The sequence below is a fragment of the Mustela nivalis genome (genome assembly GCF_964662115.1).
Source record: "Mustela nivalis genome assembly, chromosome: 8".
Taxonomy (NCBI): Eukaryota; Metazoa; Chordata; class Mammalia; order Carnivora; family Mustelidae; genus Mustela; species Mustela nivalis.
Window position 1 is genome coordinate 39859492 of NC_139027.1, and position 138715 is coordinate 39998206.

At 48.1% G+C, this 138715-nt stretch overlaps 10 protein-coding genes across 18 annotated transcripts; 4 read left to right on the top strand and 6 right to left on the bottom strand.

Moving 5' to 3' along the window:
• Positions 1-726: 726 nt before the first annotated feature.
• Positions 727-21901, bottom strand: GNLY (granulysin). 3 transcript variants are annotated; one of them, XM_082743536.1, is made up of 6 exons: positions 21878-21901; positions 4331-4522; positions 3635-3738; positions 3106-3189; positions 1825-1993; positions 727-895 (listed from the first exon to the last, which is right to left on the bottom strand). In XM_082743536.1, exons 2-6 carry the CDS (start codon positions 4380-4382, stop codon positions 813-815), a joined length of 492 nt encoding a protein of 163 aa, XP_082599662.1. In that variant the 5' UTR covers positions 4383-4522; positions 21878-21901; the 3' UTR covers positions 727-812. The 3 variants fall into 3 exon arrangements, with proteins under 3 accessions (XP_082599662.1, XP_082599661.1, XP_082599663.1); XM_082743535.1 differs by lacking the exon at positions 21878-21901 and adding an exon at positions 5044-5185; XM_082743537.1 differs by lacking the exon at positions 21878-21901 and adding an exon at positions 4834-4937.
• A 4144-nt stretch (positions 21902-26045) lies between these two features.
• On the top strand, positions 26046-33732 carry SFTPB (surfactant protein B). Of its 4 annotated transcripts, none has more exons than XM_082743483.1 (11): positions 26046-26154; positions 26507-26634; positions 26919-26990; positions 27358-27483; positions 28044-28172; positions 28444-28533; positions 29900-30077; positions 30274-30434; positions 31034-31114; positions 31601-31679; positions 32587-33732. In XM_082743483.1, the coding sequence occupies exons 1-10, from the start codon at positions 26085-26087 to the stop codon at positions 31661-31663; spliced, it is 1098 nt and encodes a 365-aa protein (XP_082599609.1). In that variant the 5' UTR covers positions 26046-26084; the 3' UTR covers positions 31664-31679; positions 32587-33732. The 4 variants fall into 4 exon arrangements, with proteins under 4 accessions (XP_082599609.1, XP_082599611.1, XP_082599610.1 ...); XM_082743485.1 differs by having other exon boundaries at positions 32647-33732; XM_082743484.1 differs by having other exon boundaries at positions 33034-33732.
• Positions 33733-42061: 8329 nt separating this feature from the next.
• USP39 (ubiquitin specific peptidase 39) lies at positions 42062-70587 on the bottom strand. The gene is made up of 13 exons (XM_082743474.1): positions 69555-70587; positions 67294-67363; positions 65530-65624; positions 64010-64146; positions 62656-62808; positions 57692-57917; positions 56651-56728; positions 55429-55496; positions 54724-54912; positions 49093-49235; positions 45103-45238; positions 43863-43949; positions 42062-42574 (listed from the first exon to the last, which is right to left on the bottom strand). Exons 1-13 carry the CDS (start codon positions 69820-69822, stop codon positions 42527-42529), a joined length of 1698 nt encoding a protein of 565 aa, XP_082599600.1. The 5' UTR covers positions 69823-70587; the 3' UTR covers positions 42062-42526.
• A 1053-nt stretch (positions 70588-71640) lies between these two features.
• LOC309870919 (UPF0561 protein C2orf68 homolog) lies at positions 71641-77207 on the top strand. Its single transcript, XM_082743534.1, has 4 exons — positions 71641-71922; positions 71998-72116; positions 73019-73170; positions 73537-77207. The coding sequence occupies exons 1-4, from the start codon at positions 71816-71818 to the stop codon at positions 73657-73659; spliced, it is 501 nt and encodes a 166-aa protein (XP_082599660.1). The 5' UTR covers positions 71641-71815; the 3' UTR covers positions 73660-77207.
• Positions 77208-79169: 1962 nt separating this feature from the next.
• On the top strand, positions 79170-83478 carry TMEM150A (transmembrane protein 150A). Its single transcript, XM_082743512.1, has 8 exons — positions 79170-79335; positions 79839-80019; positions 80472-80519; positions 80862-80948; positions 81533-81600; positions 81916-82043; positions 82250-82427; positions 82706-83478. The coding sequence occupies exons 2-8, from the start codon at positions 79955-79957 to the stop codon at positions 82945-82947; spliced, it is 816 nt and encodes a 271-aa protein (XP_082599638.1). The 5' UTR covers positions 79170-79335; positions 79839-79954; the 3' UTR covers positions 82948-83478.
• A 665-nt stretch (positions 83479-84143) lies between these two features.
• RNF181 (ring finger protein 181) lies at positions 84144-86022 on the bottom strand. The gene is made up of 5 exons (XM_082743538.1): positions 85866-86022; positions 85103-85233; positions 84814-84923; positions 84557-84631; positions 84144-84279 (listed from the first exon to the last, which is right to left on the bottom strand). The coding sequence occupies exons 1-5, from the start codon at positions 85949-85951 to the stop codon at positions 84220-84222; spliced, it is 462 nt and encodes a 153-aa protein (XP_082599664.1). The 5' UTR covers positions 85952-86022; the 3' UTR covers positions 84144-84219.
• Positions 86023-88494: 2472 nt separating this feature from the next.
• On the bottom strand, positions 88495-95825 carry VAMP5 (vesicle associated membrane protein 5). Of its 3 annotated transcripts, XM_082743540.1 has the most exons (4): positions 95662-95780; positions 89877-89950; positions 89403-89540; positions 88495-88941 (listed from the first exon to the last, which is right to left on the bottom strand). In XM_082743540.1, the coding sequence occupies exons 3-4, from the start codon at positions 89484-89486 to the stop codon at positions 88732-88734; spliced, it is 294 nt and encodes a 97-aa protein (XP_082599666.1). In that variant the 5' UTR covers positions 89487-89540; positions 89877-89950; positions 95662-95780; the 3' UTR covers positions 88495-88731. The 3 variants fall into 3 exon arrangements, with proteins under 3 accessions (XP_082599666.1, XP_082599665.1, XP_082599667.1); XM_082743539.1 differs by lacking the exon at positions 89877-89950 and having other exon boundaries at positions 95662-95825; XM_082743541.1 differs by lacking the exons at positions 89877-89950; positions 95662-95780 and adding an exon at positions 95193-95522.
• A 1820-nt stretch (positions 95826-97645) lies between these two features.
• VAMP8 (vesicle associated membrane protein 8) lies at positions 97646-101223 on the bottom strand. Its single transcript, XM_082743542.1, has 3 exons — positions 100895-101223; positions 99377-99535; positions 97646-98086 (listed from the first exon to the last, which is right to left on the bottom strand). Exons 1-3 carry the CDS (start codon positions 100895-100897, stop codon positions 97943-97945), a joined length of 306 nt encoding a protein of 101 aa, XP_082599668.1. The 5' UTR covers positions 100898-101223; the 3' UTR covers positions 97646-97942.
• Positions 101224-110271: 9048 nt separating this feature from the next.
• On the top strand, positions 110272-122692 carry GGCX (gamma-glutamyl carboxylase). Of its 2 annotated transcripts, none has more exons than XM_082743467.1 (15): positions 110272-110492; positions 110889-111059; positions 112437-112595; positions 112913-113078; positions 114569-114647; positions 115092-115198; positions 116045-116208; positions 116533-116798; positions 116947-117078; positions 117458-117609; positions 118029-118198; positions 118414-118544; positions 118829-118976; positions 119136-119331; positions 119772-122692. In XM_082743467.1, exons 1-15 carry the CDS (start codon positions 110450-110452, stop codon positions 119962-119964), a joined length of 2277 nt encoding a protein of 758 aa, XP_082599593.1. In that variant the 5' UTR covers positions 110272-110449; the 3' UTR covers positions 119965-122692. The 2 variants fall into 2 exon arrangements, with proteins under 2 accessions (XP_082599593.1, XP_082599594.1); XM_082743468.1 differs by having other exon boundaries at positions 110380-110492; positions 112845-113078.
• A 551-nt stretch (positions 122693-123243) lies between these two features.
• MAT2A (methionine adenosyltransferase 2A) lies at positions 123244-130423 on the bottom strand. The gene is made up of 9 exons (XM_082743491.1): positions 130162-130423; positions 127710-127787; positions 127492-127614; positions 126875-126987; positions 126647-126790; positions 126254-126472; positions 125818-126000; positions 125534-125667; positions 123244-124866 (listed from the first exon to the last, which is right to left on the bottom strand). The coding sequence occupies exons 1-9, from the start codon at positions 130250-130252 to the stop codon at positions 124764-124766; spliced, it is 1188 nt and encodes a 395-aa protein (XP_082599617.1). The 5' UTR covers positions 130253-130423; the 3' UTR covers positions 123244-124763.
• Between the last annotated feature and the right edge of the window lie 8292 nt (positions 130424-138715).

A 138715-nucleotide genomic window follows, 5' to 3' on the forward strand; every position in this document is an offset into this window, starting at 1 on the left:
TGCTAGGCCCATTCTGGCCAGTGAGAACAGAGATGTCTGAAAAAGACCCTGCCATTCTCTTCCAAGGGAGCTTCTGAAAGACGGGATAGCAAAGAACTCTCCTTCCCTCTTCATGACATGGTCTATAAGGTCAAGTTTGGACCTGATGTGCCGATGGCTGCTGCCCAGAAGGAAGCTAGTCTGAGAGCAATCTCAGTACACAGCGGTGGGAGGAACTGAGAGAACGGCCGACTCACAGGACCGGAGTCATTTTGTGCCTGAAGCTATCCATGGACTGTTTAATGATTTCACCCAATAAATTGCTTTATGCATTTAAGCCAGAATGAGCTAAGGTTTCTGTTGCTCACAAGCAAAAGAATCCTAAACAATATACTCCCCCCAAACAGAAAAAAAAGGGGATCCCTGCAAAGAAAAGCAAAGAACAGGTTTCTGTTCCTGATGACCAAAAGCCCTCTCGGCTACAAGCCTACTGCTCTCCCCTGCTAGTCTGAGAGCTTCTGGGGGTATATTCACGGGGTACCCCAGCTCTTAGAGGAGTGTGTGTCTCTAGTGAGGCTTTATATATATTTCAAGGCCGCTAACCCTGTCTGGTTCACCGCAAAATCCCTAGCCTCTAGAACGGAGCGGGACACCTAGAGTAAACATCGACTGAATGAGTGTCTGGGCCCCCCAGGCATGCCTCCCAGCCCCTTCCCTCATACCCACCAAAGGAACGGAAGCTGTGGCTACAAGTTTGCATGACATTTTATTTTCTGCCAGGGGAGGGCGCTACAAAGAGTTCAGTGAGGGAAACTGGAAGGTCTGTCCGGGATTTAGGAAGGCAGGAGCTGGTGATGGTTGTTGAAGATTCTGTGCTTCTCCCGAAAGTCGGGTAAGGCCCCAGAGGCTCCAAGACCTGAAGTGGTGAGAGAAGCCCGCTGTGCGCAGGTGTGTGGGGTCTCCGGGGGAAATGGGGACCCAGAGCCGCCTGCCCCTTCTGAACACGCCCAGAGTTACGTCCTGAAACCCAGTTAGGAGCCTGAGCAGGCTGTGGGGTTTTGGAAATAAAAACCACAAGCTCCATGAAGGGGAATGGTGGGGAGCTCACTGTACAGGGTGACCCCAGATCTGCAAGTCCAAAGCCTCAGTCAAGGCTAAACGAGCTGCCAGAGCCACTCAGGGGGCCCTTCCCTGCCCCACGTCCCCCTGGTGTGATGCATGGACACAGCCTGAGCAGCCCTGGAGGAAGGGACTGCAGGGCCATCCGTGCCAGCAGGGTTCCTGAGCCCAGCGCTTAGGCCCCCCAGGGTGCTGGGCAAAGTTGGTGCCTGGCTCCCATCCCCCGAGACCGGTGCTGGGTGGGGGAGGGGAGATCAACCAGGGCTCTGATGTCTAGCAGTATCCCGATCTGAGACCACTTCCCTGGCATCAACCTCCTTATGCATAATCATCTCGTTCAATCCTTATTTGAAATTGGAAATAGGGGTTGTTATGAACACTGGGTATTACAATAAGACTAATAAATCACAGACCTGTACCCTGAAACAAATAATACATTATATGTGAATTAATTGAATTTAAATTTAAAAAAGGAAAAACGATTCAAAAAAAAAAAAAAAAAGAAGAAGAAGAAGAAGAAGAAAAGAAAAGAAATAGAGATTATTATCCCCTTCACAGGTAAGGACACTCAGGCTCACTGAGGTGAAGCCACTTGCTCAGGTGCCTGGTTGACCATGGACGGAGACCTGCTGTCACCCCAGGATTGCCTGTGAGAAAAGCAGCACTCGCGGGGTTGTGACCCTGGGCCCTCCAGCCAGGAGTCCCTGCTGTCCCCTCCGCACTCACCTATTTCTGGTCTGCACATCCTGATTTTCACACAGATTTTCTCAGGGGAATTATCATTCTCGAGACCCTGGGTGATGGCACTAAGGTATTTAGTGACTGTTTTGTCACATATACGCCTGGGTATGTATATCTTCCGGCATACCGCGGACACAGCCCATCTGATGGCTTCCTGCAGTAACAGCACCACAGAAAGACGGAGGAGTCAGGGGAGCTCTGCCCGGGTCAGCCCCTTGCGGGCCCCCAGCAGCTCGAGGCCCTGGGCCCCGCTGACCACGGCATGCCGGGAGTGGGACGGTGCCAGGTGGCCATGGAAGCAGGGGCTGGAGCGATTGACCCTCGTGCCCAGGCTCCAGCCCAAGCCTGGCCCGCACCGGCTGTTGAGAGGACAGTTGGCCCTGTCGTGTCTCAGTGTCCTGCGCATCATCACCCCAGCCCTTGGCTGTGTGGGGAATGGTGCCCTCGGCCGCTGGACCCACATGGAAGGTTCTGCTGCCAAGCTGCCTGGGTCCCAGGCCTGGGGTTCATGCTCAGGGCTGAGGCAGGAAGGTTAGGAGAAGAGAGAGCGTGGAGCCTTGGCACGTTCGATATTGAAGTATGTTCTGCTACCATCAACTACCATTGAAGTATGTTCTGCTACCAGAGGGGAAGGATAAAGCTGAAAACCCAGGGCTGAGGGAGGGCCAGGCAGCACCAAGAGGCTGAGCCGAATCAGGGAGCAAAGGGGAGGGAGGGAGGATGAAACAAGACTTCTTGGTACGATCAGCCCTGACTCAGCGCCTGACAGGGAGCCAAGCATGTCCCACCCCACCAGCTCCTTTAAAAGGCTTAGGCGACTTGCAAGATGGGGATTATTTTCCATCTCATTCTTCAGGTAGGAAACCGAGGCTCAGAAAGCCTGAGGGCTGGGCCTAGCCAGGCAGCCAGGGAATGGCTGAGCTGGGGTTGATCTGTCCTGATTCAGGTCCCCTGGAACCAGCCTCAGAAAGCTCCTCCATGGACACACGCAGTGGGGGCTACAGGGGAAAGTTCCTGCTTTCTCTGGGGACAAGTTTCCTTTAACAGGGGAATGGAAACCACGCGCACTCTGCTTCCTACACTTATGCGCCCAGAGCTGTGCCATTTCAGGGGATTCTCTGAAGTCAGTTCCCAGACACAGGAGGGGAGCCCACAGATTCCCCGCTGACAAGCTCTGGCCCTCCCTCAGCGCTGCCCCCACCCCTTGAGTCCCCATTCATGCCCTTGACCCCCCTGCAGATGGCTCCCCAAATCGCAAGGCCTCACCTGTGTGTGATTGTGTCTCAGGACTTTTCTCAGCCACTTGATTATAGCCATACAAGTCCTACAGGGGGTGATTATCTGGTCACCCTGTCAGAAAACGATACCCCTTGAGGTGATCTCTCAGACACCCCAACAGCCCTTGTCAGGGCCCCAGGATGAGGCTCTGGGGTGCCTCCTAAGCCAGCAGGATCGTCTATGTTCTTTCTGTCCTTTAGGGCCTGAAGCGGGCTGGTAGGCCTCTGCCCTTGTTCCCGCTAGTCTTCCTGGGACTGACACCCCAGACCCTGGCCGCCCCCCCATAGCACCTTAGCCAGCTCAGCACCTCCCCCTCTTCTAGTGTCTGGTCAGACCCTGGAGGACAGCATCATGGCCCCCCACCCAGGCAGGGGTGTGCACAAAACCAGCATCTTCAGCCCACAGTCCCCCCCCCCTCCCCGGCCCCGACCCCCTGCAGAGAGGTGCTGCCCCGCCTGGCACTCCCGGGGCCTGGGGGGGGATGCTCTGGGAGCTGAGCAGGGAGCCAGCTGCCAACCTGGGGGTCCTCCTTGGCCAGGATCTCGAAGAACTGCTCCTCCTCATACATGTCAGCCATGGACAGGTCATTGTCCTCACGGGTCAGACCAGAAAAGGTCAGACCTGCAGAAGAAACAACATCAGCATCTCTCCATAGGTGGAAGGGGAGGGAAAGTCAGATCTCCTGGCTGCCAGGGAGCGCAGGAGGTGGCAGAAGCACAGGACAGGGGTGGGGCTTTATGAGGAGTCCAGGAATGCTGTCCTCAAATTCTGCCCTGGGGCTGCTCTGACCCAGTCTCTGTGCCAAAGCCATGCTCTCTAGTTCTTTCTGGAAAACAGGAGGAAAAGATTATACCTCCCCTACCATCATCCATGAACCCCTCTTCTGTCTCTGTCTCTGTCTGTCTCTGTGTGTCTCTGTTCTCTCTCTCCCTCTTAAAAGTGCATGCACACTGGCGATTCACAGACCTGTACCACTGGGGCTAATAATACATTATATGTTTATTAAAAAAAATTTTTTTAAAGTACACACACAAAACAAACACACAGAGATCTGACCTAAAGGAAACTTCTCTCATCTCCTCTCCGAGGTCTTTCTTCTTCTCTTGCCTTCCCCAAAGAATTCAAATCAGGTGGCCTGGCCCAGCCCACACTCCAGAACTGTCCCTACCCTCAGCTAAGGAGGCCCTGCAAGTGGAATGCGGAATGTCCTTACCTGGGGTGGCCAGGAGCACCGACGCAAGGAGCAGGAGGGCCCAGAAGGTCATGGTGCGGCAGTTGCTGACACAGCCTCCACACCCCCTTTATGCAGGCTGACCACCTCACAACGTGACCTTGACGGGTCCTGCTTCTCATGTAAGCCACCTCTCCAGGTCACTTGGTTTACCGCAAACACAGATACCAACTTCTGCAGAAGAGGGGGAGGATGGGTTCTTCTGAGGTTACACACTATCTTCCACCTCCCTCCACACACACTGCTAGAACTTTCTGAGCTGAGTGGGGGGTTGGCTGGAGGGCAGCAGCTGCCATGATGCCGCAACCCTGCCTGGGATGTGCTAATGGAAGAGAAATCCCTGCACCTGAGGGATCAAATGGGGCCCTTGGCCATGGAGCATCCCACCCCCTCCCCCTCTCTCCCCCCTCCTTCTGGGGGCTCCCTCCACCAGCCGCCTCCCATATTCCTGCTCTCCCCCACCACAGCAGCCCACCGAGAGCTACCAGATTCTGCTGGATTAAGAGACAGGTCCCTCTGTGTAGATGCTGACGGCTCCTCCCAGCCCAACTTCCTGGGGGTGGTGAACCCCAAGCATGAGGACTGCAGAATCCCTGGTCCCCAACTCCTCACCAGCCTTCTGGCCATCACCATGGAGGCAGGCTTTTCCCTCAGAGCCCAACCTATCAGTGACATGGTCCACAGGGAGAGACAACCTGTGGGAAGAAAGTGAGCCCCGGCCAGGGATCTAGTCCCAGCTCCCCGGGGCTCTGAGTCCTCGTCTGCGCATGAACGTCACTGGCCTTCCCCTGCAATAGACATAGGCTGCCCAGTCAGCATCCAGGACCAGATAAACCACAAATAATTATTTCACATATATGATTCCAAACATGGCATGGAATTTACTCGTTCTGTGTGCCCTGTTCACCTGACACTCACATGACCCAGGGTGTCCCATCTTTTGTCCAGCACCCTTCACCCTCCTCCTTCACGGCTCTGAGGAAGAGACTGGGTGCAGAGAGCAGGGGCCCTGACCTCAGCCACACGGGCTGCTGGTGGCACTGCCAGGGCTGGAACTCCCTTCCCACCCCTTTTGAGGTCTTTCACCCCAGCTGCTGAGACGGCAGAGCCGCCCAGCCGGGACCAGCTGGCAGGGTCCCCTCAGCACCTCCCAGCCTTCCAGCCCCCCTCAGCATTCGCTTTCACGACCCCACCCCCTCCCACTGCCTGGGAATCCCTTCATGGGCTGAGGAGCATGGGTCAGCCTAAATTCTCTAAATTCTTGTATCTTCCCTGAGCTCATTCAGAGCCTGCTCCCCTCTGCGGAGAAGGAAAGCGGGTGGAGCTCTAGGCCAGCAGGCCCCGGACAAAGCTGGGGGAACCTAAGCAACATTCCCCGTCTCTTGGAGTCTCAGTTCCCTTATCTGTGAAATGGGCATAATGTCACCTGAGCATAGGGCTCCCATGTGGCCTGTCTTTGTGCATGAGGAAGCTTTTCAGCCTGCACTGTGCTGGCCGAGGTGGGCTAATGTCCTGGGTGGTTTCTGTGAGCGCTGCTCCTGTGGGAGGGGACTGGGAGGGGGTTCCTGTCCTCAGGGGGAAAATGCCCTGCTGGGAAGGTGCCACAGGTGTTGTCCCCACGGGACTCCTCCGTAGCCTTGACATGCCAGCATTGCTGGTGGGTCCCCAGCTTCTCAGTCTCTCCTAACATCATTGGCCACAAAACCTTCTGGTCCAGGAGCTATTATGGGATCGAGGGACACTAGCTGACCTGGTACCCGTCTCAGGATGTGTCTTCAGGAGCACTGCCGGCCTAGCAGCCACTACAGCGTGAGGGGCAGCTGTCCTGGAGACTCAAAACAGAAGGACGGACAGCCAGGCCCCTCCCCAGATGGTCAGACTGAGATCCTCCTCATTCTCACTTCCTTTCCTGCTTCAAGGTGGGCGGTGCGGAGAGTGGGCTAAGCAGGTTCACTACACCCCAGGGTGGGCCAGATTGAGCCGAGAAACATGGGGGCCCCCAAGTCTTTTCTGGCTCTTCTCCCCAGCCCAAGGAGGGCAGACACACCCACACACTCACTACACATACGCTCACTCACATCACACTCACAATGACTCACACTCACACACTCTGCAAAGTACTCACACACCAAGTGTCAGACCACACACTCATACACATTGCACATGTGCACGCGCAAACACACACACACACACACACACACACACACACACACACACCATCTTTATTCCTGTCCATTGTGGATGCCACCAATGCCAGACTGAGGAGCACGGAATTTCAGCATTTTAAGTACTTTCATCTCCTATTTCTATTTTTTATTAAAAAATATTTTAGGGGCTGGGGCGCCTGGGTGGCTCAGTGGGTTAAGCCTCTGCCTTCAGCTCAGGTCATGATCTCAGGGTCCTGGGATCGAGCCCCACATTAGGGCTCTCTGCTCGGCAGGGAGCCTGCTTCCTCCTCTCTCTCTCTTCCTGCCTCTCTGCCTACTTGTGATCTCTCTCCCTCTGTCATAAAAATAAATAAAATCTTAAAAAAAAAATATTTTAGGGGCACCTGGGTGGCTCAGTCGGTTAAGCATCTGCCTTCATCTCAGGTCATGATCTCAGGGTCATGGGATGGAGCCTCACATCGCGCTCCCTGCTTAGCTCTCCCTCTGCCTGCTGCTCTGCCTACTTGTGCTCTCTCTCCCCCTCTCTCAAATAAATAAAGTCTTAAAAAATTAAAAAGATATGTTTTAATCAGATAAGAAAGTTCAAATGCAACTGCCTACAAGTTAATCGCGCAAATACAGTAAGCCTGTTGAAGATATACAGGACCATCCACTTACACTTTTTTTTTTAAAGATTTATTTATTTGACAGAGAGAAATCACAAGTAGACAGAGAGGCAGCCAGAGAGAGAGAGAGAGAGGGAAGCAAGCTCCCTGCCGAGCAGAGAGCTCGATGCGGGACCCGATCCCAGGACCCTGAGATCATGACCTGAGCCGAAGGCAGCGGCTTAATCCGCTGAGCCACCCAGGCGCCCCCCACTTACACTTTTAAATGAATATATTTCAAAGTAAGTATATGTTTATGTGTAATTATATACCATAAAAAACTATCTTTAAACACCTTTTTTAACTCAACAAAATATGAACCTCCTTCCAGGTCCATCTATGCAGATTTCCTTCATCATTTCCACTGGTGGCTTAATGTTCTACTTTAGGGATGAGCTATAACTTGATTCTGGGGTTCATGTGTCCACCTTTTCACAGGCACAGCAGAAGCTGGGAAAGCCCTGTGATGTCTCCTGCAATGTGAGTAAGAGAAATGTCGTCTTCAGATAGAGTGCCTCATGACCTCAAGATGGCTGCTGTAGGGGTGCCTGGGTGGCTGAGTGGGTTAAAGCCTCTGCCTTCAGCTCAAGTCATGATCCCAGGATCCTGGGATAGAGCCCTGCATTGGGCTCTCTGCTCAGCAGGGAGCCTGTTTCCTCCTCTCTCTCTGCCTGCTTCTCTGCCTACTTGTGATCTCTGTCTGTCAAATAAATAAATAAAATCTTAAAAAAAAAAAAAATGGCTACTGTAGCTCATCCAGAGCTCAGGGCCTCATCCCAGGTAGAAAAATGGGAAGAGTGAAGCAGGAAGAGGTGACTGCTATTTAAGGAGAGCAAATCTTTCCCAGAAACCTTCTGCTTCCATCTCATGTATAGATCTCAGTCACACCCCCCAGCTGCCAAGGGCTATAAAGAAGAAAGCTGTCTGCTGGAATTTTGTTGTCACTTTGAACAAAATTGGGCTTCTGCCAGGAAGGACAAGAATGGGAATCAGGTAGGTTAAAGCAGTATGGGGTACAGGAGGACTTCTTGCTGAAAGGCCTTTGGAAGGAAGACTGATAGGACTTGGTATCTAATTGGACACCGAAAACTGAGGAGAGAGGAGGCCAAAGCTTTACCATATTTTGAGCCTGGGAAGCTGAAGGACTGGTTGCGAAGAAGGAAAAGTAAGAGAAGGAGCTTGTCTGTGACAAGTCACGTTGAGGTGTTGCGGTGTGTGCCACTAGACGTGGACCGTTCCAGGGCAGGGTTGCCTCCGCTGAATCCGGGCTTGGCTCTCGCCAAAGTTTGGATTTTCCCCCATCCCCCATCCCACGATGCCCCTCTACCTAGGTGTCCAGAAAGGAGCTGCCACCCCTCTCCCAGCCCACCCCAGCATTGACTCCCCCAGCTTCCCCCGCTCTCTATGCTCTAACCCCATGGAAAGACTTTGGTCTAATGTGCAAAGACCACATTAATGAAGCGGAAGAGCCTCTGGAGGGTGACTCATGTTTGTTGTGGTTCTGTGGTAAGGCCAGATATTCCAGTAAGTTCTTGCCCGGGGAGTTGAGGGGAATAGCACAAGGTTCATGTCACGAGCCTCCACGCAGGTGTTTGGGGTCCCACTGAAGAGCACCTGGGCAGCTCCTACCTTCTTCCTGCTCGCAGGGTCTCACAGATGCAAGTCAAGCCCAGGCCCTCCAGGATTTCCTGGTGAGGCTTACTGCTTTGTGTATCTTCTTCAAGGAATCTTGGCTTTCTCCAAGGCCCTGAAGGTATCCTCTTGTTTTCTGCCAGGTTTTATGGTTTTAAATTTTGACATCTGGCCTATGATTCATCTCAAGTGAGCTCGGTTGAGTTTCCCCAGTTTCAGATCAATTTGTTGAAGATTTTCCTTTTTCCACTGAATTGCTTTAGCACAACATGGTTGGGGGGTTGTATGAAAACAAACACCAAAGATTTGGGGAGGATGTGCAGCAACTGCTACTTCTGACATTGTTGGCAGGAGTAGAAAAGGGTCAATCACCCTGAAACTTGGAATGACGGCTTTTTGTGAAGTTAAGCCTCACCTGCCCTGTGACCCAGCAATGTCGCCATCTGCATTTTTACCCACACTAAATGAACACATTTACTGTACATACAAAGATTACACAAGAATGATCACACATATGTGACCCAGCAATTATACTGCTGGATATATACTCAAAAGAATGGAAAACAGGGATTCAAAGAGATGTTTGCGTATCAATGTTCCTAACAGCATTATTCACAACAGACAAAATTGGAAATAGCCCATGTGTCTATCGACAGAAGAATGGAGTAAGGAAATGCAGTGTATACGTACAATGGATTATGCAGCCATAAAAGAAGCAAAGTTTGGACACATGCTATAACATGGATGAAACTAGAAAGCCTCATTTTAAGTGAAATAAGCCAGACACGAAAAGTTAAATATTGTGTGATGCCACTTACATGACTATCTAGAATAGACAAATGCATAGGGATAGAAAGATTAGGTTTATCAGGGGTTGGGGGGAGGGGATATGAGGGAATTATTGCTTAATGGTTACACAGTTTCTATTTGGGGTGATGAAAAATTTGGGGGAATATATAGTGGTAATGGTTGTACAATATTTTAAGTGTGATCAACACCAATGAATTGTACATTTAAAATGGTTTAAAATGGGGTACATCTGGGTGACTCAGTCGGTTAAGCATCTGCCTTCAGTTCGGGTTGTGATCCTAGGGTCCTGGGATTGAGTCCCGCATGCGGCTCGTTGCTTAGTGGGGAGCCTGCTTCTCCCTCTGCCTGCCATTCCTCCTGCTTATGCTCTCCCTCTCTCTCTATGACAAATGAATAAATAAAATCTTTTTTTTTAAACTTGAAAAATGGTTAAAATGGCTAATTTTGTTATATATATTTTACCACAATAAAAAATTTCAAAAAAGGAGTTTGTTCACAGAAACTTCCATGAAGCTAAAAACTGTAAGTGAACCAAATGCACATCAGCAGGCAAATGGATGAACAAATTAAGGTATAGCCATACAATATGTGCAAAAAACAATTGTATCTGAAACACTAGCATAATGACTACATTCTGTATGACCCCGTTTGTATAAAGTTCTAGAACAGGCAAATTCATCTATGGCACCGACAAGCAGAACAAACGAAGGAGGCGAGAGGAGGGGGCGGGCATCCTGGGGAACAGGGGCCCACTCCCTGGTGATGACAATGTTTATATGTTGTGGGTTGGAAATTGCCTGCAGGTGTGGGCACCTAGCTAATCTCCTCTAGCTTTACAGGTAGGACTTATGCATTTCCCTCTATGGAAGCCGTACCCAGTAGGATTATCTGACAAATCCTCCAGTTCTGAATAATCATGGCTCCTACTAAACATAATCAAATACTTCCCAAATGGATGGTATCAGTTCACACCCCCACCAATACCAGTTCCCTGGGCTCTCACCAGCATTAAATATTATCAGTCTTTATCTTGCAAATATAATGAGAGAAAATAGCAAGTATCTTTAATTTTCACTTACAGCTGCAAATTAAGTTTAATATCTTCCCATATGTTTGTTTACCATTAAATTAATTTTGGGGGGAATTGTCTTTTTGTGTCCTTTACCCAATACCAGTCTCTACTATTTTTTTTTTTCAGTATGTAGAAATTCCTTATGGAATAAATATATTAATGGCATGATATATTTGCTTCAAATATTTTGTCACTTTTTGGTTGACCTTCAAACTATGGTTTTTCTTATGTTTAGAAAATTTTTTCTTATGTTTAGAAAAAATTTTTAGAAAATTAAAAATTTTCTAAACATAAGTCAAACATGTGTCTCTCTTCATGAGGTCCTTTTTTCCATTTAGAAAGTTGTGGGGAGATGGGCACAATGGAAAAAGGGAGTGGGAGTTACAGGCTTCCAGTTACAGGATGAAAAAGTGACAGGAATAAAAGGAACAGCATAGGGAACGTAGTCAGTGGTGTCACACTAGTGTTGGTAACAGATGGTAGCTGTACTTGTAGGCAGCCTGGCATAAAATACAGACTTATCCAATCAAATTTTGTACACCTGAAACTAGTGTAACATTCTGTGTCAACTATACTCAAGAAAAATAAATAAATAAATAAATAAAACATTACACTTCAGATATTCTATATAGTGTAATAACTTATATATCAAAAGTATATATAAAGCATACCTTATATACTAAATATAGCCTAATGGCTTAAGATAATACTTATACCTCTGAAATTATTTCAGGAAACAAATACCATATATTGTAATTTTCATTTTAAATTTCATCAGAACAAAGAATTAATAGGAAAGTTTATGTCTTTACAGTCACTTTTCCAACCATGAGCACAGCATGACCTTCTGTTTTTCCAAGTCCTCTTTCGTATCACTCGGAAATGTTATAGGAAGAGCTCTCAAGCACAGGCGCCAAGCTCAAGCAGTGTGGGGGCAGGGAGTGACCCCAGGACCTACCCCCAGCCTCTCCCAGGGGAGGCCACGGGGCAGAGCTGCCTTCCAAGGAAGGAGGAGCTGCTGGCTGAGACTCCTGCTCCTCCCACGAGGGGACCCTGCATCTGAGCTTAATCAAGGGACAGGTGCCTCTAACAAAACCAAGGCAGAGAAACAGAAGTGAGATCATTAAAGGCAGTAAAGAGGACATAAAATCGGAAGATGGTCACCAGAAAGATGCAGCAGAGAAAGCAGAGGATGAAAAAGAGGGGGACGACGGCTTCAAGCAGGAGGTGTCTCAGCCGGCTGCCCCAAACTTCTCTGAATAGACTCTGCTGTTTCTGCCCAGAACTGTGCTGTTCAGCCCCGTGAACCCAACCAGATCCTCCTTGTTAACTGTCTGCTGTGCTTGACTCTACCTGGGAAAATCCAATATCCTCACACCCAGAATGAGAATAGAAATGCCTATCACAGCTTTATGGGACATGTCAACATGTCTCGAGCATTCATCCACTTTGCCCTTAGGTGACACTCACTGTGCCCTGTTTCCGGGATCTGGGATTTCCGGGCAGCAGCTTACTAAGCACCACACCTGCCTATTGACTCCAGTTATCTCCTTGCCCTTCGCTGTTTGCATCATCCGGCTGTCCCAGCGACTGGTGCACATTATTACCCCCTATTGCTCAAAAATCACCAAGTTCCCGCTTAGGTGTCAAACTTATTCTCTCTGCAGTAATTTTAATTTGGATTTCAGTCCTTGCTGATGCTTTGAGAGATGCAGCTCCTGATCAAAGCCTAAGGCACAGAACGTTCCTTCTTCCCATCCTCCTTTCTGTGTGAGCATTCAGGATTCCTGCCACCAGTTTCCGTGGTGATGATTCTCTTTCTGGCTTTTGTAAACTCTGGCCAGAAGTTAGGACCTTCATACAGACTGTTGGGGTAACTTCCTCTATGAATGAAACTATCCTGTATTTTCCCTTTGCATCCCATCCAATTATAATGTGAGCTCCAGGAAACACTCCCGTCCAAATGGACTGCGGGCTCTCTGTCTACCTCATCACCATCTATACCACTTCCAGCCATCATCCTTTTACTTTTAGTTAAAGTCCACCCCCAGTGTGTTTTGGGAAGACCAACCCCTGGTTGTTACTTCGTCAACAATTTCCTCATTGCAACAGTGTTAAGACACATCAGAATACTTTAGGGTCCATTGGTTAACTTTAAATGCTGCTTTGTTCCACCTACAGTGCATGATCTTGAGGAAACTGAAAAGTCCATATCAATAATAATTTGTGAATGGTTTCACAAATTAGTTTTAACCTTAACACTGATCAAAATCAATAAGAATCTATTTCAAAATTGGGAAAGAATGATGACTTGGGATATATAAAAAAACAAACTGAACTGAAGGTTTCCATCCCTTCCCTAAATTTTATACTTTTTCGTAATGTATCCTTTGTGGCTACAATACTGTTTATTAAAATAGTGTTTTCTAATAAAATAAAATAAAATAAAGTAAAATAGTGTTTTCTTTTACAAACAAAATAATTCCAGGAAAAGTGTTTAGACCTGGTTGAGAACACTGCATATTACCGGTGTTAATTTTATATTAACATATCAGTGAAATGAGTTAACATTTGGCCATACTGATGTTTGTGTTACCCAAAAACCTACTCCATGCCAGCTTTACGTAAATATGAGATTCGCTGTGAACTCAAAGACACAAACTTAAATAAGCACTTTTTCCAAAAAAACAAAAACAAAAAACAAGAACTTTCAACTGCAGCTTATCACCTAAAATATGAGAGAGAAGAAAGCAAAACACAAAGACCTTCATGTGACTAATGTGGTTAGACTTCACTCACCCTTCATGTTTCCTCCTCCTAGCTGGAGAGGTTGAAAAGTTGCACTCACACTTCCCAGAATCATTGCAACTTGGGTCTGGAGGAAATCAGGCTGTGGGGTTGGGAGGCTGACCCCAAGGTGATCTCTCTAGCCCTTCTCCCTGTTTTGGCTAGATAGCAAGGGCCTGGAAATGTGAGGTCTGGGGGCAGGAGGGCTTCCAGGGTCAAAAGACTTCTTAAGCTGGGTTTTCCAAACCCCACACGGGAGCTTTGCATGTGTGTCCTTGAACTCAGAGCTTTAGAGACAACCATGTGGGCAAGTTCTAATTGCTCTAGGACTATTCCTTGAGAACCAATCAGAACAAGCTCCTTCAGTCCTACTTGGAATTTTTGAGTACTTAGTTCCTTCTTTTAAGTCCCTTGCTCTTGAATTCCCTGAGGTTTCCTGTTTTCTGCAGTGAACGCTGACTGAGACAGTCTTCATGAGCCCTGTCTTCCTCCTGTAAAAGCCGGAAGTGGGGAGGTGGAGGGCATCTAATTCACTCAACCAAAGACCATTCTCTGTCCTTGCACTGTATCTTTGGGGTACATTTGGAGTCCAGTGAACACACACACGTGTGCACGCGCATCCCTGTGCCTGCACAATTCGTTCTTTCTGTTAACCCGATGGCTGCAACTGCCAGGGCTGTGGTCAGCAAGATGTGGCTGTACCTCAGAAGAGTAGATGAGTGTTCAACGTGACTCAGACTATTCTGGGAGGACAAATGTCCATCTTTCCCACCACTCCCCATATCCTACAGAAGTTGGGTCGATAATGCAGCCTCTCAGTTTCCCTTGTGAATTTCTCTCAATTTTATTCCCAGAAGCCCCTGACCCATGGCGTGTTATCTCCGAGGACCCCCCCTAAGCAGTAGGGTGAGAAACCACTTCTATTGCCCACGTCATCCCATGGCTACAGTAATTTTCTCTTGTTGCTCTAGCAATGACCATAAACAGTGGCCTGACCCAACACCCATTCAGTGCATGACAGCTCTGTAGGTCCAAAGTCTGGCTGGACTCCACCTGCTCCTCTGCTCTGGGTCTCATGAAGCCAAACAAAGGTGGTGGCTGCTCAAGCTCTTATCTGGGAAGACTCTACTTCCAAGGTCACTCAGGTTGTTGGCAGAATTCAGTGTCACGTGCTTGTAGGACTGGCTCCTTGGCTTACTGGCTGCCAGCTGAGGGTCATTCTCAGCTTTGAGAGGCTGCTGGCATTTCCTGGCTCATGACCCCCTCCATATTCAAAGCCAGCAATAGTGGATCAAGTCTCTCTTTCATTTGCATCTCTCTGAAGCCCCTCTGCCTCCTCTTCCTATGTCCCATTCCACACACCCATACTCATAACTATCCACAAGCCATCCTTCTTGTTCTTTCTTCTACTCTGCTTGGATCCCTAATTCACCTCCTATTTATGATTTAGATTTTGACTTCTATTTATGAATAGCAGGAGGACGTTCTTCAATTTGTTTTACTTACAAAAAAGCGTAAGGAAAACAAATATAATTGTCCCTTTGTGCCCCCCCAATTCCCTACTATTCCATAATTTCTCTCCTCAGGGAAAACTATTGTTAAAACTTTCTTTTTTATCTTTCTATACAAGCATAGTATATATGGATTGCTCCATTCCTAATCATGAAATGTAAAACATATTCAGGGATGTGCACAAAACAAAATGGACAGCTCAACCGGTCCCTATGAAGGAACCATCCGTGGAACCACCACCCAGACCAAGAACCCTGCCAGGACCCCAGAAGCCCCCTCTTACCTCCGCCTCTCCTCCCCTAAAGTACACTACCCCGACCTTAATGATACTCATGTCCTTGCTGGTCTCTCTAGTAATCATCTGAGCACGTGTTCTTAAACAGCATAGTCCCATTTCCTCTAGTAGTGAAGTGTATGTAAATGGAATGGTACATAAATCATTCTGTCGTGTCTGGCTTATTGTGATTAGCATTCACATGTGAGATTCATGCACGTTGTTGTGGGCAGGAGGCTTTGGCTCCTTTCTGTTGCTGGGTACTATGCCATTGTGGAAATATTCCAGAACTTACCCATTCTCCTGCTGATGGATATTTTGATTGGTATCCATTTTTGACCTTCTGATACACACTAATTACCTTCCTTTTTTTACAGTTTTACTGAGGTATAGTTAAAGTACACTTACCTGCATGCATTTATAGTATACAATCTTGTCTATTTTGACATGTCTACACCTATGAAACTATCATAGCAGTCAAGACAGTGAACATGTCCATCACCTCCTTTCATCTTTTTGGATAAATGAATGGATGGGTAGATGGATGGATGGATGGTATATGGTGGATGGATGCTGGATGGATGGTAGATGGTGGATGGATGGTGGATGGATGGAGGTGGATGGATGGACAGATGGTGGATGGATGGTAGATGGTGGATGGATGGTGGATGGATGGAGGTGGATGGATGGACAGATGGTGGATGGATAGTTAGAGAAATGGATGGAGAGATTGATAGCAGGTGGATGGATGGATGGATGGATGGATGGATGGATGAAGTTGGTCTGGAATGAAGAAGTGAAGGAAGGAGATCTGAATGACACATGGGTTGAATGCATGGATGGATGAATGCCTGGGAAGAGTCCCCTATGGCACAGTTTTCTCTCACATTTGGATGCACTTCCCTGGATACCTTCTAAACTGCATGTTACAGGGGCACCTGGGTGGCTTAGTCATTAAGTGTCCGCCTTTAGCTCAGGTCATGATCCCGGGGTCCTGGGATTGAGCCCTGGATCGGGCTCCCTGCTCAGTGGGAAGACTGCTTCTTCCTCTCCCCCCCGCTGCTGTGTTCCCTCTCTCACTCTATGTCAAATAAATAAAATCTTTTTTAAAAGTAAACAGATGGAAATAAACTACATGTTATAGACACACTTCATGAATCAGTGGACTCTAAGGGACCCTCCCAATGCCTGGGCAGCCTGCTGACCCGGGAAGCCTGACTGGTGGTTGAAAAAGGATAGGCACACCTCCTTTGTGTTTTGGACAGAAGCTACTGGATGCAGCACTCTGGCCAACCAGACAGATCAGGTGGGGAGGGCTGACTCACCAACCTCTCATTAGTTTTCCTGATCAAAGCTGAGGTTACACTCCTGACCACAGGCCAACACCATCTGAGTGACACCTCAGAGTGTGACTCTGAGGAGATCAGGAGTTTCTCACAGAGATAACAAACTTCATCAAAACCACCCTAGACCAGTTTCTCAAGTTCCCAGGCCACAAGAGGAGCCTAGCTCCAAGCAGGCTTCTGCTCTCAGAGGCTAATGCTTTTACATCACCTTTTCTCCCTTGTGTCCACCTTCTTTTCATAACTTCACAAACTTGTCATAATCTCCCATCCCAGACTCATCCCTACATGGGTCCTTGTGAGAAGCCCCAAAGTCACAGGCCACTTCCGTCTCTGGCTTCTAGGGTTGATGAGACCTTGGATCCAGAGACCTTTAAAATTAGGGCTTCTTGGGGCGCCTGGGTGGCTCAGTGGGTTAAAGCCTCTGCCTTCAGCTCAAGTCATGATCCCAGGGTCCTGGGATCGAGCCCCACATCGGGCTCTCTGCTCAGCAGGGAGCCTGCTTCCTCTTCTCTCTCTGCTTGCCTCTCTGCCTACTTGTGATCTCTGTCTGTCAAATAAATAAATAAAATCTTAAAAAAAAAATTAGGGCTTCTTACACCCACTTTGAGCCCTGTCCTGCCCCCATTCCACCTCTCCCACCAGTTGCATCCCAGAATCACCCCCAATGAGTCCCACTTTCCCTGTGGCCTCACTTAGATGTTGGCATTTGCCACTGGGTACCCTGATACCTGACCCTTGCCTCACCCACTGCCCTGCTACAGTACCTTGACCTGAGCTTTTCAAGAAAGCCACCTGTTCCATAGAAATGGCAGCTGGCACCCTTCCAGTAAGAATCAGCTTCTCTTCCCTCTGCTGAAGCTGCCACCACCCTTGCCCTGTCCTGAGGCCATTCAATCAGCAAGGCTGCCTGGGCCTTCTCTCCTCCTCCAGCTGCTTCATCGGCTACTTCCCCAGACCCACCTCCTTCCTCAAGATTCCAACCTCAGGCTCCACATTCTTCCACGCTACTTCACACAGGTTCCAGACATAGCCATCCTGGCACCCCTGGGACACCCCTGCTTCCACAAATGAGACCCAGACACCTCTGAAAGGTCTCTCAGGACTCTTCCCTCCTTAGGCATGAGCAACTGGAGGCTGGGCCACAAAAGCAGAAAAGAACCTCACCAACCAAGGGCAGAAGTTCCCTCCAAACCAATGGCAGCCACACCATACAGGTGCCATCTTGGGGACATTTAAAAGATTCACAATCCCATTTCTAAAAATGTGGTATCTCTAGACAATGGGACATGATTCCATTATTCCTTGAGAATGAGGAAATCCTGGCATATGCTATAGCACGGATGAACCTTGAGGACACACGATGCCCATGAACTCTTCCAGACACAAAGCAAAAAATACCGTGTGACTCCGCTCACAGGAGGCATGGAGAGGCGTCACGGTCATAAAGACGGCACGTGCAAGGGTAGTTGCCTAGGGCTGGGGCAGTAGGGAGTTATTTGGTTGTCGTTTTTTTTTCTTTTTCTTTCTTTCTTTTTTTTTTTAATGAATAGAAGTTTTTATTTAAATGCTACTTAGCTAATACATATGGTGAAATTGATTTCAAGGGAGGTATTTATTTTTCTTGAATACAGGCTTCATTTCGCAAGACCAACAACCTGATTGCACAACAGCGTGATTGTACTTAATACCCCTGAACTATGCGTTTAGGAATGGTCACGATGGGAGACTCTCTTGGGTGCATTTTACAATTCAGAAATAAAGATACACAGTTAGAGGGAGAAGATAGTCACCTCCTACCCCATAGGGGCAAAGGTCAACGGGACATCTTTGAAGGGCTATTTGGCAAAGCTCAGTAAAGTGTGAAGATGCTGGCCTTCTAGCCAGTCTCCGATTCAGCCGAGCTGAAAACACTCCAACAAGCCCACAAACACACTTGTGAAGGGGAGTCTTTGAGACATTGTCCCTAATCCCCAATCCCTGAAAATAATCCATCCCTGGGGGAATGAGTACATAGGCTATGGCAGAGTTCATAAAATGAAACATTATGTGGGCAGGGAAGAGAGAGAAAGCTCCGTTCTCGAACTTTAAGATGTTCAAGATGAACGAACTGGGGAACCAGGCACAGGACATTCTTTTTAGAAAAAGAACAGCACCCGATTTCATTAGCATGCCAGTGCTGCAAACCAGATCACACCCTCACTGGCTGGAAACAACACCACATTAGGACCTCAGGGTTTCAGAGTCCAGAAGCCTGGGTGGGCTACAAGGCCAAAAATCAAGGTGTGGGCCAGCCTGGACTCTCCTCCAGAGGCTGAGCAGAAGCCACTCCCAAGTGAGCAGAGCCGCTCGGAAATTCGGGTCCCAGGGGGCTTTCCCCCTCTCGCTCACTTGCCCACTGCTCACGGGTATCCCGCAGTGGCCACGGCACACAGTTCTTGTGTTTCCTCCCGCTACCCATTCCCCCTTCCCTGCCCCTATCCTCCTGCTCCCTGCTCCCCACCATCATGGCACAAACATGGGCTCAGGGTTGGGTCCACGCCCCAGTCTGACCAGTGAGATGCGAGCTATGTACTGTGGCTTCAGGGAAGAAAGGGGCCCTCTGACCATTGGTGGGACTACCAGAGGAGCACCCCTCCTGCCCCAACAGCCCGGGTTTGGGGGGAAGCTGAGACATCTGCAATGGCCACCACATTTCACTCCATGAGGGGAGAGAGAGAGAGAGCTGCAGGACGACCCCGCAGAAAGCAGAGGACAGGCCCAGGGAAGCCAGGTCTTGGGGACAGCATGGGAGCCTACAGACCAAGCTTTGCCTACAACCACTCGATCGATGTCTGGACTTTCCTTTCTGGTAGAAGTCGTTTGAATCAATGTCACTCTTGTTTGTAACAGAAAAGTTCCCGATACACACATTTTTGAAAACAGAAATTCATTGATGAATGCAAAAGTCACAGAAATGGTCCCCCAAAGTCAAACTTTCTCCTGCTAACGTTAAGAAAGCCTGAATGTTGACTTTAGTTCATCCTCTGCCCCGGTATTTCTACATCCTGGATATGATACAACGGGCTGTGCGGGGAGAGCTACACGGCCCTGAGTGGGGTTAATCCGGCAGCACCACTCCAGTCAGGAAATAGGGTTGCGCAGCCACCAGACACTGCGCCGACAGGGTGGCTTGAAAGCCACACACAGGAATCAAACTGATGCCTGACCCTGGGGCCCACAGAGCGGAGGAGAGAGACATCCACCCCTGTAACAGCACCCAGTGGGAGGGCCAGGGTGTTAGCAGGTTGGTTCACTGTATCTGCAGGGAACACAAGCTTAGACGTGAGCTTAAAAACGGAGTCAGTGTGGGGCGCCTGGGTGACTTAGTCATTAAGCAATCGACTCTTGGTTTGGGCTCAGGTCAGGATCCGAAGGTTCTTGAAATCGAGCTTTGCTTCAGTCTCTGTGCTCAGCGGGAAGTCTGCTTAGGGATTCTCTCCCTCTCCTTCTCCCCTTCCCCAAATAAATAAATAAATAAATAAGTTTGTTTGTTTGTTTGTTCTTAATGGAGTCATTGCCAAAGTAAAAACTGGAACTTGTAGGGTCCCTCCCTTCCAGCCATGGCAAGAATCCCATCTCCTACTGTTTCCTCCGTTCCCAAGCATTTCTGGGCATCGCAGGGACCATCCTGGCATCAATATTCCGGGAAATTCCTGTTTCTGCTTTTCTTGGGGCTATGCTCTACCTAACTGTCTTACATTTTAGCCTCTCCCAAAGGTGTTAGTGGGACATGTCTCTACTCTCTCCTCTCCTAGAACCCAGGCCTTAATTGAGGGGGCAGAGCTGGGCTGAAGAGTGACTGATGCCATGAGAAGCTCAGGTCCCTGCCTCTCTTCAGGTGTCTGAGACTTTGTCAGAGGGATAAGTCTGGCCGGCTGACTCCCATGTCCCTTAGGGAGAGGGTTCTCCCGAGAGGCTCCCCCAGTCCCTTCTGCCTCTGTTCATCCCAGGGCTACCATCCCAAGACACGGGCAGAACACACTGTGTGTGCACCCCAGAAGGGGCCACTTTGAGGCTCCAGCTGTGGCCTCCAAGCCAGAGTTCATGCAAGTCTACCAGCACTGACAGATGTCACAAAGGACAGAGGGCCCCGGGGCGGGGGGGGCAAGAGGAAGGGAGATGGACTCCAGTGGGGGCAAACTGGGAGACGTCCTTGGAGGAGATGGAATTTAATCTGCATGGAAAGAATGGAAAGAATCCCCTGACTTTCTTTGTGCCTTGCTTCCTCCCTAGGTCTCTCTTCCCTTCCTTCTGTCTTTGGTTAAGATGATGTGGGCTGCACACAAGAAAATACCTGACTAGAAATTGTATAAGCAGAACAGAAAAGGCTCAGGAATAGTAAACTGGCAGCTAAGCCAGGTCAGGGCTCTGAACTCCTTCTCCGTGTGTCTCGTATTTTTCCCTTCTGGGACCGAAAGGCTGCTAATTCTCCAACATCACTTCATTGCATGGGAATGTCCAAAAGGAGATAAAGGCATCTGTCCCCATCGGTCTCTTAACCAGGGGGACGCATTGCCAAGAAATACACCCACCCCTGCAGCCCCCAGCAGATTTCTGTGGGACCAGAACCTGAACACATGCTTACTCCAAAGTAATTTCTGGCAAAGGGGACTGGCATGGCCGACTCATGGAGCACCCATAGGGCTGGGGCAGAGAGACTCAGCTCTCCTAACACCCAGAAACTGTGTTCTTCCCACAGGCCTCTACCACTCTCAGACCCGCGGGTCACAGAAAACAAAACCACGCACAGCAACATTGACTGGCACCAGGCCTCCCTGTACCGGGCAGCTCTGAATTCAGATTTGCAAAGTATGGGCATAGGAGGCTGGTGTAGGAGCAGGAGAAATGGCGTGGGCTGAATACGGTGGGCAACGGTAGTGCTTTGTTAGAGCTCCCTTACAGATTCCCGGACTGAGTGACTTAAAACCAAAGAAATGTGATTCCTCGTGGGACTGGAAGCTAAAAGGTCAGCCGTTATCCCACACTGAGCCCCGATATTCTGAGTTCACTATTGGGAAAGGGGTGTCAGTTGTCTCCTCCATCAAACAGGATCAAAATAACCCCAATTGTCCCCATCCCAGGCCTCTGCAGGAGCCATTCCCTCTGCCTGGAGCACTTCCCAGTCCCACCTTCCATCTAACCAGCCCCACTCATAGGCTTCCTGAAATCTCTGCCCTACTGTCCTGTGCCCCCCAGAGCCTCCCCTCCTCACCCGGGGCCTGGGCGGTTCCCCTGCTCTGCTCACCGGTCTGTGGCTCCCAAGGAACTTGAAGTCCACAAGGGCAGTGACCCCTGGGCTCCCCACCCAGACCATTAACCAGTACTGGGTCAAATGAATGCATCAGCAAGAGCTCTGGTATAAAGGCCAAGCTTCCCTGCCCTCCCTTCAAAAGAAGGAAATTCCTTCTTTTGAAAGAACTGAAGACAGAAGAAAGGGGCAGTGCTAGGAAGGGCTCCCAGGAGGCCTCCCACGCTGGCATTTGCGGGGCATTCCCTGGGTTTTACCCCCAGACCACACAGCGCAGTGGAATAAGTCAAGTCCAGAGCGGGGATGGCCACGGGCATGGGGATGGCCAGGGAGGACAGTCTTGGGCCCCTGGGGAGCAGCCCCAGGGGGAAGTCACAGAGACACCACCCAGAGCCACAGAGGAGTGACAAGGAAGTCAGTGGGTTCTTCACCTGCACCCCCCCCAGAGATTTCCACATGCAACTTGTGACTGTACTTCCTGACCCCCGCCTCAGCCCCCAGTTCTCTTCACCCAGACTTTTGGCCTTTTCCACAGTGAGAGAAAGAAGTCGGCCAACTCTCCTGCAGTAAAAAATGAATTCCTTTACAAAAAAGGAAAGGAAGGAAGGAAGGAAAAGAGGGTGGGGGGGGGGGGAGGAAGGAAGGAAGGAGAGAAAGAGAGAAAGAAAACTTTGCTCTACCCCAGTTGGCTTCCTTGTCCTTCTGTCTGTCTTCCTCCTGCCCTCGGTATTTCAAAACTGCTGTAAAATACCCGCAAACAGAACTGACCGTTCTCACCGTCTGTAAGTGTGTCACTCGGTGGTCCTAAGAACACCGAAGACTCTTGGAAGAACCGTTTGGCACACGCTGCTCTTCCAGTAATCGTACCTTTTCGCAGTCCCGCCAGTACTGCCCTGGGGTTCCCATTCTCCGCATCCCCACCAACACTTGGCATTGCCTGCTTTTTTATTATAGCCATCCTAGAGGGTGCGAAGGGTTTTCTCGGGCCCTTGGGTCTTCAGCAGCCCGGGACCCTCTCTGCGCGCACCACCAGTTCGACTGGGCTTCGAAGCCTTCGCTTCTCTGCTGTCCCACCGCTCAGCTCTGATCTCCCAAGGCAGAACTGGTGCAGTTGGCTCCAGCAAGCCTGTGGATTGTACATTTGGGGGGCAGCTGTCTAGCCCTGGGACAGCTGGCTCTGGCGGGAGTGGAGGGAGGTGGTTCCAATTCCAGGAGTGTGGCAAGGCCACTTACTTTATTCTTCCCTCGTTTCTTCCTTTCCTCTCTCCCTCCCTCCTCTCTCTCTCCCTTTCTTTCTCTTTCTCCCTTTCTTTCTTACTTTCTTTACGTCTTTTCTCTCTCTCTCTTTTTAAGATTTCATTTATTTGAGAGAGAGAGAGCAACTGTGGGGAGGGGTGGAGAGAGGAAGAGGAAGAAGCAGACTCCCTGCTCAGCGGGGAACGTCAGTAAGGGCTCCACCCCAGGACCCCACAACCGTGATCTGAGCTGAACTCAGACACTTAACTGACTGAGTTGCCCAGGTGCCCCACGAGGCCACTTTCTTGCTGGGGGTGGGCAAGGACAGACTGGCGTAGAGGGGACCAAGGCCAGCTGCAGACACAGTTCTTCACAGACAGGAAGCATGAGTGGAAACAGCGTGGTCACCAGAGACTTGCCGCAGAAATGACCACTGGCAGGCTGGCGGGGGGGCATCCTTATCAACAAACTCAAGTTCATGAGCCCCCAGACTTTGGGATGGCTAACAGCGCTAGGTTGGTTGGTTTTTGGGTTTTTTTTTTTCCCCAGAAAAACATTGACAGTGAGAAATAGATGGGCCAGGAAGACAGGGGACCGATCTGTGCAGGAAGACAGACAGATCTGTCTCCTATGTCCATGCCCATAACAAAACCAAACTTGATGAGAGATCGTGCTGACAGTGGTGTGGGGACAAGGGGAACCAGAGACCCATTCCAGGGACCCTGAGGTGGGGCACCTCCTTCCCCTCCAGGGCCCGGGCTCACTACCATGGCTGGCTTTCTGTGTTTCTTTTATTTTATGCTCTTGGACGACAATTCTCAGCAGTGGAGAGAAGCCATAGGCCCGCTATCCAGGAAACCCCACAAAACCCTTCGTTCTGCGCTCACTGGGCTGGATGTGAGACACTGCTTGTGTCTGACTCCATTCCCCGGTGTCCCAGTGCTCAGGCACGTTGCATCCGCCAGCCTGCCACGTGGTTTAGCAGCCACCTGTGCCCGAGTTTGGGACAATGAGCTGAGGGCACAGATGATGGACAGCCTGCCCCGCCCGGCCCAGCCTCGAGCCTCTCTTATGTCTTCCGGGCTTCTTTCCTGAGGCCTGCCAGCCAGAGGCCAACAATCCAGGGGAGGACTCCCAGCCCTGGGGGATGGTGATCAGGCAGACAGAGGAGTCTGGGCCCCTGAATGACCTTATGAACCAGAACCATCCCCCCCCACCACCCTCAGAGACTCTGCCCTGGGATGGAAGTGAGAAACAAGCATGTCCTGGGAAGCCGCTGGTCTCAAGGGCTCTGTGTTCCCGCTGTGAGACTACGCTGACCAGCGCACCTTGGGGACAGCCGTCCCCAAATCCTGCTCTGCTGCTCAATCAGTCCTGACTGTACCCAAACCGGCTGCGTCCAGCTTGACTCATCTGTTCCCCACCTAGTGACCCACTAGAACATTCCGGTCCCACCTTCCTGGCTCGTGCCCAAGTCACCTGCTCCTGATCTGTGGTCCCACATTCTCTTACTGACAAGGGCTTGAGCCAACAAACTGCATGTCACCTCCAGCATGTCACCTGACTATCCTGGGTGCAGTGGCACTAACTCCCGCCCCCCCAAAGCTATGAGTATTGGGGTGCCTCCTGGAGCACAGAGGCTGGGAGCCTCTGCTGCAGAGGGCACCCCAGTCCATCAGATGCACTCCTCGCCAGCTGGTGGCAAGAAGCTAAGGCTCTACTCCTTGCATTCACAGAAGTGTCCTCCCCTGGGCAGGTGGTGAGCTTGTCCCCGGGTGTGTCCTACCAGTGGGACCTGACCCTGGAGCCCCTGCCAAGGACACTTTCTTTCTCTTGGACCTCCAGCGGTGGCCTGCCCCTACCCAGGAGTGGCCCCCAGAGGACAACTGGGCTGCTCAGGAGCCAGCCTGGAAATCCTGTCCCTGCGTCCTTGTCTAAGGCTCTTGGGGTCACTTGGGGGTTTTGTTTCATATAAATACTCTTCTGAGGAATGACAATCCTGTATCCACAGACCCAGACGTGTTTCTGGGGAAAGGGTAAGGAGAGGTTGGGAGGTAGGTGGCCCAGGAAGGTCCCAGGTTTGTCCCTGCAGGGCTTGCCTGGGGTCAAGAGTCAGGCAGAGGGGCACCTGGGTGGCACAGTCAATTAACTGTCCGACTCTTGGTTTCTGCTCAGGTCATGCTCTCAGGGTTGTGAGATCGAGCCCTGCATTGGGTTCCATGCTCAGCACAGAGTCTGTTTGGGTTTCACACTCCCTTTCCCTCTACCCCTCCCCCCTGCATTCTCTCTCTCTTTCTCTCTCTAAGATAAATATAAAGTCTTAAAAAGAGAGAGAGAGCCCGCCAGGAAGCTCGTAAGGGCATTGCTCAAGAGTGGAGGAAGCCTGAGGGGCTGGGAAGTAATGGGGCTCATTCTGGCTATCCCAGCCCTCTGTTTCCCCCACCATAGCCCAGAGAGATGCACCAGACGTGGGCACTCAAAAGTCCCCAATTGGGACGCCTGGGTGGCTCAGTGGGTTAAGCCTCTGCCTTCGGCTCGGGTCATGGTCTCAGGGTCCTGGGATCGAGCCCCGATTTTGCTTAGCAGGGAGCCTGCTTCCCTCCCTCTCTCTCTCTCTGCCTGCCTCTCTGCCTACTTGTGATCTCTGTCTGTCAAATAAATAAATAAAATCTTAAAAAAAAAAAAAGTCCCCAATTGCAGGGACCCAGGAGTCCAGGCCCATGGGACTTAGTACAGGAAGAGTGGGAACTGGAAACCAGCATGAGGCAGGAACAGTAGAAGGGGGATGGTGGTAGAGTGTCACTGCACAGAAGAGGCAGGGATCAAAGCACCTGGAGGGCTCTCCAGGACAAAGGCAAACACTGAGGTCCCTGCTGCTCCCCCAGAGCCCTGCCCCCCTCCGCCCCCCCCACCCCGGCCAGGTATAAGGGCCCCCGCCCAAGCAAGGGATCCAGGCTGTGGAGGTGACATGGCCCAGTCACACTTGCTGCTGTGGCTGCTGCTGCTCCCCACGCTGTGTGGCCCCGGTGCTGGTGCCGGTGAGTCTCCCCAGCCTCTCCTCAGCTCCCTCTCACCTGGGGTCAGGTGCGGAGGAGACTTCCCGGCCATCTCCAGGCTCTGAGCCAGGCATTATCCCCAGTTCGTTCAATATCCTCATTTTAAGATGAGGCAGCTCAGGCTCAGAGAGGTTCCCGGGCTTGTCCGAGGATACACAGCGGCTGGGGTGGGGAGGGCGGAGCGGGGGCACTAGAGCAGGTGGAGCCCTGCTCCTTCGGACTCCAGCATTTCTAAGGCCCCAGTGCTCCTGGTAAAATTAGATTTGGAGGTTGGGTGAAGTCAGAGTGCTAGGCATGGCCTAAATTCCACGGCTGCTCTGGCCCCGAATCACAGCTGACTGGACTGCCTCGTCCCTGGCTTGTGCCCGGGGCCCCGAGTTCTGGTGTCAGAGCCTGGAGCACGCGCTGCAGTGCAGAGCCCTGGGGCACTGCCTACAGGAGGTCTGGGGCTTCGCAAGAGCTGTGAGTACCTCCCTCAGAGGTGCGGGGACTGGAGGCCTGGCATAGGGGGTGTTGAGTAGCCTCTGCGTGCACCTGAGGGGACTCAAGGCCCCCCCAGGGGTAGGACAGGATGGATGATAAGACGGGATTCCATGGGACCGGATGGGACTGGATGGGACCGGATGGGACCGGACGGGACGGGGGTGGGTAGTGCCTGTGCTTTGGAGCGCTCTTTCAGCCTCATGCATCTAAGCTGGGAGCATACCCCCCGCATCAAATGCTCCACCTTGGGGCCCCCTCCCCAGGATGACCTGTGTCAGGAATGTGAGGACATCGTCCGGATCCTCACCAAGATGACGAAGGAGGCCATTTTTCAGGTAATGAGGTCCAGATCCTGGATGAAGCTTGGGGGCCAAGAGATGGGGGACAGAACAGGACATAGAGGTCAGCCCCCTAAAGAGACCATCTCCAAGCCAAGAGTGAGGCATGGGTTTGCCTGGGGACTCCAGGAACCTCCCGGCCAGGAGAGGGTCCTGGGAGTGATCTCAGCAGCACAACCAGAGATGGTCTTTCCCAAGGGGGAGGATCGTCCTTGTAACCAGCTACTTAACCCCTCGGCACTCTCTCAACTCTGGTGCCCCAGGAGAGGGTGGCCAGCCGGCATCCAGGGACTCAGGCGGGCACAGACCTCGGGGGGTCAGCCTGACTGTCCCCTCTACAACTTGTCTCCTCACTGCCTCCCAGGACACGGTGCGCAAGTTCCTGGAGCAAGAGTGTGACGTTCTCCCCTTGAAGCTGCTTGTGCCCCAGTGCCGTCACCTGCTGGATACCTACTTCCTAGTGGTCATCGACTACTTCCAGAGCCAGATTGTGAGGACGCAGTAACCTCACCTCCATCCTGCCTCCCCGATGGCCCCCATGTCCAGCCACGCCCAGAGTTACCCACACAACACCCCAGCCCACACCCCCCACGCCCCCTCCCACCGTGACCAGACCAGGAGACATAGAGGCCCACAGCCAGATGGCCCAGGTCAGCCCTACTGGCTCACCTATGCAGGAAGGGCCCATGCAATAGGCTTACCAAACACCTACCACACCCTCACACCCTTCACACTCACACTTGTTCACACACTCATACCACACGTGCAGCCTCACGCAGAACCCACATGATCACATACTTGCACACACAAACACACTCACCCTCATGCTTGCACTCATCCATTCTCACAAACATACATGCATGTGCTCATTCACCCCCATCCCCAGACCCCTGCCGGGAGACCCCACTCAACCCCACCTCTGCCTTTTGGCTCCCCCAACCCTCACCACAGCACGCTAGGCCACAGCCCCCATCCAGCCTGCTGCCCCCCATTCCAGGCCCAAAGCCAAGGGTCTTAGTGACCACTCCCTCCCCCTGCACTGTGCCTTAGAACCCAAAGGTCATCTGCAGTCACCTGGGCCTGTGCAAACTTGGGCATTCAGAGCCCGGGCAGGAGCCAGAGCTGTCAGACCTGCTGCCGGAGAAGCTGATCCTCCCAGGGCTGCCCGGAGCCCTCCAGGTGAGGGCTGGGCCTCATACCCTGGTGACAGAGGTCCCCTGCACTGCTGGCCCCTTACACAGATAGGTGGGCTTCCAGACAGCGAGGCCACAGCCAAGGCCCATAAGCACTTGCCCTGGAGAGGGCAGAGCCAGAACAGGGACAAGAAGCTCTAAGCAGGGCCTAAGGCAGGAGGGGGAAAGGGGAAGAGGAGGCAGGGGAGGCAGAGCCTGGAGGAAGCCTCCTCCCAGTGCCAAGCCTGGCCTCACCTGGGGGTGATTCTCTCCCGCAGGATGTGTCCGAGCGGCGGTTGCCCATCCCCATCCCCTACTGCTGGCTGTGCAGGACTCTGATCAAGCGGATCCAGGTTGTGATTCCCAAGGTGAGACGTCCACGAATACGAGGAGCTTGGCAGGGCCTTCCATAGCTCTACCGTCCCCTTCCCTTCCTCATACCCTTGTCAGGGACCACACAAAGGAACCCAGAGCTCGGGCACCCTGTGGGCGAGAACTAGAGTTCATTCAACACTTGTAAAGTCCCCCCACTATATGCCAGGCCTCGTGCCAGGTGTCAAAGAACAAAAGTGAACAAGACCTGGGTCTTGCCCACCAGCAGCTCATCATCGGATGGCAAAGAATCCCAGTGTTTTTTTCTTTTCCTAGAGAGAGCACATGATGGGGCTTGGGGGAGGGCAAGGAGAGAATCTTAAGCAGGCTCCAGGATCAGCAGGGAGTCCAACGTGGGGCTCCGTCTCACCACCCTGAAATCAAGATCTGAGCCAAAATCAAGAGTTGGACACTCAACCGACTGAGCATCCCCAGGCACCCCAACAAGTGAGGTTTTTTAGTGATGGATGCCACCTTGGCATGCTTGTGTGCCAATGAGACAGGCCAGCAGATGGGAGAAGCAGTGACCTGGGGAGAGACGACAGGGCCAGTAACATACTGGAGAAGGTAGGGGCGGGGGTCCAGTGCACGAGCCAACAGGCTAGCCTTGGGCAGAGCAAGAACCGTTCCTCTGTCATCAAAGCAGGGAGGTTAGGCTAGCGTGAGTTCTGACACTAGCAGTTGAAATGCACAAGCATTTGGTGAAATAAACCTGTTTGGAAGGTAGCAAAACTGAAGGATACAGTTCAGTGTCCTGCGCCGCCCCCACCTTCCCACCAACAGGGGACAGCGTGGTCACAAGCAAAGCTAGAGCCAAGGCCAGCCTGGGGCATCCAGGTTCTTGACCCATGTTGGTTGAAAGAAGAAAGGATGGAGGGAATGAGCCAGAGTGTCCATCACCTCGGCCTCTCTCCTTGCCCTTCAGCCAGGAGGTGGAGTTTGGAATTCCGGTGGGCTGGGTAAAATACTCGCTTCCCCCAGGGGCTCCGGGAGCCACAGATGAAAGCTGATCCCGCTACAGGGAAATGTGGCAAACCCAGCATCTGTAGGGAGAAGACGCAGGTCTGATCACCACGTGGCCCGGCTGATGCCTGCCCCTCCGGGCTGGCCATGCTCCTTCCTGCGTTCCCAGAGCCTGTGGATGCTGAGCTGGGATGGTGGCCTGGCTCCTGCACTCACTTGGTGACTCTGGCTGGGCCCCTTGCACGCTCAGAGGCTGAGCGTCCTTATCTGTAAATGGCATAAGCATTCCCCCTCCCAGAAGGGTGCAGGGTCAAACCACAAAGTGCCCGCAGCTGCTGGGCGCAGTGTAGACCTTGCTGGGGCAGGTCCCACCGTGCCCTGTGTCTGCCCCCGCCCCAGGGCGTGCTGGCTGTGGCTGTGGGGAAGGTGTGCCACGTCGTACCCCTGGTGGTGGGTGGCATCTGCCAGTGCCTGGCTGAGCGCTACACTGTCCTGCTGCTCGATGCATTGCTGGGCCGCGTGCTGCCCCAGCTGGTCTGCGGTCTGGTCCTCCGCTGCTCCAGTGAGGACGGCACCGGTGAGCCTGCCGCCCCGGGCCCCTCCCCAGTGCGCATGCTCCTCTTTCCCAGCCCTGGCCTTGCACCACCCTCCCCCTTCCCCTTCCTCACCCTCTACCTCTCACCCCACCCCCACCACTCCTGCCCCTGACACTGCACTGGTCAGGACTGGAAATGAGCTCCTCTGCAGGGCAGTCCTGATGGTTTTCTCTCCAGTCCTCCCAGCTCTGGAGTCCCTGCCTGAAGAATGGTCCCCTGAAGAGCCTGAGTGCCACGTCTGCATGTTCGTGACCACGCAGGCTGGGAACAGCAGTGAGCAGGCTGTGCCGCAGGCAATACGCCAGGCCTGCCTCAGCCCCTGGCTGGACAGGCAAAAGGTAAGGGATGGGCACATGGGGGACTTGGGACAATGGGCCTGCTCCCACTGGAAAGGCTTCCCAGTCAGAGACCCACACAGTCTAACCCTGCCCTGAAGGAGATCAAACAGGCAGAACATGGCCTCAAAACCTTGGAACAATAATACAGGGCAAAACCTGCCAAGGTCAGGCGTCACCCCTGGACAAAGGGCATGGGCCCCAGAGGACCTGCAGGCCTCCCTTGTGGACAAAGAGTAAGGACACGAATAATAGCAGGCCCACGAGAGCAGCAGAGGGCCTGGCCTGGGGCAAGGACAGTCCCCGTCTGTCCTTGCCCCATCTCTCTGCTCCCTGGGGACGAGCCAGGCTTGAAGGCCCTAGAGTCCCAGGACTCAGAGTCCCTCAGAGTTTTAAGACCCTCCCTCTCCAGAGTCTCTGGCTTTCCCAACAGAAACCCTCCGTTTGAGCCGGCATCAGCCTGTTCCCAGCCAGAACTGCTCAGTGGGGGCAATGGCGGGACCTCCAGCGGGTCAGGAGGGAGCGCTGGAATGATGCAGAGAAGGGGAGAGTCCTGAGTGGGCCCGGTTCCCCCCGACACCTGTTTCTTTCTCCTTCCTCAGTGTGAGCAGTTTGTGGAGCGGCACACACCTGAGCTGCAGACCCTAGTGTCCGGGGGCCGGGATGCCCACACCACCTGTCAGGTGCTCGCTCCCTCCCAGCTGGTGCCAGGGCCTTGCTAGGCTCCCAGGGCCCCCACCCTCTCTGGCCCCTGATCACCGGCAGAGGCTCGGGTCCTCAGGGTCCAAGGCAACCCCAGGACTGCAGGCCCAGGACACTATTTTAACTGGGGTCCAGGAAAATCCACAAGAGAAGGGACAAGGAAAGGATGGGGCAGCTTTAAAAAGCGTGGTTTGACGCACATTGTGGGAGGGGGGTTGTTCGGTGAGCAGTGGGGGCAGGGGCTGCTAAGTGGGTGTTCTGGGCCAAGCATCCTACCTCCTCAGACTCCAAACCTCGAAGGCCCATGGCTCAGGAGTGGCTCGAGAGGTCTACAGGGTCACACCAAGAGCCCACCAGAGGCAGGCGAAGTGAAAACTGCCCCTTCCAGCAGGAGCTTCCCATTCCCCTCAGCTGGGAAATGGGAACAGGGCCCAAGGCCTCTGGACCTAACGCTGTCCCTTTGGCAGGCCCTGGGGGCATGTAGGACCACGTTCAGTCCTCTCGAGTGTATTCACATTCCTCACTTCTGACGCAAAGCCATGCCAGGTGAGTCTGGGCTCCCAGCTGAGGGGAGGAAGGGGAGGAAGAGGTAGATGGGTCCTGTACCCATCCAGACAGGGGCCCTGTGTTCCCCAAGCCGGAAGAGCTAGTCTCTGTTGCTGGTCGCCCCATCTTCCCCCTCACAGGCCACAACTCAAGGCTCCTGAGTGCCCCTCACAGCACGATCTCAAGAATGGCCTCCCTCACTCCCTCTCCTCAGAATCCCGCCACCCCTAGGCCCAGCTCCCACCTCCCTCATCCTGTCCCAGGCCTCAGGGGGAGCTGCACTTCACCCTCTGTCCAAGGCCAATCTTTCCTGAAGTTCAGGGGAAATCACACTTTGCTGCACAAAGATGTTGTCCCGCTAGAAGCCAGGAACCCCACCATCATTTGACGACCTCCTCCCAAGACACATTTCTCTCTTTCTGTCATTGTCTAAGTCAGAGGTAGAATCATAGAAAGGAGAGGTGAGTCAGATGCAGCCCCTGTGACCCCGGCCCTCAGGGCAGGGGAATGACTCTGAGAAGGACAGACACAGCAACGTGGGCTATAAGTGTCCCTGAGAAAGAACTTGGCCCACTTCGCCATTCTGCTTGGAGCCAGCCCCTAACATAATGTTCATGTATTCATCTGTTCACTCATTTTTTTTTTTTAATGTTGTGGCTGCCTATGGCCCGTCCATGTTTTAGGGGCAAGGTCTACACTGTGAGGAATATGATGAACCCCACGCCCTCTTTGCACTCAGGCCCCAGGGTCCAACTCTTCCGTCTGGCTGGGGCAGCCCTGGCCTGCTGCTCAATGTCTCTAGAATCACAAGCCCCTGTGGGAGGCACTGGGGTAGAAGTGTCTGCCCCAACTCAGAGCTAGGACCAGCAAGGACCAAGTTCATGTTTCCCCTCCACCCTGATGACAGCTGTGGGATCCCGGAGGCCAGGAAGCTGCCCAGGAGACCAGGGTGGTCTATTTTCCCCAGAACCTAAGGCTTCCAGCACCAGAAGAACCAGGCCTTCCAACCCTGTTGGAACAGAAACAGCAATGGATTGGCCCAGGGGGCCTGGGCGCTGGTCCCGACTCTGCCATCAACCGACTACGGGTTCCCCAGCCAAGATACGTTGCCCCGTCTCTGGCTCACATTCTCCTCAGTGGTAAAGGGGGGATTGAATAAAGTGGTTTCTAGGATTCTTGAGCTCTCCCCTGTGACAAGCCTCCTCCTCCGGCTCCCTGTCCTCTGCCCACACTGGAAAAAGTCTTTCACCCCCATGGTCACCTTCCCCATCTCCTTTAAGCTGATGGGCCATGAGCCTGCAGCTTGTAACCTCAGTCCTGTCGTCAGGCTTACCTCTCCTGTCTCTAACCACAGCCCAAAGCAGAGCCACTCCCTTCCTCTCTGGGTGTGAGGAGCAGCCTGGGGGCATCTTCCAGAGATCTGTAAGACGGGGCTTCCGGCCCAGTCTACGATTCCGGCCAGACTTCACATGCCACTGGAGCCAGCCAGCTTCCACAGCACCCCAGGGCTGGGTCCCCAGGAACTTGTCAGCCACACAGTCCTCCCCTGGCTCCAAGAGGACAGCGGGGTAGAAGCCGGGGCCCACCTCACTTTCATCTCCATGTGCATCAGATACGGGCTTTTACAGTGATTTTGCTAATACTTTCACAAAACTCAGATTCAGAAGAATTTTTAAAATGGGAACATCAAGTACCATAAAAGACAGATATATAAAGTCATAGTTTTTTTTTTTTTAAAGTCAGGAAATCTCTGACTTGTCAAGAATGGACAAAGCAGGGCTCAAGCAGGGTGGGGAGGTGACTGGACAAGCTTTCATATTTGAAATGTTCTCCTGCTTAACAGCTATCATTTTAGGATATAAAAAGCAGTTTTCTTTTTATCTTTGTGTAAGGTAAGCTTCCAAGTTTTGGTGGAAATTCCAGCGTGATTCCATTTCTGCTATGATTTATCTCCTCAAAGCTCAGTAGGGGCACATGCTAAAAATCAGTTCTATGTAACCCAATGCCTGTAACAATACTAATAAAACCTATTGCTTCACACTAAAAGGAAAAAGACAGTCATTTAAAATGCCCCCGAAGCCACAGCCTCCCGCCTAGGGCAGCTGGACAGGGCAACGACATCACTCTGATCCTTAAGGGAGAGGTAGACACCCACGGTGCCTCTCCCTCTGATAACCGCTTCCAGCCCGGCCCCTGCCTCTCACACTCCCTTCTCCCAAAGAATCTACTCACTGTGATAAAAGGAGGTTGTTAGGGCACCCAAAAAATCAAAATATACAACAGCAGCAATAAAATTAAATTAACCTTAAACTTTAAAGACCTAAGTGCCTGGAAGTGTCCCTTTATTTATAAGAACTTTTGTTATTATATGTCCTATTATGAAAGAAATACATGTTTATTTCAGAAAATTCAGAAACCGCAGGTGACAAAGGAGTGGAAATCTCCCCAATCCTATAATCCCAGGAGAGGACGAGAGCAGGATATGTTACTCTGGCACTGAGCTATAGACATTTCCAATCCATTTCCCCCACATCACGACCATTTAAGTTGCAGAGAAAAGCTTTCTATACACTTGGGGTAAGGATGTACACAAATCCCTGGCCTCTGAATTTGAACTTGTAAGTGGATTTTTGTAAATCTATAGCAGACTACTGTCTTGCATACCATTATTTTAATCGTAAGGTCAAGATCTCCAAGAGAAGAATGTTTAAAATTTTTTAAAAGCTCGGCTGGGAAGAGGACGACGAGACAGAGCCTGGACGTGAGGCAAGTGCGGGGATGAGCTCCTAAGGATGGCAGACAGGCTTTCCCACAATAGGAAGGTCAGGAGAGGACCAGCTTGTGGGAGGAGAGAACTGCAGGAGGTGGCTGCAGCTGAGACTCGGGGGATCCCTGAGACGTGCTCAGCATCCTGCACCCCCAGAGCAGGGTGGGAAAGGAGAAGCCCCAGGAGGTGTGAGGGCCAAAGAGCAGAGAGGACTTGTTCTTCACTTCCCAGGGTGTGAGGAGAACACAAGTCCCTCGGAGAAGGCTGCCTCCAACATGGCATCAGGAAGGGTGCAAAATATAGCCTTCAAGAGGGGCCTAGCAAATAGGCCTGAAGACAGCCTCAGAGGGTGCCCCCTCCGTGGTGCAGAAGAGCAAGCACACCCCCAGTGCCCAAGAGGCCATTAGAATCCACGTGGGACAAACTGGGGGGCCCTCAAGAGCCCACGACTGGGGACAAAGCACTGACAGATGTAGTGCACCTTGAGAGGAACAGAAGTCAGACATGAGAGCCCATCACAGTGCAAGGACGGGGGTCCAAGAGGACCAAGACAGTACCATCCCCAGTACCTCCCCTCATGACAGGGCACTTTGTCACTCATTCCCTGAGAAAATGGAATTAGGGTCCAATCGTTAGTAACCCAAGAGGAGCTGAGTATTAAAAGAAGGGGCTGCAAATGTTGATAGCAGCATGTCCACAACAGCCAAACTATGGAAAGAGCCTAGATGTTCATCAACAGATGAATGGAGAAAGAGGATGTGGTGTATATATACAATGGAATACTATGCAGCCATCAAAAAACCGAAATCTTGCCATTTGCAAGGATGTGAATAGAACTAGAGGGTATTACGCTAAATAAAAAGGCCAATCAGAGAAAGACAATTATCTCACTGATAAGAAAAAATTGAGTAATGAGACAGAGTATCATAGCGGAAGGGAGGGAAAAATGAAACAAGACAAAACCAGAGAGGGAGACAAATCATAAGAGACTCTTAATCTTACAAAACAAACTGAGGGTTGCTGGGGGGAGGGGGGTTGGGAGAGGGGGGGTGGGGTTATGGACATTGGGGAGGGTATGTGCTTTGGTGAGTGCTGTGAAGTGTGTAAACCTGGCGATTCACAGACCTGTACCCCTGGGGATAAAAATACATGTCTATAAAAAAATAAAATATTAATTAAAAAAAATCATAAGAGACTCTTAATCTTAGGAAATAAACTGAGGGTTGCTGGAGGGGAGGGCGTTTGGGAGGGATGGGGTGGCTGGATGATGGACACTGGGGAGGGTATGTGCTATGATGAATGCTGTGAATTGTATAAGATTGATGAATCACAGACCTATACCCCTGCAACAAATAATCATTATATGTTAATTTAAAAAAAGGAGAGGAAAGGAAAGAATAGAAAAAAAGAAAAAGAAAGGGCTGGGCACGTGGGTGGCTCAGTCAGTTAAGCAACAGACTCTTGATTTCAGCTCAGGTCATGATCTCAGGGTTGCGAGATTAAGCCCTCTGTGGGGCTCTATGCTGGATGTGGGGCCTGCTTGGGATTCTCTGTCTCTCATAAATTAATTTTTTTTAATAAATAAAAAAAACAAGAAGGGGTTCAGTCACTTTCTAATGGGCTTAAGAGCCCAAATTAGTTCAATTATAAAACAATAAAGATAGTTACTCTCATGTCCCAATTAATGACTGAGATTTAAAATCTACAACATAATCATTGTAACATTTTATCACAAATCATTCCAAACTTTTCTCTACACATATACAAAAATAGACATAACAGATTTTTTTTTCTTTAGACTTTATTTATTTATTCAAGAGAGAGAGAGGCAGAGAGGGAGAGAGGGAAGCAGAGTCCCCACTGTGCAGGGAGCCTGACTCTAGGCCAATCCCAGGATATGACCTGAGTTTAACTTAAGGCAGCTGCTTAACTGGCGAAGCCACCCAGGCACCCCTATATATAACAAATCTACAAAAATGGAAACATTCTGCATCTGCTTTGTAAACTGAGTAACTGCTTTGTTCATTTAAAACTAATCTTTCTGGGGGCACCTGGTGGCTTAGTCTGTTGAGTGGCTGGCTCTTAGTTTCAGCTCAGGTGGTGATCTTGGGGGTTTGGGGATAAAGCCCCGCCCCTCTGTGCTCAGCAGGGAGTCTGCATAAGATTTCCTCCCCCTCTCTTTCTGAAATGAATAAATAGATCTTTTTTTAAATTAAAATAATAAATAATAGAATATTTCCAGGGGCTCCTGGCTGGTTGAGTTTGTGAAGCTCACAACACTTTTTTTTTTTTTTTTTTAAGATTTTATTTATCGGGCGCCTGGGTGGCTCAGTGGGTTAAGCCACTGCCTTCGGCTCGGGTCATGATCTCAGGGTCCTGGGATCGAGTCCCGCATCGGGCTCTCTGCTCAGCAGGGAGCCTGCTTCCTCCTCTCTCTCTCTCTGCCTACTTGTAAGCTCTCTCTGTCAAATAAATAAATAAAATCTTTAAAAAAAAAAAGATTTTATTTATCTATTTGACAGAGAGCACAAGTAAGCAGAGCAGCAGGCAGAGGGAGAGAGAGAAGCAGGCTCTCTGCTAAGCAGAAAGCGATGTGCCACTCAGGCACCCTGAAGATTGCAACTCTTGATCTCAGGGTTATGAGCTTGAGCCCCAGGTTGGGTGTAGAGATTAAAAATAAAATCTTAGGGGGACCTGGGTGGCTCAGTGGGTTAAAGCCTCTGCCTTCAGCTCAGGTCATGATCCCAGGGTCCTGGGATCGAGCCCCGCATTGGGCTCTATGCTCAGCGGGGAGCCTGCTTCCCCACCCCCCTGCTCTCTGCCTGTCTCTCTGCCTATTTGTGACTTCTCTCTGCCAAATAAATAAATATTTCTTTAAAAAAAAAATCTTAAAAAATAAAGTTAAATAAAATAAAATAAAAAATAATTGACTTTTTCCTTCAAGTCAATTGCAAGATGTGAAATTTGGAGGATGAAAACTATGTACATCCTTACTTCTACTAGAGGTTGCATCACACACTACCCCTCTGTGCCAGCCACATAGGCTTCTATCCCAGTAACAAACATGTGCCTCTTCTCCACTCCCACCAACACTCAGTATTAGTAATCTTTCAAATCTTTGCTAATCCAAAATGTAAAAACAACCTCCCTGCTTGTTCTATTTTCCCTTTCTTCGGTTACGAAGTAAACACTTTTTTACATATTTATTGGCCATTTATATTTTATCTTTTGTGAAATGCCTATTGGGGTTTTTGCTCAATTTTCCATAGAAGTATTCTTTTTTTTTTTTTTTTAAGATTTTAATTATTTGAGATAGAGTATGCATGAGCAGTGGGGAGGAGCAGTGGGGAGGGCCAGAAGGAGAATGGGTAGCAGATTCCCCACTGAGCAGGGAGCCTGACCATAACCACACGGGGCTCCATCCCAGGAGCCTGGGATCATGACCTGAGCCGAAGGCAGATGCTAAACTGACTGAGTCACACTGCTTGTGAGCCCCAGGAGTATTCTCTTTTTTATCAGTAAAAATATATTAGGTATATTCTTTACTGTTCTGTAAGTTGTAAAACTCATCCTTATGTCTTTTACCTTTAGGTTATGTGTCCCATGTATGTCTTTTCCTTTGTGTTTTCTGGCTAAGAAGACACAAATTCCACTTCTCTCTCATGTGCTGGTCAGACCAGACAGAGCCTGAGGTCTCCAAACCAGAAGCCTGTGACCCCAGTTCAGACAGCAGTGGTGGAAGCACATGTCACCCACAAAGGCCCTAAAGCTTCTGCACACAGAGTCAGCTTTGAGCAGTGGTTCTAAACATTTCAGGCAACAGTGTCTATTGTCATTATCTTGGGTGGGTTTAAAGCAACAAAATCTGGGCACCTGGGTGGCTCAGTTAAGTGTCTGTCTTTGGCTCAGGTCATGATCTCAGGGGCCTGGGATCAAGCCCCACATTGGGCTTTCTGCTCAACAGGGAGTTTGCTTCTCCCTCTGCCCCTTTCCTCACTCATGTTCTTTCTTCCTCTCAAATAAATAGATGAATAAATAAATACAATCTTTAAAAAATAGACAAAATCTGATCCTGGAGTTTCAGGATAAAGTCCCGCATTGGGCACCCTGCTCAGCAGGCAGCCTACTTCTCCCTTTGATGCTCCCCACCTCATGCTCCCCCACTCTCAAAAAATCTTAAAAAAAAAAAAAAAAGAAGAAGAAGAAGAAGAAGAAGACAAAATCATTTGTGCAAAACAAAGCTACAGAGAACACAGACTTAGCACTATATCCCTTGCCCCATGAACATTAAGTTAGCAGCTGAGTTTTAAGCGCCAAGCATTTTTGTAGGGCTGGGCACAAAAAAACAGTTCCTGTCTGCCCTTTGGGAACTTAGAGCCTAGTTGGGAAGACAGACATTAATCACAGAACCACAGCAGGAAAAGAAAGGAACACCTCAGGTATATGTGTTACCACTCAGAGACACGCATGGTACGGAGGAGGTGGGAGAGGTCAGAGAGGCAAAGGAAGAGCAAGTTAAAAGGGAGAGAGCATCCCTAGCAAAGGAAGCAGATGGCAGAAAGGCCTGCATCTTATGGCCCATCTGAGCAATGGAAGGAAAGACAGGGAGCCTGGGACTGACGACCAGGAGAAACTTCCCAAGTCCTGAGGCTGAGGGGCTAAGGATTTCCATCTAAGAGCCAATAAAGTGTCTTCAGTGGGAAATCAGGGTATACGGGAGAAATAACTTGGTTAGGTGTGCGCTTTAAAGGACTGGTCTGGCCAAAGTGTGAATGAATAGGGAGAAGCGGACACAAGAAGGGGCGAAGACCTGTTAGACCATTGTAAAAGGAAGTTAGTGATAGCTTAAACTAGGATGAGAGTGGCAGAGGGCCTGTGCCGAAGTCCCATGGATCCTGGAGAACAGCATCAGACTACGGTAAACGTAATCAGATGGGGACTCCAGCTGAAGCTGTTGTCCCAGTTGTAGCGTCTTTACTGATGATACAGTACAGCCCTCGGTCCGTGGCCTGCAGCTTTAGCTCTTTTTTCTCCATATCAATTTATAAAGATGACAAGAAATAGTTAGCTTTTACCTGGCAGGACACCTTCACAGCGTTGTCTCAGGACAATGTCAATTCTCCCCCTACAATCATACTGTGCTGGTATCTTGGTCATCCTGACATTCCACAAAACATCACACTTATCCGCTATGCTGATGACAGTATGATGATGCTAACCAATGAGCAGGAAGTGACAAGTTTTTGTTTGTTTGTTTAAGATTTTATTTGAGAGAGAGAGGAGAGCTAGCATGAGTGAGGGGAAGAGCAGAGTGGAAGAGAGAGGGACAGCAGACTCCTTGCTGAGTGTGGACCCCGATGAGGGGCTTGATTCCGGAACCCAAACCAAGAGTCAGACAGTCAACAGCCACCCAGGCACCCCATGACAAGTACTTAAGCAAACAAGAGGGTGGGATTTAACCCTGAAACAATTCAGGGGCCTGCCACCTTGTAAGTTTCTGGGGATCTACAGTGTGGTCTAGAGTACGTCAAAGTATCCCCTCCTTTGTGAAAGTCAAGCTGCTGTAACTCTTAACACTTACCACCTGCCCCACCTGCTTGGGCAGGTCCAAAGAAAAAGGGCACAGTGCATGGTAGCCTTTTTTAGCTTTTGGAGAGAACATATACTACATTAGGGTGTGCTACTTTAACTCAGAGACCGCAGTAGAGCTACTAGTTTCAAAGGGAGGCCAGGACAAGAAGTTTCTAAAGCTCAAGTCGTAAGATACACTGCTCTACTCCTTGCACCTAAGGATCCAGGCTGGCCGAAATTTTGAAGTGTCCTTGGCAAATGGGAACACTGAATGGAGCCTCTGGCAAGAACCACCAGGAGAATCACAGTGCAGAATTTCAGGATTTGGGGACAAGTCTATGCCCTCATCTTCTGCAGATACCTATTCTCCTTCTGAGAAACAGCTTTTGGCTAGCTAGTGGGCCATAACAGACTGAGCACCTAAACACGGGCTAACAGGTGACCATGCAAACTGCATCTCCTGCACTCATGAACCTGCTGTGGTCTGACTCAACGAGCCCCAATGTTGGCCAAGTGCGGCTGCAAGCTACCATTAAATGGGTAGTCTATTAAATCAACCTCAGGCAGGGCCAAAAGGCACAAGCTACATGAGCAGGTGTCCCACATTCCTTTAAGACCAACTCCTGTTGCATTGCCTCCCCGGGTGTTCCTTAAGACCAGCTGACCAAGGAAGATGAAACGCAAGCCTGGTGTACGGACGGATTCGTACAAAATACTGGTCAGGCTGCAAGTGGACAGCTGCAGCACTTCGTCCCTATTCAGGGTGACAGTGGAGGACAGTGGTGAAGGGAAATCCTCTAGTGGGCTTAACTGCAAACAGTATACTGGGTTGCTTACTGTGTTTGGAGTGTGAGACAGCCAAAAGTTCAGACCTCAACTAATTCATGGACAGTTGTCAACGGCTGAGTTGGATGGTCAGGGATTCAGAATGAGCAGGATCATAAAATTGGTGAAAAGGAAGTCTGGCGAAGAGGTCTAAGGACAGACTCCTTGAATATACTATATAGATCTATTACATTACACTAAATATACTATATACCGTATATATGCTACACATATTACTACAGTAACATAATAAACATACTTTGCAAGTACTTGTTTTGCATCTGAATGGCTCCCAAAGGCATCTGCTGCAGAGGAGACCCTTAATAATGAGGTTTATACGAGTGACATGACCTGTGGAATGCCAGCCAACAGCCTTTCTCCAGTGCTTGCCCAGTGAGCTTGTGAGCCACCACGGCAGCAACAGAGGCTCCACATGAGCTCAACAACCTGGACTTCCCCATACCCTGACCTGAGCAGTACTTCTGCTGAACAGCTGATCTGCCAACAGCAGGAATGAACAGTGAGTGCCCAATAAGGCACTATTCCTTGTGAGCATCGGCTAGGCATGTGGTGCAGGCAGATGACATCATCTATTCTGGAGGCATGGATCTGACCTCAGAGGACACGGGCCTAGCACTGAGTCCTGAGGAATCTCAACTTTTAACAGCCAGAGAGAGGAATAGGAGTCAGCAAGGGACATCCTGAAGTTGTCAAAGAGCTAACAGCAAACAGCGACAGCACTGACTTCCAGAAGTCCAGGTTGCTCCTACCTCCCTATAAGAGACCTCGCTGTGGGTGACTGACTGCCACCAGCAGCTGTGTCTTTACATCGCCCACATTTTCAGCCCTGCCACAGTGCTTGGGCTGAGGCCATACTTTCTCCAGGCTGGTCCTCATCAACAGCTGAGCTTGAAGAAAGCCTTTTCCGCTTGATTCTTCTCATCAACAAGCTTTGCTCTGCGCCCCCCATGGGCCTGGCTGAGACTCTCAGAACTGTGCTGCAGTCCGAGATCCCTCCTGCCTGCCTTCCCTCCTCCGTCCCCCACACGGCCTTGCATGCACTCAGCCTGAAGCCGCCCACCTCCACACTTCTAGTTAAGCACAGGAATTTATTGCTTTAGTCAGATACTTTGTTACCTGGAGACAAAATGCATCCTAAATGACACACCACCCACAAGCTGACAACAGCCTAAGGGAAGGATATAAAACAAGAGCCTGGTTTAAAAACAGGAAAACATTTAATCCACTCCAATACACATCAGGAAATGAACTGAACCACAGGAAAAACACCTATGATGGAAGGACATTACTGGCTTCATGCTCTTATTCCTAGAACCCTGAGGCTCTGATACGGAGAAGACATTATCTTGTCCTTCAGATACTCCCAGAAGCCCAGAAAGAAATTACACACATCTGTTACAGAGTTCTGGCCTGCTGAAGCTAGAGGGGAGCTAGACAGGAAGGAGAAAGGATCATTAATCTATAATCAACTGATCAGAGAATAGCTGGGTGACGGTGCAGAGCCATCCCAGGTGTGTGGGCCCCTCTGATGCCCTGGGGTGAACCTGAACCCACAAAACGGGTTAGCTCAGGGAATGTGCCAGTCGGCCCGTGGTCAGCTACAGTTTTGGTATTATTACACCTTCAGCCAAAGCCCTGGGGAGCAAAACCCAAAACTCCTCCTTCAAGCCCCCTGTTGGTTGGTTTCATCATTATCTCGCCTCTTCCAAATCTGTAAGAAATGAAAACAACAGACATGTAGGAGGTGGCACTCAATCCACACGCATTTACCACGTACCTGTTCTACCCTAGGTGAGGGACAGCCCCTCGCTCCAGTCCATATTTTGGCTGTCCCCTGAAACGAACCCCATCCTCCTTCAGAAATTACCCCTTTTTTGATTTTTATCTTTCTACCCATCCCCCTCTCCTTACCTTCTATGCCAAACTAGCTTTCTAAAAAAGAACTTCTGGTTAAGACTAGACATAGGCAAACAGACAAAGTCACTAAAGAGTTATCTCTAGAATGGGAAGTGTCTCCATTCGTTTTTACGAAGCTATAGCTTTTTGACACCAGGGAACAAGGTCGTGAAAAGAGCAGGATGGGGTGTGGCGCTGCCTTTTCTACCATCTTGGATCTCTGCGCTTTTTGCAGAACCTCCAACAGCCCTTGGTTGGGACAGAGCAGCCCAAGGTGCGTGAGCTCTGTGCCCTGGAGGAACCTTTGTGAAGAGGATCCAGGGATACAACTGCTATTTTCATTGGGACACAAGTGGCAGTTACTAATTATGATGACTGTACTTTGGATTTGCTGCACCTTTTTTTATAGTAAGATACCAAATGCTTAATAACGATGTTTTATTTAACCCACTAAGCAGATATCAAAGGGAGCATTTTAAAGAGAATTCCACCTCTCTGAAAAATGGGTCAAATTCTTGAATTCAACATACCCAGTGTGTTTGTAAGCTTATGGTATGACAAGACAAAACAAAGCTATAGGTTTTTCTTAGTCTCTGTCTTCCTTCTATGCCAGGTACCAGGGCAGTTACAAAGAGAAACAGAGATACTCTGCTCCATAAGCTCTCAATCCAATAGAGAGAACATTAAAATACTAAGGTTGGTGCTCTAGTAAAGGCATGCAGAAAGCACTCTGAGGTCACAAAGAGCACTAACTTGGCCTGGGATGCTGGGGACAGCTTCAGAGCCAACTCCTAGTTAGGGTCCTGATGATTCTCGGCTCTCCCTCCTTGAAACCTCTGCAAAACTAACCTGGCCACACATATAACCTCCTTGCTCATCCATAAACCTTCCATGCTTCCCAGCCCTTCTCTTTTCTAGCAATCACCCCTGGGCTCTCAGGGCCATATAATCTGGCCCCATCTTACTCCTCCGAGCATCCCAAGAAGTACCCAGTCTAACAAAGGGTTTAACTCCATCCCACTTCCTGCCTTCACCCACATCATTCCTCTCACTGGCCCCATACCCTCTCTGTTCAGCACACACCAAGTTCGTGGCTAACCCACCTGAATGTAAGCCTCTGAAAGCGTGATCATCTGGGGAAGGATGTCAGTCACCTGCAGGTCTTGTAATTCATACCATTTGCCCGTCCCCTGCAAAAAGTATGAAGGGATGGGTTAGTGTGCTCCCTAAAACCAAAAGGTGTAGGACAGGACTGCAGCAAAAAGTGAGAAAAATCAGAATAGCCATTAGACCACCACTCGGCAAGAGTCATAATTAAGCGGGTGCATGGCTTCTGCTTGGCATTATTTGATTTAAAGAGCTTTTGGGGTGCTGGCTCTTGGTTTCTGCTCAGGTCATGATCTCCCGATGATGAGATCAAGCCCTGTGTTGGGCTCTGCATTTAGCACATAGTCTGTTTAGGATTCTCTCTGCACCCCTCCCATCTCTCAAATAAATACATTTTCTTAAAGGATACAAGTGAGCTGAACACACATTAAGCAGTTGGCATACTTTCTAGCACACAGTGAAATGCTGGATAAACAGAGCTACTTATTACACAGTCCCAGAAGACTAGTCAAATTAAAACAATCTGTGCTAATAATCTGTGTGATACCAAATATATCTTAAGTACATGTTTCATCCATTTTTAGCTTAAGACAAATTCAGAAGTGTTTTTAGCTAAAGAAACCTTTAGAGCAGTGCTTCATAAACTTTAATTACATACCAGAGGGTCTTGTTTAAAATGCGGATTCTGATTCAGGAGGTTTGGGTGGGGCCTAGGATTCTGCATTCCTAGCAAGTTCTCCTGTATGTCAATGCTGCTAGCTGGAGAATGCCACTTCAGGTGGTAAGGCTCTAGTCTGGTACAGAGGTGCTCAACCTTAGCTTCACAGTGGAATCTCCTGGATAATTTAACACCATGCTGCCTGCTTCCCACCTCCAGATAATCTAATGCAATCTCTCAAGTCTGACTTGAGCCAGATAATACTTCACTATGGGGCTGCCTGGGCATTACAGGATATTTAGTAGCAGCCCCAGCCTCTATTCCAGGTGAAACCCAACAGGCACAAATTACACTGTTCTAACCTAACTGGCCTGGAATGGCCCAGGTGCCAGGATTTTAAAATCTCCCCAGGTGAGTACAACGTGTGGCCAAAATTGAGAACCACTACCTGAAACTAACCACTAATGACTGACAGCTCTATTACTTGAAGAACAGCAAGGTCAAGGCCAAGACTGGGCAAACTGAAGAGAGCTGCCCACTGAAATGCCAAAGGCAAAAGCACCATTTCTGCCACTCACATGATGAAGCACATGGATCCGGTAGGAGCCCTCCGAGGGCTTGCCATCATGGACAATGTTGGCAATGAGGTCGTACGTGGTATTCTTGTGCACTGCTTGTACTTCCTCAGACAGGTACTCTCTCAGATCCACATTTCTAGTGATGATGACAATAAAGCCACAAGATCAGACAAAGGCTATGGAGGTCAGGGAAGCAATCCTACATCAATGGACCACAGAGCTACTGAACCCTATTTTAGGAGCCCAGATCTAGGTAGGCCTGCAGAGCCTTAGAAGCCCAGGCTGGTGGAAATTCACATCATTTACCACAAGCATGAGACAAACTAGAAAGACTGGCTCTACGGGGAAAGCACACTAAAAAAGGGAGGTCTGGCCATCAAAGATGCGGGGCCTCACAACATTCAGATTAGAACTGGAATGAGGGCTTCTGCCGCTTCAGAGATACATGGGAATCTGAGCAGGTTACAAAGCCCAAGGCTATTTGAGGATATGAAAAGAGTGTCACCATCTCCTCTAAGATAGTGAGGATTAAGGGAGACATGACTAACACGCTGCCCTCTCTCCGAATACCATAGCCGCAGTGTTCATTTGATGCTGGGTCCCTAGCCTCTGGCTATGGAAGGTCTGACCGCATGATTCTGTGAGTTGCCACTGTATACAATCATTTTCACAATTTCAACATGGCAATATGAGCAAACGAGCAGCTTCAGCACGGAAGGGGAATTTACTCAAGGTAAAGAAGAAAAGCAGCTAGAACCAGGCCCTGGAGAAGCAGCAAGATCCAAGAGACCAGCATGACCTCTTTTCTGTTTCTGACACTGATTTTGTTTTTCCCCCTCTTTTGGCAGCCCCACTTTCTCTTCTTTAGGTGACCCACCCTGGCTACTCTACAGCTTCCCAATTTTTCAGTTCTGGTTGCCAAAAAAAACTACTGACTACGTTCCTGCAACTGGGACTGCAAAATATTTTATTGTGAATACCTTAACATTCCATTTCAAATACAGAGAAGCACTCAATCTCCTTTCGTGTTTTATGTGTTGGATTCTAACCATCAGTTGAAGCATAAATGTATATACCAGTTACTGCAAAACCAAGTGCTATAGTAAATGTCAACTATGAAAATGGGAAAAAGACAATTGTGACGAAATTTCCTTAGTTAAAACTATACAACAGAAACAGAGTGATCGTGAACATGCATAAGAGAATGTATCATATTTCTAATCTAGAACTGACATGCCATCTCATGTACTACCATTCAAGATATGAACTCCAATAATGTCATCCATGAAGGATTCACAGGAAATGCTAACCGCAGTCATGGCCATGGTCACTTCCAGATGGATATCTCCCTCTGAATTATAGACTGTGAATACATTGCCTGTCCAAAAATACAAAAACTCTTCTATGTAAACATTGTCGTAATAAACGAACATGTAACTTTGTTCCAATTACATCAGGGAGATTTCTACCTGTTAGAGATAGCTCTTTATTTCTGCAGCTTAACAGAGTACCATATAGACTGCAAGGCAACATTTATTGTTAAAGATAATCTGGATAGTAATTGAAGGAAATCCATATGAGTTCCAGAGAGCCAGAAGACCTGCTGGCTGCTAAGAGTGGTCCTCTCCAGCTGCCTCTCCTCGGCTTTAACAAGACCTGTCCAGACTTGTTTATCCAAACAAGTCCTAGAGAATCTTCAGGAGTATAAATACTCATGTTTTCATGACTAAACCAAAACCGTTTAGTGATAAAAGGGAATGATAAAAGGGAATCATTTTGTTTTAGAAAACAGCCAAAGGCTCCCACTACACTCTTCTCCCAATCAGAACAGTCCAATTCAGAGAACACCTAACTAGCTGGAAGTGCAGCTCTAATCCTGTGCTCCAGAAACCCTAACCCCAGGTGAGCAAAGGGCACCTAATCACCGCAAGTGTGATCAGTCTCTAGTAAAACGATGTATTATGAATAAAACACAGAAGAAAAATCAGGTAGGAAAAGGTTCCTTTTTGAAAAGGGGCGCCTGGGTGGCTCAGTCGATGGAGCATCTGACTCTTGGTTTTGGCTCAAGTCATGATCTCATGGGTCATGAGATGGAGCCCTGCATCAGGCTCCTTGCTCAGTGTGGAGTCTGCTTGGAATTCTTTCCCTCTTCCTCTCCCTCCCCCTGCTTGTACGTGTGCTTGCTCAATCACTCCTTCTTTCTCGCCTATATAATCTCTCTCTAAAATAAATAAATCTTAAAAAAAAAAAAAAGAGTGGAGACTTTAGCTAATCTAGAACCGTATTACTCCAAAAGTAATTATAGTGCACAAAGCATTTAAAATGCAGGTTTCCGGAATTAGTCTCTAAAAGGATGACTAGCTAAGAATTAATCTTTTTCTCAACTTCTCCAAAGTCAGCTTTCCAAAGAACAAACTAATGAAGTCAGTAACCAAAACCTAAAAGCAACAAGTAGCCAAATAAACATACTCCAGGTGCAACATAAAAGAAACCAATGAGAGAGGCCATTTCTGTGGTGACTAAGCAGGATCTATCATCGATGCATAGTCCACCTTCCTCCGGAACTGCCCTCTAGTCAAGAACACTCCATCCTCCCAGGAACACACTGGTGACTGTGGCAATTAACAAGAGTCCAGTTCTGAAAGAGAACCTACTAGATGGACTTCCAAAGAAAGGTTCTCTATGGTCTCACTCAAGGTAGCACAAAGCCGGCTTTCATGTCTCCTAATTTCACTCTGTTCCACAGACAAGATGCTAGTGAAGAACAGGAAGGAAAGTGTGGGAAAAGCAGGTAAGAGATGCTCCTGTAATGCTAACTACAAAGGTGTCCTCTCCTCACCCCCTCAACTGTTCTCAGATTCCTGGTGATCATGGAAACAGGAAAAATAAAATGTTAATCTTGGAAGGACCCCGAGGGTTCACTAGTCCAAGCCTCTCATTTTATCCATGTCAGAGTAACTCCAGAAGATATGCCAACAACCTGCCCAAAGTCTCACAGCTAGAATAACACAGCACTCAGGCCTCTTCACTTTCAGATACTAACCTCTTAAACACTACCCAGAATTAAGAATTGGAACCATTCAAAGGAGAAAATTGGCAGGGCTGGGGTGGTTTGGGCAACTGAGAAATGGAGAAGGATGGAGAGAGAGGGGAAGGAAGGGATGAGCATTTACACATTACAGCTCCCAAACTACTCTGTGAGGGTTTGGGGGAAAAAAACACAAAAAACAAAAAATCTTACTGAGCTAAACATCAAGTTAATCCCATCAAAGATCCACCCAAATCCTTCTCGACAAGAAGCTGCCTTGGGGCTCCTCTCTCACCTAAACGCCAGCAAAGAGACCATCACTCCTCCTGCCAGTCCTACCATGTTCTCAGAGACATCTTCTTCAGAACATGAAAAACCATGTCTCCTAAGAACTGAAAACCAACTGTCTACCCCCCAAAACAGGAGCTGAGTTAGAAAGTAGTAAAATGAAAGCATCCTGTACAACTCCTCCAAATTTACATTAAAATACTCTTAGAAGTTCATAAGAAGACAACTGCATGATAAACTAAAAATAAGGCCATGTATCAAAATTTATCTTTCTCACCAACAGGCAGGACAAATGTGGAACCTCCCCATTGTCTGTGCCTAACTACAGATACAGAGACTGGCAAACAGACGAAAAGACCCTAACTGCTCAGGATCACCTTTGAAGCCAGGCAGAATCCTACCTATCCTGCCCTACTTCCATCAACTGTTTTTCCTACAGTCAAAGACTACATTGCCCAGCAAGCAACAGGAGAGAAGGTAAAAGGACTGCCTCGAGGTAAACATCTAACTTTGAAGTCCTTGAAATATCTGTATCCTTCCAGAAACCCTTAACTTACATAGTGTAGGTAGGCTCTGCTCCCAGCAACCTCTAAGTCCCAAATGATTAACAACACAAAAATATGAAAAGAGTTTCAGGCTCACTCCCCCAAAGAGGAAAGCAGGTTAATACTCACGTAATGGGGAAATTGACAATAGTTGGATTCTTCTCCACAAAGAAATTGTTTTTAGTGAATCTCTTAATACAAAAGATGAGATATGGAGGCAGCTTGGTAAGCTGAAAGCGTTTTAGAAAGTTCTCCTTGTAGGTCTTATATTCCTAGACAAAGTGAGAAGGAAATTATCAAATTAGTGCTGGAGTATTGAGGCGGGGCGTGAGTTTTGTTTTGGTTGGATTTTTAAATATAATTCTGCCTTGCACTTAAGAATTCAGAAGACGGGGCGCCTGGGTGGCTCAGATGGTTAAGCATCTGCCTTCAGCTTGGGTCATGGTCCCGGGGTCCCGTGACTGATCCCCTCTTGGGCTTCCAGCTCAGCAGGGCGTCTGCTTCCCCCTCTGCCATTCCCTGCTGCTCCTGTACTCTCTCCTGCTCTCACTCTCCCCCTCTCAAATAAATAATAATCTTAAAAAAGAAAAAAAATAATTCAGAAGACACCTGATCCCAGAAGCCATGTGAAGGCTTAGGGACAGCCATTAACATTGCCTAAAAAACAACCTACAGGCTGTGTTTATGCCAGCACGTGAGCACACTGCTGAACTCCACCTACAGCAATGTGGGTATCTGTTTCTATAGGGAAAACAAAAATGTCAGATGAAAAAGAGGTTTGTTAAAAACTGCAGAATTAAAAACCACGAGTCTTGGGGTGCCTGGGTGGCCCAGGTGGCTAAGTGTCTGCCTTCAGCTCAGGTCATGCTCCCCAACATCGGGCTCCCTGCTCTGGGTGGACTCTGCTTCTCCCTCCCGCTCTGCCCCTTCCCCAACGCATGCTCTCTGTCATTCTCTCTCTCTCAAATATATAAAGAAAATATTTTCAAAAAATTAAATTAAAATAAAATAAAACCACAAAAGTTTCACTGAATTCAAAGTAGGGAAGGCCCTCCTGACCAAGAGAGGTACATACCCACAAAACAAGTAATTTTTTTTTAAGATTTTATTTATTTGACACAGAGAGATCACAAGTAGGCAGAGATACAGGCAGAGAGAGGGGGAAGCAGGCTCCCTGCTGAGCAGAGAGCCCGATGCGGGGCTCGATCCCAGGGCCCTGAGACCATGACCTGAGCTGGAAGCAGAGGCTTAACCCACTGAGCCACCCAGGCGCCCCAGAATGAGTACTTCTGAAGCAGTGAGGGACCCTGCACTACTGAGGGTATCCCAGCAGATATAAGAGATAAAACTAAAGAAGTCTTAGAAGAAAACATAAGGGTAAATTTTCACGACCTGGGATTTGACAATGGGTTCTTACATATGAAAACAGAAGCACACACTTCAAAAGAACACCTAGACAGTAATTCACCAAACTTAAAACTTCTGTGCTTCAAACGATACCATCAAGAGAGTGAAGACGCAGTCTACAGAAGAGGAGAAAATGTTTGCAAAATCAGATATCTGATAAAGGTCTGGAATCCAGATTATATAAAGCACTCCTACAACTAAATACTAAAAAGATAACCCAGTTAAAATATATCCAAAGGACCTGAACAATTCTCCAAAGGTCCAACAAGCACATGAAAAGATACTCAACAGCATTAGTCACCAGGGAAATACAGCTCAAAACCACACTATGCTACTACGGCACATGGATTAGGGCACCTCTCACCCAGAACACGAACAGTACCGAGTGTCGGTGAAGACGCAGACAAAGTGGAACACGCATACACTGCTGATGGAGACACAACATGGTACAGCCGCCTCGGAAAACAGCCCGGCAGCTCCTCACTTGGCTAAACGGAAGAGTAACAACAGCCCAGCAGTTCCGCTTCATAATTACCACCCAAGAGAAATGAAAACGCGTTCACAGAACAGCCTGTAGACTACTATCTATGGCAGCATGATTCACAGAAGCCAAAGGGCAGCAACAATCCCAAATGTCCATCAAACTGATGACTGGATAAACAAAATATGGTGTGGTCACACCATGGGGTATTATTCGGCCACAAAAAGGAATGAAGGAGTGACACAGGCTACAACACGGATGAACACTGGAAACATTACACTAAGTGAAAGAAGAAAATCACAGAAGACCACACATTACAGGCTTCCACTTAGATGAAACGTCCAGAATAGGCAAATCCTGAAAGACAGAAAGTAGATCAGAAGCTGCCTACAGCTGAGGGAGATGGGACTGAGAAGGTAACTAAAGGGCAATGAAAACACGAATGATGAAAGTGTTCTAAAACTGACTCTGTGGACAGAGTAAAAACCATCCAGTTATAAACTTTAAATGGGCTCACTGTATGGTATGTGAGTTTTATCACAATAAAGTGGTTATTATCTTTTTTTAAATTAAGTTTCCCTGTCACATTATGAGAAACCTGAGAACGCTGGAGAAATAAGTTTTCCATCTCTATTGCACACATCATAGGCACACCTTTCTGGTAAATTTTTGATCATCTACAGGTATAAGCACTACTGGAAAAAGTATCTTTTTGTTGGATCAAGTATCTTCTGTGTGGCTGAAATAACATACTGTACTGAAAGCAAAAAAAAATTTCCTTAAGGTTTTAATTTTTTTTTTTAATTTATTCATTTGAGAGAGAGCATGAAAGAGTGAGCAAGAGCATGAGGGGGTGGGGGGTGTCAGAGACAAAAGCGGACTAAGCGGACTCTGCACTGAGCAGGGAGACCAACTCAGGGCTCAATCCCAGGATGCTGAGATCACAATCTGAGCAGATAGCAGAAGCTTAACCAACTGAGCCACACAGACGCCCCTAACAGTTTTTAAGTAAGCTCTACACCAAACGTGGGGCTCACACTCACAACCCCGAGATCAAGAGTTGCATGTTCCCCTGACTGAACCAGCCAGGCACCCTCCTCTACCTCGGCCTCCCCCCAAAAATGGTTTTTTGGGTTTTTTTTTAAGATTTTATTTATTTCACAGAGAGAGAGATCACAAGTAGGCAGAGAGACAGGCAGAGAGAGAGAGGAGGAAGCAGTCTCCCCGCTGAGCAGAGAGCCCGATGCGGGGCTCGATCCCAGGACCCTGGGATCATGACCTGAGCCGAAGGCAGAGGCTTTAACCCACTGAGCCACCCAGGCGCCCCATCCCCCTGAAAATGTTTTTAATCAGGTAAACGCTAAGAAATTTCATTGCCTACATCTGAATCTGTAAGCAAGGAGACACAAGAAGCATTCATTTTAATCATCTCAGACTACAGAAGGATTTAATGAATAAATGATATCACAGCCTAGCCTAGCATACAAAGTTTCCTCAGAAGCTCCAGAAAATGTAGGGGAAGAATTTCACCATGGACAGCAGTACCACAATCAGACAGCAAGGAACAATTCAACTACATATCACATTGTAACAGCACTACTGATCAACTTCACTGGTTTTAAAGTTTTGCTTGCATAACTTAGAAATGTGTTATAATTTCATACTTGCTTAAAAGCTATAGGTATAATGAGTTTATACCAAAGTTTACATTTATACTAATTCAAGTATTATTACAGTAAAAATAAATGCAACTGACAACTCAAGGGAATCTTAATATTACTTAAGTTTGAACAGAGATAACAGGGACCAAAAATGGCATGACTGAAAGAGCCAGATGAAAAATCAGAGATTAGATTCTCAGCTCTGTCACTTTAAACCATAAAATAAAGAAACTGACCTACACGAACCCTAAGGTCTCTCTTTCACCTCCCTAAAATGAAACAAGTCTAAATAGATTAGACATCTTAGGTATCACTGTTACCAATCTCTGTGCATGTGTGCACACACACACGTGTGTGTGTGTGTGTGTGTGGGAGAGAGAGAGACAGGCAGCTGCCACTGTCCATGGATATCCAAGGCTTGTGCATAAGCTTCCTTACAGTACCTGACAATGGACTTGGACGGAAACAGTGATGGAGGTCAGGAAGGCATGTTTTAGAGTGCTGGAGTAGCTGCCTAGTTCACAATTCAGCCTTTTCAAGGAAAAGACCCTGTTCACTGGGTCCCTGAACAGAAAGGAAACCTGATTCAAGAGGGCCTTTCAACTCCCTTCAGGGAACCTAGAGCAGTGTGGCAGATGCTGGGCCTTGGAGATAAGGTAACAGCAGTCTGTACAAGAGATAATCAACAGGCCGCCACTTCTGACAAGCCTCTTGCTCTCATTCTGTCCTTCTCAAGTCCTGCTCAGTTCAAGTCTCCCTAAGATCCTAAGGAGATGCCAACCAATACAGTTTCTCTTTAAATGAGCTTTTCGTTGGTATTTAGTATCTGAAAACAAAAGACTCTTAGCTAATGAAGAGAAAAGGCAGAAAGGGTTTGGAAGGAGACATTAAATTAAAAAAAAATTCTCCCAGTAAAAAACCAAAAGGATTAAAATTTATCTAGCATGAAGAAATGAATTAAACCAAGAAACAGTTAATTCAGTAGATAAAAAGACACTTTTAACTTCATAAGAAGTAATATTACAGGGGCGCCTGGGTGGTCAGTCATTTAAGTGACTGGGTCTTGATTTTGGCTCATGTCATGATCTCAGGGTCCTAGGATTGAGCCCTGCACTGGGTCCACACTCAGTGAGCAGTCTGCTTCTCCCTCTCCCTCTGCCACTCCCCTAACCTGCTCATGCTCTAATAAATTAATCTAACGTTTAAAAAAAAAAAGAGTGATGTACAGTTCTCAACAAGACTTACTGTCTCCAGGAACCACTGTTCCCTCTGCTCCTCCCCACCCCTCACCCAGCTTGCAGGTCCACACATACATGCGCGCATGTGCGCGCACTCTCTCTCTCTCAAATAAATAAGTCAATCTTAAAAAAGAAATGTAATGTGAGGGGTGCCTGGGTGGCTCAGCAGGTTAAAGCCTCTGCCTTCAGCTCAGGTCGTGATCCCAGGGTCCTAGGATCAAGCCCCACATCGGGTTCTCTGCTTGGAAGGGAGCCTGCTTCCCCACCCCTGCCCCCACTGTCTCTCTGCCCCTCTGCCTACTTGTGATCTCTGTCTGTCAAATAAATAAAATCTTTTTAAAATAATTTATTAATTAATTGAAAATTAAAAACAAAAAAAACGTAATGGGACAGTAAGAAAAATGATTTCGTTTTATTTATATTTTAGCTCTATTTTTTCCACTTTAATACTGACACTACATTTTTTTAAAAAATTTTATTTATTTGACAGAGAGAGAGATCAAAAGTAGGCACAGAGGCAGGCAGAGGGAAAGGGTGAAGCAGGCTTCCTACTAAGCAGAGAGCCCAATGTGGGGCTCGATCCCAGGACCCTGAGATCTGGGCTTGAGCTGAAGGCAGAGGCTTAACCCACTGAGCCACCCAGGCACCCCCTGACGCTACATTTTTTAAAAGATGGGAGTTTTTCCTACTTTTCTGAGTTTCTACTGTCCTAAATAGCCCCTCCTTTCTCCAACCTACCCAGAGGCAGATGGTTTAAAGGAGCATAAGAGAAGAACAAGAGAAGGCAGAGCAAATCAAGTTAAGAGTTGGGGTGACCAGCTACAAGCAACAATAGAGTCTGGGAGGCTCATGACAGACAATATGCTCTATGGTAAATGCATTCCACACATGTGATGACTTCAAAGTATAAAAAGAAACTGAGAAAGTCAAGAGAGAAAGAAGCATCAGCAGGGGAGCTGTGCAAATGGGCTACCTTCTCCGTGATGCCATTGAACTTGGCCAGGATATTGAAGAGCGGCACCTGAGGGATGATGAGCTGCTCCTTCTCGTCCTTATAGAGGGGAGCAGTAGGGAGATCCAGCGTCAGGTACATGAAGGTGGACTCCACCATTGTCTCCTGGTACTCGTCATTATGCAGCAGCTGCTCTTTTTCTTCTGCTGGCTAGAGATGAGAGAGAGGAAAAAGGAGGGAAGGACTGTGAGCAGTACAGAGACTACCACACACACACTCACACGCACACACGCACGCACGCACGCAAGGAAAGAAACCATGTTTTTGTTATATTTACTTCATTTTGTTTTGAACTGAATGAAGAGGGGGCCCAAGAGACTGGGCATTTCATGGGCAGCAGCATCACCTGGTCAGGGTAATGCAAAAACTGATGGGCTTCCACCTTCAGAGAGATTTTATTTAAATACCAGACTATTTAAAAGATTTTCAGATGACCTAGAAAGCTCACCTGAGCTTTCTGAAAAATCAAGCCAGCACCACCCAGTGGCCAGGCCATATAACCACCGGACTACACCCTCCCATAACTCCCACACTTCGCACACTGGCATGACAGGAGCCCAAGGAACTGTCCCTTGGCCAGTGCTTCATAGCACCTCTTCCTGGGGCAGAGGCCTTGATAGATCTCTAAGCCTCTCTTTGTCCAAGAGTCGGGTTCAACCCACTCACCAGATCAGGATGAGGAAGCTTTTTAGTGAAGATCCTCATGGACCCCTGGAAAACATCAGTCACAATAGCTGTACAAACAGAGATCAAAATGTAAATTCTGTCAGATTGGAAAAGTGTTTCCAAAATACAGTCCTAACTTCTAAATTTCTGAAATAAACCAGCATCTTCCAGCATTAAGACCCAAAGGTCTCACTAAACACAGAAATACGTTTATAACATATACTGCCACAGTACCTTCATTACTTGTGTAAATAATTATTTTATGTCTGTCTTCTCCAGAAGATGCCCCTTGACCCTCCAGCACAGGGCCTGGCCCATAAGAGAAAAATTAAGTGTGCCTGAAATGAATGAATGATTTATAAAGCCTAGAGACTTATGAATCACAAAGAATTCACAAACAAGACAAGTCCAAAGAATTTCCCATAACCATATGCTGTGTGCAAAGGAATAGAGAGTCCACCTTGCGTTAGACATGAAAGAAAAAAGCAGATTAAGGGACGGAGCCGAAGAGAACCAAAGGAAAGAGAGAAAGCACAACAGGGTTCTAGAATCCTGAGAGGACATGAGTTACAGAACTCAGAGGCTGTGCACAGGTTGGAGACATCTGGTGGAGGGCAGCACCAGCCCACAATTCCACAGGATTAAACACGAACACCAGCAGAACAGAGAAAAAGGACAAGAAAAAAACTGCATTCGGTCTCCAAAATCATTCATCTAGCTCAGCAGTCTCTAAGCTGAGAGTTTTTTCTGGCATTCGAGGAAACCAACTACTGATATGCAGACATGGATGTTAAGGGACACAGGACTTGAACCTGAGAACCTGTATGGACCCAGTCTCAATTCCCCAAGTATAGGCCCAGGGGAACAAACTAGCTTTCACTCTGCTCCACCAGTTAACTGAGAAGCCAGGCGAACACTCAGTGAGCTCGTGCACTACCAGACCAGCAGTAGATAACATGCTACCCAGACCCTCAGTGTGGAACTGGGTCAGGGTTTGCAGAGCACAATTCCATCCATTTCCATGTATTAAGCATGTCACTGGATTAACCATATCCTAATTTTTTTTAATGGGGAAGAATCTATTCAGGAATAGAATCTAGTTCATGTGTACATAAACACTACCCTAACACACAAAAAATCAACAGTTAAGGATGGGAAGTTGCAGAGTGCCTGTAAAAGGAAACAAAAAAAGAGCTCTCTTTTATAGAAGAACACGACATACTTTTCTTTTTCTTCTTTGTGCCCCCCAGCGCTGAGTGTAGAGCATTCAGAAACCAGGACAGAAAGTCAACTCCATCCCCTGGAAAAGAAGGAAGGGTGCAGCATGTCAAAGCTGGAAATCAGTTTAACCCAAACCATGCCCTGGTTGGCATGATGCCGCACTCCTGGTTTTCTACCTTCCTTTCAGGCTACACCATCTAATCCCCCGGCATCCTCCTCTATTTAGCCTGTAAATGCTGGCACTCCTCATGGTCAAGCTCTTAATCTTCCAATCTTTACTCTCTCCCTGGTCTCTCTGACCCAACCAGGACATTTGATTATCAGCTTACTTCAAGCCTCTCACCATCCACCAAAAGCCAGTATTGAATGTCCTCTCTAAATCACTCCTCAGCTAGAATCATGTTTTCAAAACTTGAGTCTGATGTCACATCTTGGCTTAAAAGCCTTCACTGACTCCCCACTGCTGTCAGGATATAGCCCAAGCTCCTTCTAGTGGCATAAACCTGATGATCCAGTCCCTCCCACCTCTGCCCTCACACTGTCCCCTGGACTCCCAAGCTCCTGGCTACTGGCAGTCTTCCATCTGTCCCGGGATATCCACGCTGCTGGCAATATCCTTTCTACCTGGAGTGCCCAGCCCCAACCAATCTCCATGGTGCCTGAAACTCAGCTAGCTCTTCCTCCACCCTGACCCCAGCCGACCACCGGTATGCTGAGAGGGGGCTCCTTGTTCCATGCTCCCTCCCAGAGCATACTTCACTTCTCTACCATAGCACTCACACCCTGCAGTCGCCTTTTTACACAATGATCTTCCCCACTAGAATGGGAGCTCCTGGAAGAAAACACCTGGCTGCTTATCCCGGTAGCTCTAAAACCCACTAGAGCAGCAGGAAACTGTGGGCTGAGCACCGTATGGGGATCCCCACTCAGCGGAGTGTCTGCTTCTCCCTCTCCAGCTCCCCCGGGCTTATTTTCCCTCTCTCGCAATTGGTCATAAATAAATAAAAACTTAAAAAAAAAAGATAAATGGCTCATTCCTTACCTTGCTTGGTGATCTGGAAGGTCTTCTTGCTGCAAAGCACAACAGCCTGCAGCATCTCATGGGGAGAGACATGTGCCTTGAAATTTCGAGGGTTCCAGAGCTTTCTCATCAGTTCTCCAAAACGCTGGACCAACAGGAACATGATATCCCCTGGAGGACGCTTTATGTTCTTATAATTGTCTTCTTCCAGGAAGTAGTTCCGGAGAGGAGGAACATTAGACAAAGCCTGGAAGTCAAACACTCCAATTAATCCAGAGCCCCTGGGCCTAACCCTGGAGACAAGCTCTTCTACTAGAACTGGGCCTGTAATGGCCTTCAGGAGACAGAAGGAAATGCTCAGGATTAAAGTTATAGAAACATCCACTGTACTAAGTTTCACATAAATCCAGTTCTGCAGACACTGTACTGACATAGACATGACGAACTTTTAAGTTTTTTTTTTAAATCTGACCTTTTATTTTTTAAGATTTTATTTTTTATTTGTCAGAAAGGTGGGTGAGCACACAAGCAGCAGGAGTGGCAGGCAGAGGGAGAAGCAGACTCCCCAGTGAGCAAGAAGCCTGGTGCAGGAGTGGATCCCAGAACCCTGGGATCATGACCTGAGCCAAAGGCAGATACTCAACTGATTGAGACACCCACAAATCTCAAGATTTTACTTTTTTTTAAGCAATCTCAACCCCCAACATGGAGCTCAAACTCACAATCCCAAGATCCAGGATCACATGCTCCACCAACTAAGCCAGCCAGGTGCCCCAAGGAAGTTTTAAAAAAAAAAAGTATTCAAGTCCCTATCCACTGATCAACTTTTTTTTTTTTTTCCAGATTTTAATTCCCAGACTCTTAATCAACTGAGCCACCCAGGTGCCCACACTGACCAATTTTTTAAAAAATAGTATCTTTTATTTACTCTAATTAGGTCTGCGACTATGTTTAAAATCATCTTAAAATTTGGTGTTTTCCCCAAATGTGGTATTTACTGAGAGAATGGTAATAAATACAAATAAAATGAAAGAAAAATGAATTATACATATAAATGACACAAAATGAATACATATTTAAAAATGATTAATTCTATTAGGATTGAAGGGTGCTTGGGTGTCTCAGTCAGTTAAGCATCTGCCTTCAGCTCAGGTCATGATCCCTGGGTCCTGGTGTTGAGCCCCACATTGGGCTCCCTGTCTCCCTGTTCAGTGGGGAGCCAGCTTCTCCCTCTCCCTCTACTCCTCCCCCAAGCTAGATGCTTGCTCCATCTTGCGCTCTCTCTCTCTCTCTCAAATACATAAATCTTAAAAAACAATTCTGTTACGGTTGAAGTGGTCAAAAGATTTAGGAAAACAAAAATACATTTTACCTCATTAAGCAAAAAGATAGTCTAGCCATGTCATTCAGGAAGAAATATGTGCTCATTAGTGTGAGCTACAAAACTGGCAGAAACTATTCTGACCACAGAACAGACCCTAAATAAATGCAGTTTCCCCAAAGGCCCCTCCTGATGGGTTTGTGAATCCTTACCAACACTGTGCTTACCAGAAGCACCACTTTCTCTGGTGAGGTAATCCACTTAGAAAAGAGGAGTGAGGTTTCTGCTAAACACAATAAACCCAAGCATCTTCAAGGAAGACACAAGGACCACCATAACAACAGACATGCAGGGAAAGCCCCTACAAGTTTAGCTCAGCTAAACAAACAAGGACTTCATGCTCAGAGAATAATTATTTAAAAAATGAGTTACTGGGGCACCTGGGTGGCTCAGTCGTTAAGCGTCTGCCTTCGGCTCATGTCATGATCCCAGGGTACTAGGATCGAGCCCCACATCAGGCTCCTTGCTCAGGAGGAAGCCCCTCTCCCACTCCCCCTGCTGTGTTCCCTCTCTTGCTATGTCTTCCAAATAAATAAATAAAATCTTTAAAAAAAAAAAAAAAAGAGTTACTGTCTAAAGGAAAGGAGTATGGATGAAGTTCTTCCTGGTTCTCAGTCATCCAAGCTGTGGAAGGCAGCTGCTCTCAGGCCTCAGGAACAATACAAAAAGTCTGAGAGAGAAATTAGTCAGTCTCCAGATTGAGTACTTCATCCATTCAATCCCATTCTAGTGGCAATAATATCACAGAGGGTTTTGTTCATCTACTTATTTTAAAAATAAAAACTTCTTATGTGAACTAACTAGAAGAAAATATTTGCATCATATACCAAGAGAAGGCTAGTATGTATCTCTTAGAGCTCAGTGAAATAAAGCACCAATAGAAAAATGAGCACATACAGCCCAACACTGCATGAAAAAAATTTAAGTAATCAACTTTAGAAGTGAATAAAAAAGGTACATCAAACATATCAAAATGGGGGGAAAATAATAGTTTAACAGTGACAGTGCAAAGTGAAAAACCCTTTTTTGTTTTGTTGATGGATTTGTGAGTTGCTACACCCTTCAGCCTAGAATCTAGGCCCTAGGTACATTAATACAAGAGGTAATGATTAAAATGTAATTCATAATAAAAATAAAAAAATAAAATAAAATGTAATTCATCCACAGAATGGATTAACATGTAATCATTAAAGATGCTGCACAAGAACAGGTACAGGCCTATTTCAGAGGTATTATGGGTTCAGATTCAAACCACCACAATAAAGCTAATGCAGCAAAGAAGAGAGTCAAATGAATTTTTGGGGTTTCCCAATGCATTCATAAAGGTTATGTATATTATACTGCAGTCTACTAAGTATGCAATAGCTTATGTCTAAAAAAAACAATGTACAGACCTTAATTTAAAAACACTTTATTGCTAAAAAATGCTAACCATTATCTGAACTTTCAATGAGACTATCTTTTTGCTGGTGGAGGGTCTTGTCTCCGTGCTGATGGTTACTGACAGATCAGCTGTTGAAGGCTGCAGTGCCTGTGGCAGTTTATTAAAATAAGACAACAATGAAGTTTGCTGTATCAATTGGTTCTTTATGAACAATTTCTCTGTGGCATCTGATGCTGTTTGACAGCATTTTACCCACAGCACAACTTTCAAAACTGGAGTCAACCCTCTACAACCTTGCTAATTCTTCATCAACTAAGTTTATGTAATATACCAAATCCTTTGTTGTCATTTCTACGGTCCTCACAGCATCCTTTTTTTTTTTTTTTAAAGATTTTATTTATTTGACAGAGGGAGCGAGCACAAGCAGGGAGAGTGGCAGGCAGAGGGAGAAGCAGGCTCCCCACCGGGCAAGGAGCAGAAGTGGGGCACCATCCCAGGAGCCTGGCATCATGCCCTGAGCCAAGGGCAGATGCTTAACCAACTGAGCCACCCAGGCGCCCCGGATCCTCACAGCGTCTTCACCCTCCCATCTCAAGAAACCACTTTCTTGGCTCATCCATAAGAAGCAACTCCTCATTCACTAACATTTTAGATTTAAGCTATTCAAATATAATAATAAATTGGGAGAATTATCAAAATGTGACAACCATGAAGTGATCGGAAATTGGTGCTGAAGGACTTCTTCAACACAGGATGTTGCCACAAACCTTCAATCTGTAAAAAGCGCAGTACCTGGGAGATACAGTAAAGTAGAGCACAATAAAATGAAGTATGCCTATAATGATTTCATAAAATACCTTTTTTTGTAAGATTTTAGAGGGAGAAAAAGAGAGCATGTGAGTGGGGCGGGGGTGGGGGGGGGTGGAGAGAGAATCCCAAGCAGACTCCGCACTGAGCAGCCAGCCTGAGGCGGGGCTCAATCTCATAACCTTAAGATCATGACCTGAGCTGTGAAGTGTGTAAACTTGGCGATTCACAGACCTGTACCCCTGGGGATAAAAATATATGTTTATAAAAAATAAAAAAATTAAAGAAAAAAAAAAGATCATGACCTGATCCAAAATCGAGACGTGGATGCTCAACCAACCAAGCTGAGCTCTCCAGGTGCCCCGTTCATAATATGCTTTAAAGCCAGCCCAGGACAGAGGACTAGAGAAAGGAGAGAATGAAGCCTTCTCTTTATACTTTCTACAACTCCCAACCACCCCATAAGAATTTATTTTTATAAGTCTTTTTAATTTTGGGGGGGCAACAAAGCAAGATTATTAATTTTCTTAATTGTGTTTACCAAAATTTTCTACTTTTTCTACAATGTGTATGTATTACTAATGTTTAAAAAAAAAAACTTAATTGGAAATAGGACAACTCTGGCTTTCTGCATTCCCCACTTTGGGGCTTATGCACAAGAGCAGGATCAAGACATGAGAAAACCAGCACAAAGAACATCTGCACTATTTAAGAAAAAAAAAAAAAAAAAAAAAGGAGGCCCCTGGGTGGCTTAGCTGGTTAAGCAACTACTTTCAGCTCAGGTCATGATCATGGGGTCCTGGGACTGAGCCCCACATTGGGCTCCTTGTTCAGCAGGGAGCCTGCTTCTCCCTTACCCTCTCCCTACTACTCCGCCTGCTTGTGCATACACACTCTCTGTCAAGTAAATAAATAAATAAATAAGCATCATCTAACACATGTGTTTCTTATTTGGTACTACCAGGCCACACACACATTCTATCCTTCATTCCCTAAAAACTCCAGAGGCCATGAGCCCGGAGGCTAGGAAAGGCCTCACTATTTGGCAGCAGTCCTTGAGCAGATACAGGAATATCATTTGGTGAACAGTCAAGTACAAAGGTGCCTGAGTGGCTGAGTTGGTTAAGCATCTGCCTTCAGCTCAGCTCAGGATCTCAGGGCCCTGGAATAGATCCCCATGTCAGGCTCCCTGCTCAGCGGGGAGTCTGCTTCTCCCTCTCCCTCTGCCCCACTAAATAAATCCCCTCTAATAAATAAAACCTTAAAAAAAAAAAAAAAGAGTCAAATACAGTTCTCAGCAAGACTTGGTGTTTCCAAGAACCACTGACTATACCAGAAGGGAGTTATTTCTTAGCTCACCTTCGTAGTGTTCCCAGATTACCTCTTCCCCCGCTGTTCCCATCCTGATCCTACCTGAAGGACAGCGTTGGCATAGTCGTTGGCCTTTATGTTATTCAGGCCCACGATGCCTGGCAAGTAAGTGGTACCATCATACGCCCGGGACAACTTGGCTTGCTTGTCCAAGTTTGCAATCTGCTGCTTTGTGAAAGTAGGTTTCAACACATACTGTAAAACAAAAGAAAATTCCAAATTGTTGTAGATCTGTCTACAGAGTTCACAAGATGTATCTGAAATAGCAATTTCTGCCAAAAAGAAAAAACACTTAACTCATGAATGTCTCACCACACACCTAAAGGGCTCCCAACAATAGGTATAAAGGCTGAGGTAACAAATAGGCCCAGTCCACGTTACTAATCCAGAAGAGGATCTCTGTGTTTAACCCAAAATCACTGAATCTCAGGTCTTTCCTCAGACCTTAGGTCTGGCCAACTCCATGATAAAGGACTGTCAGAAACTGGAAGACACTCAAGTCTCTGCAGGCAGCAGGAGTCTGAGTCTCAGGTGGGACCTTACACAGAGCCAGCACAGACCCAGCGCGGGCGCAGCAACATCTCCCCGGCTCTGCAAACCTGAGATCTCACAAACTCCCCGTGGCTGGAGGGGCAGGAACAGAATTTTCCCCGGTCCTAGACCTGCAAGGGTCATCACATAAAGGGTTGAACAGAGGTCTCTAACAACTCACTTTGAAACCTTGCATTTACTACAGTTTCCCTCTCTCCAAATACTATAACTACTTTAATCTCAACTACCCATAGGTCTATAAAACTTTAAAAAGCAACATAAATGTTTCAAACACTTGGAACACCAAATTTTCCTTAAGAACGAACAGAGCATTCAGCATGAATATATAAACACTTGCTGAGAAGGAAAATAATAATCAACAGTTCCAACATTAATGAAACCCAAGACTTTTCATGCTCTCCACTGAAGTACCGTGACTCTGGGCACAGATCATACACCAGAGAATGCAGCTGGGATGCACAGGCTACTCTGGCCACACATAGCAAATGCAGCCAGTAGCTAGTATGCAGCCTGGCATCCACGGTCCTACACCAGGCCCAAATCACATCCCTACTTCAGAGTGTGCAAGAGAATATACTTCACAAAAATGCTTTCACCCCTGTTTCTTTAGTCCTAACTATCAACATTAAAAGCAGAAAATAACAGGTAGGCTGCAGACGACAGACCACAATTATGAATCCTGACCTTCTTACGCATGTCTCCCTGGTTCCTCCCAAAGGACAGGCAGCCTCTCCAACCCTAAAGCACTGAAATTCTTCTCTAACCTCGTATGAGGCAGGTCCCCAGGAGACCTGGGATGACTCCCAAAAGAACTAGTTCCAAACCAGCCCTCCTGGACACATACTGTGATATCCTCCAGTGAGGAATCGATGATCTCGTAGTTGTCTGGAAGGCAGTAGAACTTGAGGGTGTGGAGGTTGAGGAAGACATGGTGGCTAAACTGGACGCTATGAATGTAGGCATGAGACTTCAAACCCCGGCCTGTAGGGAAGGATGAAAGGCTGTAAGAGTACATGCCAGAGAGGCACAAATCAGATTTGATTTTCCTGTCAAAATTTTGTACTGGGACATATCAATACCAGCAAAAACAAAGTGCTATGCCATCTGTGCAATGAGTCTCTTACATGAACTCTTCTTATCACAAAAATAAGCAAGGAAGAATAGCACATTAGTATTTTATTCACTGGACGGCATAAAACATTGGTTACAGAAAAAAATCTCATACACATAAATATGAAATGTGCATGTGCATGTGGTGTATGAGTTAATTCCACGTTATCTAAAATTATCTATGCATACACCGTATGTAACACCTGCACACACATACACAGATATGCACATATACACATATGAATATCTTATGACAGTGCACCACCAATCAGTCCCGAATTTCCAAACACCCACATTCAAGACAATCCTGCACCTACACATCTTTGTTCACATTGCCACTCCTTTCTAGAATCTCTCTCCGTTACCTAGTTCAAACCCTCTATGTCCTGCCACTTCAAGTCCCACCTGACCTCCTCTGTGAATGGAACGCAAACACTCCAGCTAACATTGATCTTCGCATATTTCAATTCCCATAGTCTTTATCCATACTCAGTGCCACATAATCCAGCAGTAATCCCTACAATCTTCTAGAGTCTGCTGTTTTATGTGTTAACCTTGACTATGAGCTCTTTATAAGTGCAATGAATGTAGTTTACATTTCTTTTCAATCCTCTAGTACACTGTGTACACAGCATTTGCTTGGTCTGAATGAATTAATAAATTTCCAGAGGAGAACAAAATGAAAAAGCCCTCAGAGCAAAAGGATTTTTAAAAAAAAGACATGAGGGATGCCTGGGTGGCTCCATTGTTAAGTGTCTGCCTTTGGCTCAGGTTATCATCCCAAGGTCCTGGGATCAAACCCCACATCAGGCTCCCTGCTTGGTGGAAAGCCTGCTTCTCTCTCTTCCATCTCCCCTGCTTGTGTTCCCTCTCTCGCTGTCTCTCTCTGTGTCAAAAAATAAACAAAATCTTAAAAAAAAAAAAAAAAAAAAAAAAAGACATGAGTACAGAAAACATCAGAGATTCAAAAACCAGACTTTGAGGTCTCCTACATAGCCTCAACTAGTCCTTTCTCCCTTTCATATGTATACAGGCTCTAACCAGAGAATTGCCTATTGATTTCTTAAGAGTATCCCAATTTCCGGGAACAGAGAGAGGGATTCTCAGATGTGACTCCTGACAGCAGCTTACTTTCTTTAAGAGAAAAAAAGAAAAGAAAAGAAAAAAAACCACACACACACAAAAAACCTTCTGGAGCAGACCTATAGCTGGCACTGAAACTTAGCAAGTTTATAATACACAACATTTACTTACCCTGAAAGTATTTGCCACACACAAGACAGGCATATGCATTGATATGTGAGAGGGAGATGGAACACAGTTTCTCAAAGTCAAAGTCCAGCACACTCCTAAAAGAACCAAACAAACAAACAAACAAAAAAAACAATTAATAGGGAGAGATGCCCCGGAAAGCGCCCAAGTGAAGCAGTACTGGCTCCACGTCCCACAACATCACACAGCATCCTTCAGAGATAGTTCAACGACCATACATATATAAACTGTGCGGGACATTAACTATTCCTCCCCTAGACATTTAATATAGCACCCCTACCCACCAAGCCCTAAAGCAGTGTCTCTACCAGACACACAACGCAATGTCCCTCTCTTTTTAAAATTTACAACCAGGGGCACCTGGGTGGCTCAGTGGGTCAAGCCTCTGCCTTCGGCTCAGGTCATGATATCAGGGTCCTGGGATCGAGCCCCGCATCGGGCTCTCTGCTCAGTAGGGAGCCTGCTTCTCTTCCTCTCTCTCTACCTGCCTCTCTGCCTACTTGTGATCTCTCTCTGTCAAATAAATAAATAAAAATGTTTAAAAAAAATAAAATAAAATAAAATTTACAACCAACAGAAAACCTCTCACTGCAGTTGGCTTTCTCTGGAGGAAAAGCTAAAAGCAGGACTAATGTAACAGGACCCAAATGGCATTCCAGATTAAAAGACTGGGGATGAGGGCACCCAGTTGGCTCAGTCAGTTAAGTGTCCAACTCTGGATTTTAGCTCAGGTCATGATCTCAGGGTTGTGAGATCTAACCCCATGTCAGGCTCTGGGCTAGGTGTGGAACCTGCTCAAGACTCTCCCCCTCTCTAGGAAAAACAAGACAGGTAATGGAAGGAAATCAAAAGAGTGAACAAAGCCTCTTATAAGAGAAAAATCTATTTTTGTCCATAAAAATAAATGGAAAGTCTGAATATTAGGAGATACCTACAAATAGATTCCTTATTCACTGCAAAGTAATGTTATTTGAGTAGCAGGCAGGTTATGGGACAAAAAACTTTAGTTCCACTGAATCCACAAGTGACAAAGAGGTTTCTCCTCAAATATTAACTATAATTAATTGGTAATGGTCCCAATAAAAATGCATTGTCCATTAAAGGACACAATAGCTACAAGTGGATACTGACATTTAAATTTAAAATAATTAAAATCTGAAACTGGGTTCCTCAAGCCATGTTTCAAGACCTCTCTAGCCATAGAGAGGCTTGAGCCTGTCACAATGGATAGCCTATATAAAGAGTAATTCCACTACTGAGAGAAGTTCTGTATCTAATCTATATATTGGACAGTATTATCTTAGAGTGTAAGTTGAAAAGCATCCGAACATGCCAACGGGGACCAGGGAAAAGAAACAAGGATAAGGTAGCTACCTCTGCTTTAGGACATATGTTTATCTGTTTCTCCTTTCTCTGTTGAATTCTGGCCACATTCTAGCACATAATGAATACTCAAAAGATACTTAAATTTGCTACTGTCATTTAAGAACACCACGTACCCTGTTATACCATCAAGGAAATTCAAGATAAACTAAGAGCTCTTTATGCACATGCCCACCCTAAAAAAAACACCCTCTAACACTTTATATTAAAAAGCAAAGATTAATAAATATGGCAAGAAATACAATTTTCTTGCAGAAAGCTTTAAAAGGGATAAAGGTTGTGAACCTGTCAATGTACAGTTCAAAGAATTTTCTGCATAGATTCCATTGTGTTTTCTGCCCTCAGCATCCCTGTTCTACTAACCTGTTAATGGTATCCAGGTAGGGGCAATGGCGACTCCTCCGGTCCTCGGAATCCACACGGCCATTCTTTGCTGAAAGGAAAATCATCACAGGCTGTGAAAATGGGAAACATACTCAGGGTCAACTACTAGTACAAACAAACAAATGAGAAAAGCCCAATAGGATGGGCCCCTTCACTGGTGGCCAGAAATACACCAAACTGGGAGAACATATTTGAAACACATATAACCAACAAACGATTCATTTGCAGATTACATAAATACGGTGAAGCGATAAGAAAAAAGACAAACAACCCAACAGAAAATGAGGACTATAACCCTCATCAACATTCAAGAAAATGCCGATTTCCTTGTACAACAATATACCACTTCACACCTACCACAGGAAAAAATAAAACCAGAAAATTCCAAGTGTTGACAAATACAGAGAGCAGTGGAAATGCTCATGTACTGCTGGTGAGAGTGTAAACTGTTACAACCTTCTGAAAAATAGTACAGCAATATCAAAGCTGAAAATATGCAGACTTCTAACCCAGCAATCTACTTATAAACCAGAGAGAAACTTCTGCACAGGTACATTGGGAGTGCTTTACTAAAGATATTTATAACAGTGATATTTAAAAGGGCCAACATGGAAACAAACAACATGGAAACAAATATCCACCACAAATAAATGAATAAACAACATTCGGGTATATTATCAATACAACACTACACAGCCATAAACATCTATTTGGATGAACCTCAAAAATACGGCTAGCAGGGCACCTGGGTGGCTCAGTGCGTTAAGCCTCTGCTTTCAGCTCAGGTCATGATCTCAGGGTTCTGGGATCGAGTCCCGCATCAGGCTCTCTGCTCAGCAGGGAGCCTGCTTCCCCCTCTCTCTCTGCCTGCCTCTCTGCCTACTTGTGATCGATCTCTCTCTGTGTCAAATAAATAAATAAAATCTTAAAAAAAAAAATACGGCTAGCTAAAAAACAAAACAAAACAAACAAAAAAAAAACCCAACAGACAAATCAGAAGGTTATATATAGTATGATTCCATTTATATCAAACACAAAGTAAAACAGTACTACTTAGAAATACATATATGAGGTAAAACTAAAAATAAAAATAGACCTGATTAGAAAAAATTCAAAATTCTTAAGCAAGGAAGGAAAGTAGATACAACTGGGAAGGGGTCTATGGGAGCTTCTAAGATACTGGTTATGTGCCACTTCTAATGCTGAAGCATTAGGAGACAATCCTCCGTGGGTGTCTCATGTCTCTGCCCATATTATGACCAGAGGCACTGTCTGCCTCCAGACTACCTTAAAACAAGGATATTTGTATAGTAAACAGCAACGGGGTTGGGGGGGAGGGTCGTCTCCCTACAGAGCAAAAGGGGGGGGGGGTCGTCTCCCTACAGAGCAAAAGGGAGTCAAGTTCACAGACCACAAAAAAGATCCACATTCTTTAAGCCCAGAGTTCCTCTCCTGGAAGGCCACCCACAGTGAGTATAAGTTCTCTTCAAACTGCACTGTGGAAAATGATGCTACAGGAACTTGTCCCGTCTTCATCAGCATCCAGAAAACTGGCAGGTTAACTAGGCAGCTTGCAAATAAAATCTTAAACCCTTCCCAATTCTTAACAAGTTGTGTATTTCCACTCTTCTTTAAACTATACTTTTGGGTTATATTCAGTCCATCTTAGTTCCTGTGATCTATTTCATCATAAAAATGAAAGGGAAAAAACAAACAGACAAAAAACAAGCCAGAACAGAAAGTGGGATCCTCGTGTGTCTCAGAGGAAAAACCTCCTTATCACAATTACACAAGATATCTAAGAAACAACTTCTTTTCCAAAGAAGGGGAAACCTGAACCTGACAAGGTACTTTAGAAAAACAAAGAATACCCTGAAATTATCAATTATTCAAAGAATATTTATCAAACACTTTCTATGACCAAAGTGCTATCCTGGACTGTAATACAAAAATACGTCAGAGGACCCTAAGCAAGAAAATCTAATATTAAAGTAAAATCATACACAGATAACCAGGACCAGAAAAAAAATTACAAAGCCTCAGGGAATTAGTACTGTCCTCACTACCATGCAGTCGAGTCTGGTCGCGGACACTAGGAGTGTGAATCCCCTAACCCCACGCCCACCTCCACTCCCAGGGAAAGTTGAAAAGAGAAAAAGGAGAACGTGAGAGTGCAGCTCGAGCCCGCCCCGGCCCGGCCCCGGCCCGGCCCCGGCCCGGCCCCGGCCAGCCCCGCGCACCTCGCACCTCCCGCTCAGGCTCAGAGTCCTCGTCAGCCTCGCGCTCCCGCTTCACCCGCACAGCCGGGACTACGGGCGCCGGGGCCTCCCGCGCGCTCACCGGCTCGACCTCCCGCTTCACACGCACTGGGCTGCCCCGGGAGCTCGGCGCCTCGGCCTCCCGCTCCCGGTCTCGCTCCCGCTTAACGCGACCCGAGCTGCCCCGCGACTCGGACTCGCGCTTCCCGCGGGTAGAACCACGAGATTCACGCTTGGACCGGCCGGACATCGCCACTACGGCCGAGTCGCTCTGCGCAGGCTCCAAGCACGCTAGAGCGCGCGGCAGATAGCCAATTAGGAGCGGAGCTGTTATGGAAAGCTGGGCTCTCTACGAGTCGCCGTGGAGGACATATCATGCCGCGAGAAACTTCTGGGAAGTACTGCGCCTCCTGTGGCCTCTTAGCGTCTGCGTGCACACCTGGGAAAAGACTGCGGGCCTACTGCCACCTTACCCATAATTTTCTGGATTAAAAGAAAGTTGTCTTTGGGCCCCGGATTTCTTCGACATACTTTGTGCCCGGGCAACAGAATCTGGAGGTCGTCTCCACAGTCACTGGGCACCAGAGAACTAGGCTACATCCCCAAACCATCCCCCCATGGAGCGGCCTGGCTACTCTATTCCACATTTACACAACTATTCTTGGCATCACAGGAAAATGCAAACGTCAGCCAGAGACAACCTTGACGCTGATAAAGCTCAGACTTCGGGGCCTGTGACCTTCACGACCCTGTCCTCGGCCCTGAACTAGCTTGTTTGTATAGTTTTACCTAGATGAAACTGACATGCAATCAAATGTATACTTAAAGTGTACAATTTGGGACGCCTGGGTGGCTCAATGGGTTGCCTCTGCCTTCGGCTCAGGTCATGATCTCAGCGTGCTGGATCCAGCCCTGCATCAAGCTCTGCTCAGCAGGGAGCCTGCTCCCCCCTCCCCCGACCTACTTGTGCTCTCTGTCCCTCAAATAAATAAATAAAAATCTTTTAAAAAATAAAATAAAATGTGCAATTTGCAAAATACTGACGGATGGGTGTATACCCTCTGAAGCCATCACCACAATCAAGATAAGAAATCTACCCATCAGCCTCAAAATTGTCCTTCCCCAAACATCTGCCTTCTTTCACTACAAAGCAGTTTTATGGGGCGCCTGGGTAGTTCAGAGGGTTAAAGCTTCTGCCTTTGGCTCAGGTCATGATCCCAGGGTCCTGGGATCGAACCCCGCATCGAGCCCCGCCATCAGGCTCTCTTCTCAGCGGGGAGCCTGCTTCCTTCCTCTCTGCCTGCCTCTCTGCCTACTTGTGGTTTCCTTCTCTATCAAATAAATAAATAAAATCTTTTAAAAAAAAAAGCCGTTTTATTTAAATGGAAGCCCACGGCGTGTCCTCTTTTTTGCCTGGTGCCTTTGGCTAGGAGAATTTATTTTGAGATTCATCCATAGCTTGCGTCTATCAACAACTTGTTCCTTTTTTATTGCTCAGCGGTATTCCATCGTGTGGATATACCAGTATGTCGCTGTACTAACCACAAGTTTCTAATTTTGTCATTTTTTTTTTTAAAGGACTCCCAAAATAAACACTCAGATTCTGAAAAGCGCTGGGTCCTCCCGAGGGGACAGTTGAGATGTGGATCGTGTGGGTTCGGGCTCTGGACCGGCTAGAAGGGGCGCCCCAGTCGCCAGCAGCCTTCGCAGGGCTGTGCGGCCAGGGTGCCGCTGTGTGCCCTGCCCTAGGACTCGCCTCCTCACAACCTCTTTTGAGGTAAATGCGCTCAGTGGCCTCGGCCTCGTTGACCGATGAGGACACTGAGGCTCCGCGGGCTTCAATGGTCAGCCGAGGTCACACAACCGGGGATGGGAGTTCTACAGCATTTTCTCACCGCAAAAAGGAAAGGAAGACTCCACACCGACCACTGACTGAGTGGTGTAATGGGTGCTTTGTGTTTTTCTGAATTTTCTGATGTATCAGCACTAAGCCTAAATTCTGTTTCCTAGTGCTAACGTGACAAAGGAAAGCCCCGACGGGGAGTGAAAGCCGCGCATGCCCCGTCCCAGCAGCGGCGTCGGGAACTCCGGGCGCCGCGACGCTCGGCCCGGCAGGCTCTTTCGGGGCGGGACGTCAGGGCGCGGGGCCGGAAGTCGGACGAGGGGCGGTGCGGTACTCGCCCGGCGGGAAGGCGGCCGTTGGGGCCGCTGAGTTGGCGGAGGCTCCCAGCGCAAGGCTCCAGATGGAAGCGGCACCAGATCCCGGGCCCGGGCTCTGCTGCAAGCCTGGCGGGCGGCTGGACATGAGCCACGGCTTTGTGCACCACATCCGACGGAACCAGCTCGCCCGGTACCGCCCCTCCCCGCCGCCGCCCCCAGCCTAGCTTGGCCCGGCGGTCCCTGACTCCCGCTCGGCTCCCCGCAGGGACGACTATGACAAGAAGGTGAAGCAGGCGGCCAAGGAGAAGGCGAGGAGGCGGCACACGCCCGCGCCGACGCGGCCCCGCAAGCCCGACCTGCAGGTGTACCTGCCGCGACACCGAGGTGAGGCCGCCCACCCCGCCTGCCTCCTCCATCCCTCGCGCTCTTTCAGCCCCCAGCGCTCTCTCTACGCGCTCCTTTCTCTACGTGGAAAAAGCCACTTATTAACCCCCAATGCTCAGTTCATATCGTTCCTTCCCGGAACCCCTACCTCGACGCTCCTCATTCGCTCACTGATTCTCTCTGAGAACAGAGAAGGCTCGTAGCCCCCAGTTAAGCATCACTATTAATAGGAAATACCTGGGAGCCGGCAAGTAGTGGTTTGTCTACTGGTTTGCCCACCATCCTGTGCTTTAGGGTTCTCACTAGCCGACGCAGAGCTAGCTTGGCACAGCTGTAGCTGACCAGGACATAGGTGTAGAATGAAACTCAAACTCAGTATTTAAAATGGCCTTTTCTCCAGCTTCCCAGGGACCTAGAGATCACAATAGCTAGGGTGGCACTAAACTTGTTTGGTGTTACTTAAAAGTATTTTTAGATCTTGGGTATGTTAATTCATTTTATTTTCATTGGATCCCATAAGACGGAAACTCCTGTCACTTGTTTCATAGAAAACAGGAGCAGAGAGGCTAACTTGCCCAAGGTCTCTCGTAGCTAATAAATGACAGAGCCTGGATATGAACCCAGGTAGGACTCTGGCCACCTCTCCACTACCTTGCAAGCTTATTCACTAGATGAAGGTGTATTGTGTATCTATCACATGATAGGATTGTGCTGGCCCCAGAGCAGGGATACAAAGGTAAATGAAACTATTGATTGGGTGTGCACTTAACACATAACACACACGCACAGAGCCCCTGAGAAGATCGGGACTTTCTTTATGGTATGTTTTCGTGTGTCCTCCGTGTGGGCAGGGACTCCAGCAGCCTTCCCCTCTTCCCTCTCACTGTGATTCATCCTTCCAGATGGCTCGACCCACCTAAGCAACCCAGACTGTGGGGAGTCCAGTGAAAGCAGCAGTAGTGGCAGCTCCGAGCCAGAACCTTCTGGCCATCAGCTCTTCTGTTTAGAATATGAGGCAGACAGCGGAGAGGTCACCTCAGTTATCGTGTATCAGGTATGCCTCGTGGAAATAGCTGTAGCCTGAAGGTCCTGGGCCGTGCTAGAAATCACTGCCAGAGCCTGAGCCACTGTTTCCCTCAGGGCCAGTGGGAAGTGTCGGCTCCACATAGGAGCATAGACTGCTGGGCAGTGGTTTTGAGCACAACTCACCCCTGTCACACAGTGATCCTCAGCAGGCCCCTGGGAGGGCATGTGGCCCCCAGCTGAAAATCACTATCACAGGGGACACCTGGGAAATGGCAGGCACTCGCAAGAAGCCATGAATCAAATGGAGTTCTGTGAGAGTGTTGTCTAGGGACAGGGCAGGTCCCCTTTCCAGAAGATGCCCAGCCCTGAGCTTCTTGACTCTTCCTCCACATAGGACGATGATCCAGGAAGGGTGATTGAGGAGGTGTCCGCACACACGCCTCTGGATCCACCAATGCGAGAGGCCCTGAAGTTGCGCGTCCAGGAGGAGATCACAAAGCGCCAGAGCCAACACTGACCAGGCTGAAGGCATTCTCACCAGGCTGGATTCACTGCCCAGGGAGCTCACTCCTAGTTTGGGGGTGTCAGGACCAGTCTGAGCTGATCTTCACAGACACACACACACACACACACACACACACACCTACACACCAAGCTCAACATCCATAGGAACTGAGTGTTACAGGGACAAACCTGCTTTGCAGGCCATTCTTTCTTGTATGTTGGCCCATTTGACCAGCTGAGTATTCTGGAATTTGAGAATTTTGTTTGGCTAACTTGGTGTTCTAGAAGCAGAGATTCCAGGGAGAGCTGAGGTTTTTGAAACCTTGTGCCAGCATGCTGCTTTCTTACTGAGGTCATATGCCGTGGGACACCTACCTGCTGCTGTTCCAACCAACTTAATGAACCGTGTTTGTAGTTTTACAGTTCCTTTTTTCCTTGCTTCTGCTCACTTCCATCCATGTTTTCCTAGACCTTTTTTTCAGCTGTTTCTTTGTTCTTTCCATTCCTTCATCTTTGTCTCAGAACCCGTCAGTTCCACCCCACTTCCCAAGGTGACTGTGGACCTCCCAACTGCTCAGGACTTTGGAGGTGGGGAGTTCTGGGGGGTTTACCTTTCTGACAAGCTCTTCCAGTAATTCTGATACCAGTAACATGGGAGATTTTCATTTTTGAGACTGTCTTGCAAGCATGTCTCCCTATCCTTCCATGGCTTTTGCAAGTTTCTCTCACATTGCTCTGCTTTGCACTGTCTAGATGAAGAGACCTAGGAAGATGATACCAGAACTCAACTGCAAGGATTTCTTGCAGCAAAACCTCCCTTGGTTAGGGCTACAGGATTCCAGTTTCCAACCTCATTCCTAGCTCTGAACAGACCATCCTTTGCTCAGGTTAAAGGGGAATTATCAAAACAAGCTTGAAACTGACTCTCCAAATGTGATTTAACAGTCTCAAATGTACATACAAAGGGAAATTCAACATGAGCAATAATTGCCTATTTGGAGCCCTAGTTGGGGAAAAAAAAAGAAAGAAAAAGGCCCATATAATGGGCTGCGAAATGAGCCTCTCTCATCTGCCCTGCCCCTGCCCCATTCTTTCTCCTTTCCCATCTCCCAAGAGTATATAGATCCTAGGAATATCACTGTCTTCAACTCAGTGACCTGTTTCCCTAATGCAGGGCCAGCTAAGGTCTGAGACATCCACAAGACTTTCTATGCACCGCAGTTCCAACCTCCTGCAGATTTCCAACAATTGACCTAACCTCAGTGACTTGAAGTGTGGGGTTTAAATGAGCCCATGAACACTAAGACTTCTTGAAACCAAAGTCCCTCTGCCCCAGGGGTTTTTCTACATCAGGGTCTCAAGATCAGTCTGACTGTTTCATCTCAGCGACTTTTCTCTTAAAGGACACCTGAGGGCACTGTTGGTTTGTGCCTACACCCCTGAAAATCTACCACCTCAGAAATGGGGCAAGGCAGCTACTTCAACTACATCATTAGAATCCATTAAGCCACAGCTTGCAGTGCCAGAGGAATTCTGGGAAAGTGAGTGAGGTAGATAATTGAGATGGGCCTGATGGTGAAGGGAGCCAGGGACCAGAGTGTTCCTGACCCACAGAGTTGGCCCAAGGTTAAATGCCTTAAATTTGCCAGTCCTGGGCTCATTTCTACTTTCAGAAGAGAAAGTCTGCCCTCCACTTACTCAGCCAGGCTAGAAGTGCCTTTTGACTTACAATGTTAACTACCCTCGAGAGTCTCCAGGTCAAGGAGGCTGTGCCATACTCTCTCCCCAATCTTCCAGCAGCTCAGAGGACTGGGGATTTTAGTTTTCCAGCTCTTCAACCGCTCTTCTGACTTGGACATAGGATCTCACTGGAACTCTTAGGCTTCCTAGTCTGGAAATACTTTTTTGGGTCTGTCTTCTCACAACTGGATGGCCTGTTTCGTGGACTTACTACAGGATTAGAAACAAGACCAGAAGAGGAGGTTGGGGCATGACACCTGAAATCTTAGCCTCCATTCCTTTTTGTGAGAAGGAAAATGTGTACCTAATACAGCCTTTTCTGTCTGTCGTAACCCTCACACTCTCAGGTAAGAGACTGATAGAAACTTATTGGTGAACTTTTTTTCTTGAGGCATTTTGCTTACCAAGCACATATAAAATATTTTCCACCCAGGAAAGCATCCTCATTCTTAGCTCATTTAAGCAGTAGGACTATAGAAAGCACTAGGCCTCATACTTAAATTAGAGGTTGTCCTTCTGGGGAGGCCTGTTGGTGGTTTTGCCGCCACTACTACGGATGTGCCTGAAATGCTTCTATGGTGGTGGCCCTTGGCCAACTGACAGCCTTAGAGCTCAGGCTCACTGCTCATGGCCACCCCTCCTCTGGGGTCCATGATGGTACTGCTACTGTCCAGTTTATTCACCAGACTTGCCTCCAGACATCTTCCAGCTGTTTTCAAAACTCCATGCTTTGCCATCAAGGAGCATGTTACAGAGCATTACCCACAGGCTCTGGACATGTCACAGAGGACTGCCCCATGCTGTTGGGAACCGTGGAGCCTTCAGGCAGGCTGCTTCAGAATCAACACTCATTTAACTACATCTATTCTTGGTGGTCAAAAAAAAAAGAAAAAAAAATTCTCATAGTCTCGTAGACCTATCTCATGCCCATGAATGTTCTTCACTTACTGAGAGAAGGCCTTGGATTTTTAGACTTTCAGTTGCCTGGTCCTCTGTGGGTGATACTATAAATAGAAGGAATCTGGGGGTTTTAGTGGCTTTGGGCTATGTAAACACTGAAGCTTGAACTCTAGCAGTTCACAAGCCTAGAAATCTTTGAAGAATGTAATGCAAGGAGAAGGAAGAATGTAAAGCTTTTTCTACTGAGGGTAGGAGTCTGTGGTGCATGGCCAGCCAATAGGGCCAATGTGGGCAGTAACAAATGCTTCGCCCTGTGGATGAGGCTCTGAAAGGGGCACTTCACCTCCACCATCCACTCAGGGGTGCTGCCAACTAGAGATTAGCCCATGGGGCTGGAAGAAAACCCTCTGTGGTGGTGAGTCTCCAGCCTGCTGTGCATTTGCCAGGATGCTTGGATAGTAGGATAGTGGATCCCCAGCTGGTTCACAAGAGTAAATGAGACCTTTGCATATAGAAAGAGGGATGAGGACAGATTTTTTTCCTACCTTCAAGCCTTTGGGAAGCATCAGCATGGAATGTTAACAATTATTTGGAAAATTTTCAGCTCCCTCATTGAATTTCCTATTCTATCCCTGAGGACTCAGATGGTCAAGAAGCTGTAGGCACCCATCTCAGATATCTCCAGTAGTTACAACCTTGAGTATATGGCTCCTTTGCCTTCCCAGAGCCTCCAGGATGAGAGGTTGGTTGCACTGGTTAAGTTGTGTTAAATGTATAACAAGCCATATATTCTTACTGTTTTTTCATTTCCAATGTTTCTGCTGTGTGAGTGAATGAACTGTGCAAATTATTTGAAAATATTGGAAGGGGGTACTTTTCGAAAACAGTATTCTTTTTAAGCAATAAACTATTTTTACAGCACTGTTTTTGCCAAGGGTTTTGAAATCACTTGTGTACATAAGAAAAGTGAAGATTAAATGCCTGCCCTAAAGTCATTCAGCACCACAGAATCAGTCCTTGAAATCTCATCTCTTGCTTTGCCTTGACTATTTTAAGAACCTCCTGGTTGGAGCATAACAACTAGACCCACATAGCATTAGAGCTGGAAGGGACTATTAAAGATGTCTGCTCCCACTCATCTGATAAGTGACTCCACCCTACCAAGTACCATGAAGAGTCCTTCCCTATTAGGGAGTTTTATCCTGGGGTAATTCTACTTTAGGGACTGCTGAGATTATTCTACTAAGCCAAATTTGCCTATTGACTCTAGAGTGCCCATCTTACCCTCACTTTATGTTAGAATAGCTGGTTTCGGACCTAAGTAGCTTCTCAGGTCTTCTTCATGGTAACACTGGAACAGGAACCCAAACCTAGTTCAGCAGGATATACTAAATGCTGACTAAGACTTAAAAAGCTTCCAATGAGAGAGGAAATGCTGAGGGTTCACAGCACCATTGGGCAGGTGAGGAAAAGGTGCCTGCTCCAAATGAGAACACCTGGGCAGAAAGATGGTGCTTCTCTGTGAATTGGAAAGCAACCCCTCTGTGTCCTGGGACACAGAGCATGGCTGGCAAAAAGTGGACTGGATTTATACCCCACTGATGCTTCAGCCAGGTATTGTACAGTGATCACTCTGCACAACCATCAGTTTTTTTTTTTTTTTTTTTAAGATTTTATTTGACAGAAATTGAGGGCACAAGTTGGGGAGGGTGGTCAAGGAGAGAGAGAAGCAGGCGCCCCACTGAACAAGGAGCCCTACACAGGGCTCAGTCCCAGGACCCTGGGATCATGACCTGGGCTGAAGGCAGATGCTTATTTAACCAACTGAGGCCCCCAGGAGCCCCTGCTCAACCATATTTCTTGGCCCTGCTTTATCTATTTGTCCTGAAGTGACTGAGGAAAGTGCTCTCCAACAGATTTTTGGTTTCCATTTTTACTTTCCATTGGGTCCAAAAAAGGTTGCACCTTCAAACCCTTGTGTAGTTTATCTGCTCCATTTTTTCTTCACAATACATAGCCCCCTGTTTCTGCACATTACCTCTGATTCTCCAATGCTGCCACACCTAAGCTTCCCCTGCTCCTAGCTGTCTGGGTCCATGTTCCCTTCAGATAACCATCTGTCAGCCCAGGTGTTGTCTGACAGGGGTGCCAGCACCTGCTGGGCTTCTTATAGTGCCAGACACACTTTTAGTATGTGAAAACTATTCCCACCCATTTCACTATTCTGTTTCCTCTTCTCAAATTGGTTAGGGTTTCCAATCTGCCTCTCCTCTCTTGCTTACCAATACCTGGCCATGTGTGACCATGGGTATCCATTGGTCTCTGTGGCTTTGAAGTAAGTGTTCATCAGACAGGAAACATGTTTTGGACACTGACTTCTGGACAGTATTCTGTGTCCCTGAACACTTGAAAATAAGTATCTGATGAATTGCCGAGCCTAGGGAAACATAAGCCAAATCCAGGGCACTTGAATTCAACAGCCAAGGCTTTGTCCTCCCTTTTTTTCCGCGGACCCGCCTCGCCTAGAACAGGAAGACACGAGGAGCCGCGTTGAGCGAGGTTTCCCCAAGTCTCACTATCGGCCAGTCCGGGCTGCAAAAATGTGCCCAGCGGCGAAGGGAGGATTCCTCCAGGCTTATGCGCGATGCCAATCACAGCCGCGCAGTCCCAGAGCTTCCCGCTCCCCCGAAGCTCCCACCTCAGAAACAAGGTAGGGGGACTCTGGGCACCTCGGAGTCGGAGCCTCCGCCCGAGTCCCACCCCACAGCGCCCAGGACCCCTGAGGTCCGGGCGCCGCCCACGTTTCCACCGCCCTCGGGCGCGGGGGCTCGGGAGTTGTAGTCTCCTGCCGAGCGCGGGCGCGGGGGCCAGGGCAGCGCGGACTCCACGTCCCGGCGGGCGTCGCGGCGCTGCTGGGGCGCTAGGGGCGGGGCCGCTCGGCCCTTTAAACCTTCCAGGGCCGCTCCGAGGGCCGCAGGCAGAGACCGCGCCACGAGGGGCCGAGCGGGGCACGGCTGCGGCGACGGCGACTGCGGGGCGCTCCGGGGAGGTGCGTACTGGGCCCCTTCGTGTACCCGGCCCTTGGGGGTCCGCTGGGGAGGCTCCCGTCCCCAGCTCTCGGGGGGCCCCGTGCGCTCCGCGCGCCCCGCCGGGCTGGGGTTCCTGCGCTAACCCGCCTCTCCCGCCGGCCGCCGGCAGTCAGGTGGTTGCCTGCGCGCGGTCGCCCGCACCCCGCCCGCACCCCGCCCGCAGGCTCTCCCTGGCGCGGCCCGCCGTGACTGCCCTGACTGCAGCCCCTCCCCCGGCCCGGTCCCTCCGGCTTGGAAACGGGACACCCTCCCCAGACGTTACGGCCCGGCCTGAGAGTCTGGGCGCACCGATGGCATGCGGGTGGAACGTGGACACCCACGGCGGAGGCCACAAGGTGTCCACGTTCTGGCGCGGGCTCAGACCCAAATGTGGGCGCTGTGAATCCGGTGCTGGCCACCTTCTCCCCACACTGGCCGCAGCCAGACACTGGACCCTGGACTTTGACCTATCTCTCTCCACCAGGCCTGGGCCTCTGATGGTTTTGGTGAAGTATCTTAAGGCAGCTGGGCCGGCCCCCTCTTTCCCACCTACCTCTTGTCCTTCCCCCCACACCACCACCACCCTGGCTCCCCTCCCTCATGACCGCCTGGATCCTCCTTCCTGTCAGCTTGTCAGCATTCTCCATCACGGGCCTATGGACTGTGTGAGTAAAGAGGGGGAGGGGAAGGGAGAGAACAACTAAGGGACAAAATGGGCCGAGGCCGAGGGGGGCTGGGGTCCAGCCAGGACCCAACAGGAGCTCAGCGGCACACACAGAGTACCCTGTCCTGCTGTGGGCTCCAGGGTGGTCTCCAGGATCACTCTAGCTGTCTCCAGAGCCTGGCCTGGTCCTGGGCACACAGCCCCTCTAGACAAGCTGGCACCACTGCTGTCCAGTAGTGACCCTGACAGACCTTCTAGCCAGGGCCACTTCGAGGTCCTTGAGTTTGGGCCATGCCGTGGGTTCTCGCGTGGTATCAAGCTTCAGGGCCGCCTCAACTTGAGTCCCCAGCCAGGACAAAGGCTGAATGGGGCCAGAATGGGGAGAAGAAAGCCTGTGGCGGAAAGCTGGGCTGGGAGGGCCATGGGTGTGAGGTGACAGCTCTGCTCCTGCAGGTATGCCATGGCCGTGATGAACCGCCACGCGTGCCCTGTGGAGAACTGGTATGGCGCACTCTGCAGACAGCCTCCCTCTAAAGCTCCCTTCATCTCTGTTTCCTCTCGGGTCAGGGCAGCTACAAGTCAGACGGAGACCCTGGGCCTCACTGCTCTTAACTGACACTGGCAACGCCTGCCGCTCCCCAGGCATGGCTCCACGCTTGTCTCCCTGTTTCCCACTGTCCCTTCACCCCTTTGGCTTCTGCCTCAGGCCGGTTCTGGGGGGTGGGCTCTTCTGTCCCTGCCAGCAGAAGTCTGGGACGGCGGTTCCCAAGAGGGCCAGAGGCTGCGGGCCAAGAACCTGGAAGAGCCCCTTTTCCCCAGGCTACTCTCTGTCCTGCCTGCTAGGTCCTACAACGAATCCTGCTCTCCTGACCCCGCCGAACACGGGGGCCCCAAGACCTGCTGCACCTTGGATGACATCCCGCTCATCAGGTAGAGCCAGAAACCGGCAGGTCAGGGGGACCCAGGCCCTCGGGCAAGACCTGTACCACAGTCTCAGCAATAAGGAGAGGATTGAGATTACTTGTAACAGCCCTCCGTGCGGTCACTGTGTGCCGTGGTGCGGAATGCACTTCGTGCACAGTGCCATTCAGTCCTGCCCGCATCGGGGCAGCTGCCATTCCTCCGTCTTGTAGGCAAGAGAACAGACTGAGGCATGTCCCCATCCCGGTCACACAGCTGGGAAGTGGAGGCACCTGGACTGAATGAAGCTCAAGCCCTCCAATTACGCAGCCACAGTTCTGGCTCAAGGGAAGCCAGACTGGCTGCAGGCCTTGACAATCTCAGGGAGTCCAAGGAGTCTCAGGCATTCTCTCACCCATTGCACAAATGAGTTCTGCTTTGGGGGAGGGCCTAGCCTGGGGGCAGCTGTGCGTGATACACAACCGGCCCATCTCATAAATCAGTGGCTTGCCTGCTAAGGAACAGGCACAGATAAAGCAAGAGACAGATGGGCCAGAATAGGGGTGCTAGTGCTCCTGCCCCTCTCTCACTCTGTCCTTGCCCCCCACCCCCAGCAAGTGTGGCACATATCCCCCCGAGAGCTGCCTCTTCAGCCTCATTGGCAACATGGGTGCTTTCATGGGTGAGTTGTGCCCTCAGCCCCCAAGCCAGCCCAGTCCAACCCACTTCCCCACCCCCACCCCAGAAAGGCCCATGAAACTCTTGTTCAGTGTAGCCCACCCCACCAAGGGCTAAAGCAAGAGAGACTATTTGTCTCCCTTTCCTTTAACAAGGGCCAAAGGCTCCCACACAGCCACCCTGCTGGCCAAAGCCTGAGGAAACCCAGTTCACTACCTGCCCTTTATTCCCTTTCAGCCCTCAAGAGTGTCTGGGGGGGGGGGGTAGTTGGTGGGAGGAGGGAACCAGTGCTGGCCCCACCTGTGCTCTCTTCCCCCAGTGGTCCTGATCTGTCTGCTGCTGTATGGGCAGCTCCTGGAGCAGAGTCGTCATTCCTGGGTCAACACCACGACACTCATCACTGGCTGCACCAATGCTGCGGGCCTCGTGGTGGTTGGCAACTTCCAGGTGTGCCCACCTACCTGCCTCTTGAACTTTCACTAGCGGGGCCTGGCTGTCTGCAGCTGCCCTCAGTCCCCTGAAGATGACAACAGTGGCAGAGCTAGCCCTTCGAAGCTGAGGGTGGGGAGAGAGGGGCTGGAGGGCGGAAGGGGGGTAAGAGGGGTGCTGGAGGTGGGGCTGCTTCACAGACCAGCCCCTCTTTCTGGGCCCAGGTGGATCATGCGAAGTCTCTGCACTACATCGGAACTGGTGTGGCCTTCCCCGCTGGGCTGCTCTTCGTCTGCCTGCACTGTGCCCTCTCTTACCATGGGGCCACTGCCCCCCAGGACCTGGCTATGGCCTACCTGCGGATTGTGCTGGCAGCCATCGCCTTTGTCACCCTAATCCTCAGTATCCTTCCAGGACAGCCGGGTACTCCTCCTCTAACCCAGCCTTCCCACACACACACACACACACACAAGCCCCAGGTGGTGGGGGTGGAGGGAGGGGTGAGGGGTGGGGGAAGAGGTTGGCATACATATAGCCAGAAAATACTGCCCAGTGCGGTTTCTTTCTTCCCCTCCCAGGTTGTGAGAGATGGCTTTTTGCCCCAGCTTAGCTCGCTGGGAAGATAGGAATGTCACCAACTCCCACGTGTCCTACTGCACACTTCCTTAGCCCCATTTCAGGCGGTGTCTTCTTTATGCATGAGAGCTCTCAGCTGCAACATGGGGCAGCCCTGTGCGAGTGGGTATTTGTGATTGACATCCTGATTTTCTACGGCACCTTCAGCTATGAGTTCGGGGCAGTGTCCTCAGAGACGCTGGTGGCGGCCCTGCAGCCTGCCCCTGGCCGGGCCTGCAAGTCCTCTGGGAGCAGCAGCACCTCCACTCGCCTCAACTGTGCTCCTGAAAGCATCGCCATGATCTGAGGTCTGGGGAGGGTGGCTGGCCCAGCCTCAGCAGCTCCCCACCTCATTAACTTTGCATTTATTTTGTACCAAAAACGATGTTGAAAAAGTATTCTGCTGGGATAGGGTTCCTTGCTGCTGAAGGAACCGCCATCCCACACCCACCTGTGCCACAGCGGAGCGGGCCAGGCAGCTGCGTGGGCTGCACACAAGCTACTCCCTGACTCTGCAGTGTTGTTTTTATGAAAGGTCACATATCCTCACTCACCCAGCCAGCCCTTCAGGTGCCTTCTACTCCCCAGTGCTGAGGCCACACCACTGGGATTTCCTGCTGCAGGAATTGGGGGCTGGTAACAGCAAGAGGGATAGAAGTCAGGGAGTGGAGGAGGGGAGTACTACTTAGTCTGTGGGAAGGCCCTCTTTTGGGCCCACTGAGCTGCACTGGGATTCTTCACTCTGCCCTTTACTTTCTTTTGGGCAAATAATACAGCAGAACCACATGGGTATTTTAGTACTTTTTTTTTTTATCTATTAAAAGAATTCTAATTTGCATGTTTGTAGTCTGTTCAATAGAATCAAGCAAGGGCCCAAGCCAGGACAGCTTTCCCTAGGCAAAGGATAGGAGGAAACCCCTGTCCTCAGGGAGAGTCTTGGGTGCCCACTGTTCTTTTGAGAGCTGGGCTGCCAAGAACAAAGGATGCCTGGTGCCATCCAAATACCCCTAAAGGGCTTGAAACCCTTTCCAGACCTTTAAACAGTGAAGAACTGACATGATCCTTACCCCACTCAAAGTGTGGTTTGAAGTTTGCTTCCTTAGTAAGGGATATGGGGGGTAGGGGAGGGTGTGGGTCACCCATAGAGCATCTTTAAAATGGTAGGAGCAATTTTCACAATGAAGCTAAAGAAAGCCTGTGGGATTCCAAGGTTGACTAAAAATTGCAGGGAAGAGAGAGGTAGGCTAATTTTTCTTTACCATCTGTAAGTAGCCAGTGGATGCCAGACCCTGACATGATTTCTTTCCAACAATGAGCTCATAGGCCCAAGCACTGGCTGGTCCAGTGACCAGGTTCTTAATCCAGGCTCCATTGCTCTCAGGCCAGTGGGCTGGCAGGAAGGGACACATAGCCTAGTGTTTTCTGTGGTTCAGGCCCATCTTCTCCAACAGCATTTAGGGGTACAGAGCCCCTACCCAGGCCTCTGAGCAATGCAGTGCAGGGTGGGTAAAGAAATCTTTAATGAGGATTCAAGGTACAAGAGGAAGATGTGAAGGATGGGTGGTCAGTCCCAGGCAGCTCATGTGTACATGGCTCCGTGAAGGTTCTCAAGTCGGTGCTTTTGCTGCTGCTTGCGAGCCTGAAGGAAAGAGGGCACACTGGGCATGGGCCATACCTGAAGGCCTGTGGGTGGCACAATGGGACAACTATCATGGGGCTGCCTATCACTGTTTTCAGGCCCCTAGCAGGTACATTGCCAAGGCTCTTGTCCCTTGCCAAAGTCACCAGGAAAGCGACCAGAGCCAGCGGCCCTGAGGCTTACCCAGGCCTGCTAAGGTAGGGAATGAAAACATTAAGGACAGGGCCTGAGGGGTTCCCATTACCACCCAATCTCTCCACTTACCACCAACCCCTACCTTATCTCGTCTGTGCTCCTCATAAGTGTCATCATCAGTGGGCAGCTCATGGCGGCACAGGGGGCAGGAATTTGTCTGAGAAAAGGAGGGCAGTGTTTCAGCCCAGGTATGGTCTTCATAAGCTAACACCTGTCCCCAGCTCCCAGTTCCCATCCCTACCCCTGTCCCTTCCCTGATCCCCTAAAAGTCCATAAACAGGAAGAGGCTTGAGAACTGGGCTCAGGGCAGGGTGAGGGGTGAGAGAAAGGAAGCAGTACCTTGCTTAGCCATGGTAGAATGCAGTTGGAATGGAAGATGTGATGGCAAGGCATCTCAATGGCAGTCTCCTCCTCCTCAAATTCCAAAAGACACACGGGGCACTTGACCTCTTTAGGAGGGAGTGCTGATCAGGAGAGCTGCTACAGGCCTTACCTCCCGGCTCCCACTCCTGAAGGACACTCTTGCCCCAACCTGACCTGGAAAACTGAAGGGCTAGACCAGTCTAGCTTGGGAGAGGGTGGGTCTGGAAAGCCTGCCCCAAACACCAGCAAAAATTAATGTTCTTACCAGCCTGAGAGCCCCTGATGACTGTCCTGGGAAGGTTCTCAACCACAGTCTTGGCAGCAGGTGGAGGCAGGTGGTGATCCCAATCTACTACCAACCCCAAGTCTTCAAAGTCCATCCTATTGAAAAGTGACCTGGGAAGAACAATGCATGTTCAGAACCAAAGAAAACCATACTTTCTCTGTGCCCCCACAATCCAAAGCATTAACAGATAAATATACCTTGAACAGCTACTAATAACAGCTACCCCGCAAATTGCTCAATAGATAAAAAGCACAGTGAGAAATGGCTTCCAGTTTCTATAATACAACCGCAAGCATGAAAGCTGTTTAGTCCCATTTTTACACATGAGGCAACAGGCTCAGAGAAGTTACTCGGGCCATGCAGAAATCACCTGGTAAAGCCAGATGCCAAGTGGCAGTGTTGACTTCCCTGCCTGCTCCTAACGAACGCACCTACTCACACCCACAAGGCCCCTCCCCTGGCCTCATGACCCGTCTTCTTCAGTACCTACTAGAACCGGCTGCCCTCCCGCTCCCGACTCGCCCCTGTTCACCAGCTCCAATCTTTCCTACAGTCCCCTTGCCCGGCCCAACCACGGATGACCCAAATGATCGACCTTCGTCGAATCTCATCCCCGGATTAACTCTCCAGATTATTCATCCGTCCTCCCCAGACACTCTGCCCCATGTAATCCATATTCTCCGGCCAGCCCCAGCCCAGAAACCTGCCACCTGGGCCCCCACTCCTAGCACCGCGCGCCCACCTTGCGAGCTCCAGCAGCATATTGGTTCGGGCCTCCTGCTCGGAATCCAACGGCTCGCAGTCGTGTTCATCAAAATAGGACGCCATGGCAGCCGGGGTGTCTGACACAGCCCTCGCACCCTGATGGACTGCGGCCCCGGGGCGCTGGCCAATAAGCTGCAGGCTTGAGAGAGGAATGCCAATCAGAACATCCGAAAGGCGGGCACAGAGACTCGATAGGGGCCGAAAGCGGAAGTATTATTTTTGCTGCCTCTCGTTGGCTCAAATGAATCAGGTGACCAAACGCTAAAGCCAATGACAGGGGATGAGGCTAGTCAGAAAACAGCAGTTTTGGTCGCCGAACCTAGGATAAGTGAGGTGGGAGTGACGTGCGGTTCTCGTCCACAGTGTCCTGGAGGCTTTAGGAGTCGTCAGTCCGTTCTGCGGCTCAGAGGGCCTAGGACGTGCAGGTGCTAGAGGCCCTCCAGAGAGCAAGGCGCTGGCTCAGGGGCTCAGGGTACTAAGAACCCGGATCACAGCCGTTCTCGCTGCTCTGCCTGATGCCCGCCGAGTACTTCTGCACCTGCTGCATTCTGGGTGGTTCAGGAGTCCGCTCTTGATTCCCCTCTGACCCACAAAACAAAAATGTCCTTATCTCTTCTGTGTTAGGAACAATAAAGAGTGGGGCAAAACCCTCCCACCGAGAGAGGGAAGATCCCTGCTGGGGAATCTGGGGCCTTACCCGGACAGGGAACTCTGTGTGACCTTCAGTCCCTTGCACGGCCTCTTCCTCTAACTTCTGTGAAATTAGTGGCTTGGATTCAATAAGTAAATTAGTGGCTTGAATTCAAAAAGTTTGCATTCCTGACCACCCATGACTATCCTGGAGAGAGAACGAGAGGTTGCGGCAGGGGGAAATAACCCTGCATCAGATACGTACCCTCAGAGAGTCTGATTTAACTGAGCTAGGCCCTATAAGGCAGTTGTGTAGGCTTATGTAGGTTAATGTGTGGTGCCCAGGCATTCTGCAGAATTGGATTTAAATCTTAGCTTTGGTACTCACTGATCTAGGCCTGTGGCTGGTATTTTTAGAAGTTCTACTGGTAATTCTAATGTAAGGCAGGGTTGAGAACTACTGCAGTAAATGATTTGGGTGATAGCTACCATTTATTTGGCATCTAGAACCATTACATCCATGGATGTTTTACACACAATATAAATAATTCTCACAATTGTTCTGGGAGTTAAGTATGTCCCTTTTTACATATGTGAAACCCAAGCCTCAGAAGTGGCCTGCCCAAATTCGCATGGTCTCTTAATGATGTTGCTGACCAAGTAGGGCGCCAAGTATTTTTCTCCATCTTTCCAAAATGAAGATGGTCATAAGCCCACTGGAAGTAACAAGCTCTGTGAGAGGTAAAGCTCCACACAACTCTTGGTTTCTTTCTTGTTTCTCTGTCAGTAGCCCTCACTTTACCTAACAAGGAGCTGTTTCTGTTACACACTTGACCCTGAATTCCTCTCCACCCACACTTGAGTTTGAGGGCAGTCAAGTAGCCCAGGCAGAGACTACCCAGATCCTGCAGTCCTGGTAGGGCTTTCTTTCCTTCTTCCATGGCCTTTACCCAGTCATCTTTCCTTGACCCTGAAGCCCTGCCAGCTTAGCCCTGTGTGGCTCTGGAGCTTTGAAAAGGCCAAATTCTTTCCTACAGGGCAAGCTCTAGGCTATCCTTTGTGATGGTGCATTACAGGACCAGATCTGTCAGGTGTAAAGCTTGAGGAAGAACGTAGGAGAGAAATTGAGGATGGAATATACAGAGAGGGAAAAGTCTATTCAAAAATGAAAGCCTTTAAAAAAAAATGAAAACCTTGGGACACCTGAGTGGCTCAATCATAGTTATGCATCTACCTTCAGCTCAGGTCATGATCCCAGGGTCCTGGGATAGAGCCCTCACTGCGCTCCCTGCTTCTCCCTCTCCCTTTGCCCCTCCCCCATGCTTGTGCTTGCTCTCTCTCTCTTTTGCTCTCCCTCAAATAAATAAAATCTTTAAAAAGAAAAAAAAAGTAAGAGCCTTATGAGTAAGCCTTATGAGTAAGCACCTTTGAGGTGCTTTCCTCTTCTGGAGTCCTATTCTGAGCATTCTCAAGACATCAGAAAAAGAACAGATTTCATTCTGAGAGAAACAGGCTCAGAAGGCCCTGGTTGAAGGTTCTGGTTTGGGAGCCACTCTGTCTTTGCACCTGCACCCCAGAAAGATCAGTCTAGGTAGGTTTGGATCAAGTACAGAAGGAAGAAGAGCGATGCCTGGGTGGCTCAGTCAGTTAAGCGTCTGCCTTTGGCTTAGGTCATGATCCCAGACTCCTGGGATTAAGCCTCACGTCAGGACCCCTGCTCAGTGGGGAGCCTGCTTCTCCCTCTACCTGCCAATTCCCCTGCTTGTTCTCTCTCGCACGCAAATAAATAAATAAGTAAAATCTTTAAAAAAAAAAAAAAAAAAAAAAAGGAGGAGGAGGGGGAAGAAGAGGAGGAGAAGAGGAAAGGGACCACCTTCCAGGGCTGAAGTCCTTCCACGGACTCTTTAAACAACCCCAGGAGTGGAGGCAGAGAAGGATGAACCAACTTGAAGAACTTTGTGGACACACACACTAGGTTTTAACCAAACAGCAGCTTTTACTGAGCTCCAGTTGGGGCTGGCCTGTCATGGCCAGTGCAGCAGGCTGCCCTCAAAGGCCCGTCTGTGGGGTGATAGGAGATACAAAGGTGCACACGTCAAGGTTGCTCTTCGGCGCTCAGTTGGGTGGCTCAGATGTGAGCAAATGCTGGGGGTTTTCTGTAGACCAGGACCAACCAGTGTGGCCACTTGGCCTCTCCTCCAGGCCCAGCTGGGTCAGTCCCCAGGCCCCGAGGCGGCACCTGTGTCCTGGGCCTGTGTGGCACTGCTGCCCCCACTGCTCTGTGGGAGAAAGATGACCAGCAGCACGATCAGGAGGATGAGCAGGCAACCGCCCAACACCAGCCCCAAGTAGATCCGGCAACGCATGTTCTCCCAGCGCTTCTGCTGGGCCAGGGTCTTGGTTGTCTTGCTGAAGGCGGAGCTCTGTGGACATCCCCAGTCACAGGGTGGGAGTTAGTGGTTTCCCTGAAGCCCCAGGGCCAGATTCTCCCAATCCTCCTTCCCTCCCTGCCCCTCAGCAAGACTTAATCTCCTGCATCTTCCCAGCCTGTCTTCTCCCCTTCTCTACACAGCCTGCCCTGGGACCCTCCCAGCTGGATTCCTGGTCTCAGACACTGGTGTAGCCTTTGATTCACACCCCTATGGGCTCATGCCCAGCTAACAATACCAACCCTCAGCTTTTAGGCAGGTTTGCAGCTTCAAACCAAGGACTTCTTGCTTCATGAGGCCTGCCTGGAGCTTATCTAGGCTATAAACCTATAGGCCCCACACTGGCCCTCAGGCCCCAGGAAAGGCCTGGAGACCCTGAGCACAGCCTGAGGACTCTTTCTGAGGACGCCCCGTGGCCTCTCCCACCCCCACCCCTGCTTCCCCAGACCTCACACCATGTCCAGGAGTTGGTCCGAACGCTGTTCCAGCTCCGCCAGCTTCCCATCGCGCTCCAGGACCTTGTCGAAGTTGTTGAGCATGATCTCTGTCACCTCATCCGCCTGCCGCTGGCACCGTTCCAACTCTGTCCCTGCCTGGGCACCAAGCCCAAGGTCAGAACTGCATGAGACCCCCAGCTGGCCTTCCTCTGATCCTGAGAACTAGTGGCCTCCTTGTCCGCACTGTGGGTGCGGGGGGCGTGGGTGGGTAGGGGGAATAGCAGCTTTCAGGTAAGGCTATGACATGTATAGAGTGAAGGACTGGTCTCCTGAGTGTGTCTGGCTTGCCTCGGATCTCACAGGCTCCTCTCCATGCCCATCAAGGCAGGTCCAAGGTCAGCCCTGGCTACAGCATCTCAGCTTCCTCTGAGATGCCCCAGGATGGAAACTTCCCAGGACCTCACCCTCCCACAAAGCAGACACTCTGCTCACCTGCTCTCCTGCTCTCGGATGGCTTCTACCCAATATGCACACAGTGAACACAGACCCTGGGGCTTCCTACTGGCCTAAAGAAGCAGCGAAGAGCAGGGAACCGAGCTGCATGTCTAGAAGCCAGACAGGAAGGAGATCCACCCCGTAGAAATAGAAAGATAATTTTGGACCACCACACATCATAACCTCTACCTAACCCCACAGACACACACACACAGAAACAAACTAAAAATATCAGACCTCTCTCTGACTAGGCCAGTTCTGCTTCCTGGCATGATCTACTCCCGCATCAGTGCTCAGAACTGATTCCCTGTCTGCCTGGAAACCTCAGCCTCCTTGGCCTCTGGTCTCAGCCTTCCAGCTACCCGGGATCTTCACTGGGGTCCAACTCACAGACACAAAACCAACTCTTAGACCTCTCAGTTTAAGCAGCAACCACACCTGACAAAAGAAGCCAGCTCATTTCAGAGGACTAAGCAGGGAGGTGCAGGACCCAAATGTGGGAGTGCAGGGAGTGCTGAGAGAACAGGGGAGAGAAGAGAGAATGCGTCACAAGCAAGAAAGGGGCTGGGCTTTGGACACATGCGACCAAGAGAGACCCAGGGTAGGAGGCCCCAGTAAGACCCAGGAAGAGCAGGTCCAGGGATGTGTCAGGGAGCTGAATCCCAGCAGATTCACAAACCACAGCAGCTCCCTCCTGCCAGTCTAGTCCCCGACAGCCCATCCCTGTTCTCATCTCCTCTCCACAGAGCACTGGCCAAGCTCCCTTTCCTGCCAGACCACATTGCCCATTGTCTGCAACTGACATTTTGGCACTTGACTGAATTCCACTTAAAACCAAAGAAAGGAGAAGTATCTGGTGGTCACAGAGGGCCACTCCTTCTCAGGCAAGAATTCACATTCAGGATCCTTGCAGCTGCCTTGCACATGGCCTCCAAGCATTCCCAGTATATGAGTCCTATCTTCCCAACTGGACCACGAGCCGCAGAAGAAGGGACTACCTTTGTCTGCTTCCATCCCCGTGGCCCAGGAGGCCAGCACAGCACTGACCATTACGAAGACTCAGAGTGATCACATTATAGCCTCTCCAAAAGCAACTCTCATTTTTTTAAAGGATGTTATCCTAGTGTGTTTATCCAGCACAGCTGGAGTTTAGAGGGGCAGGCATCTGAAACCCAAGTAGGTCAATATTTACCCATGAGCTAGAAAAGCAGCCTGCTTGGAGAGGGGGCAGGCAAATCATGCCAGAGGTGTGCACTCACAGGCACGGGGAGCCGTGACTGGGGAACAAGGAGCAATAATGCAGACAGCAGGGTGGCTGCCCACATCTATACCTCTTCCTCAGTCAGCCATCATCGCCACTATTCTTCCTACCATGGTAGTCAACAAGCTCACACAGCCGTGTTCACACAGTCCCAGGCATCCCCACCTTCCTAATAGTCCAAGGCCAAAACCTGAGAATGGGCAAAGATTCAAAATGACAGTCACAGCTAGAGGTTGGAGGCCTGCTGCATATTGTGTTTTCCGCTATGAAAACTACAGCTGTTGTTCTCTGATGTTCCAACACAGGATGACACTGGGTCACGTTCTCCAGGAGAGTGGGCTGTGCTTCCCACTGCAAAGCCAAGTCTGTCCGGGCCAAGGTGGAACCAGGCCGAAATGAACACATTTGCTCCAGGGAACACAGAGGCCTCCAGCTTAACTTCCTGGCCCTCCTTGGCCCTCCCCGAAACAGAGGGAAAAGGACACTGTATGCACAGGTCTCCCCTGCTGGCATGGGGAGAAATAAGGAACTACAGGATGTGGACAGAGGTAAGGGACCAGGGGACAGGGTCACGCTCCCTCCAGTGGTGGTGAACTCAGCATAGTGCCAGGAACACACACAGCGGACACAGGGAAAAAACATTTCCGAATGAATTGTGCCTGTTCTTAAGAAGCTCACTATGTGCTGGGGGCAAGAGACATATGTGACCCTCTTAGGGAAGAGGGGAGGGTTGTGCTGTGAGGTACAAACACTGAGTGCTGGAGCCCCCCTCAGAGAGTGGACTCCTACGTACTGAGACAGCCCAGGTGGACGAGCCCCTGCAGGATGGGGTGGAGCTGGGGATTCGGGCAGACACAGACCAGGCAGAGGGTAATGGTGAGGGGCAGGGTGGGGCCAGAGAAGACACAGAGTGAAAGTCCAGAAGAGGGCACTGACTTAGAGGGAAGACTGGAACCAGACCTAGTGTGGATTGAGCCAAGGGGGAGGGAGGCTTCAGAGTAATTTCTCTAGGGGCTTCTCGGTGCCTCAGTCGGTTAGGCATCTGCCTTTGACTCAGGTCATGATCCCAGGGTCCTGGGATCAAGCCCGCGTCCAGCTTCCTGCTCAGTGGGGGGGGGGGGGTCTGCTTCTCTCTCCCTCTGCTTCTCCCCCTGCCCATGCTCCCTCTTTCTCTCTCTCTCTCTGTCAAACAAATAAATAAACAAAGAAGAAGAAGGAGGAGGAGGAAGAGGAAAAAAGAAGAAGAAGAGGAAGAAGAAGAAGAGGAGGAGAAGGAGGAGAAGGAGGAGGAGGAATAAGAAGCAGAAGAGGAGGAGGAGGAGGAAGAATAAGAATAAGAATAAGAATAAGAATGGGGCACCTGGTTGGCTCAGTGTGTTAAACCTCTGCCTTCGGCTCAGGTCATGATTTCAAGGTCCTGGGCTCAGCAGGGAGCCTGCTTCCTCCCCTCTCTCTCTGCCTACTTGTGATCTCTCCCTCAAATACATTTTAAAAACCTTAAAAAAAAAAAAACCAACAATCTTTAGAAGAAGGAGAAGGAGAAGAAGAAGGAAGGAGAAGAAGAAGAAGAGGAGGAGGAGGAGGAATTGGAATTTCTACATCCATAGTAGACGGTATGGATGGCAGCGGGAAAACTCCAGGTGGAAACATGCCACCAGCAAGGGTGTGAAGGGTTGCCAGGCTCGTGGGGACCAGAGAGTATAGAAAGGAAGGGTGGATGAGAGGGATGCTTCCCAGCCCTGCCAAGGTCTACAGAGCTGAGGGCATTCCTTGAAGTAGGGAGCAGCCGTGTGGTTGGCAGACAGGGGGGTGGTAGTTACACAGGAAATGTTCTCCACAGACCATTACCCTCTGTACAGAATATCCTGTCTACAACCCTCAAATATCTCAGGTGTTTCAAGGCCAAATAGCCTTGGTTCCTCTGAAAACAAAGTTTTCCAAACCTCCCTGTTCTAACTCTCCTGTCCCCCTTCTCCCTCGGGGAGTGCTGAAGAAACACTATTCCAGTTGTCACCAATGTCCTTGTCAGAGGACAGGGGGCAACGAAGGGCTGTAGCAGCATCTTCCTAGGTCAGCATGCCCCTGAGCTCAGAGCTAAGGGCCAGGGCTCTGCATCGCAGCCCTGGCTTCCCTCAAATCTTGCCTTTGCCCCTCACCCACTGTGCAAACTTGCCGACCCTCCACTTCCTCATCTATAAAGTGGCGACAAGAATGGTATCTACCATGTCAGCTAAGGCATGTGATACGTTACAAAGTGCTTATCACAATACTTGACACATTCTGAATGCTCAATAAATAATAGCTATTATTATGGACAGAGCCTGAGTTTCCCTCACTGATTTTTTTTTTTTTTTAAGCAGCCAGATCTCAAGAACTCTACAATACCTGCGGTCAATAAAACCTCTTAAATAATTTTACAAAATACAAAGCCAAGCAAGTTCTTCCTTGTTGCAAACGTGTGCACTTACTTGTCTCACAACTAAATACAGAACATCACCTGGGTCTTCACTAACCTGCACAGAGTTCATTTCCACCAGGCCCTGTAGGCCGTTGAGAAGGTTTTATGTCTTGACAGTGAAAACCGTTCAACAGGCATGTATTCTGAGCTAATACCCACTTTTCTCACCTGATCTCATTTAATCCCCGCCACAATCCACTGAAGGCATGTTATTATCCCAGTTTTGTAAGAAACTGAGGCTCAGAGGAGTGGAGTCCTCTGTCCAAGGTCATAACAGCCAGTAAATAGATGATCCGGGAGTGGAACCCATGTAGACTCCAAGAATCACATTTTTAACCATGGTGCTAAAGTGAATGCAGGTAAAGCGGGGGCTCAAATACTTTAGCTGGCTGGCCAAAGACTCCCCAGACTTCTTAATGCGGCCAAATCAACCTGTGTGCCTCTGAGGGAAGCCCGTGGCTCAAAACCCACCTTCACTGGACCGTGCATGAAAGAGGACCATCTGTAGGATGAATGAATTCAAGCCCTTACCCATTCAGGTTTCATCTTTCCCATCACTGTTCTGCTCCGTCCCCTATACCTATCCCCACATATGGCACCGAGGAAATGCCCAAGAAATGCTTGTTGACTGAATGAATCAGAGAAGAGGACAAGGAAGAAAGACCAGGCAGGGAAGGGGTGGGAAGAAGAAAGGCAAAGAGCTGGGGCCAGAGAAAGGGAAAGGTGTGAAAGATACAGAGGGATGGGGCTAGGAGCTGGGAAGGGAGAAAGATCAAGGTATGCCCCCTCCACCCCCACTGCCAGGCTCTGATCCACTGTTGGCCTCAGCTGAACCTGTGAGAGTGCCAGAGTTTTCCAGTAACACCCCCCCCCCTCCAATAAATTATCCTGGCCTCAGCCTTCATTTCAGGAGTTTCCTCTTCTCCGAAAGTGCTCAAGGCCGACTGGAAGCCCACCCCTAGCCCTGCCTGATCCCTTGCCCTGCATGCTGGGAAGTGGGCTCCAAGCTTTGTCCCATTCTTGGAGCCTCCCTCAGTTTCCTGGCGTGGGCTTAGAGCTCAGTGCAACCTTCCTGCCCCGCTTCCTCTTCCTGCCTCTGGTTCCCTAGAGATGAGGCCATGCAGACATCTCGACCCCCAGCCAGGCCACATCCCTCACACCTCTGCCAGCTTCACCAGGGCAGAAGCTTAAAGTCCCTGGCCGGCTTCCTGCCCAGCCCATCTTCCCAGGAGTCCAGGGGATGGAGGAAAGTTATTGGCACCACCTGTTCCTGACACCTTTGCCTTACAGACAGCAAGTGGGGACACAGGCCAGAGTCTGCAGCAGGAGTGAGGGATGACTCACTTCAAGAATGTGTCCCTGGGTAGAGGTTAGGAGAGAGCCAGGACTGTGCCACAGTCTGATAACTTCAGGGGAACCTTTAGGGTAAACATCTCCCTTTATCTTTCTGCAGAGGAAGGAGTGTGCCCTCCAGTACACTGCCATGGGGCTGGCAAGCCCTCTCCCACCCCATCTGCTCAGGTTTCCAACTCCCGGGCCACACTTGGCTTCTCACAGCTCCAGGAAGGGCTGAAGAGGTCATCGCATTACCTACCACTCCTCAGGAGCCGGTTCTGAGCGCCAGGCGCGGCTCTGGCACTGCATCTCCCTTCACCTCGCAAAGACCCCACTTCACAGATGCGGAAAAGAAGGCTCGGGAAGGTTAAGTGACTAGCCCGGGGTCACAGAGACAGCAAGTGGCCACCACCAGGATCTCAGCCCGGAGTCTGACTCCGAAGCCCGAAGCCTGGGCTCATAACCCCTTGGCTCAGGGAGGAGGGAAGCTGGAGTCCTGCACACTGCGCGCCAGCGGCCAAACTTTCCCTTCCCAGGCTGCGCGCCCCCAGTGGAGGCGCTGGCCCCCAGCCGGCTCCCGGCCGCGGCCACCACACTGAGGGGGCGGGGGGGGGGGCAGGCGCGGGTCCCGGACGACACCCCCGCCCTCGGACTTCATCCTCCGGCCGCGCACCCCACGTCGCCCTCTGTCCCCCGGCCGGCCGGCTCCGCCCCGCCCGGTCCCTCACCATAGCTGCTGCCGTCGCCTCGCCAGCTCGGGCTCCTCTGTCGCCCGGCGGCCGCGGTGCCAGATACCAGGGAGGAAGCGGAGGGGCGGGGCCGCGGCCGGCGGGGGCGGGGGGCGCGCCTGCCCGGAGCCGCGACCCAGACAGCGGGAAAGCGAAAGCTGCCGGCACCCGGCCCAGCCTCCGGAACTGGGGTACTCGCGCTTGAGCAGCCTGGTGCTCGCGCTGCACGCTGGCCACACGTCGGGGTCCCAAGCTGTGACCCGGGCACAGTGGAGTGGGCTCTGGAGCCGAGGAAGCGCTCGTTGCACAAGCATCTGTATCCGTGCCAAGGCTGGGCACGGCGCTAGAGACGTCTCGAACAGCCAGCCGGGCCGGGTCTCTGCCACCTTGGGTGAATGCGTTCGCCAGTAACCAAAATCTGAGTCCCGGGAAAGTTTTGAAACGAAAGAAACTTTATTCACAATCAACATTGTGAATGCACTACCTGCGGCTGAACTGTGTATTTCGGAACGCTACCGCTGTCTGTTACAACTGTATGCACATTTACACAACGTATGTTGTGCGAATTTCTCCTCAATTCAAAAAGAAAACAGACTCCCACGGAGAAGGTGCTAGTTCAGGCTTTTCTGTATTTCCCTCTTCACCACAAGGGCAGCTGCCGCCCTGCCCTCATGTGACCCTGCTCCTCAGTGGGAGGGAGGATGGGCGAAGCCACCCTTCCAGAGCCTTCCTGAGCTGAATCTACTCTTTCTCCTTATCTCCTTTCAAAGCTGCAGGGGGCGGTCAGAGACGCCTGCTCTCCAGCCCACCCCAGCCACCCCCAGCCTCTCTTGAGGAAGGGGGTTGAGCCTGCGTGAGTACAGCCCACATTCCCACCCTGGGCAATCTAGATCCCAAGGAAGAAGTTTCACCCCAGTTCTGTGGACTCTGAGTCCAGGAATGACCTGAGAGAGAGGATGCCCACAGGTCCGTCTATCATAGGAGGACAAAGACTGTCCTGAGGGCTTTTCTGTGCTTTTTTTTCCCTCCCTGGTTTCCAGAAGCTGATTTGGCAGGAGGAGTCCCAAATCCTGTCTCCCAACCCTGACCCTTCTACCTTCCCTCCCCAAAACAGGTTGTTTTCAATACTGGAAAGTTGTAAAGGGACAGAGATGGCAAGAACCCTTTCCCCAAACCAAGACAGAGGAAAGAGTGACAATGAGGTGGAACCTGGCGGGGGTGGGGAGGGAAGGCCAAAGACAAAGAGGCCCATTGTACATGGAGGGGAAGGAGGGCCATAGGCCTTGTCCTGTGACACTGACTGGGTTCAGCCACGAGACATGGGGAGAGATGCTCGCCCCCTCAGCTGAGACCCAGAGGCCCTGCTAAGTCCCCAAAGGGCAGGGGCAGACAGAAGACAAATAGAACTTCACAGAACCAGGAGCGCCTGGCTGGCTCAGTCGGATGAGCACATGACTCTTGAATCCAGGGTCGTGAGTTCAAGGTCCATGTTGGGTTTAGAGATCACTTAAATTAAAAAGAACAAAAACAAACAAACAAACAAAAATAACTTTGCAGAACCAAAAAGAAGGAAAAGTGACCCGGCTCCTCCAATCCCTTACTCTAGACTGCAATAGGGCCACACAAGAGAGATAGAAGGAGGCCCTCGCCTGTCTCGGCTAACACTTCCAGCAAAGAAGTAATAAAAGGGACATGGCAAGACCCCAGGGGGACATACTTAGGAGTCTTGCATGCCGCCCTAAAATGGTTTTGAATTTTCCACATGTGAAGAGCCTCAGAAAATTCTGGTTCTTGAGACCTCTGACCAAGAATGGAAATAAGAGAAGGATGGGAAGACTCCATCTTTCTTCTCCAAACATACACTGTCTACCCCTCCAACCACGGGGCCTCAAATAGGTGAATCTCAGGCAGAGGGTGTCCCCAGAGAGAAAAGAAATAGAAGAGCCAAAGGCAAAACGGAAGGGGAGAAATTACCTCACATGTGTAGGGATACCGAAAGGTCTTTATTGCCCACCGGCCACCATCCGTTTCCCAGCCACAGACTGGGCTTTCTGGGTGTGTCTCCAACCAACTCTGGGGGCCCATGAAACACAGCCACAGTCCAGCTTTCTCCTTCTGGGGGGCCAAGGAGCCTGGGGCAGACAGTGTGGTAGAGGGGCCCCTGAGTGAGGGGCAGGAGGACGCAGCAGCACTCCCTGTGGGCAAGGATGGGAGAGAGGACCCTTCTTGGCACCCGCTGTGGAGGGTTGCCCCGAAGAGGAGGGCGGGGGCGAGGGGCTCCCTAAGTTGGGATGGCATGGGTGGCAAAAAGCACGATGAAGAGGATGATGATAAAAACAATCACGCAGATGAGGACAATCATCTTCACGTTCTTCCACCAGAACTTCCGAGCCACCTTCTGCGATGTGGTCTTGAAGTGCTCCGACTGTTGGGGACAAGGCAGAGTGAACCAGGGCCTCCTTCCACCGGAACAAGAGGACAAACAGAGGTCCACAGGCTAGCCATCTAAATATTTACGTGAGCAGTTGATGGAACAGACTGTTACACAAAGAAAGTGCAGTTCTCCTACCTTGACAGATACACCTTCATGACACTCTGATGGGCCAGGCTCAAATTTAGAATTCTTGGGCTCCCCCTGACCCCTGCCACCCCCCTTCTCTCCTTACCCCTACACTGTCACACACATGGAGGGGTCTTTTACATATGCTCACACCCAGGGATGCGACACTGTCTGTACAATCTGCCCTTGGGAGGGCACACATGGGCTGAGGGGCGGGAGCTCCAGGAGGCTCCACAACTCCTTGCCCCATGGGAACCGCTGAAGCTGGAGGACAGGGCCAGGGCAGCAGGGAGCTTGGAGGTGAGAGAAACTGTTCTTTCTCCTCAACATGAGCTGCAGGAATTACATTTCCCTGGGCCGTGCTCCCCAGACTCGGCCGTGGGAAGAAATACTAAGTCCAGGGAGACTAGACCCAAGACTACACTCTGGACTTGGAAAGCCACAGTCAGTCTCTCCCTGTGGACATGGAACCTTAAGCTCCAACCTTTGTTGCAGTATTTTGTTAGCTACCCCCCCCACCCCAGCAGCTGGCTTCAGCCCCTGGCTAGAGAAAGAGACAGAGAGAGGAATGAGGTCTAGCAAGATGTGTGGGAGATATTATTCTAGCCTTCAGCTAGCAGAGGACCCTTGGATCAAAGAATTTCACTACTCTTCCCAGCTTCCTTTTAAAGCAGACTCAGCAAAACCCTAGCAGTTTTCCGCCCCCTGCCTAGTAACTCCTAGAGAAGGCCAAAAGCCCTGGGAGGAATTTTCAAGAGCCAATATTTTTGCCCTGGGAAGGTCAGGCCCACATGATTGTCAAGCGCAGCCTTCAAAGGGAAAAATCAGTTTCAAGGGAGAGAAGCCTAAGAATGCGAGGGCTGACTGGGCCATCTTATCTGTCTCAGAAAATGCCTCCAAGAGTCAGCTCTACCCATTCCCCCCAACCACTGCCAAGTCCCTGGAGGCATTCCCTGGACCCCAGTACCAATCAGTGGAGTAGACCAGAGTCAGAACTGCGGACTTGCTTGTCAGTTCCCCCAAACAAGTGAAAAGGCAGACTTTTCATTTTGCCCCCAACACCACCAACCCCCCAAACCCAACAATCCTCCCTCCCTCTCTTCCTCTACCCTACCCTCCCCCCACCCCCTCCCCCGGGTGGGCTCCCTATCTCACGGTGGCTTCCAGATCCTCTGTCTTGTTGCGGAGATGTTCCAGGTTTTCTCCTCGGGCTAGGATCCGCTCCACATTCTGGGTCATAATATTCTTGACGCCCTCCACCTCACTCTGCAGGTTCCGCACCTGATCATGTCCCCCACCTCCACTGGCCTCCTCCTGGACAGCAGCACAGGGGTTAATTAGACCAAGTGGTGGAGGAACCGAGAGTCAGCCTCAGAGGCCAGGGGAGGGGAAGGCCTGAGGTGGACTTTTAGCTTTTTTTAATGCCTCAGCTGTTTACAAAGAGAATGTTTTCATGTATTACTCATGTAATCAAAAACAAGTGCATTTTGAAGCCCCAGAAGGTGAGCGCTGATGTTAGATAGACTAGATCGAGTTTCTTTTCAGGTTCTCAAGGCCCCTGACGAGGAAAAGAAACACAGCCCTAAATCCCACTCCATGGTTGCCTTGCTCTTCTGATGTGGTCAGAGGACCTGGCATCTCATGACAGGGGAAACCCACCACTATTTATCAAAGGGTCCTCATTAAAAAATATGTGCACTGGCCTGCAGAACACCATCAGGGGGCGCACAAACCCCCTCTCACTGCAAGAGAGTAGCTGAAGAGAGATTTGGGCCCCAGGTGGTCCTGAAGCCTCCTTGCTGGGACCAAGAGCAAGAGCAACCAGGCTCCAAGGCCCCCACCAGGCCGCCCGAGGGACGGCCATTGCGCCATGAACTTCTGCTTTGCCCACCGCATAGCACCAAGTGCAGGCACCCAAGCCACCACCGCCTGCTTAAGCAGATATTAAATAAAAACAGCAGCCTGGGTGTTGAGGGAAATGGAGGGCAAGTCCTCCCAGGCTGTTGATAAGGTTTTGTGAACAGGGAGGGAAAAACCAGTATGAGGCTCCTCCCTCCCTGACCCACTCAACCTCTGAAAGAGGCCGGGAAGCCGGGGTCCAAACTAGACGGATTATCACAGAGAACCAACTTCTGGTTCCTTTAGAAACCCTTAGCTTTCTTCCTCATGTTTAGAGAGAGGGGGCCGCCGATTCCTTAGACTCCACGGGGAGACAGATTCTTGGAGTTTCTATATGGGGATAAGGTGAAAGGCAGCCGGGCAGAGCTCCCGCCGCGGGCTTGGAATCTAACCCCAAGAACTTCGGAGGTGCCGCCCGGGGCTGTCACAACTCCCGGCTGGCGGGCGGGCTGGAGGCGGAGATGCAGGGCCTCTCAGCAACTCCCCGCCTGGAATTCGGACACCCCCCTCCCCCCGCCAACCCCCACCGAAACCCTGCTCCAGGCCAGCAGAGAGGTCAGGGCAGGGAGGGAGTGGACAAGGAGCAGGAATACCCGCCCAGGCGGCCGCGAGCTTTCCGCAGCCAAGTTGTCAAAGAAGAGCGGCCGCAGCCAGCGCTGGCCCGGTGCTCTGCCTTTGCCACCAGCTCCCCCGATCCCCGGGCCCTCCACTCCACCCCTAGGCCACACTGGCTCCTCTTTGAATCAGCCCCTTTCTGGTTCCCAGCGCGCTCACCATGTCTCCCGGCGGCTCGGGCCTGTCCGCGACGGGACTCGCCTAGTCTGTTTCCTCCCGGGCGGCCCTCGCTTCACTTCCTGCTTGCTCCAACTTTCAGCCTGCCCCCGCCCGCCTCGCATCCCGAGACGCGCCAGCCTCACCTCGAGCAGGTTCCCCCAGGTAGGCGGGCACCCTCCATCGCCCTCCCAGTCTCCTCCCAAACCAGGGCTCAGGCTTAAAGCCACAGGGCTCCTGGGCACCAGAGATTGTCTAACTCGCCAGGAGCAAGAGAAGCAAGATCAAACAGCCCTCCTAGGTTTCTTGAGGCTGGCCTCCTGGTCTAGATGAGGAGACTGTCTCCTTTTTCTTTTCTTTTCTTTTTTTTTTCTTTTCTTTTCTTTTCTTTTCTTTCTTTCTTTCTTTCTTTCTTTTTTTTTTTTTTTTAATAATGTCCTGAATATCTGATCCCAAATCTTAGAGACTGAAGTCAACTGTAAGTACCTCGCCAGGGGTAATTCACATGGAAACAGAACACAGAAATGAAAATTTCTTCCTGGCAACCGCTGTTCCCTTGTTGGTGGGTAGGCAGAGAGTATTAAAACCCCCCAAGTCTGGACTGCTGTGATCCTGGGCCATGGTGTCAGAAAGCTCTGGGTTACTAGCTGTGTGACCCTGAGTGACTCTCTTCACCTCTCTGGAGTTTGCAGGTGCTAATGCTGACCTCAGAGGACAGTGGGGAGGTGTAAAAGGACAGCATAGACAGTGTGCCCCACATGGTGTCCAGAAGGAAGACCTGTCCACTGTCAGAACCAGGAAATGCTAGTTTACCAATCCCTTCTTTCTTTCCAGAGTGCAACAGTCCCTTCAGGAGCCACAAAGAGGGGTTGGTGAGTCCCATCAGAAATGGCCAGAGCCTGCCCTATGAACAGAAAAGGGCCCCAGGGCAAAGGATTTTTCCACCACCTGGCTGGCTCCAGGCCACAAAAAATCTAGTCTTCCTGGATGATGTTTATCAAGACAGAACACTAACAGGGACATGCAAGAGGGAACAAACATTCCTGTCCCATCCCAGAAGTGATTTATCAGTGTCAGTTCTGAGAGCGAAACTTCAGCTTCTCTAACACATACTTTTTTAAAGGAATTAACAAATTTTAGATCTCTGTTTTGAGATGCATTATTCTACTTTATAATGAAATCTTATCTCCAATTAGATGAGATTATTGTAGTTTGCAAATCTGAAATTTGACGGACAGTACCAGCCTGCTTTCACAGAGAATGTAGCTGTCTCACTTCTCACTCTCCTTAGAGGTAGGTCAGAATCCTTGATCTGTCCTTGCACTGTCCAGTACAATATCCACTGACCACATGTGGCTGATGAGCACTTGAACTGTGGCTAGTCTGAATTGAGAAGTGATGTAAGAGTACACATCGTATTTCTTTTTTTTCCTTAGGATTTATTTATTTGAGAGAGAAAATAAGAGAGCATACACTTGAAGAGGGGAGGGTAAGAGGGAGAGATAATCTCAAGCAGACTCCCCTGTGAGTGCAGAGACCTACGCCCAGGGGCTCAGTCTCCCTCCCAACCCCGAGATTAGGACCTGAGCCAAAATCAAGAGTAGGACACTCAACTGACTGAGTCACCCAGGTGCCCCAAGTACTTCAAAGACTTATTACACAAAGAAGAATGCAAATATCTCATCAGTAATTTTACTTACTGATGACTGCTGAAATAATGCTGTAGGTATATTGAGTTAAATTTTAAAAGTTGGTAACATTAAGTAACATTAATTTCACCCATTTCTTCTTTTAATTTGGCCAGTAGAAAATTTAAAAGTACAAATGTGACTAAATTTATATTTCTATTAGACACACTGTTCTATACCTTAATATTTGTGTGACCCTGGACAGACTGATGGGACATCTGTGACCCTCAGTTACCTCACTGTCTGCTCCTGGTGCTGAAACAAGCCGCGGTACATGGTGGCTATTATAATTACTATGATTAAGAATTCCAGATGCTAATATGCAGCAGTGGGTAGGGAAACATGAAAGGTGCCAAGAAACAAAGGACCAGAGTCAGATGGCTAAGGAGAGCAGAAACACATGGAGGAGAATTTCCAGGGTGGAAATTAGGGTTACAGCTGTTGAGGAATTATCGGGGTCTAGTACGCCACTGCCAGCCTGGGACATACATTGGTGTCCCTGAGGGAGCTGACCCTTGGCCTAAACCCAGCACCCATTAGGGAGATTCTCCAGCACCCACAGTTGGGAATGCAGCCTGCTCACCCTCTTCACTGTACGGAATCCCTGAGGGCTTGGCCTCACCTGTACACATCACAATGCTTCCCTTTGTCAAAAGACCACCTTGCTAGCGCCCTCACAAGATGAGCCATTCAGTAAGGCACCAAACAGTGCACTATGAGCAGAAATGGTAATATGGCCGGGAGGTGTGGGGAGTGGTGCCCAGCTGCCTCAGTCAGAGGAGCATGAAACTCTTGATCTTGGGGTCATGAGTTCAAGCTATGTTGGGTTTAGAGCTTACTTTAAAAGAAAAGGAAAGGAAAGGAAAGAGAAGGTACTATAGGCAGGGTGCAAGAAGAGAAACAAGTCATTGATTTTTTTACGGAGAGGGAAAACTCTATTCCAGGAGAAATGGAGTGTAGGTCACTTTGCAAAGGAAAATGCTAGGTGGTCAGCATTGTAGCCAAAGAAGCAGTCATGGTGTGAATGAAGAGTGTTCTCGGTCCCGGTGTGATCAGAAGGTTTGGGTCTCAGCTCTACTACTCCCTGGCTGTGTAGTCTTGGGCAAGCCACTTCTCTCTTGGAGCTCTAGTTTCCTCATCTGCAAAATGGGAAGAAGTATGAAAGCTGCTTTGTGGGGTCATTATTAGGATTAAATAATCCGGATATATATTTCTGTATTTATGTTAAAATACTTTACAAAAGAAAAGGGAGACTAATAGTGGAAACAAAGAGAAAATAGTGAAAGAGGAACATTAGCAGCCTGCAAAGCAATGAGGCAAACTTCGGGGATGCACTGACATCTATCCCAATCTTCTTATTTATGGCCCAAGTGGCAGTTTTCACCTGTACCTCTCTGGGGAAAAGCTAGAAAACAAGGAAAAGGCACATTCAGGAGGTGTAACTGGCATTGTTCCCTGAAGGATCATAAAGCTCTCACCACTGCCAAGGCCTCTTTTGTCTCCAAACTCCTTTGTAGGTTGTTACACTGCTGGCCATCTGTGGCATTCACCCCCTATCACTCCCAATGTCTCTTTCCCTTTTCTGACTATGCTCTTAGAGCCAGAAGTTTCCATCCGTGGCCATCTTCCCTTTGGACGCTCCACTCTCCTGGAGCAATAGTCCTCTCTGAGGTGAGGCTGATTTTGCCCTCCAAGGGACATGTGACAACATGTGGAGGCATTTTCGGTTGTCACAGCTAGGGGGATGTGCTCCTGCCATCCAGTGGGTAGAGGCCAAGGGTGCTAAGTTTCCTACATGCAAAGGGAGCCCTCCCCAAACAAAGAATTATGCAGACCAAAATATCAATAATGCCAAGGTTGAAAACCTGGTCTCCCTAGGGAAGTGCAATGCATTATGGTTTCGGCAGCCATTTATTGATGAGTCTCAAATCTGTGTCTCCAGCCCTGACCTTGTTCTCATTTGTCTCTCCAGTGCTCTCTACACAGATGCCACCAACAGCCAAACCAAACCCTTTATCTTTTCCCCATGTTCCTCCTGCTGAGTAGTACTCCTGTTCCACCAGTTTCCCAAGCTAGGAATCCCTAAGCACATTGTATCTTTTATAGAATGTGTAATATGCTTTGCCATTAGCTGCATACACATTGACACCTTCGAGAGTCTACTGTGAAGGCAGGGGCTAGGTCTTTATTTCCGCACCCCTTGCTGAACATGACATACACCATGCACACAGTACTCATTCACTAAATGTTTGAAGTATTGAACTGAGAGATCTGAAAGAGAGCTTTTTTCTCTGCAGTGCAGATAAAAAGATAATTCTATTTATTTATTTATTTATTTATTTATTTATTTATTTGGCAGACAGAAATCACAAGTAGGAGAGAGGCAGGCAGAAAGAGAGCAGCTAGCAGGCTCCCTGCTGAGCAGAGAGCCCAATGTGGGGCTCCATCCCAGGACCCTAGGATCATGACCTGAGCCGAAGGCAGAGGCTTTTAACCCACTGAGCCACCCAGGTACCCCGATAATTTTTTTTTTTTAGGAAAGATCCATGCATGGGGCACCTTGTTGGCTCAGTTGTTTGAGTATCTTCCTTTGGCTCAAGTCATAATCTCAGGGTCCTGGTATCGAGCCCCACATTGGGTACCCCATTCGGTGGGGAGTCTGCTTCTCCTTCTCCCTCTCTCCCTGCCCCTCACCCCCACTCATGCTCTCTCTCAAATAAATAAATAAAATCCTTTAAAAAATAAAATGAAAGGACCTATGAAGAAATCTCTTTCCTAAATATTAGATCATTTTATGGAAAAATAAATACTAAGTGGTGTGGGTCTTTGTATACTGGTCCTGAAAGGATAAACTGGAAATCAACCCCCTCAACAAAAACAAATTAAGTCATGGGGTAAAGAGGTCTGTGCTGAGTTAGCACAGTTCATTTTTACCAGCTGTTCTTCTCTTACCCAGAATGTTCTCTGGTCACCCAAGACTATACTAATAACTTTTTTAAAAAATTTTATTTATTTACTTGACAGAGAGAGACACAGCGAGAGAGGGAACACAAGCAGGGGGAGCGGGAGAGGGAGAAGTAGGCTTCCCGCTGAACAGACAGCCTGATGCGTGGGCCCAACCCCAGGACCCCCGGATCATGACCCACCTGAACCAAAGGCAGACACTTATCTACTGAGCCACCCAGGCACCCCTACTAAGAACTTCTGATTTCCCTCTCTCCTCTCAAAATGATACTCATCCTTCAAAGCCCAGTGCCAAGTTTTCAGAAAACTTTCTGAATTCTCCAGTCATGATTCATTTCCTCTTCAGTGCTCCCACAGCACTTTGAATCTCATTTAATACTTAGGATTTTGTACATTCTATTATTATCATTCTATTATTTCCATATTCTCTTATTATTATGTTTCCTTATCCTTTAACTCCTATAGGACAGAGGCGACAGCTTAATAATTTGTTTCTCTATAACCTGTCCAGTTCTGGCACGTAACAGACTATAAATGCTTAACTTATTTTTTTATATCCTTTTTAAAGTTTTTATTTATTTGACAGAGAGAGACAGTGAGAGGGGGAGCACAACCAGGGGGAATGGGAAAGGGAGAAGCATGCTTCCCACTGAGCAGGGAGACCTATGCTGGGCTCCATCCCAGGACCCTGGGATCATGACCTGAACCGAAGGCAGACAATGACTAAGCCACCCAGGCATCCCATAAATGCTGAATTTAATGAAACCATCTAATTTTGAATGGTCTTAGAAGAGCTAGCCCAAAGTTTCCAACCCATATTGGATTCATTTGGACTGGGGTTTGACAGCAGATTAAGACATTCATCCCCTAAATAGATCTATGGCTTCTAAAGTGACTAGGCCTACCTTGCCTGTTAGGATAACCTAGAAGTGGGCCAGACCCTCAGTAGCAGGAACACTGTTAACCCCACGATTCTACCTGCCAAACACATCTGTCCCTAGAAATCACTACTTTGACATCTACTCCAGACATCCTTTTCCTTTAGGATAGTGGTTCTCAGCACATGGTCCACAAACACCTGGGGTCTTCAAGAAGAAAACTATTTCTATAATAAAACTGATACGTTATTCATCTTTTTAACTATGTTGCCATTTGCACTGATGATACAAAAGCCAACTGTGGGTAATAAAATTATTGGCAAGTTAGCAGGAATGAGACAGTGGCACCAAATCACAGTAATAGTCCTTGTATCCTCCTGGCTGCACACTTGCATTTTCAAAAAATGCCATTTTCAAGATCCCTAATGAAGCAGTACAAATTATTAATTTTATTAATTCTTGACACTGAAGTATACACCCTTAACTATTTTTTTTAAAGACTTTATTTATTTATTTGACAGACAGAGATTACAAGTAAGCAGAGAGGCAGGCAGAGAGAGGGGGAAGCAGGCTCCCTGCTGAGCAGAGAGCTTGATGCGGGGCTTGATGCGGGGCTAGATCTCAGGACCCTGGGATCATGACCTGAGCCAAAGGCAGAGGCTTTAACCCACTGAGCCACCCAGGCACCCCCACCCTTAACTATTTTATGGGAAATACACACAGCACTTTGCATACCTAAGTATGATGGCTGTCTCCCAGTTGTTCCAAGAAAAAGCACTTGTGTAGTTAAACTGTGAGCTGAAGTAATGTTTTAAAATTAACAGAATTTTTTTTTTTTTTGAGTACTACAGATCCTTCCCACATATCCCTTAGCACTCTCCCATTTTTCTCCCATTATTAACAGCTTGCACTGGCATGGCATATTTGCTTTACAACTGATGAGCTACGGTTGATGTGTTATTATTAACAAAGTCCATAGTTTACATTAGAGTTCATATTCAATGGGTTTTAGAAAATGTATAATTACATGTATGCATCATGATACCATTACAGTATCATACAGGATAGTTTCATCTCTCTAAAAATCCCATTCATCCCTCCCACTTCCCCCCTTCCCCCCAGATCCTGGCAAACACTGATCTTTCACCTTAAAACCACAGTTTTGCCTTTTTCAGGATATCAGTGTAAGCTTTCCAGATTGGTTCCTTTCACTTAGGAATATGAGTTTAAGTTTCCCCCACATCCTTTTGTGGCTTAATAGTTCGTTTTGCTTTATCACTTTATATTCCACTGTATGGATGTATCTGTTTGTTTATCCATTCACCTATTGAAGGACCTCTCTTGGTTGCCTCCAAGTTTGGGCAATTATGAATAATGCTGCTATATATTTGTATGGGCATAATTTTTCACTTCTTTGGGTCTTTACCAAGGAGCACAATTGCTGGATCATATGGTAAAAGCATGTTTAGTTTTGGAAGAAACTGCCAGACTGTTTTCCAAAGTGAGTGGACCATTTTGCATTCCTACCAACAATGAAGTAGAGTTCCTGTTGCTCCAACCACTCTAACAGCTAACTCATTGTTGTTCTAATGTATAACTCCCTAATAAAATAAGATGTTGAGTATCTTTGTTTCTTCCTTTCTTTTTAAAAAATGAAACATCATTTTACTTGTGGACATTGGACAAACTATGGTTATTCAAACTGGCACATTTGGCAGGTTTTTGTTTTGTTTTGTTTTGTTTTCAAAAATGAAAGAAGTGTGGCTGTTCTTCGAAGGGAAACAATAGACAGTATTTGTTGCCAATGAATAAATTTGAACTTTCAAATGAAAATTAGAATTTTGGAAAACTTGTATCTGCCACTGTGAGCTTGGCAGCTTCCCAACATTTAAGAGACTCTGCATTTAGAAGAGCAGCATAACTCACCAAACCAATGTTTTCCAAATGACTATATGCATGATTTTGTAAAAGGTCCAAAGTGGGAGATATCACAATGATTTCAATGTGACAGAGCATGCAGTTCATTGAGATGGTTTCAGATTCTACATTTTAAAAAATATTTTATTTATTTACTTAACAGAGAGAGACAGAGAGATCACAAGTAGGCAGAGAGGTAGGCAGAGAGAGGAGGAAGCAGGCTCCCCGCTGAGCAGTGGGCCCAATGTGGGGCTGGATCTCAGGACCCTGAGATCCTGACCTGAGTTGAAGGCAGAGGTTTAACCCACTGAGCCACTCAGGTACCCCTCAGATTCTACATTTGACTAACCTGTAAAAAACTACTACTTTTAAGTTAAGGTGTGTTAGCAAACAAGGATACCCACAATTACCTAAACTTTGCCTAAAAATGTTACCTAAATTGTTACCTAAAATCGTTATTAAAATGCTTTTCCCCGGGGGCGCCTGGGTGGCACAGTTGTTAAGCATCTGTCTTCTGTTCAGGTCAGGATTCCAGAGTTCTGGGATCCCAAAGTCCCTGCTTGGCAGGAACCTGCTTCTCCCTCTCCCACTGCCCCTGCTTGTGTTCCCTCTCTCACTGTGTCTCTCTCTGTCAAAAAATAAATAAATAGGGACGCCTGGGTGGCTCAGTGGGTTAAGCCGCTGCCTTCGGCTCAGGTCATGATCTCAGGGTCCTGGGATCGAGTCCCGTATCGGGCTCTCTGCTCAGCAGGGAGCCTGCTTCCCTCTCTCTCTCTCCTGCTTCCCTCTCTCTCTCTCTCCTGCCTCTCCATCTACTTGTGATTTCTCTCTGTCAAATAAATAAATAAAATCTTTAAAAAAAATAAATAAATAAATAAATAAAATAAAACAAAATAAACAAAATCTTAAAAAAAAATAAAATAAAACGCTCTTCCTATTTCCAACTAAGTATCTGTGAGGCCAGATTTCCTTCACATACTTCAATCAGCACCAGATCAAATGCAGAAGCAGCTATGAGAATCCAGCTGTTTCCAATTAACCCAGACATTAGATTTGCATATGAAACAACATAGTACTACTTGTGCACTTTTTTGTGGAAAACAAACTTTTCCCATACAAGTTATTTATGTAAACGTTTTATTTGTAAACATGGTCTATTACTTTTTTTTTAAGTGACTCAATATGTATTTTAAACATTTCTCAGTATAAATTTCCAGTACAGTAAATGTGGAAAAATATAACCCACATAAATAAATGCTCTTTAGGGCTCTCAGTAATGTGTAGCAGTGTAAAAGTGTCCTGACACCAAGAAAATGCGAGTACTGCTTTCCTAGGATGACTTTCTGTGATCCTGCTGGCCAATCCCATGGCAGAAAATTAGATACTGTTAAGTGCTGTTCAAGACTCACCTCTAGGAATCCTCCCTGATAGAGCACACTCTACGCGCTGCCCCTATTCTACATCTTCTAAAGCTACATCTGCATCTCCATCTGCAGCTGTGTCGTTCCGGTTTCCCCAGCTCATTTCAAACCTCTGGTTCTTCGCAGGTACTGGAAGAGAGAAAAAAGCAACTCGCACTTTCTCCCTACGCCGGGACAGCCCTTCAGGTGCGTTCTCAACTCGGAGGTCAAGGTCTTGGGAGAAAAGTGACACTGCACCTGCATGCTCACGTCAGGGAGCACCACAGGAGCTCTACAACCTGGAGAGACCTAATGGGCGCGTGGGGGGGGTGGGTCAGGGAAGTTGTCAGGACTCTAAGACTTGTTAGGACTGAAAGCGCCAAGGGCTTTGGGACAATTCATGGTAAGACTGGTCTAGCGGCTGAAGATGGGCGTCTGGGGGAATCCTGGCTCCAGGTCCTCCGTCACCCCGTCAGACGATACCAGCCCGAGCTTCCTCTCCCCCCGCCCCAAGGTTCCTCGCTCCGCCCTTTGCCGCCAAGCAGGGAGCAAGCGAGGCCGGCGAGAGATGTTTACGACAGTCCTATCTAGCGCTTTCCGGCCGGCCGCACGCGTGCTGATGTGTCGGGGAGGCGGGGCTTAGGGGAGTGAGTCCTCCCGTCGCTACCTGCTAGTCAGTCACCGCTTTGGCCGTCTTACCTCCGCGGAGCCATGGCGGTGTCTGCCCGGTCCGCGCGGGTCCAGCCGGACTCACGTAGGCTTGGAGTCCTCCCTTGCGGCGGAGGGAGAGAGGGGCTCAGTCTCAGAGGGGTGGGGGTGGTAGGACTGCCCAGAGGGACCCCAGGAAAGGGGTCTCTATTTGGAAGGGGCTGTAGAGAGAGATTGCAGTGTGCGGCTTTGGGGTGATGGGGACACTCGGGGCGCTTTGGGATTAGGGGGCTATAGTCTGAGAGAGGTTCTGGGACATTGGGAGATCCAGACGGATCTGGCACTGCGAGGGTGTTTCTAGTAGTCAGAAATAAATGGGAGAACTCCGATAGGGAGAAACCCTGGGGCTGAAGGAGCTGTGGTTTCTGTGTTTTGGGGAGGAGCCGATTTTAAAGCACTTCCGTCCCCACAACTGCAGGTACACTTTTCTGTTTGCTTGCAGATAAAGTACAGAAAGACAAGGCTGGACAGTCTTCAGGGCCGAGCCAAGGCAGCGGAATGGGGAAACTCTTGGGGTTTGAGTGCACAGATGTTTCCAGCTGGGGAAGGCTGGTGACCCTGCTGAATCGACCAACGGATCCTGCCAGCCTGGCTGTCTTCCGTTTTCTCTTTGGTAAATGGGGTTTCTGGAGCGACTAGTGTGATGTTGGGTGGGAGAATAACCATCCTCCCTTGCGCACTTCTTGGTTACTTACTAGTGACTTTCCTCCCTTTTCATCAGAGCTGAAGATACTGATTTCCTGGAAGAGATCTTTGTGGAGTTTAGGATCAAATCCGCCTTTATCTCCTTTGATTAGGGATTGGAGGGCAGAAATGCTTTGATCTGAGGCCATAGGAAATACAGAGGCAGATGACCAGAGACCCATCTTGCTTGTGGCATGAAGTTGCCCAGTAACTATACACAGGACCAGACCTCAGAGAAATAGCAGGGTGACAGGGCTGACATTTTGGCTGTGACTCCCTAATCCAGAGTTTCCTTACTCAGAGGCCACAGCATGTATGCCTGGAATGGGTTACAAATGTGCCAAGATATCAATTCTCTTAGCCCAGTCTCAACTGGTGGCAATTTTGCTCTCTGGCGGACATTTGGCAATGACTGTAGACATTTTTATTTGTCACAACTTGGGGGAAGGGGAATAGGTAGCTACTGGTATTTACTTAGGAGCCAGGGATGCTGTTGATGTGTTGTTGATGTGCACAGGATAACCCCTCCCAGCAAATAATTAACCAGCCCAAAATGTGAGTAGTCCTGAGGTTGAGAAACCCTGCCTTACCTGGAACTGGCCTCCTGACCTGAGTAGCCCCTTCTGTTTGCTCTAGTGTAGTAAGCCAAATACTGTTTTCTGGGTGTGCTAAGAAGTGAAAAGTTAAGACGCACCATCCTAGAACACTTTTTATGGCCTAGGAGGACAGAAGTTAATAACTCAAGGTTACCTGAACAGCTTTTATAGCATTTTGTACACTTCTCTTATTTAATCCTCATTGTAACCCTGTAAAATTCATTTTAAGGATTTTTATTTATTTGAGAGAGAGACAGAAAGAGACAGCGCACACAAGCAGGGGTGAGGGGCCTAGGGAAAGGGAGAAGCAGGTTTCCTGTGAGCATAGAGCCTGATGCAGGGCTCCATCCCAGGACTCATGGATCATGACCTGAGCCAAAGGCAGACGCTTAACCAGCTGAGCCATCCAGGTGCCTCCTGTAACCCTGTAAGATATTATGAGTCCCTTTCTCAAATAGGGAAGGAGGAATTGGCTCAGGGAGGTACAGTGACTATCTGAGATCACATAGCTGGCATAATGCCTACCACAGAGCAGACACTCAGTAATTACTGTTGAATAATGAATAAATGAATGAATGAATTCATTTGTTGAACGAATGAATAAATGGCAGAGCCAGGGTTAGGTAAAAAGTCTGACCCTGGAGCTGGGTGCTGTATTCCACTGCTTCCTTTGCTGAGGCCTAAGGGTGCCTCCTCGACTGCCTTCCCAGGGCTGATGATGGTGCTGGACATTCCCCAAGAGCGGGGACTCAGCTCTCTGGACCGAAGATACCTGGATGGGCTGGACGTGTGCCGCTTTCCCTTGCTGGACGCCCTGCAGCCACTACCACTTGACTGGATGTATCTTGTCTATACCATCATGTTTCTGGGTGAGGGAAAGTATGGGAGAGATGGGAGTATTGACTAGCCTCCCTAAACCACAGAAATACAAAGCATGCCGGTGAATGACCAAAGTCTTATTTCACTTATCCTGTGACTCCTAATATCATTCCGCTCCCTGTGTGTCATCTGAGCTGTTAACCCCATGCGTCTTTTTAAAGTGCTAAAATAACATTTGATTTTTCATTTGGCTTTGTGATTATAAAATGTCCAATGACTTTTCTTAATCCCACCCACAGCCTGTCCTGGGGGAGCTGGGCCTCTGGTGACCCTTTGACCTCTTGATCCTCTCCCCCACAAATCCCAGGGGCACTGGGCATGATGCTGGGCCTGTGCTACCGGATAAGCTGTGTGTTATTCCTGCTGCCATACTGGTATGTGTTTCTCCTGGACAAGACCTCATGGAACAACCACTCCTATCTGTATGGTTTGTTGGCCTTTCAGCTGACATTCGTGGATGCAAACCGCTACTGGTATGATTCTAGGGAAAAGGGGAAAAGGGTTGGCTGGGTCAGGATGGTTACCAGTGGTAGGGGTCCGGTGAGTTCCTAGAATTTGCCCCAACAAGCATATTTTCAACCATGCTTTGCAAAGTGTGGTTACAGGGTCACACTTTGGTCCAGATGAATTTGGGAAGGGGAGGGGTCAGTGAGGTTGGGGCATGTGGGATGACAAAAAGCAAAATGGCTCCATTCCCACCCCTTCACTCTTTCCATATCTCCCCAGGTGCCTTGATCTATCCACTTCCTGTAATCCACTTAGAGAGAAGAAGAGAAGACTAAAGCCAGACATAGATGTTTTCAGATACTTCAAGGGTGGTCATGTGGAAGAGGGAGCAGACTTTCTCTGTGTGAGCCCAGAGGGGCAGAGTTAGAGCCAAGAGTAGAAGTTGCTGTGAGGCAGAGTCATGTCAGAAGGAGAGGGCCCACCAGGGCTGCTCAGCAGTGCTGTCCTGGGAGGAGGTAACCCTCCACCTCTGGCTTAGGTGACCATCTCTCAGGGGAGGTGGTGAAGGGATTTGGAGGCAGGGTGGCAGGGGAGATGACCTCTAGGGATTCTCCCCATTAAGCAAATAGGAGATGCCAGTAAGATGGGTATCAGGGAAAAAAATCTCAGATGATGCCTTTGTTAGTGACTTATCAGCCACTAATTATACCTAGACATACCCCTTTGTAAACCTTTAAACTCATTCAGATGCACAGGTCTGATCATATAAAATTAAGAGACAGTTTTGACAGAATGTTCATGAAAAGTTCCATTTTTGTAATTTTACACAGTTTGAAAAAATACTTATCCCTTACTCAGGGCTTTCCCCATTCCAGGCACTGTACTAAACACTTTACATTTTTCCTCATTACAGTACCACAAGTTAAAAGCACAGTTGTGCTTTTAAGCACAAGCTGCCCCTTCCCAACCTCTCTGCTCATTCATTGTCTTCTTGAAACCTGCTTTGCTTCTGTCTCCCCAGAATACATCTAGTTTTAATATATTGGGTTTATTGCTTCTCTCCCAAGGTACCCTCCAGCACTAGTTGCTGACATCTAGGTCTCTGAGATGTCAGTTTGGTTTGGATATTGAGATTTTTTTTTTCCTTAAATGTACTATATAGTTAACATATACCTTTAGCTTTTCAAACACTCCCTCAAATTCATTCTTTTTCAAATTCAGTCATATTATGAAGCATTGTAATCCTTTTCCTGATTTGGTCCATTAAGACAGACTAGTTGACTCACTAATTAATGGTAACCACTGAACCATGTGTTCTAATGCACTAGTAGTATTGCTATTATGACTGAAAATAATCACTGTTAAATTTGCTCCTATACTTCTAAAGAGCCTCAGAAGATCCCAGAGAACCAGAGAGGATAGGGGAGATGGCCTGGGATAGATAATTACACTTAAAAAAAAGGTGGACATGTGCAGGATTATGAAGCTCTCCTTAACCTTACTACCCTTGGTGTAGGTCTGTGGACGGCCTGCTGAATGCCCGCAAGCGGAATGCCCACGTGCCCCTTTGGAACTATGCTGTGCTGCGTGGCCAGGTATAGGATTTTAGGAAAGCCGGCGGGGGGTGGGTTCTTCCACAGCCATTGTCAGCATGACCATCCTGCTGCCAGGCAACGCTGTACTCTGCCTCCCTGGAGCTTCCCTTTTTTTTCCCCTTTGGCTGGAAAGCAAGGCTGACTCTTGAGTTTCCAGTCCCCTAGCCTCTGGGTTCTCTTACCTTGTTGCGGAGAGCACAGAGCTTTGTTCCTGCTAGCTGAGTGTCCTTACGAGAGATCTAGGCTTCATGACTCCCCTTGGGACCCAATACCTTGCCTGGCATTGGTAGACTGTCCATACGAGTGAAGATCTCAGATGAGTAAATGGAGTGAATGTAATCTTCTTTAGGGCCTGAGCTCAGATCAGAACTTAGGTCATTTTAGACCTGCAAAAAAGCAGGTTCTTTTTTATTTGAACCTTCACTTTGCATTTTGTGTTTGCAGATCTTCATTGTGTACTTCATTGCGGGTGTGAAAAAGCTGGACGCAGACTGGGTAGAAGGCTATTCCATGGAATATCTGTCCCGGCACTGGCTCTTCAGTCCCTTCAAGTGAGTGGCAGGCAGAGCAGGTGTCTCCTTGCGGCAGTGGTGCACAGCAGGTGACTCGCCTCCCTCAGGTCTGCAGGAATGGCTGCTGTTCCTGCTTTGCCTGAATTTGCCATGTGCTTTCCTCTGTCCACTTATCTTTCTCTTCAGCAGAAGGCAAAGTCAGTGATACCAAAACATCTAGGTCTTACCTGTCCCTGGGAGATGTATGGTAGGGTCAAGAATGAAAGGAAAAAAACTAAAAACTGAAAGAATCAGAATAAGGTGACCTGGTGCATGAGTCCGAGCTCCCAGCTCCCCAGGACTCCTCGGCCAGTGGACTTAGCAGATGGACAGTCCCTGCCCTGACAAAACCATTGTTGCCACCTCTTAGAAAACTCTTGATTTCTCCCTTCCTCCCGTTTTTTCTTTCCTCGCTTTTTACTCTGTTCTTTTTCCTCTTGCCTATTATTTCCCAGTTTCAAACATTTGATTTTAATATGTTAGTCGCGTATTCACCTTTCTAGTTTCTTCTCCTTTATATCCTCTGTGGAGGCTCTACCACCCCCACCCCTCCCCACCACCACCGGATGCGCTCACTCCTCCATCAGATTTGCCCTAGGAAATCTGCCCTTGGTTAGCACATAGGGTACATTGAAAAAAATTTGAACACTTAAAGGGTATGGAAATAAAAGGGGGTTGGAGGCTCTACCACAGGGTGTCTTTATATAGAGTTCTACCCACCTGCTAGGGTACTTCCTTTGGCAAGGACAGGGTGAGCAGAGGCACATTTGCTGTGAATGTGCTGTAAACGCTGGCTTCTCCAGTGCGCTGGTAGCTGACCTCTGTCTCCTGTGTCTGTGTCTGCAGACTAGTATTGTCTGAGGAGATGACCAGTCTATTGGTGGTGCACTGGTGCGGACTGCTGCTCGACCTCTCAGCTGGTTTCCTGCTCTTTTTTGATGCCTCGAGGTCCATCGGCCTCCTCTTCGTGTCCTACTTCCACTGCATGAATTCCCAGCTTTTCAGCATTGGTCAGTACCTGTGGTCTGGTAGGAGATGGGAAGCCACCGGTGTGCGGGGAGCAGGAGACGGCGATGGCCACGGGAGCTACACTGAGTCAGATGCAGTCAGTGACATGGCAGTAAACGGGAGGAAAGGACTGGGGCCTATGGGCTCAGCTTGTATGTTGCAGAGTAAGGCATCTCGGGGAAATAAGACCGCTTGAGTTTTGAGCTGCTTTCATCACAGGTGGAATACCGGGGAGAGGCTTCCTAAAGGAGAGGGCTTGAGGGGTTTACCCATGTTCCCCGCCCAGCCAAACTCCTGAAATACTTATTGCCTCCCTCCTTTTCTAGGTATGTTCCCCTATGTCATGCTGGCCAGCAGCCCTCTCTTCTGCTCCCCTGAGTGGCCCCGGAAGCTGGTATCTCGCTTCCCCGAAAGGCTGCAGGAACTACTACCCCTCAAGGCTACCCCTCAACCCAGTGTGTCCTGCGTGTACAAGAGGAGCCGGGCCAAAGGTGGCCATAAGCCAGGGCTGCGCCATCGGCTGGGTGCTGCCTTCACGCTGTTCTACCTCCTGGAGCAGCTTTTCCTGCCCTACTCCCATTTCCTCACCCAGGTATGTGCGACCTGGGGGTTAGCTAGGGAGGTGGCAGGGGGTACGGCATTAGGGAAAGTGTGGGGCTGGTTTTGCAGCCCCTGTGTTGGTTGAGGATGGGGTTAATAGGGGGACAGCTGGGCTGATCGCCTCTGCCCTGCCTTTTCAGGGCTATAACAACTGGACAAATGGGCTGTATGGCTACTCCTGGGACATGATGGTCCACTCACGCTCCCACCAGCACGTGAAGATCACCTACCGTGATGGCCGCACTGGCGAGCTGGGCTACCTTAACCCTGGGGTGAGACACCTGATGTTGACGACCTCCAGTTCTTCAGAGCTCCCTGGAGCACCAGGGTCTGATTTGGTCCTAAACATAATTGTAAAGTAAAACATAATCTGGGTCCATTCAGCCCTTTTCTCAGGAGCCAGGTTGACCCTTCTTTTGTTGAAATTAAAATAGGGTAGTGCCATTCACTTCTTTGAATTGAAATAAGGTTTAGGAAAGGTAACTAGTAAAAAGCCCAGCAACGAAAAATTCTCCCCCAAAGACAAGTTCAGGTTTTTTCCCCCCGGTCGAAACAGGTAACAGGCAGAGATCTCTTAGTGCTGTTGGCGGGGCATGAGCTGTCTGGGAGGCTGATAACGATGAGGTGGGACTAATGTGGGGGTTTGGGCAGGTATTCACACAGAGCCGGCGATGGAAGGATCACGCAGACATGCTGAAGCAATATGCCACTTGCCTGAGCCACCTGCTTCCCAAGTACAATGTCACTGATCCCCAGATCTACTTTGATATTTGGGTCTCCATCAATGACCGCTTCCAGCAGAGGTGGGCAAGGGGAACAGAGAAGGGGAAAAATGAAGTTTCACTCTTTTTGCCGAGATGAATAGCCCATGTTCCCCAGTGTTGGCTTGCTTGAAAGGCTGTCCTCGAGTGCATGTCCCTGTTCACCTGGTTGTGGGCATAGCTGATTGCTTCCAGCAGGGGGCACCATCAACCAGAAGAAAAGGTAACTTTTTTTTTTTAAAAGAAGCTGTTAATGCAATTCTCCTCAGGTGGCCACTAACCCCTTATTCCTCCCCCTTGTTCCAGAATCTCTTGCCTCTTCTCTCTCTGCCCCACAATGGCACTAACGTGCTGACATAAGCCATTTCTTCTATTTGGGAACAGTGATGAAAGGAACAGAACCAGAAATTCCGGTGGGTTGTGGGCTGTGGTCTCCTTAGAACATGGTTTTCTTTCCTAAGGATTTTTGACCCTCGTGTGGACATCGTGCAGGCCGCCTGGTCCCCCTTCCAACGTACACCTTGGCTGCAGCCACTGTTGATGGACCTCTCTCCCTGGAGGACCAAGTTACAGGAAATCAAGAGCAGCCTGGACAACCACACTGAGGTGGTCTTCATTGCAGATTTCCCGGGTAAGGAGGAAAGCAAAGGAAGCTTTGCTGTCTCTCCCTGTAGCTTTCTTGGCCCGGGACACTGCATGTGGTAGAGGGGGGAGGAGCATTCTTGCTGGGAGGAATATTCTTGAAACCTGAGGGGTGGTAGCGGTAAAGGTGTGATATCTCTGTTCTGGCTGGGAGTGATTTCATCTTCCATAGGATGGGATGGGGAACTCTGTTGCCCCTGGCAGGGCTGCACCTGGAGAATTTTGTGAGTGAAGACCTGGGCAACACTAGCATTCAGCTGCTGCAGGGGGAGGTGATTGTCGAGCTGGTGGCAGAACAGAAGAACCAGACTCTTCAGGAGGGAGAAAAAATGCAGGTATTTTGCTGGAATTAACAATGGCAGAAAAGTTTAGACGAGTTGAGTTAATTTATCAGAGACTTAAAAGTGCGGGTTCCCAAAAAAAGCCTCCGTTGCTTTTGATGAGGCTGTGAATAACCTCATCCAGGATTCTAGAAGTCAGTTCCTTCGTATTCCAAAATGCAGTAAGAAAGTGCCTGGGTAAGGGACCAGGGTGGGGTACAGTGGGGAATGCACAAGGCACATAGGCTGCCGAGGGAAAGGTTAGGGAGTGAAATAATCCATTTCCTCCCCCTTGTCAGTTGCCTGCTGGTGAGTACCATAAGGTGTATACTGTATCATCCAGTCCTTCCTGCTACATGTACATCTACGTCAATACTACAGAGCTGGCATTGGAGCAAGACCTGGCATATCTGCAAGAATTAAAGGAAAAGGTAGAGAATGGAACTGGTGAGTATATGAAGATTTGGCTGGGAAAGAACCTGTTTATGAGAAATCAGGGCTGTGAATGAGAATATAGCCTTTAAAGAATGAACATGAAGCTTCTGACTGGTGAGAGTTCTAAAGGAATAATCTCAGTGATTTCTCTTTTTGCTCTCTTCTCGGCAGAAACGGGGCCTCTGCCTCCAGAGCTGCAGCCTCTGCTGGAAGGGGAAGTACAAGGGGGCCCTGAGCCAACACCACTGGTTCAGACCTTTCTTAGACGCCAGCAAAGGCTCCAAGAACTTGAACGCCGGAGAAATACCCCTTTACATGAGCGGTTCTCCCGCTTCTTGCTGCGGAAGCTCTATATCTTTCGCCGCAGGTGAGTTTTCCACAACAGTCCTGGTCGATGTCATCAGGTGGTTGTGAGTTGGGTAACTTCTCTGGGGAAGGTAATGGCAGGGTGTGTGTGGGGGGTGGTACTTTCCCAGGAAAGGACAGTCTAGTGCTAATATCTTTTTCTTTCTCCATTCTTTCACTGACTTAATGGAAGAGTCAGTGACCTGTGTCTGGTGGCCTGCTGTCTTGTTCTGCCTCAGCTTATCACCAGACTCTTGTGGGTTATTCCTACCAGACTCTGGAATCCTTTAACAGACCATATAAAGAGTGGGGTGCCCTTCCAGCTGGGATGGGTGGGTCAGTGGGGGATATTTTCACTTATGCCTGAATGAGAGAAGGTAGGACCAGCTCACCCTAAGGGCTTTGGTAGGAATTCCTATGTAGAAACACTTTAGACTGGGTGAACTTTTTCCTCTTTTTCAGCTTCCTGATGACTTGTATCTCGCTTCGAAATCTGGTACTAGGCCGCCCTTCCCTGGAGCAGCTGGCCCAAGAGGTGACTTACGCAAACTTGCGACCCTTTGAGCCAGTGGGAGAGTTGAGTCATTCAAACACAGATTCTTCAAATTCTAATCCTCCTGAGCCAAATTCTGACCATGTCCACTCAGAGTTCTGACTTGGGTACAGATGTGGGAGCAACCAGTCATAGGACCATTAACCTGTGTAGTGGGAATGTGAAGAAATTGATATTTTATACATTTTTTCTTTGTCTGTAGTTCTTTTAAATTCAGAGAGGATACCTTAGAGGAACCAAGGGAGTGAATCAAGGATGAACTTTATCACATCAAGGTTAAGGGGCTAAGAGGAGTTTAAAAGCAATATGAAAATGCCCTTCTAGGATAAAGGGGTAAAAGTCTGGTTTAACGACTGGCTCCTTGGGGAAAGAGATTTAATGTACCATGATGACCTGTTTTCAAGTACTTGTTATATGCTAGGCGCTGTGTGAAGTATTGTGCCTGTGTTACTATATTTAGTTCTCACTAGCCATTAGCCCTCTTTTACAATTGGAGAAAGAGAGGCTTAGAGACAGTTTTAATTTGCTCAAAGACAACACCTAGTAAGAGATGTATAGATGGTTTGACTCTCATCTATTTGACGTAAGGTCCCATACCCTGCCTCTTGAAATTTGCAGAATCACTGACAATAATAATGAAATAATGCAACTTCAAATTTGTCTTCTTAGTTACAGGCAAGATTAGGATAGTGATCAAGTTCTAAATGCGCAGGGTAATTTTTCTTCTCTACAGTTGTGATTTCTTCATTGTTACTATTATGTATACAGCCAGTAGTTTTTTCCCTAGCAGCTATGAGAATAGTTAGAATAGGACAAAGTCAAACTAATAAGGAAATTTAGAAGATTGGTAGTAGGTCCCTTGAGCTCAGTGTATTTAGCATTATTCTAGCCTTTAAAGTGAAAAGAGAGTGATGTAAAGTAGGAATTAACCAAACTTGGTTATGGATTACGGTATGTTTGCAGTTATTCTGTAGGTCTGGATGTACAGGGCGATTGAGGAAACACCTCAGTTCCTTGAAAACTCAAACACTTGGCACTGGGCTAGGAAGTAAGAATGCACAGAGAAAAAAGGTGGAGGAAAGAAAGCTCCTGCTCTGGATGCTCTGGGTCTCATAGCAAAGACCAGCAATGAATTAGCAGTCCCAGCAACTTCGATAAAGGATGACATCTCTCTTTTCAGGCTTCTCTTCTCATGTCCCACCCCACCCCCACCTTCTCAGTCAGTGGTTCTTTCCTCCGCAGCTGCCTTCTCAGCAGCTGCCTTCTCACCGTACACACTTGGGATGATTGTGTCCACCTCATGGTTTCCAGTGATGCTGCTTATTAGCTTTTTTTTTCCTGTGCTCTCCACCTATACATCTAATTCTCTCCACCTGGGTATCCAACAAAGCTTTCAAACTCTGTCCTAAACATAACTTTACATTCATCCCCAGCTCAGACCTGCTTCTCCTTTATGAGTGGCAGTTGTTTTTTCTTTTTTTTCCGGCCGAGCCATCTGAATCCTGTCTTGAGTCTTCCTTTTTTTCTCATTTCTCAAATTCTAAGTTGTATCAATTCTACCTCTTATTCAGTCTGTTCATCTCTAGTAACTTCCTATATTCTTTCACCCTTAGACCAGAGTAGGTGCAGTTGTGCAGGTTGGGCCTGAATTAAGGGCATCCCACTGAAGCCTGATTCCTACAAGATATTGTCTGCGTTAAGCTAGCAGTAGCTGTTCCACAGGGTATCTTGATCACTTTTGTAAGAATAGTGTGGGGAAACACTGGTTTTCAATAGTTTTGTAGATCTCAATGACACAGTATACCATGGCACAATGTCCTTTGCTAGTAAGTTCAGCTATCTTCTGTTCCCCTGCCCTACCCGCCCGCCCTCCCCTTCCCATGCCCATTATTTGACTGGTAAGAATAGTTCTTTTGGGGAAGGAATTCTTAAGAGTAGTTTTAATATAGGCAAGGATGCTATCCTGAAATTGTTAGTATACCACCTCTCTTTTTCCCAGTGAAAATGATGGGGTGGGAGGAGTGGAAAGGTAGTCCTTTTAATACTGTTTATGAGAAAAGCTGTTCAATGGAATAAATCTTGAGTTCAGATTTCAGGAGGAAATCAGGTCCTGTGCAGCCATTATAGGAATGGGCTGTCAGTGTCCTTTTAGCCAGGCTTTGAAAGTATTCCAGTTCATTCTACTCCCAGCATTTGGATCTTTTGTCCCTTGACCCCCAGGTCATCCCTTTAAAACTTTGTAGAAAGTCGATTTCCTTCTAACCCAAACATTTGACCTTTCCTTCTATACATGGCCTGCACTATCACCCCAGTTGACATCTTTGGTTCTCTTCTCCCTGAGCTGCTTATTTTTCACCTTTAGAATCTTTTTCCCCATTAGGCAGAAGACCGGTCCTTTTAAGATCCTTTCCCAAGCTCCTTAAGGTTCAGTTTATCTTCTTAGCAAGTACTGAACCTAACCTTAATTTCCCTGGCGCTGTCCCAGCAGCCTATAGGCACCCAACTCTTCCCGAAATCATTCCCCTTATCTGACCAGCATGGCTGTTTTGACAGCAATGTGTTGTTCATTCTCTAAAAAAACAGATTTAACTTTGGCTCCCCAACATAAATTTTTAAGCCTCCAAATAGGTGTAATTAAGCATTCCTTGGGTCTCACTCACATTTACAGGTCAGCAGTAAAAAGTTGGAATCCTTTGATTTTCATACGTGCTCGTGTAAACATGCCAAATAGTGGTCTGTACTTTTAGCTCCTAGGCTTAAAAAGGGATGGTTGTAGTTCTTGTGTAAACCTCTCTGTACACAAATTCAGAATAAAGGTTTTAGAAACTTACAGCATCTTCACTATAATTTTGTTCAAATTTTCACTTTAGCTAGCTTATAAAATGGTTTAGAACCTGGCCCCCTCACCACTGTTCAAAAATTTGGCCAACTGTGTCATGTACTGAACATCTAACTTGCAGCCTTTAACATCTGTTTATAATAAAGGGATTAATACTTAAAGCATATTTAAGACTCTTTCACAGTGGAAAGCTAAATAATGGGCTTAAGCTTAAGAGTAAACAGTACCATTCCATGTTTTGTCCTTGATCTTGGGCAATTTTAAAACATTCCTGGTGGTTGAGTGGCTGCTGCAGTAAGGACACCTGGATCTTGGCCATTTTATCAGCCAAAAAGGCAGTGCTGGACAAACAGGTCGAATCTTGAGTGTTTTTCTTCATGCTAGGGATCGGCTTTCCAAACCTATTAAAATGCTTGCAGTCATGGTTGAAGGGGTGTGAGGGGATTTCCCTGAACCATGAGAAGGTTTACAATTATTCAGGGATAAAGAATATATTCTCAGATCATATTCATATGAACACTTTTAAAGAATAATGGACACAGTTAAGGTAGAACCTAGCATTTTATTTAGATCTTCATTAAACTGTTGGAATTGAGAACCAGACATACGTAATAAACCTCCAAAAATAGATCCTGAAAGGCACTTTCTGCTTAGGGCAAGCAGTCATGGAATAAGCATGTAAACAAGCTGGCTTCTCTGTACCACACCAGCCAAGTCAGCTTTCTCCATGGCCAGCCGCACCAGCTCTGCCCTCCCTTCTGTTAACACCAGCCAGACCCCCTGTAGGTCTAACCCAAGGTTTTTCTGTAGGACACCTTGGCCTACCTGGGAATGCTGGAAACATGTTGTTAAAGGAATCATGGTGTTGAGGAAAAAAAAAAAAAATCTTTTAAAAGCTGCCATCTGAGGTGATGGCTTCTCTGTACTTACGCCATACCCCAGAATACAATAAATAAGCAATTAGAAAATGTTCAAGTATGAAGGGATTTCCTCCTCCCCGCCAAAAGCACTGCTCTCTGAAGGAAGCTGGTTTCTCTGTAGCTACACCAGCTGTTCAGAAAGCTCATTGGACCTGGTTTTGAAAATAAAACAAAGTTAAAACCCTGGGAGGAATTATTGTGCAGTGTGGAATACTCAGTCTTTCTTATAAAGAAAAAAAAAAGTTATCTGGTACCAAAGTGTGCAACCTACAGACCCTCAGGTACTGCCCTGTGACTTCTCTGTATGACATCACAAGGGTGCCAAGTGCCTGTTTTTCTAGAGCTAGGAGTTGGTGGTTTGGCTAGTGCTGAAACCATGCATAGGGTTGGTTTACTAAATAAAAACCTTATTACGTACGTCCTCCAAAAGACAGCTGAAAAGTGGAGAGATTTTGATTTGGTGCTATTTAAGAGATGGCAATTAAGAGCATAAGCACCAGGGAGATGGTTTAATGGTAACTGCCTTTTTTTTTTTCTGTCAGGCTAGAGCTCCAACTGGAACTTGCGTTACATGCAAGAGTGATTGGATAGGGAACACTCCCTGACAAAGAGCTACATAATTAGAAATGGATCAAGTTATAGGAAGATAAAGGGAAGGCTTCACATTCATAATAGAGCTCAAGACATTACAAATTCATGCTGACAGGGCTATGGCATCGCCAGACAGAGGCTATAATGGAACTACAAGTACTTTACGTGCACATTACAGGACATTTTCAGCATTTGGTGGGAAAGTCAATGCAATTAGGATTTTAGAAGGTTGGGTGATAGGGCACAAAGGTTCAATTTCAAAAAGCATTATTTACTACAGTGTTGTTGGTTTTTTTCTAGGCAGTTACATGGATCACCTATGCTCACTAAATTCATTATAATGGTGAACAAAACACCTAGGGACAGAATAGCAAGCCCAACTTACAGTCCCCCACACAAGCTAAAATTCATGTCATTGACTAGGAGTGACTGCAACTGATCAGGAGCTGAAAGAGGACAGGAAAATTTAGGAAGAAGGGCCCTTTCCCTCAGAGCTTGAAGGCTTCTCTGTAGCCTACGCCAACAAGTCTGGGGAAAAAAGGCTAACACTTTCAATATTTAAGCTTTTTGGGCACTTCCCATGGGAAGCTGTCCCTACCAAAGTGGCCATAGGCTGCAGTCCTCTGATAAATTGGCTTCTTCAGATCCAGATCCCTGGAATATACAAGTCCGTAACTTAATATGTAGCATTCAATTAAAATAAAGCAAAACAATCAGCAAGACTCATTTTCAAGAGTTCTGGCAAATGAGTTCAGTTCTCTGGGGTTTGCTAGGAAAAAAGTTTGTGGCAGAAGTGTTTGTTACTTCTCTGGTGTCCAAACTCCTCGCACAGTCCTTATTAGTAACTACAGTTCTTGTTTTTCCATCCTTGGCTCAACAAATATGAAAACTCGTCATTATTCTGAGAAATTGCAAGTATCAAAAGCTCTTCTGAGATCATTGCATACTTACCAAGGTCCCATGCCCACACCCTGTTTATTTTCTTTATAGCAGCCTTGAATAGCCCACTTATCTGTACTAATTGCTTACAAATAAAATAAACATCCTTAGATAACACAAGCACAAATCCCCATTATCAAATGTGGAAGACTTTCTAGGGTGGTTAATCTAAGCCATGGAGCACTGTAGTTTTAGATTGTTCTTAACATACATAAGCCTTTACTAAAGGCAATTTAAAGGTAACATCAACAGTTCTAGGACTTAAAACATTTCCCCACTTGAGGAATCTTCAGACCTTCACCTTGATTTGAATATATCTTAAATATATGTACATATACCCACACCCTCATTTTTAACTAGCAATAGGCTTTACCATCTTTACCTGACAATGACCCCAGGGCGGAGGTCAAAATTCTTCTTCACAATCTCTAATAGCTCTCTCTCACTCTTCTGAGAGGTGCCATAATGGAAAATGGAGATAGACAATGGATGAGAAACTCCAATAGCATAAGAGACCTAAAAGGATTCAAATGTCATAAGAGTCAGTGTTTAAAAGACCCACACACTTATGTAATACGCTGGTATTTAAAAAAGACGAATACTATGCTAAATGCCCTCCCACTTGCATGCCTTCTAATCAATCCAGTTACACAAAAAAATATGTACCTGAACAAGAACCCTTCTGCACAGACCTCCTTTAACAAGGGATTTTGCCACCCAACGAGCAGCATAAGCAGCTGAACGGTCCACCTTGGTATAATCTTTTCCTGAAAAGGCACCTCCTCCATGAGCTCCCCAACCGCCATAAGTGTCCACAATGATCTTACGGCCAGTCAAACCAGCATCACCCTGAAATTACAGGATTTAAGTCACTTTGTGCTTTCCAATAAACGGTTCTGTGGATCAGTTTGTTAAACACCTATTCTGTATCACTCAGCAAATATCCTCAAAAGAGTCAAATGCAAAACTGTAGCTAATAAAATGTGAAAGCATCTGGCTGTTTTCTAACACCCCCCCCCCACTCAAAAAAGGTGACAATAGTCAAATTTGCAAGTCAACATAAAGAAAATTCAAAAAAGTTGAATTGTATATAAGGCCTTACCTGAGGCCCACCAATAACAAATCTGCCACTTGGCTGTAGATGATAGATTGTATCCTCATCAAGATATTTTGCAGGTACAACTGCTTTGATGACTTTCTCCTTTAGGGCATCCCTCATCTCATCAAGGCAAACCTCTTCATCATGCTGAACAGATATAACAATTGTGTGGACTCTGATGGGAAGTACAGCACCTCGATCCTGCATATACTGCACAGTCACCTTGAAGACAAATCAGATGATTAGAACATCAGTTTACTAGATACAGAACCAAGACAAAACTAAATTTTAATTATAATATGAAGGATAAATACTAGTCTTTTTCCAGTTAGCTTTAAACAAGTTTACGGATGTTCTGTGAAGTATGTGTAATCCAGCTTTATAATCATCACTTACTTGAGTTTTAGAATCTGGACGTAACCAAGGCAAAGTGCCATTGCGGCGTAGTTCAGCTAGTTTTGCATTGAGCTTGTGTGCTAAGACAATAGTTAAAGGCATACATTCCTCAGTTTCATCAGTGGCATAACCAAACATCAAACCCTACAAAAGGAAAAAGTCAATGTCATCAATCCAAGCTTTGGAATTTAATGTTAGAAGAGATGCAGACAGTCTACACCAAGGTACCTGGTCCCCTGCACCAATGTCTTCCTCGTTCCGGTCAAGATGAACACCTTGAGCAATATCTGGTGACTGCTGCTCCAAGGCTACCAGCACATTACAAGTCTTGTAGTCAAACCCTACGAACAAAACAATGCCTTTAGGAAAAAAAGGGGGGGGGGCGCGTACACAAAGAAATACCAATGCCTTCTATTTACAACAAATGTCTGGAATTTTAAATACTGCTAAATCAAATACAGGCACCCCCCCCTTTTCTAAAGTGTTTCACACCTTTAACAAAGACCTATACCAGTACTTGTTTTCATTGACTGAAAAAAATTTGCAAAGGATTTCTGCTTTTACCAAAAAAGCTATGTACTAATGTAGATCTACTGTAAAAATGAAGCCTTTGCATCATTTTGGCTTCCAGGTTGCATAGGAATGTTCCATTTTTGGATAGCAGGGGGAAACTTGTATACCTAAAACTTGGAACTTTTAGAGAATTAAATAGGGCTGGAACAACAAAGATAGTAAAACTGTACAACTGGGATTAATGGTTTAGCAGGGACACTCTAAAGACAGAACTAGAGAAAGTTGAAAACGTGGAAAAATGAGCTTAGAAATGCCAACTCATTAAAACACACCTTTGGAAGAATCATCATATCCAATGTGTTTAATGGTTTCACGAACCACTTTCTGGTAGTCAACAGCAGCTCTGGATGTAATTTCCCCAGCAAGAAGGATCATTCCAGTTTTTGCAACAGTTTCTAATAAAAGATAAATTCACACTCAAATGTCACTCTTATGAAGTACGGTGTTACCTTTTCATCTGTTGGTTAAGCAAGCAATGTTTAGAACCTACCACAAGCCACTTTGGCATCAGGGTCCTGCTGAAGGTGGGCATCAAGCACAGCATCGCTGATCTGGTCACAAATCTTATCTGTGGAAAAAAAGAATCCTGACTCAATCTTTCTCTTATGGTCAATGGAAGTTTGTTGTTCTTCCTTTTAAGTACTGCTGTAGAGATCTTTGGGAGATCTTTTTTTTAAAATCTGGTAAATGGGCAACTGAATGGCTCCGTCGTTAAGCGGCTGCCTCTGGCTCGGGTTCTGGCCCCAGGATCCTGAGACAGAGCCCCACATCAGACTCCCTGCTCACTGGGAAGCCTGCTTCTCCCTCTCCCACTCCCCTGCCACTTATGTCTCTCTTTGCCAAATAAGTAAAGTCTTTAAAAAGTAGTAACAATAATAAAAATGTGGTAAAACCTACAGAACATAAAATTTACCATTTAATCATTTTCAAGCATGGAGTTCAGTGGAATTTCAAATACGGAGATCTGAATTGCTGTCTAATTATAAGTACTGCTTTACCAGAAACCATTTGCCAAATGATGGATATAATGCTGCATATTACTTGAAAACCTGACACCAGTCTTAATATAGCTGCACCACAAGCTCACCAATTCAGATCAGCCAGCAGAATGCCCAGCATGTTTAATACCTTTAAATTCACTGTGATACATGCAATTTACACCTTAGAAGGATTTCATCCCATCTCTAAAGTATTTCAGACATTTTGAAAAAATAAGTTCCCAGGCAAAACAATTTCCACTGTTAAACAGAAGAGCCAGATAATTGGAATTAATCAAGTTAAGGCAGAAAGTTTATCTTCAAACTGAAAGGCAAAGCTGGAAAACATTTTGCTTTACAGTATTATTTCTCAAGGACAATCATACTGACATTTTATCCCGCAAATTTAAAGTCTTCATTATAAATCTAACCAACAAGAAAGGTGAACTGTCTTCTTCCCTTGTTATCAATTTCTCCCTGATCATAAGGAACACTAATCAGAGCAACAGAAAATGTCAAAGAGTTAGAAAGAATAAAATAACTGAATCTGCCAAAGTGTAGTCCAGGAAAATGAGCTGAACATGCTGGAAAATGTCCAAATGTATTCTGAATCCTTGTTTCTTCCCCACTTCATTGCCATCTATTAAGTGGGAAAACAGAAATACCTCCCTCCCCTAGAGATTCCAGGGGAATTGAATTTTCTACAATTATCCGGAACAATTAAAGCAGAATGTGTATGGCAGTCAAGTCAGAAGCTCAAGACTTAATTCACAAACTGCTATATGTGCCTATACCTTAAGTGACTAAATTAATAAAAGGTGAATCAAATACATATGAAGTTCTCAACACTTTAATAAAAGGTGAATCAAATACATGTGAAGTTCTCAACACTTGAGGGAAGGTGGGTAACCCACACCAGAACACATGACCTTCCCTCATCAGATCTTGGCATCTATCCTCTCCCACACCGGTTGCTTGTGGATTTCATCAGAGGCACAGCAGACTTACTAAACAGAAATGGATTCTTAAGACCATTAAGACTTTAGATAACTATGTCACTGTGATCATCCCAAGAAAAGGCAGAACCTGTACAGCAAAATAGTTATGTCCACTAGGTGATGTTTTCAGGCTGAGATTGAAAGTTCCTTGAAACAGCTTCATTCGTTCACGTGTAAATTGATCTCCATAATGGCGGACTAGTGGACAAAGCCCAGAGAAGGAAATGTTCAATAAAACCTTACCTAACGGTAAAGCACCCAAGACTTTAAAGGGAAATCCAACGCAATTGCAGCTTACACTTAATTCATGTTTCCTATCCTTTTCAATCGTGGTCCAAATAAGGAAAGCCTCCCCCAACCTGCGCTATATTTAGTTGGAGACTGTCACCTTGAAGGCAAGGCCATATATTGCCGAAGGGCACGTCCGTCATCTTCTGGGGCCGTAACAGCCCAAGGCAAGGAATTAACAGAGACGGCACATGTCCCGAGGTCCGGGCCCCCCACTCCGCACACCCGAGCGCGCCGGAAGCCGGACGGCTCCCCCTCGCCCAGATGCCACATGCGGCAAACACGTGGTTGCGGCTGCAATGCGGGGCGCGCGCTCCCGAGGACCGGCCGCGAGCACTCAGGGCCAGTCGCACACTCGAGGGCTTTCAGACGACAGGGCGGAGATGAGGAAATAGTGCCCTCCCCGAGTGGAGCACAGCTGCCCCGGCCCCCGCCCTTCTCGTTTTCTGGAATCTTCCGCATGCCGAGGCGCGCGGCCGGATGGGAGGAGAGGAGGAAGGGGGAGGGGAGTGGCGGCCACGCGCTCGGCACCGGCGGCGCCACGAGGAAGGCGCGCGGCCGCCGCTCTTCTCACCCTCCGCCCGACGAGGGCAACCAGCGTGGGCACCGCGGCTGGCCGGTCCCTGCCGGGCCTGCCCACGCCCCGCCCCTCACCTCGCTCCAGGGCCCGTCACCTCACCTGGGTGGCCTTCCCCCACAGACTCCGAGGTGAAGAGGAACGTGCCCTCCTCGATGAACGCCTCGTGAAAGCCGTTGAGCTGCCCGTTCATGTTGGTGTTCGTAGCGGTAAATGTAAGTGGCGTTGAGGGAAAAGGGAGCGGCGAGGCGACGAGTGCGAAATGCACAAGCAGAAGACAGCGTTCTACTCAGCTCGGGCGGGCGGCGCGGAGCGAACGAGGCGGCGGGCGATGCGGCCCAGTATTTATACACAGCGCCCGCGCGCGCCCGACACGGGCCCCGCCCCTCGGCGCCGCGCGCCAATGCGCCACTCGCGCGGGGGTAGGCCGAAGGGGAGGTGCGCGGAAAGGGAGCCCGGGCTGAACCACTCCGCGGGGTAGGGGGAGCGAGCGGAGCTAACGCGCCCTTCCTGCGAATATTTAGTCATATTAAGCACTTCTAACAAGGGCCAAGTGGAAGTGCGAGTATTTGGGGTCCTTGTACCCTTCCGTGCTCGAAGTGAAAGGAAAAGCGACGAAGACTTTAGGGGCGTCTTCCCCTTGCTGTGACATGGCACTTTCCTTCCGACCGTTGACCGAGCTGTCTGTCCGCGAGGTCGCGTCCCCCAGCGGTGACGAAGAGAATCGGCCGAGGTTTTGTCCTCAGGCTCTGCCGGAGGGTCTTTCCGGCCGGCCCCGCCTTTAGATACCCTGGGGACGGGGAGCCAGTGGCCCTCGGCCATGTGAAAGTGGCCATCTTGGCTGGTCAGCGCACTATTCTTCGCACGGCCTTATTCATCCGCACCCGGCGCTCAGCTGGGGGCTGGAAATCCTGGGGGTTGCTAGTAATTTCTTGGTTAATGCCTCAGTGGTGAAAATGGCCGAAAAGCAGAATAACGGTAGTTCTGTCATGGATTGCCGTCTTACTTCCACCACAGCGCTAAAGTTTCTGAGGGAGGCCCTTTCCCTTTGTTGCTCCTGCAGTGAGGGCCGTACTCCAGCCCCTTCTTCGGCTCAGGCCTTTTCTCCGTCCAAGAAAGGAGGCCCCTCACAAGGCTGACCTGGCACTTGCTGACTTTCCTATATCTCTGACGGGAAAATAATCACTGTTCAGAGTGTCCTTTCAGTCCTCTGTTCAGGAGACTGTTGAATATTTTTCTTGGGGGGAAAGCCCTGTTTCAGCTTTTGTATGTGATTAAGCAGATCTCTTAGTAAGATGAAATGGCCCATTTCATGAAGCTTTCACTTTAAAAGATCCACCTGCGTTTGTCCCAGTTTTGCCCATGAAGGGAATTACAGGGAGAGAAGAAGAAAAGAACAAAACAAAACTTGAGCCAACAAGGAGTAGGAAGTCGGGAACGGATTTCATGGAGTCCGCGTTTGGAAGAAGCCCACAAGTGGAAAGGAGGGCAGGTGTCACTTCCTATCGTCCGGAGGCTGAGACGCCGTGGGGGTTTGACGGGGGCTGCGGTCCTGGTGGTCCCGCATGCATTAACATCGGGTTTAGTGATGTTTTTAGGGAAAGGCCTGCTCCTAGGTTAGGATGCACGTTTCCCCGGGGAGATGGAGGAGACTCCTTGGAACAGCCTCCAGCTGCTTTAACGCTCAGAGAATAAGCTAAATTCTGAAGAACAGTCTTGTCAGCGCTGGAGAAAGGTGGGAGTTTGCCATTGGGAAACAATGGAAGCCCTTGGGCTGTGCTAGGGGCTTTGACAAAGGAGGTTAGGGAAGCACTCATGATCTCTTAGACGTTTCTGACCACATCCATGGTGGCTCAAAGCATGCAGCGAGGTTAAATCATGGAAGAGACAACATGTATGTTTTTATTTTTAAAACTCACCACAGAAAAACAACTGTATAAGACTATTTAATAATTTTTCTTGTTTTAGTGTATTTCATTTTTTTTTAAAGCAGAATGCCGATTTATTAACTCACAATGAGTAATAAAATTGCCAACTGGAACAAATTGCGTGTGTAGGCTGGTCAGTGCATTATCTCCCAGCAGAAAAATCTATATGGGAAGCCAGAATATAATTAGAAGGTTATTTGGTTAATATGGAGTCAGAACAAGGGGATTAGTTAAATTTAATGATTAGCTCATTAAACCCGGATACCCCTATGCTACCAAACTCCACAGTGGGGCTGTTCCTGCCAAGGAGATTAGAATCAGCTGTTCATACTTGCTTACCTACTTCTCTTTCTTGCTCATAGCATGTGTAATATAGTGGTTAAGAATAAGGGGTTTTGGAATCAAGCCTCTGCCACTTATTAACCGTGTTGAGCAAACAGCCTCTACATTTCAGTGTCCTCAGTCTGTAAAATTGGCATACTAATAGTACTATCATAGGATTGTTTCAAGGATTAAATGAAATCATGCAAGTAGTCTTTAGCTTTAGAACACAATAGGCATTTTTTTAAACATCAGCTATAAAAAATAACCCTTCCATGGCTTCTAATGGCTGTTTGGATAGAGAATAAAATCCCCCTGTATCCTGAATATGATTTGACTGTTCATCTTGTGCCACTTTCTCCTTCTGTTTTTTTTTTTTTTTTTTTTTTTTTGGATCTCTTTGAATTAGTAACAGTTACGTTCTTAATTTGTTTCAAAACAAAGTGGACACATTTTCATTGATTTTATATTTCTCTCATTGTCCCTTACTCCCACAAATATTTATGAGCACTTCTGGCAACCAGCCCTGGGGACTGGTGCTATGACAGTCCTGGTCTCTGCCCAACCCCCTACTCCCCAGCTCTAAATGGGAGGAGATGCTTAGCTAACTCCTCCTCATCCTTCCACCCCAGCTCAGCTGCCACTTCCTGGATGAAGCCTTCACCTACACTGATTTCTCACAGGGTCCCGTGTTTCCTACTAGGTGCTCTTTGAAATTACAGCCTTTATTGGTTTAATTTGTAAGTTCTCTAACAATGAGAAGGTGGTCTGTTTTGATCAAGCTTTGTTACTGAATATCTGACACACAGAAGCTGATTAGGAATGTCTGAGGAGAGGGAGAGAGAAGAGGGAGAGAGGGAGTTTTTAGTTTTTAGTTAGAGCTGAGGAGAGGGAGAAAAGGAAGGAAGCATAAAGAAGGATTAAATATAAGAGCTAGCAGAAGGAAATAGGGAAATAAGAAATCCTGGGGATCAATGAAAAGAGCTACAGTTTTGTTTTAGTTGCAAGCATCATAATAAAATTGAGGGCCCTTTACTACCAGGGAAGTTCAATGCCATCCTGGTCTGAGAAGAAATTTCTGTTTCCGTACATTAAGGGTAAAATAAGCCAGGAGAAGTTATTGGTTTATTTCACATATTAATGAGATTTGTTGAATGTGAAATGTGGTAAAGCACAAGAAAAAAAAATCTAATCGCTGCCTAAAGGTTCCAGATTTCTCAACACAAAGAATATTAGTGTTAGTAGTCTATGGAAGTGGCAAGGTTGGGATTGGATAAACTAGTGTTTGTGACTCACATAGCAAATATAACAATTCCAGGCCTTATCAGTTTGCCAGTGAAGAAGAGAGTTCCAGTAACTAAGAGAAAACATTTACCTTGCAAGAAGTTGTTGATTGGGCGGGAGAAAAGAGGAAGATAACAGTAGGTATATCAAAGAGCAATAGAGAAGTTGTGGAGTTGTTGAGAAGAAAGCTGCTAGGCTGTGAATCTTAAGAGTACCTTAAATGTGGTGTGATGTGATGTGAGGTGAGGTGATAATAGGCCAAAAAGAAGGAGATCTAGACGACATGTCTCCAAAATTGGTTCTAGTCCTTTAGGGCCAAAGCTCAGACATCTCAGATGGCCTCAGACACAAGCTAGCTCTAGTGGGGTCTGAAACAAATACAATGTAAATCCCCTCATTTCTAGGCTTTTGAAATTTATTTTTGTTTCTCTTTTTCTCTCCTGATTCTTAATCAAATCTTTTGACTGTTCCAATAAAAGTCAGGAGGGATGGAAGAATGGATATGGTATAATGAAGACACTAAAAGAGACAATGATGACAATATAATTTATTGCGGCAGTCACTGTTCTCATATCTATGCCTCCTGACACTTCTAACAGAGAAGTTACTAGTTCTCTTCCTGTTTTACAAATGAAGGCGCTATCACATAAGTCATCCAGCTCACACATCAATTCAGTAGTGGAGCTGGAACTTGAGCCTAGGTCTGAGCTCTAAATTCATGTTCCTTGTTATTAGTCAAAGAATAAATACTTCATGCTCCCCGAGATCACTAATGATATTTAGTTTGAATCCAGGGCACCTGGCTGGCTCTGTCGGTGGAAAATGTGACTCTTGATCTCAGGATTGTGAATTTGAGCCCCATTTTGGGTATAGAGATTACTTTAAAATAATAAAATTTTTACAAAAAAAAAATTAGTTTGTATCCTTTCATACATTTTTCTACTAACACGCATGCCCACACATACTTTACGTGAAACATGGATTTTTCTCTTAAAAACTTTTATGGCCATTTCTCCAGGACACTTGAGGTAAATAATTCTATTCTTTTCTTTTTCTTACTGTAGTAAAATAAACATAATATTTATAATTTAACCATTTTTAAGTGTACAGTCTGTGGCATTCTCTTAACAGTAAAATATACTACAGTTTGACTCTGCAGCTGTTCCCTCACTGATTGGCATTCAAGTTGTTTCTCATTTTTGCCCCATACACAATGCTGATGAACTGAACATATTTGTACATACACTTTTGTGAACCAATGTTTTCATTTTTATGGAAAAGATGTCCAAAAGTGGGATAGCTGAAACAAAGGAAATGTGCATTTTTACACGTTTTTAGTTAGAGCTGGATTACTTTCCAAATGGCTGTCAAAACTCACATTCCTGGGGCGCCTGGGTGGCTCAGTGGGTTAAAGCCTCTGCCTTCGGCTCAGGTCATGATCCCGGGGTCCTGGGATCGAGCCCCGCATCGGGCTCTCTGCTTGGCGGGGAGCCTGCTTCCTCCTCTCTCTCTCTGCCCTCTGCCTACTTGTGATCTCTGTCTGTCAAATAAATAAATAAAATCTTTTTTTTTTTTAAAGATTTTATTTATTTATTTGACAGACAGAGATCACAAGTAGGCAGAGAAGCAGGCAGAGGGAGAAGAGGAAGCAGGCTCCCCGCCGAGCAGAGAGCCCGATGTGGGGCTCGATCCCAGGACCCCGGGATCATGACCTGAGCCGAAGGCAGAGGCTTTAACCCACTGAGCCACCCAGGCGCCCCTAAATAAATAAAATCTTTAAAAAAAAAAACAAAACCTCACATTCCTACCAGCAGTCAATGAATGTCAATTCAATTGAATGTCAAGTCAATTCAATGACCATATCATTTCCCAGGTCTCCCGCCAATGCTGAGTGTTATCACTGTTTTTAATTTTTTCAGTATGACAAAGGAAAAATGTGGAGATTATTTTTATACCCTTTGGAGACTTTTGCAAGAAAGGTAGAATATCCCAAAGCCACAAAGGAAAAGGTTGAAAGACTTAACTACATTAAGAATGAAAAATTACTATCAGTAAAATACAAAGACAATAGGAGAAAACGTTTGCAATATGTATGACAAAGGGTTAGTACCAATTGATAAGAAAATGACAACAGCCCCATGAAACCTATATAAAAAAATATAATTTATCAAGGAGGAAATGCAAATTATGAATAAATGTGAAAAGATTCTCAACCTCACTGATAGGTAAATGAATTAATTGATTTGTATGGTGAGTTTGAGAAAAACAAGGCACATGGAGGAGGGAAGATCAGGAAGGAATCTAAATGATAGGATGTTCAGTCTTTAGCTCCCCTATTATTTTGGCCCCTGGTGAAGATTTCATGATTCTGATGATGCTTTCCAGAATGGTGCCATTCATGAGAGTGTACAGGGTCCAAGCACTAGGATTCAAATCTCTCTCCCACCCAAATATGGATGGGGTTCTCAGGATTGAGCCAAGTCTACCTGCCGCCAAAGGCTATAGCTCATCAGTCTGGGACTCCTGTAAGGATTTATTCTCACCATTTCTGTTGCAGCTTAGCCCAGCCACTGGCCTCATGTCTACAGTGATGTCCACTTGAGTCATCAGTATCTTTATTGGGGCAGACTGAGATGTTTTCACTATAATGTAGATGTACCACTGGCCATCCTCAGCTTTTCTCTGAAAGCTAATGCCGTTTCCCACAGATAGGGTATCACGTAGGGATTTACCTCTTTGGACCTTACCCCACACTTCAGGAGGGCACATACCCATTTCTTGAGACTGGTCCTAGTTTAGACTTGCCTCGAATTCAGGGCCAAATGGGCCCCTGGATGAATGGCAACTTTGCCCTATTCATAACCTACTTGCTTTTGCTTCCAGCTTTGTTTGCTTGGTACCTGGGCTTCCTTGACTTGCCTTTTCATCTCTTTTCCCCCCACATTTTTTGTGGGGGGCGCAGTGTTTTTGGCTTGACCTCCCACTAACTGATGGCCTCAGGGTCCTTCCCTTGCGAACTGCCTCCACAGGCACCCAAAGGAAGGACCTGCCCCCATTCCCTTGGAGAACTAAGGATATTGAGGTAGAAGTAGGAAGGAACTCTTGTATCCTTTGTTGCCCAACTCTGCACTGTGGGAGAGCACAACTGCCCCTGGGACAGAGAATGCTGGTATGATGGGGTAACTGGGAGCACTCAGCCCTGTCTTCAGTGGTGTTGCCTTCACAATTCACAGAGACCTTACACGCTTGCTGAGATTTTTGCCATACTTTGATAAATTTTCTGTCTTCCAGGCTACCCAGTTCTCTAGGAAGCCTGAATAGTTGATGTTCTTACAAATTCCAGTTAACTGAAAAAGAAGAAATGTAATGTGACTTTGGTTAAACTGTATTCTGTTATTAAAGCCTGGCAGTGGAAGCGAGTACAAACCAGGCCATGGTCAGGATCTATGAGGTTGAGATCTTCTCAGATGCTGGGGAGCAGAGTTCTGGTCTTGGTCCCCAAACACAGTCTGGAGTGATGTTACCCTTTACCTACAGTCTCAGAGGGTTCATGGCACTTATCACAAGTAAGATGGTCTGGCAGAGTGATCATCCAGTGTGTTCTGCTGGAATGATGCTTTCCTCTGTAAAGGTTCTTAGTACCTTTCTTCCAGGCTTCCAGCTAGAAGACATCAACCCAACTGTCATGGATTAGGTTATATGCAGATTAGAACTAGCAGATCTGGTTTTGGAGTCCTTTGGCAACTGCAAAAACTGGGATTCAGAGTCATGGGCGACCTTTCTCAAATAGATAATTCAAAGAGACAGTGTTGCCGTTTCAGCCCTGGCTATGCATTAGACTAAACTGGAGCACTTTAAATCAAGAGATACCTAGACCCGTAGATTATTAAATCAGAATCTCTGGGCTTGGGACAGGGAACAGGTAGGTTTTTAAAGCAAAAGGTGATTCTAATGAACAACGAGGGTTGACAATTATTGGGCTAACCAATTGTTGGTTGCATCAATGGTAATAACCTTACATCTTCAAGAGGCCTACAGGATCCATATTATATATATAATGAAAATGTTATTCTTCAGGACCACAGACGACTATGTGGGAAGCAGTGAGTTCTTAGACTTTAATGTGCATACATATCCCCTGTTTAAAACACAACTTTTAAGGCGCCTGGGTGGCTCAGTGGGTTAAGCCTCTGCCTTAGGCTCAGGTCATGATCTCAGGGTCCTCGAATCGAGTCCCGCATCGGGCTCTCTGCTCAGCAGGGAGCCTGCTTCCTCCTCTCTCTCTCTGCCTGCCTCTCTGCCTACTTGTGATCTCTCTCTGTCAAATAAATAAATAAAATCTTTAGAAAAAAATACAACTTTTAGCAAGATTCTGCATTTATTTTTTTAAGATTTTATTTATTTATTTATTTGACACAGAGAGAGAGAGAGAGAGAGTGAGAGTGAGAGTGAGCACACAAATAAGGGGAGCAGGAGGCAGAGGGAGAAGGAGAAGCAGGTTCCCAGCTGAGCAGGGAGCCGAATGTAGGGCATGATCCTGGGACCCTGGGATCATGATCTGAGCTGAAGGTAGACACCGAACAAATGAGCCACCCAAGTACCGAAGATTCTGCATTTCTAACAAGCTTCCAGGGTATGCTGATCCTGCTGGACTATGAAGCACAATGAGTCACAAGAATCTAGACTGGCAGTCTGCAAACTGGGATAGGGTACTCCTGAGATTACATGAAACTTTCCAAGGTCTAGCTAGACATTGATAGTTTTAATTGATCAATTTCCAGATCCCCAACCTCCATATGAACTATTTTCTAAGACTGATCTGCCAGAGAATAAGGTTTTTTTGTTTTGTGTGTGTGTGTGTGTGTGTGTGTGTGTGTGTGTGTGTGTTTTAAAGAGAGAGAGCACACGAGCAGGGAGTGATAGAGGGAGAGGAAGAGGGAGAAAGAATCTGAAGCAGACTCCGAGCTGAGCTTAGAGCCCAAACTCATGACTGAGAGATCATGACTGGAGTGGCAACCAAGAATCTGGTGCTTACCAACTGAGCCACTCAGGTGTTCCTGATCTGCCAGAGAGTAGACCTGAGACGAAAGAGTGGGTTCCCATGTCCCCTTTCACAAAGGCCT

Bases quoted from the DNA above. Each gene is read 5' to 3' on its own strand.
- GNLY (XM_082743536.1), bottom strand. From the start codon at position 4,382: ATGACCTTCTGGGCCCTCCTGCTCCTTGCGTCGGTGCTCCTGGCCACC. The intron at 3,190-3,634 runs GTTGGCAGCTGG...GTTTTCTGACAG, and splicing joins TGGCCAAGGAGGACCCCCAG to GGTGACCAGATAATCACCCC. The intron at 896-1,824 runs GTGAGTGCGGAG...TCACCACTTCAG, and splicing joins GATGTGCAGACCAGAAATAG to GTCTTGGAGCCTCTGGGGCC.
- SFTPB (XM_082743483.1), top strand. From the start codon at position 26,085: ATGGCCCAGTCACACTTGCTGCTGTGGCTGCTGCTGCTCCCCACGCTG. The intron at 30,078-30,273 runs GTGAGCCTGCCG...TTTTCTCTCCAG, and splicing joins CTCCAGTGAGGACGGCACCG to TCCTCCCAGCTCTGGAGTCC. The intron at 31,115-31,600 runs GTGCTCGCTCCC...TCCCTTTGGCAG, and splicing joins ATGCCCACACCACCTGTCAG to GCCCTGGGGGCATGTAGGAC.
- USP39 (XM_082743474.1), bottom strand. From the start codon at position 69,822: ATGTCCGGCCGGTCCAAGCGTGAATCTCGTGGTTCTACCCGCGGGAAG. The intron at 67,364-69,554 runs GTGCGCGGGGCT...TTTTCCTTTCAG, and splicing joins GCCTGAGCGGGAGGTGCGAG to CAAAGAATGGCCGTGTGGAT. The intron at 65,625-67,293 runs GTTAGTAGAACA...TGGTTCTTTTAG, and splicing joins TACCTGGATACCATTAACAG to GAGTGTGCTGGACTTTGACT.
- LOC309870919 (XM_082743534.1), top strand. From the start codon at position 71,816: ATGGAAGCGGCACCAGATCCCGGGCCCGGGCTCTGCTGCAAGCCTGGC. The intron at 72,117-73,018 runs GTGAGGCCGCCC...TCATCCTTCCAG, and splicing joins GTACCTGCCGCGACACCGAG to ATGGCTCGACCCACCTAAGC. The intron at 73,171-73,536 runs GTATGCCTCGTG...TCCTCCACATAG, and splicing joins CCTCAGTTATCGTGTATCAG to GACGATGATCCAGGAAGGGT.
- TMEM150A (XM_082743512.1), top strand. From the start codon at position 79,955: ATGACCGCCTGGATCCTCCTTCCTGTCAGCTTGTCAGCATTCTCCATC. The intron at 80,520-80,861 runs GTATGGCGCACT...CCTGCCTGCTAG, and splicing joins GCGTGCCCTGTGGAGAACTG to GTCCTACAACGAATCCTGCT. The intron at 80,949-81,532 runs GTAGAGCCAGAA...CCCCACCCCCAG, and splicing joins GATGACATCCCGCTCATCAG to CAAGTGTGGCACATATCCCC.
- RNF181 (XM_082743538.1), bottom strand. From the start codon at position 85,951: ATGGCGTCCTATTTTGATGAACACGACTGCGAGCCGTTGGATTCCGAG. The intron at 84,924-85,102 runs GTAAGAACATTA...TCCCTCCTAAAG, and splicing joins CATCAGGGGCTCTCAGGCTG to AGGTCAAGTGCCCCGTGTGT. The intron at 84,632-84,813 runs GTACTGCTTCCT...TCCTTTTCTCAG, and splicing joins TTCTACCATGGCTAAGCAAG to ACAAATTCCTGCCCCCTGTG.
- VAMP5 (XM_082743539.1), bottom strand. The intron at 88,942-89,402 runs GTGTGAGGTCTG...GGATGTCCACAG, and splicing joins CGGACCAACTCCTGGACATG to AGCTCCGCCTTCAGCAAGAC.
- VAMP8 (XM_082743542.1), bottom strand. The intron at 98,087-99,376 runs GTGAGATAGGGA...TGTCCCCAACAG, and splicing joins CAGAGGATCTGGAAGCCACC to TCGGAGCACTTCAAGACCAC.
- GGCX (XM_082743467.1), top strand. From the start codon at position 110,450: ATGGCGGTGTCTGCCCGGTCCGCGCGGGTCCAGCCGGACTCAC. The intron at 117,610-118,028 runs GTGGGCAAGGGG...TTCTTTCCTAAG, and splicing joins AATGACCGCTTCCAGCAGAG to GATTTTTGACCCTCGTGTGG. The intron at 118,977-119,135 runs GTGAGTATATGA...TCTTCTCGGCAG, and splicing joins AAAGGTAGAGAATGGAACTG to AAACGGGGCCTCTGCCTCCA.
- MAT2A (XM_082743491.1), bottom strand. From the start codon at position 130,252: ATGAACGGGCAGCTCAACGGCTTTCACGAGGCGTTCATCGAGGAGGGC. The intron at 126,988-127,491 runs GTGTGTTTTAAT...TTTTGTTCGTAG, and splicing joins ATATGATGATTCTTCCAAAG to GGTTTGACTACAAGACTTGT. The intron at 124,867-125,533 runs GTAAAGATGGTA...TGTATATTCCAG, and splicing joins CGCCCTGGGGTCATTGTCAG to GGATCTGGATCTGAAGAAGC.